Genomic DNA, 123,331 nt, shown 5'->3' with positions numbered 1-123,331 from the left:
CTTTGTTGAAAGTGTTTTTTCTTATTATTAGCAAAATTAAACGGAATATTATTTACCCATTTGATATAGACCGCATTTTTATGCCAAATGGGTGCCAAAAGCTGCAAAATTTGTGAAAGTAAACATATTTGAAAATTGTTCACTGACTTGCTGCGCACAACAAAGCCGATTTTACTTACGAATTTATATTGCAACAAATATTTTTAGTTTTTATAGATACTTTATGAGGTTTAAGCTTCGGCCTCATGGGCTTTTGTGCCCTTTTATTTTGTATAGTTTTGCAACTTGCGTGTTGCAAGTTAGTGTTGATTCAAAAATGCTTAAGCAATGGCGTGTAAGGATTTTAGTAAAAAAAAAAAAATCAAGAAAAAAGGCAGTATTTAAGGGTGCCAATTATCGAGTATCGACTGGCATAACTTTAAGCGCGGCTATTGCGACACATAGTAGGCAAATGAAGATTTCAGTAGTTTTTGGTTCTGCGCGAAAATTTTGTTAGGTTACACAAATTAATTTGATTGACTTTTTCATAAAAATCTTTATAGTTTTTTAATATTTTCATTTTTCATTGATTTTGTTTTTAATTGCTCATTTACATATTTTTTATTTAATTTTAGTTTTATTAATTTTTTATTTTAGATTTAATATATTTTTTTACAAATACATTTTTTTTTTCAAATAATTTTTTTTTCAAAATTTTTTTTTTAAATAAATTTGTATTTTTTTTTAAATAATTTTTTTTGTCAAATATTTTGTTTTTTTCAAATAAATTTTTTTTTTCAAATATTTTTTTTCAAATTATATTTAAAATTTTTAATTAAAATTAATTAAAATTTTTTTTTCATATAAATTTAAAACACATTTTTTTTTTAAATACTTTTTTTTTTTGAAATAAATTTGTTTTTCAAATAAATTTTTTTTTTCAAATTAAAACTTTTTGAAGTAATATTTTTCTCCAAAAATTTTATTTTTTTAAATACATATGTATTTTCAAATAAAATTTTTTGAAATAAATTTGTTTTCCAAATCATTTTTTTTTCCAAATACATTTTTTTTCAAATAAAGGTTTTTTTGAAATAATTTTTTTCTCCAAATAATTTTTTTTTAAATAATATTTTTTTTTCAAATACATTTCTGTTTAAATAAATTTTTTTTCCAGTAAAAATTGTTTCCAAATGTTTGTCAAATATTTTTTTTTTAAATACATTTTGTTTTTTTTTCAAATAAAATTTTTTTTAAAATAAGTTTTTTTTTAAATAATTTTTGTTTTGTTTTCAAATAAATTTTTTTTATTAGACTACTTGCTTAATCGCGTAAATAAGTCTTTAAAATGTATATTTAAAACATATTTTTGGTTAAACATTTTATTTTTATTTACTTATATGAGCATTGTTAACCCTTTTTGCAGCATTCGACGGAATAATCCGCGAACAAAAACTATCTTTTGTCACCAGGAAAGGAATAATCCGCAAAAATTTTTTTTCTTAAATTTATTATTGTATTATTTTTGTAATCCTGTAAGATTCTTTTCATCTGAACAGACTGCAAAAGTCTTGCCGACACAAGGTATTATGGGCGGAAGGTATTTTGAGTATTCCGCGCATTTCGAGCAGTGGTGCAAAAGGGTTAAATAATGTTTTAAAAAACATTTTTTTTAATAAAACTTTTTCCATTTACATTATAAGTGGTATTTCATGGCTTTTATTACATTTTTGTAAGTTTTTTTTATTGTTTTTAAATTTGATTTTTGCACATTTTTTCATTTTTCACTTCATATTTTCTTAATTTTTGCTTATTTTAGCATACATTTTTATACAATATTATTTTCATACAATATTATTAGACGCGTTCCATAGATAACCCGCTCATATTTTTTAAAGTGCAAATATTTATAATTAAAATTAAAATACCCCTATTGTAAATTTTACAAAAGAAATGAAATCTGCAATCTTCCAAACTGGTTTAAACCTGTAAATGCACATATTGTCAACAAAAATAAGAAAAACACCAAAAAAGCTTTTAAAAAAGCGTATAAGTAAACTAATGAACAAAATACTAAATAATAAAAAGATTACAAAATACCTATGATAGTTTTTATTTAGAATGTTAAGTACACAGCGAAAAAATCGTCACAAATGTAAAAAACAAAAATAAGTTTGAAATATTTATGTATTTAATTATAGAAAAATCAGAAGATGTTTGGATTTAGGAATTAATTAATGGCATAATTCGAAGACAGCGAACATCAAAGCAAATCTGCTGTATTTCGCAATAAACATTTTAATTTTTTAACGTTGTAATAAAATAAATTTAATATTTTAAGCAATTAAGTGTAACTAAACGTGCATTACGATGAACGGCTATCTCATAAATATTAGTAAAAAATGTATTTAAAATAAAATCAATCATAACAAAAAATTGTGGTATGCAATTAGTCTTAAGTAAGCGTACAAGAAATATTTTAAACAAAAATGATATAAAGTAATACCCAAACGAAACAAAAAGCAAAGCGGAAAGTCATTAAAAATCAAGCATTAAAAACACACAAAAAACTAAATTCTTAAAAAAACTTACCAAACATATTTTTTGCCCAATTAAATCAATATTTTGTAATCAGAGGAACTGAAAAAAAAAATTAAAAAGACAGATTAAAGATTAAAAACTATTAAGGAATACAAAAATAAAAATAAAAAAAAATATATATATAAACTCATAAAAAGTTTAAGGTGGCATAAGCCGTTGCGTTTTGTTGCAAAAACATTTTGTGTTGTCCATAATGTTACCGTATATAATATTAAATAACTGAGAAAAGTAAAAAAAATAAAAAAAAAAATAAATAAAAACATATTTCAATACACATAACCAATTCGTTTTACTTACACTCGTGGCGCTCTGGTCACCCAAGTGTCTATTAGCTGGAGGGTTGTTGTTTTCATTGCACGCCAGTGTCGTTACTATTCGCCTGCTGGCAGCTACTGTGCTTGATTTATTACCAAAGCTAGTGCTCGCTAGATGTCGCTGTAAACAAAATTAACCTTTAACACGTTCCCTGCCCCAATACAAAAATGCAAAATTGACCGACAAGTCCAATATTTCACAACGTAAACATGTCATACGAGTATAATCGGTTCTCGTCAACATTACGTTGCTGGCACTTGTTCATAATGAAGCTTCGAGGGATCAAAACGAACGTCTATACAAAATAAAACCACTTTTGGATCTTGTTATCAATAACTGGAAGAGCTTACTAATACCTGGTGAATGTATCGTCATTGACGAGTCGATGATGCCGTTTAGAGGCAGGATATCTTTCCGTCAATACAACCCATCAAAAGCTCATAAATATGGCTTGAAAATCTATAAACTGTGCACAGAAGAGGGTTTTGTCTGGAATTATGATATTTACATAGGGCGTGACCCCGAGATTGCTGATTTGGATAAGCCTGGGAGTGTCGTAATAAGAAATAATTAAAAATAATTTGTGATTTCTGGGTAAAATAAAAATATTTTTTCGTATTTCCCGGCGTTTTTCTTTACTTTATTATCGTACCAGCACGCCCAGTGCAGAAACTGTACAGTTCCGTTACGTCCAATTTTGCTGACACACATGTGGCTCAGGAACGTATCAGTGCTTATCAGGCGCACGTTTTCTGATCCATATGTGGCTCAGCGGACAGGGAACGTGTTAAGTGAATGCGAATTGGTTGCTGGTAGGTTAGATTAGGTGGACTGCTGTTAAAAGAAGTTCACTTGTTGGACAAAGGAGCTCATTGCGATGCCTAGCAAAGACTTGTTCATAAGCTAAGCCGAGTACGCAAGTTGCAAACCAGCTGTTTTCAGCGAACCCCTTGTACAGGGTGGCGCAAAATTAATCACCTTTATTTATATTTTTTGCATTTGGCATCGTACGTGAATCACATTTGAGACTTTCGTAGTAGACAGCTGAGGTATACAAACAGATAAACAATGGAACGCATAAAGGTTGAAATAAATATACCATTAGGTAGGTAGGTAGGTAGGTTAGATGGCAAGAGTACCCCAGATACAGTTCAAGTAGCACTTACGTGCCATTTTGATACCATAATGTGGACCACTACCTGTGAAAAGATTTAGGGAAGAGAAAATCGTTTACAGCCATCCAGTGCTTTTGATGCAGTCTACGAGAGGAAAGCTGTAAGCTGTAGCATTTCTTCAAGTCATCCCCAAAGGGCACGCTAAGGAACCTCAAACGCCTAGCCGCCAGAGCCGGACATTTGCAGAGAAAGTGTTCAACAGTCTCTTTCTCTGCAGGATCCCCACTGCTTCTGCAAGAGGAGTTGTACAGAATTCCAAGCTTCTCCGTATGAGTACCGATCACCCACTGACCAGTGAATACCGCAATGAGTTTGAAAAATGAATGGCGGGGGATTCCCAACACCTTAAGCGTTCTATTGTATTGAGGCCATAGCGTTTTCGAAATAGCACTCGATGAGACAGACTGCCGTCTGTCTTGCGTTTCTTTCAACGGTCAATGGGACACCGATGACTGAGAAGGGAGCAGCTGAAACCGGTACTGTCGATCCCTTCCTGGCAAGCTCATCGGCAATTTCATTTCCCTCTATATCCCTGTGCCCAGGGACCCAGATAAGGGAAATTTTTCCTGCACGTTCGAGACGTTTGAGTTCATCCTTACAGGAGTTCACCAGAAGACAATATATTCATTACGTAAAATAATTTTTTTTCATATACTAAAAATTTTATTTAAGAACGAAGTTGGATGATTAATTTTGCTAACTTAATTAACTTAATAACTTAATTAACTTAAACTTCCCAGATAATCTGCTCAGCATTGATTGTATTTTATTTGCCATTTTCTCAACTCTACACTTCCTACAGAAATCGTTTTTCAAGTCTATATAAGTACATAGGTACATACAATCGTTGAAAAATACCTAAGCATGATTCAATTATTAAAGGTTTGCTCACTAGTGACATTCGAATTTTGACACTCCCTTACAAAAGGTTGTATTTAAGAAGGCCCATAAAAAGGAAAAAATTAAATCCTTTTTGGTAAAAATGGTAGCAAAACAGTATTTTGTTACCTAAATGGAAACAAACTGCGAACGGTTTAAAAAATAAATTTTAATTAATATTTGAATGTAAATAATGGTATAGATAGAAGTGGTTAGCGGAAATTGCCAAGTCTAATATTAAAACAAGAAATTATTTCACATAATCCAAGATTTTATTTTGTGAATTAATTTTTAAATTTAAAACCAATCGCGAAGTTTCGCCAATATGAAACTACTTTGTTAAAAATAAATAAATAATTGGCACGTACAATTCTGTTAGGTGTTTCGCCGAGATCCTCCTCCTATTTGTAGCGCGCGTTCCACAATTGGAAGGCCCTACAGTTTTAAGCGGATTCCGGTAGATGCTTTTTTATGAGAAGCTCTTTCATACTGGTACTGTGCTTTTCTAAGCTTCCTCTGGACACTTCATCCATCCATAATGAGGTCTGCAATGTAATCGATTGCGTCGGGACTATTCTATAATTCTCCCTGCTGTAACTCTTTAGCAAACGCTAGCTCTTTGCAAAACATGAGTTCCGTATAAATCACCACATCATAAGAAATAAAGCTTTTTAAATTCTCGATCTCGATCTCGGATTGCGTCAAATACTCTATCATATCCTGACCTAAGCGGTATCTATTTCATGTCATACTACCATAGTCCTGAACATACCGATGAAAACTCTTGAGCGAGTTGTTGCTCGTAAGCAGTCCATTTTGAAAATGAAATGTTTTTTCTACAAATTTTACTTTTCCTCCACTTTTAGTCAGAAATTCTAGAGCTAGCAACCCAGTGTCTTGCTAAGGGAGCCGATTTGTCAAGAGGGAATGAGAAAGCTGCTTACTGAGCAAACCTTTTATTATTGAATCATGATACCTAAGAACACTACCCAGTTCTTTTCTTTTGAGAATTTTTGTCAATAAAATCACTTAAATGTTTTGCATATTAGGTTTTATTTTATTAATTTAAAATGTTTTCAAGCTGTATCAGCCTTTTTACTTACTTAATTGGCCGAATAATGTCTCGCCAGTTGTTTCTGTTTTCGCGCACCTTTTCTAGTTTCGTAAGCCATGAGAAGCCAAGTCGTCTTCAATTTGGTCTTTTCATCGGACACGAGGACGTCCTCTTCGCCGTCGGCCGCCAATTACCGTTTCAAACTCCTTCTTCACCAGAACAGTTCTTTACGGACGACGTGACTCAGACAACGTAGTCACTGCAGGATGATTCGATTGAATATGACAATATCTTCGTAAAGCTCATACAGCTCGTGGTTCATTCGAATGCGGTAACCGTCATCTACGCGAGTAAGGCAAAACATTTTGCGAAGTACTTTTTTATCGAAAACTCCATGAGCGGCTACAACTGATTGTTTGACTGTCCAGGCTGCAGCGCCATAGAGAAGCACCGGGAAACATTCTTATGAGCGACTTGTTAAGTGTTGTTTTCGAGAGGGGGATTTACTACTCAATTGCGTACTTAGCCCAAAGTAGCAACTGTTGGCAAAAGTTATTCTTCGCTTGATTTCGTCGTTGCTGGTAATAGCGAAACCAAGAAAAAAGAAGTCCTTGACCGCATCGAATTTATGAATGTTAACTTCGATCTGTGATTCAAGAACCCGCGACTCCCTGCAGGACGCCAGCATATACTTGGTTTTGCTCTCGTTTACCTTGGAGCCAATCGTGCGAACTCCTTTTCAATAGCCGTAAAACCGGGCGATGCGAACTACACCCACCATGACACTTTTGAACTTACCTACATTTTTTGCATATCGTAAACAAGTAAGAAGCACTACTTTTTAATTCAAAAATCATTACGGGAGAAAATTCGGAAGCGAAAAAGTTACTAAAACCATTATGTTTCACCAAAATGGAACCGCAACGAAGGGTTTCGGATTGGTAGTGCCGTTTAGCTTCACAGAAGTAGAAAAAATTATCCCCAGAATACGGAATCAAATACTATCTCGCCCTATTTCTCTTGCGAGAGAACTTAATGATATTTAAATACAATACAAACAAATAGTAATATAGTTTTCTACAGTAAGTAGATCAATGCTACTCGCAGTTACTAGGGGACTTACCTTGCTCTATACGATTAACTTTTTTTAATTATTTAACTATATTAATCTTTTTTACTTTTATGACTCAGCACAAATCCTTCCGCAATTCATAACGTTGGCAAAGACTTCCGCTGAAAAATGCTGCATGTTCTGAATTTCGACGTCGTTTGTATGGAATTAAAAGGCACTATTAGAAGGCTTCTAATCTCTGCTTAGTTTAAATTTATGAACGAATTTTGTATGCCGGCAGTCATCACAACTGCTTTACAATGCGACGCTAATAACGCAAAATACTCGTACCTCGATGTGTGGTCTAAAATGTACTTTTGACACTAGAAACTGCCTCATTAGACGCAATGGCCATTAAGCAATATTGTATACAAGTACACGCTCGTACAAACAGAGATGCATTGAAGTTGCACACTCGACTACTTTTTGCGCGTAGTCCAAACGCAAATCCCCCACTCCGCGATGGAATTGAGCTCTCATAAGCCGTAGCGACGCTCATTTCATTTGAAAGCCGCGCGACGAAAGCTAACAAATTATGACCGAAAGCGACGATGTTGCAATCTTAGTTGCTTTTGGTGCTATTGGCGTTGTTGGCTGACCAAGCGGTCAAGGTTACTTGCGGCCAAAAGCTGAGTTGTTAAGGCGACACTATCAATAGCAACAACCTGTTGGCGGCAGCAACGGACAGCTGCCGTAATAACTAGCAGTTGGCAAACGCTATTGGCAATGAGCAAGGTTGTTGTAGTTGTTGAGGTGCGATTATAACGGTGTTGAGGAAATGCAGTGTAGTTCGTTCTTGGAGGACATAACAGATGTACCAGTATATGGATACAAACATACTTATGTAACCAATTGCGGCAAATGTGCGACATCATTTCAGAGGCATTTAAATGCTTGTTGGAAATACTTATACTCGTAACAATTTAGTTCTCAAATACTTACACAAAATAAAATGTCGAGATTAAAATCTTTATTTTTTCAAGGACATTCCTGTACATTTTCCCCCTCGACAAGTCTTCCTAGACGATTTTTAATGGCAACATGTGAAAGTCATAAATAACCAGACCACTTGGGGATCAAGCCGAAGTGAAAAAGTAGCAAAGCTAAAAATAAAATAAATGTGGCTACTAAAAGAAAAGCAGTGTCTAGCGATAGCAATGCAGTTGCAACACAAAAACTCATTAAAAGTAAAAGTTGCTACTGTCGCTAAAAATAGAAGGAATGGCGGACCGAGAAGAGAAAAATGTTTCAATAAAATGGGATTTCATTAAGCGGACGATGAAATTCTTAGAAGGATATAAAGTTTCGAGAAGCTGTAATGTCAGAGAAGAGTTGCAATGTTGGGAAGGGGTTGCAATGCTTCTTAAACACTTTAAGTTAACGAAAAGTTCAAGAGTGTCTGTGAGTCCAGCAGACTTGTTTGAGCTTTCACATGACCGATTTTAGCCGGTATATGGGAAATAAGGACAATAACTAACAAGAAGGCCGCTGAAAATATATGCATGCCTCTTTACTGGCAGATACTAGGCAAACCCTTTGTTAATAAAAAAAAAATGGATTTCTAGAGTTTTAGAGCTTTCGGCACAAATAAGCGAGCCTTCACCACAAAGCAATACAAATTTTAATTCTAATCTTAGACTAGCTAATTTTGAATAAATATCTCCCTCTTTCTGATTACTTTTTACCAACAATTCAGTGGATGTTAGAGTGAAAAAAAAAAATTTTCTTTAATTGCATTCCATATTTGCTATTAGTGGAATTGAGATGACTTAAATATGATATAAAAAATTTAACGTACGTTAACAAATGTTCGCCGAAAAGTAGATTTGTGAGGTTATTAAGTTTTATCTGGGACTTTGGTTACTTAGGGTTGATTAATTATTTATTTTTTTTTTAATTTTTCTAATTAGAAAAGGATATGTTTTCTAAATGAAATTAAATGAAATAAAAAAGCTCTAAGAGTCTTCGTGCTGAGAATTGAATTTTAATGAAATATAAGCCACGGTCGAGTAGCGACAGTGAATTTGGAAAGTGTTTACCATAAAGCTTTCACTTGAAAGCGGCGGCATCGAATTCAAAAAGTTGTAGAGCTTTCACTTGAAAAACGGTTTTAATAGATCTTTGAAGAACTATAATTTAGGAAAAGATGTAATTAAAATATATCGTTCTTTATTACCACATTCAACTATAAATAATAGAGCTTTCACCATTCAGAAATGGAAAATTGTAATTTTTAAGAGTTTTCATATTAGAGCCTTTAACTGTGAAATAAAGGCTTGAAGAATTGTGAATTGTAAAAGAAAAAGTCATTATTAAAAAATGTCCTTCTTAATTACTAAATTCAACTATTAATTTCACGGAGCTTTCGGCATTCAAAAATGAAAATTTGTAAATAAGTTTAAAACTCTTATAAGGGAAGCTTTAAGAGCTTTCTTACCGAAAATTAAGTTTTGATTGAACAAAGGCGAAGATTGGCAGGGATAGTGAGTTAAAGCTGTAGCTGAATTGCTGAAACTTTCACTTGAAACATGAATTCCACAGTTGCTTGAAGAATTTTTAATTAGGAAAGGCTCTTAAAAAAAATTTCGTTCTTTATGACCAGGTAGGAGTTGAACAGAGCTTTCGCCATTAAAGAGTGGAATGCAGTAATTTTTAAACAAGTGCTTATAATTTTTCATATCAGAGCCTTTAATCTTCACAGCTTTTTTTATTTTCCATCAAAAATACATTTAATACGTTCCATAACCAAATGATGGATTGGTTTTAAAAAAATTTAAATAAAAACAGAGAAAAGAGTTTTTGACAAAGCTTTCGATATTTGAGCAGAAATGATTCATTTAAGTTGCTGACTGCTTGAGCTTAAAGTTTAACTCAAAGTAATTTTATTCAAAACACTGAAAAGGAGCTTTTTGCAAAGCTTTAGAAATTTTAGAAAAAAATTTATTGAAAAACTAACTTTGTGCACTTAAGGCTGGACTCAAAGTAATTTATATCAAAAAGTAACTTTTGAGAACGCTTTAGAGATTTGCAATTAAGTTGCTGACTGTTTGGACTTAAAGCTTAACTCGAAGTTCTTTAAATAAAAAAACCGAAAAGGAGCTTTAAACTTTTAGAAAAAAACTCTACTAACTTTTTCGACTTAAAACTAAACACAAAGCAATTGTATTAAATAAAAAAAATGAAAAGGAAATATTCAATAAACTAGCTAATTTGTTGCACTTAAAGCTACACTCGAAGTAATTTAAATAAAATACCGAAAAGGAGCTTTTTCCTAAGCTGGAAAGCTTTTAGAAAAAATAGTGAATTGCGTTGGTAATAAAAAATTTAAGTGCTTTTATATTTTTTTTTTATTCAGTTGCTAAGGCGCTCTTTTAATATTTTTTAATTGTAAATTTTGTTTCTTTTTTTTTATATATAGGTATATTTGTTTTTCAGTTTACTGTTAATATCAAAAGTCTCTATAAATAAAAATTCGCCATAATTTTTTTTTTCGCTTTCATTTCACATTCTTTTTATTTATTCGTAAAGATTTTGCACATTTTAAATATCGAATACAAAAAACTAAAAATGAATAATTTTATTTTTCATTCCTTTCGAAAAATATGTATAAGTATGTACTACTAGATATTAATATTAGTTAAAAATACGCATAAAAAATTTCAATACTAAAAAGTCATTAAAAAAATAAACTAAAAATAAAAATTCTCATAAGTTTATAAAATTCCCCAAAAATTGGCAGTTAAAAAATTTCTCATTTCCAAAAAACAAAATTTCGTCGCTCGATCATCGCATCTTCTTTAGGAGAAGTTTGTTAGTTTGTTGTTGTGGCAGTTGCTGTAGCAGGTATTGCAGCTGAGTGTGTGCGGTCGTGTGAGTGTTTTTGTGTCCGTGCAAAGGTGTGCTTCAGTCGCTCCAATATCCATTGTTGCTTAATACTTGTAGCCAGGTCGACCACCGGGACCTTGTGGATATTGCGGCTCACCCTGGTAGCTGACATCCGCATGATAGCCCGTCTTCCAGTCGGCTGTGTAGCGCACGACCTGTGTGCGGCCATCGGGCAGTGCGACGCGGTATTCGCCAGTCACCACATCACCATTGCTTGAAGCTTTGTGGGCATAGTCGTTGGCGGTGTCAATGTCATTGACGGCGTACTCGAAGTCGAATGGCATGCCGGGAACGTGGACGTGACCCTAAAGAAATGGAATAAAGACAATTCAGTAATGATAGTTTTATTGATGGAAAGCTTAAAATATTGTAGTTTCAAACTTTTCAGAAAATGCCACGATATTTTGTGCGGCAAAAGCTTTTATAACACCAAATTTCATTAAGCTCGAAATTTTATAGGAAAATAAAAGCTTTTTCGCATTCGCTGAGTTAAGTCTTAAATTAAACCTCTAAAGAAGTTAATTAGATTGATGCCAATAGTTTTACATAGAATTTTTAAGAAAGCAAACAAATACAAAAAATAATTATCATTTACGTAAAGTTTCTGAGGTGTTGTTTTAAACTGAAAACTTTGTGCTGAAGAAAACTATTTTTAATAAGAACGAAAGCTCCAAGTCAGTTAGTGCTTTTATGAGGTATGTTTTGTTATTCAATTAAAATTTTATTTTCGCATTTCGGTTTTCGAATTTAGTTAATTATCCATCGGCACATTCGAATCCAAATAAAATTGATGATGCAGAAAAATAATGTACTGCGTTTTTCAGACCCAATAGAGAATTTTAAATAATTTAGAATCTAAGTTTCCAAAACAAAAAAAAAAACCAACAGTTATGAGTTAATTTGCCCGCTTTCACCAAACTATTTTAAATTTTAAGAGTCTGATAAATTTATAGATGATTCCTGAAACCGAGCTTTCATGGTTTTTTTTTAGCTAAAAGTGAAATCTTTCTGTCTTGAAGCTTTGAATTTTGGAAGTAAAAGCTCTCTGCCTTTTTGAATCTATATAAAGACTATTTAATATGCAATAAAAGCTTTTGTACTAGTACAAGTGAAAGCTTTTAAAAATTACAAAAAATTTTTGGATAGTAGTGAAATATTTGAATTTTTCTTGTAAATAAATAATAACAATTTTCATTAATTAAGTTTGTTTTAATACTAGTTTTTCTACTTACAGGCTCGCCAGGTCCTGGTGGCGATGGACGCTGTGGGCCTGGTGGACGTGGTGGGCCTGGTGGGCGGGGTCCAGGGCCGCTTGGTGTGCCAGGTCGCTAAATGAGAGAAGAATGTAAAATACAGTTCACAAATTAGAGTTGTTTGACAATTAAATATTACTAGAGTTAGGTTAGGTAAGGTTAGGTTAGGGTAGTTCCCACTCTTCATAAGGGCTAGTTTGAGCTAGCGGGGCTACTAATTAAATCTCACACAAATCTATTTTTTTTTAAGTGTCCTACCTCCACTAAAGCAATATTGATTCAGCTCAAATGGTTTCGCCATAAGTTTTTTATTTCAGGCCTAAGCTGACGTCATTTGGAAATTACGAGGGACATTAAGTTTTTCTTCATTTCTTATTCTCAATGTGGTAAAACTCCTTCCTGTTATTATAGCTAATACTTTTAGGTCAGGAGCGTATTTTTTCCATTTATGTGACTTAATATAGCCTGCGGAATTCATGGTTCCATTCACTTTCACTTTCATCTACACATATGTTAGAGCTTAAAGGTGCACAGTAAGCCCCAAATATCAGACGGTCAACAGCAAATTATCAACCGAAAATGGATGGATTTATGATGGTAAATTACTATTAAATATATAAGGTATAGCTCTCTCTCTCTCTCCTTTTCCTCTACGTTATATCTTTTTTCTCTCTAGCGGAACGAAAATGCCCAAAACGTTGCATGGCCTTGAAATTTTACTCTCCATTCTCGCTCGTCCATCGACGCCTAAGAAGTTTTACTTCATACAAAAAACATGAAAGTGTCTTGGGCTTCAAAAAAATTAAGCGGGGTAAAGAAACCATTTTTTGGCGTTTCTGGAGGGGTACCGATATGGCAAGTGTGGAGGAGAGCATACTGATTTCGATGTGATGGAATTCAAAAAGCAAAAACAAAATATACGTTTGCAGATGCCATCACATGTGCCTTGAGTATGACCTTATAGCTTACATCCTTTCTCGAAAATAAAACATATATATTAGGGCGGGTCGATTAAAAATCGCTCATTGCTCTGTGAAAATCCGTGTTCTAGGGACCAAAATAAGAAACTTTGCCGAAGGAACCATACCTCTAAAACGAATTCTGATGTCCCCCAATTTGGGTCGAACGAAAAATCCCACTTTGACCCATTTAGAGTGCTCCAATCGAGTCCAAATGTATGACCGATCCCCACTAACTTTGGACGGCCGATCCACCCATGCCAGTCGCACACCCCCTGGAACTCCCCTGGGGGGCTCCCCATACAATCATTTCAAAATATCACGATTTTTGGCCTTTACATGAGAAAATTAACTAAAAAGTTCGACCCAAATTGGGGGACATCAGAATTCGTTTTAGAAGTATGGTTCCTTCGGCAAAGTTTCTTATTTTGATCCCTAGAATATGATTTTCACAGAGCAATGGGCGATTTTTTTGCCTCCCCACAAATCGACCCGGCCTAATATGTATACATATATATATATAATTGGCGCGTACACCCTTTTTGGGTGTTTGGCCTAGCTCCTCCTCCTATTTGTAGTGTGCGTCTTTCACAAATGGAGGGACCTAGAGTTTCAAGCCAACTCCGAACGGCAGATATTTTATGAGGAGCCTTTTCATGGCACAAATACACTCGGAGGCTTGCCATTGCCTGCCGAGGGGCGACCGCTATTAGAAAAATGTTTTTCTTAATTTTGGTGTTCCACCGAGATTCGAACCGACATTCGGCTACGGCGGCCGCAATGAAAACATAAATATTAACAAATTCAGTCATGGCAGATGCCAGGGTGAGCCAAAAGTACCGATAGTCGATAGCTAACTGGCGTAATGCATTGAAAGTTGGTAATGCAGAGTGCATATAGAAAAAGTGTATACGCTTACATTTCATATGGAAAAGGGGAACTTTGAAAATACATAGTTGCATTCATTAAAGGATTTCGTAAGCACTCAATTACCGGCAAGACTTTAAGTAAATGCCAAAGTAAGCGAACCCTAAAAAGTAGCTCACAGCCAAATTAGAAATGCCAACAGTGACCAGTGGCAACACACAACACGCAACACCCACACCAACAATAACAACAAAAAGAAATAATAAAAAATAAAACAACTACAACACTAAAAGCGACAATCGGAATGGCAGTAAGTAAAGCAACAACCCATTTTCGGCGCAAGTGAGGTGACCCAAAATGACAGCAAAGTCAACGCGCTCACACAGAGAACAGTAAATAGTGGATTTATAGCAATATCAACAAAAACAACAACCAGAGCTACCAACAAGTTGAAATGTGTCGTAGGCGAATGGCGACATTCAATTGCCGTTTGCTTGCCGCAATTTGCGGCAATTGCAATGCAATGCAAAATGCGAGGAAAAATGCCGGTTACAGTGCATGGCGAAGAAGAATTGCAGAGAAGAAGGAGCACATGAAAAAATCTCAAACAATTTTTTGCTTTTGTTTTTGTCAAAAACCGGAGGTGCGGCATTGCGCACTCGAAAAGAATGCCGATGCTATGTATGAGAATAAGCTCGGGTGTGTGTGTGTGTGTGTAGGTTGGTTGGTAGCCTAAGGAACGTGGAAATTATGGTGGAATATGCAGGGCGGGGAGCGGCGCAAATACATATAGACTGATGTGTTGCTGGTGCTGGCAGCCAGCAGGTTGTAAGCAACGATCGTCAGCCTCAATTGCAGTCGGCAGCATAGAAGAGGAGAACTTGCAGTTGCTGTATTTTTTGTTTGTTGCTGTCTCTGCTACAGCTTTGGCTGTCTTGCAGCAAACAGAACAACAAAACTAGCAAGAACAATGACAACTATTCTTTTGCAGGCAGCCATCATCCGTCAGCCACTAGCCAGCTGAGCCACTGCGACTGCTGCTCGGCTGCGGATGCTTTTGGGCCATTGGCTGGTGACTGGCTTGACTGACTGCCTAGCTGGCTGGCTACTCTTCCAGTTGCAATTGTTATTGCGCTTATGGCTGGTTTTTGTGTTTTTTAGTTTTTTGTTATTTTTTTTGTTGCTCTTGTTGTTGCTCGTGTTGTAGCGGTTTTTGCTGTTGGTCGCTTTAATTTAAAGTTCAAGAGTTTTTGTGGCACGTCGTGATGTGCAATGGTGCGGGTCTTTTGTTGTTCTTGTTGTTGTTGTTGGTGTTGGTACGTACTACTTTGCACATAACTAACTATCGACGTTTGTGCATTTCGACCACGACCACATGCATACGTACATATGTCTCTACTCGTTTACCTCCATAGTTTTTTTGTCTTGGCAATACTTCACAGAGATCTACCCTTTTTATTACCAAATTTATTTTGTTTTTCTCTTTTCAATTTCCTTTTGCAGTTTATTCTTCTTCAACATTTTTTCTCATTTTTACCGCTTTTTCCATTTTTTTACCAGTAGTTTTTTCCAGTTTCTTCCTAAACAATTTTTTTGTGTTTGTAATACAGCAAATTTTTTGCCTTTTATGCCACAAAATCTGAATTTTGTTTTGTACTCTGCGGTTTTTACTTATATTTCTACTTCTTGTGCTTTTCATGTTGCTTTTCGCTTACTCGTGCACTCCTTACAATGTCAAAAGTTCAAAAAACGTCGTACAAGCAATTTTGAAAGTATGATAATTGTTGTAGTTGTACAGTAGTTGTGGCCGTAAATATTGATGTACGTATTATTGTTGTTGTTAGTGCTATTGCTCTACTAACTGTTAAAAAGGTCGAAAGTGGAAATTTTCTTGGAGTTACACTTGGAAGAAATGAAAATGAGTAACAAAAGTGTGAGTGCCTAAAAATAGTAGTTGTAGGTGCAGATTCAATCATCTGAGAAATAGGTGAAGAATTAAAGGAATTGTGGAGAAGAAATGATTGATTATAGCTATTTAACATATCTCTTTAAAACACTAGTACAAAGTTATTATGATTGGTTTGATTGATGCAAAGCTGGAATGAAAATTTTTTTAAACATGTAAACATTTAAAACATTAAAAACGTTTAACAAGCAGTAAAAGGTATTCAGTTCGTTCTAAATGATGATTAACGTAAATGATTGTTTTGATTGATGCGGTCTTGAACGAAAAAAGTTTTCAATAAAACATTAAAAACGTTAAACAAGCCCTAAAAAGGATTCAGTTCGTTCTAAATGATGATGAACGTAAATGATTGTTTTGATTGATGCAAAGCTTGAACGAAAAAATTTTCAATAACATGTTAAACACACCCTAAAAGAGATTCAATTCGTTCTAAGTGATGTTGAACGTAAATGATTGATATGATTGTTTCATGTTTTTCTGTAAAATGGGATAACAAATGATTCATTGATGATAAAATTGATTATTTCATAAAAATCGAATCTGGACTGATGCTTAAACCAAAAAAGAAAAAATGATTCAGTAATAAAGCATATAACGACTTTTCCTTTGCAACAATGAAAACAAACAATAGGGATGTTAGCGTCTAAAAAGAGGATGCAGATGATTGAAGAAAAAATGGAGAAAAATAAACAGATTGAGAATAACAATTATTCTTTGCAGTTATTAATATGAGTTTTGTAAAATTTAGCTGCATTTTGTAAAAAAATTGTTATGACTGATTTGATTGATGTCAAGCTTGAACGAAAAAAAATTTCAAAAAAACCTTAAAACCTTTAAACAATCTCTAAAAATAATTAAAATTCTTCTAATAGATGATAATAATATATGATAAGTTTATTTTAAAACTTCAATAATAAGGCCCATTACGGATTTTACTGTGAAAGAAAGAAAATGAATCATAAGGGTCGTAGTGTTCAAAAATATGATGCAGATGATTGAAGGTAAAATGGGGCAAAATTAACGGATTGGGATGAATAAATTATTATTTACAGTTATTTTATATGTTTTTTGAAACATTTTGCTGGATTTTGTAAAAAATTGTTATGATTGATAAAAAGCTTGAAAGGCTAAACATGGAAATGCAACCTTAAAAACGTTCATTAAATCATAAAAGGGCTTTATAATTTTCTAATTGGTGCTGTTCGCACATGATTGATGATATGATTGATTCACATTTCCGAAGTAAAATTATAAATAAGTGTTGAAAATTAAATGGATTGCTGTGATAAAGATAATTTTAAGAGTTATACAGCATGCCTTTTCAAAAATGTAACTAAATATTGTTGTAATGTTTCATGATTGATATGAATGATACATAACTTGGAGGACTAAACTTTTAAATGTAACCTTATAACGGTTTAATAAACCACATAAGGGCTTTATATTTTTCTAAATGGAGATGTTGGCACATGATTGATGATTGATTCACATTTTTAAAGTGAAATAATAAGTAGGGCGTTAGGCGCTAAAAATAGGAAAACTACGTAAAAATTAAATGGATTATGTGTTAAAAATGATTTTTGAAAAATTTAACTAAATTTTGTTATAAAGTATTATGATTGATTTCGTTGATACGTAACTTGTAGGCTAAAGTTTTAAATTTAATCTTAAAACCTTTTAATAATATATATATAAGGGCTTTATATATTCCCAATTGGTGATGTCCGTATATGATTGGTGATGTGATTGATTTACATTTTTGAAGTAAAAAGAATAATAAGGGTGTCAGGCAGATTATTAAAGAAAAATAGGTAAAATTTGAATGGATTGATATGATAAAAATGAATTTTTATAAAATTAAACAAAATTTTGCAAAAAAGTATAATGATTGATTTGATTGATATATATCTTGAATGGCTAAACTTTTAAATGTTGGCGGCCGCCGTAGCCGAATGGGTTGGTGCGTGACTACCATTCGCAATTCACAGAGAGAACGTAAGTTCGAATCTCGATGAAACAATAAAATTAAGAAAAACATTTTTCTAATAGCGGTCGCCCCTCGGCAGGCAATGGCAAACCTCCGAGTGTATTTCTGCCATGAAAAAGCCCCTCATAAAAATATTTGCCGTTCGGAGTCGGCTTAAAAACTGTAGGTCCCTCCATTTGTGGAACAACATCAAGACGCACACCACAAATAGGAGGAGGAGCTCGGCCAAACACCCAAAAAGAGTGTACGCGCCAATTATATATATATATAAACTTTAAAATGTAACATTAAAACTGTTTAATAAACCCTACATGAACTTTATAAGTTTGTAATTCGTGTTGTTCGCACATGATTGATGATGTGATTGACTCACATTTTTGAAGTAAAATTAGTATAAGGGTGTTGAAAATTTGATTGATATACCAGGTCTGGTATTTAGAGTTATTTAATATGTCTTTTCAAAAATTTAACTACATTTTTTTTTTAAGTATTATGATTGATGTGATTGATCCATAGCTTGCAAAGATAAATTTTTCAAATATTACTTTAAAACCGATTAATAAAGCATAAAATGACTTTTTATTATTCTAATTAGAGATGGTCACACATGATTGACACGATTGATTTACATTTTTGGAGAGAAAATTGCTTAAATATATGCTTTTCAAACTGATCACTGTTTCACAATTTTTTTGTTTTTTTAAAAATCAGGTTATGACTGATGATTTATATTGGGAAAGGATGATTGATGCAGGCCTATTTAAAAATTAAAAAAATTAAGCCGTGATATACCGGAAAAAAAATTTTCTGTATTAAAATTGAAGAAAAAATAATTATTGTACTGTTTATTGTCATGTCTGAATAATCCATTACGAAAACGTGGAGTGGAATGACTTCTCAAAATTTTTTCCAAAATATGACAGCATGCGAAAATCTGATCTATGACAAGTCTGTACGCTAATAAGGCACAACGGGCTTCAGTCCTATTTATATAACCTCCAGACAAAGGCGTCAACAGCAGCCTCGTCCTTTTCTTGGATTGGATTTACAGGGCGAAAGCTTGAATTTGCAAGATATTCAACTGCATTATTTTGTTGCCGAATGCCATTTTGTATGTCAAAAGACCCTTTTTATAGCCCATCGCTTCTTATTGCACAATAATTTGCAAATCAGCTAATTAACAATTAAAATTTTTATTACTCTGACTACCCTCCCAAGTAATTTGATACACATAAAACTGCAACAACATTAACTACAGCAACATAAAATGCTACTTTTCGTAACATCAACTAAAACTGCTATTAATCTCATTTGTTGCAAAACACAAATGAAGTTGTTGGTATGTATTAGGCGAGTATGTACTCTCCGCTAGTTGCCTGTCTATCTGCATGCACAAAACACATCAACAATCTCGCCCAGCCAGCAACACTGCAACACGTCAAATTAAGCCATACAAAGCCGGCTAAAGTTGCCACATTGCATTTTACGGTGCTTGCAACATGAAGAGTGCTGCAACTACAAAAAAAAGGCAGACAAAAGTTTACTACCCAGCTGCTGCTTCTGCTTAAATTTTAGGCAACCGAAATGAAAAGTCAATAAAACCAGTGAAATGCATAGGAAGCTTGTGGAAGCCGATTAGTTTTTTTTTTTTCAAAAGGCAGCGGCTGTGTGGAAGAAAGCGCTGATTTTACATCAGCAAGTAGCGACTAGGAAGACGCATTCGTGTGGCTGTTAACTAACGACACACACACACACACACAATGCAAAAGTACAAATTCAATACAATTGCCAGCAGCACAGCGTGTGTAGCAGTCAATTTTTATTGTTGTTGTTGCTTCTGTTGCTGCTGACACATTTGCCTACTAACCGAATGACGCCCGCGAGTTGATATTTGTTTTTGTTGGTTTGGTATATTTATTTTTGGTTGCTAACTTTGGCAAATGCCGACAAAATTGGTGGGGAAAATTGCTTTGCAACGTTTCTTGTGTGGATTTGTTTGTTGGTTACTGCCAGACCATCACACCACGTGCCTATACCTCCTACTAAGTACCTGGCTTACTGGGTACTCTGGAGTGCCGTGCCTCTTCTGCGCTGCCAATTACTCTGCTGGCGTTTTGGGTTCAATAACTTCGACTACCCTTTGCACTTCCATCAGACATTTCTATGGTAGCAAACTACGCCTGTACGGGTTTGTGGCACTGTCTTTGCTTCCATATTGTTTGCAGTTTTTTTGTTGAATTGAGTGGCTTTAAAAATACACACACAAGGCGGTTGGCACTGCCACTGTATATGGTTTCACTTTCCTTCTGTGTGAAGTTGTTGCTGGCACCTTCGATTTTTTTTCAGAGTGTATGAAATACGAAAAATATGGGAGAAACACATTTCTAAGAAAGTGCGCTCTCAGTATACAATGATAATATTCTGAAAGGATACTTCAATCTTATTTATTTATTTATATACACAGATAAGATCGGTGGGGCTCAGCGCACTAAGTAGGGGTTAGTTTATTGAGCCGACAGCCCTTGGTTGGGAAAAACCTGAGTCATTCCGATAAGTAGAATCCTACGATGATAGGGGACTAGGCCTGCCCAACCGAAACAAAATTGTGAGAGTAACTTTGGTTGTTACGTCATAGAGGATTTGATAGAGAAAGAGAGAGAGAGAGACAAAAAAATGCTAACAAAATGAGTAAAGTGAGGTTAGTTGAATACAATCAGTCTTTCAATTAGCCCCTGTTCAGACATGGGCAGTAACTGCGTTAATTCTTTTGTTCATGTGCAATAAAGAATCAGTTTTCGCCAATCTCTGTTGTAAAAAAACTGCTGCCATATTGCCTGTTACGTCAGCAAATCAGCTGATTCTTTCAAAATCACTGAGAGCCGGTTAAAGGCCTGATGTTGGCCATACTTTTTGTACTCTCTACACTGTGATTAGAACCGGCTGAGAAGGGAATACTGAATATGGTCATTGGAGGCATCAGAGGCAATATTGCAATTCCTATGACAACTTGCAAATTAAGGATAAAAAATAATATTCTCCAGGAGGCCAATAGGTCATGGGGAGAAGAAAATCCTTGTGTTACAACTAGGCTAATTTAACCATAAATAGTTAAGAAAAGGTTAGGAGAGTTCTTCAACATCTCGAAGGTCGTGGCTTGTGTCACCGGTCAATGGCTGTCAGGTAGGCGCTCTTCTAAGCTAGGAGTATTTTCTCATGGATACTGCAGAAGTTGTAGAGACGAGGAAGAGGAAGAAATGGTAGAGTACTTCCTCTGTAATTGTCCAGCCTTACCTAGGAGTGGATGAAGGTTGTTAGGAAAATACCATTTTGACGCTCTGACGGAAGTATCCAGTGTGGGGATAAAACCTATCCTACGCTTCATAAGAGCATCTAAATGGTTTGACGATAAATGAAGAGTACGGCTATTTTATTACACAGTGGTACCACAACGGATCTACATGGTCGAAGTGAGTTGGTTATTCTAAACTGACTACCATAAAAACCTATCCTAACCTCATCTACTGTATCGGAAGTTATCGATAGTTTGCCAATATTAAGCCAAAAACTATTGCCCATTAATGATAGTCCTTACTAACGATAGTTTTGGACCACTACTTTAGGGCAGGAGCATCTTTATAATATTTCCTGCAGTAATGCGCTTTCAACTTTTTAACTAATTTTTGCATAGGCATGTTGAGAATTTCAGAAATGCTTGTTAGGCGAATGAAATAGTGAGCACAAAAGCGTGATTGGCTTAAAAACCTGAAGAGTACGCGCTACCAATACTCGTACACACAATATAGATCATTTAAGTTAAGATTTTGAAAGAAGCTTTGAAATTTAAAAATGTTGAAAAAATGTTATGATGCGACTAAAGTTTCTTTTTTTTTAGATTTATAAAAAAAAATATTTTTTGCTATTGAGCGGAGAAGCAACTCCTAATACTGATCTAAGTTTCTGTTCATTCTCATTTACCGTTCCTTTTCGTGTCTTCAATGTAGGCTTATCTTATACAAGTTCCCACGGAAGAGCTCTTTACAAACTAAAGCCTGTGACTACTTACCACGGACGTGTATTTTTGGCTTGGAAATACTCAGTAATTGTGTACTCTATTACAAAGTCTATTAGCCTGATTAAATTTCTACAGTGCATTGGCACCTTCGCGAAGGTTGCAGCCGCATTTACGAAGTTCTTGCACGGAATAACGACAGAGTGAGCCTTCACTGTTCACAAGAACTCTCTAGGCAACTGGTTACAAGAACTTTGCTGGCAACTGTGCTTTGGATGAAGGACATAGCATGGGTGATAAGTTAATAGTAATTGGTAAATTCTTTCCATTATGAGTCATAAATTTCATATGTGGGGTGAGAATAAAGTTCTAATCACTTAAGAAAATATGCAAATTCTCAATGCATATCTGAATCGTCTCTCTATCAGTTCGTAAGGGCGCATGACCAATATCGGTCATCGAGCATTAGAAATATTGTAAACAGCATTAGACCGATTTTGAGAAAATGTTATCAATGTCAAAAATTTTCTTTTAAACTGTCAAAGCTGTTTCTTTCAGTTTAATTTTGTGGTAAATTGTGGCAAATTTGTTTGCAGTTCTTAGTTGAGTAGCTCAGTATCTATTATAACTTGGGGTATTAGCGATGTTCAACTCCAATGAGATTTGGCGTCAATTCGTAATCGGCAGAGTTACAGAAAGCTTTAAACTAAAAGTAGACTATGTTTAAAAAATTGTTTCGTTTTTCGTTTTTTGGATATGAAATTGAAATTTGGTGGCTCCTAAAACACTCCTGCTAAAAAGCCCATTGTATTTAGAGCTTTGGAAAGAGGGTAGATTGTCAAGGAGGGAAGGAGAAAGGTACCAGAGAAAGAGATAGGAAAGGATAGAGACAGAGATTAATGTAGTTAGTCCTGTGAGAATTTTCTAGATTCTTTGGCAAATCTGTAAATACCCTCCAGTTTTAGACACGGAGCACAAAATTCATAGTCTTGCTCTAGCAAAGGCAGGACACTCATAGTGAAAGTGCTCAGTGCTATCCGCCTCCTACAGGCACGACAGGCACATTGGGTCCTCAATGATTCTAATGGTGGTCATATCCTGACCCCATGGGTTGTGTCCTGTATTGATGCCGACCAAGCGATGATGACGATCAACAACCGAACGTCTTTCCTTCCAAGTTTTAGTAAAAAGTTTGACAGTTTTCTATTCGGTCTTGTCACAAAACATTTTGCAGTTCTGTAGCGTTCTAGACCGCACCATCGGTCTTTTGTATTAGTATTTAAATTTTCTTCAATTCCTTGGCCTACCCTTGTATGTACGTGCATACTTCTAAGAAATGTACAATATTACCTACCCAATTCCTAATGAATTTCCATGCAATTGCATATTAAATACATTACGAAATGAAAACGAAAGGGATTCATTCGATTCATTAGTAGAAACTGGCATAAAAAAAAACGACTTAACGATCTACAAACCATATAATTGAGCATCAGTTTGTATACGTGTTAGTGAGTCTCACGCAGTCAGTCAGTCAGTGATTAATCCGCCCATTCATATTCGCTTACTTACCAGTGGATTGGTGGGCTCTGGATAATTGTAGCCATTTGGCTTTGGTGGCAGGTACATATTTGAGCCGGGAGCGAGTTGCGCGCAAACGCAGGCGATGACGGCGATTGTGGAGCTCTGCAAAGGAACAAAAGCAAAACGAAAAAAGAGAAAGGAATTGTAGATTAAAAATTATTTAGTAATCTATTGCTGAAGAAGTAAGTTGAAGGTACTCATAGTAGCAAATAATGAAGGGGAAAAATAACAATCAAAAATAAAAAACAATAAAAAAAAAACAAAATAGGTACTAAAAAAATATTAGAAATAAACTAAGCATAAAAAGGTTAATAGAAAATAGTAACAGATGAAAAGTAAAAAAATTATAATGAATACCAAATAAAATGAATATTCCAAAATTATGCAAATTCTCTAGCAGCGTCGCTCATTGTTCGGCTGCTATGCTAATAAAGGTTAAATAAATCAAAAATTTGCAATCAAATTATTTTTTGGCAAATAACAAAGTAATAAATAGACGTGAATGCCTATTCCTTTATTGCTTTTGGTTTTTTTTTTGCTGGAATAGCAAATAAAAGTACTGTTGCACATGAAAAATAAATAAATTGTGTTTAGTCACAAAAATGTTGGCATGAAAATGTTGGAAAAAAACGTGCGATAGCATCGCATTTGACATTCAACGCCTCCCGGTGAACGAATAACGAAAAGAACTACAAATACTATTTGTAACAAAAATAACAACAATCACTCCCATGTTGTTAACATGCAGGTGCAGCGCCATAAATGGTGAATTTTGTGGGCTAACACTAAAATATTGGCGAATGACTGTTGCCAGTGTTGCTTGAGAATGTTGTGCTGCACTCGTAAAAGGGCGCAGCCGATATGTTGATGTATGGCAGAACAGAAGACAACAGGTCGGACAATGACAATAAATACTATATTAAAGCTTGAATGGATGTATAGAAGTATATATGTAGTACTTCTGTTAGTTTGCAGTGATTGTGGCAGCGTTGGCAACATGGCTAAGTGGAGCAGAGATGATGATTGGGAAAAATATTATATATGTACGTATGTATACAGTGTGCATATAAGCATAAATTGTGCTAAAAATTTTTATAAGCTTTTAGCTAGATTTGTATGTACGTCATTTTGCTATCGCAAACGGTTTGTGAATTTCATGTATGTATGTATGAACACACAAACGCAATTCGCAACATAAACGCAAGGCTGTAGCGCGTTATTTTTTTAATAAGGCATTTTCATGTGAGCAACAGAAGTAAGGTGTCTGAAAACGGCTTTTTAATCTTTTCGATCGGGGTTGCCATATGGTTATTAAAAAAAAAGTTGATATACATAAAAATTTATCGTGCGATTACTTTCATTTAGAAGTATACACTTCTTTTCGACGAAATGATGTTTGAAAAACGGTTTATTTATTTTTTCGAATAGGGTTGCCATATAGCATTTTTATTTAAAAAAAATTTAAATACTTAACATTTATTGTGTAATTACTTTAATTTAGAAGCATGTAATAATTATTTATGAAGAAATAAATTAATTAAAAAACAGGGTTGCCATTTATGCAATGAAATATAGTCGTTAGAAAATAAAAAATACCGTACAGATAAATTCTCCGCCATCATCGACAATAAATCAAAGCGTATTTCCTTGCATTGAACAATATTTTTTGACAGAGTTGCCATATGCAAATGCACATATGTATGTATATTCTTCTCAGCAAAATTTTTTATGCGAAACACAAAAAGTGAAGTGTAGTTAAAGAATATGTTTTTCGATACCTTGTCATATCTTGCTGATATACGAATATTGGAATCTCCTTACTATATTTTTTTTTTTCAAAGTAAACGGTTTATAAAGCAGAGAAAAATTAAAATGTAAAACAGTACTTAGCTCAATAATGAAATAAGAGGCCCAAAGAGCTCAGTTAAATAGAGAATGCGATCACTTGGTAATATTATATTTCTCTAATTCATAACGGGCAATTTTTGTTAACAGGGTAACCATCGATTGCTGAATTTCAATGATTGAAAATGTAATATATAATATATTTGAACGGCTAATATTTTAAAATATACAAAGCAAAAGTGGTGTAAGTTATTTAAAATATTTATAGGGTTGTAACAAAATTTTTTAATATGAATTATTTCATAAACTTTTAATATAAATCTCTAACATTTAAGTGGTTCTAAAGTTTATTGATGTCTTATTTCAAGTATTTGTTGAAACATTTACCGTTGTTGTATATAAAAAGGATCAAAATCAGATTCATTGTTTTAAAATATAATATATTATATAAAATATATTTTAAAACAAATAAAATATTTTCTTGAAATACAAAGATAAATGCAGCTTACTAAGCTTTCAAGAATTTATTTTTTTATGGAGTTGCCATAACGGCTTTAATATCGATAACTCTTAAATTTTTTAATATGCATCGCTAAACCTTAAAAGTTTCTATAACCTCCTATAATTTAGCTTGATATCGTTTTTTATATTTTACGCAATACCTGCAGTTGAATTTTTGTAAGTAGGGTTGCCATATTAATCATAAATACCGGCGATTTTAAGTGTATTTAAGCTCAAAATATTTTAAGAGTTACGTTGCGTATAAGGTAAGTTCAATATAAGTAAATTATTAAAAAAATAGGTTTTTAGGGTTGCCATTACAACTTTTAAATCGCCTCTAATACAATTTATGCTTCAATAATTAATTCTATGTATCAATTTTTGAGCCGCTTGCTATATAGTTTGGTAGGTATACATTTTTTTTTATAGGAATAAAAAGGGTTGTCGTATTTTTAAAATAAATTTTAAAAACATTTTCTTTATGTTTGTTCTCATATTAATTTTGTTCTCATATTACGGCTATATTAAAATTTAGAACATAAAGAATATGAATTTTCGCTCTTTATCATACTAATTTACGAAAAAGGATAGCGTGACCAAAATTTTACACATGAAAAAAAAAATTTTTGGTATCAAAAACTTTATTTTTTATTTCAATTAAATTTCATTTTCATTTACGACTGTATTAAAATTAAAAATATAATAAAAATGGATTTTTGCTCTTGATTACATTAATTTATAAAAAAGTTAAGCGTCGCCAGAATTTTATTGCAATATTATTGAGGAATGCAAATTTAGCCTTGCTAAAAATTAAATAAAAAAAACTTTTCTGCAAAAATTTTATTTTTTTTTAATTAAGTTTTATTCTCTTTTGCGTGGTATTCAATGATTGCTTTGGGAACAGAGTTGCCAAATATGCTTAGAATTACAACGCTGCACCTGAGGAAACCACTGTCATACTCTCCTTGTATAACATAAATATCTAGTGTGTGCTCCATTTATGGAAAAATTCATCATTCTTTGATATATTAACTTTTAATTCACATTCTCTCATATCAACTCATCTGAATTTCTTGCACTCATTGGCCAAAATTCTCTAGTGCTAAAGTTACTTATGTGCTTTACCTCTAATTGACACAATGCTAAACTGATCAATCAGAAGTAACCATAAAAAGAGCATGACCGTAAAGCATGAGAACTATCTGCACGATCGTCAATGTCATCATCTTTAAGTTAATAATCATCACAGTGCACTTCATCATTGTTCTATTCTCCACTATAGTAACTACACTCATCATCAGCACCATCGCCATCGCGTATCGTCGTAATTGGCATGCGGAATGTGCGACAAAATCAGCAGACGATCAGGAGCGATCGCATGCGCGCATTGCCACTTGTTGACCACGGCTGATCGGTCGATAGCTCAACTCATAACTTGTTGAATGGCTGATTGTGCTTTTGATTTATGCATGCAGCATGTCATTGTCATCAAACAAAAAAAAGGGTGAGCAAAAATGTAAAAATCAGAAAAATGCTTTAAGTTAAGCAAAATAATGCAAAGCTGTTGTTTTTCTTTTGCCCATTACGGAAATCTAAAACTGAAGGACAGCTACCGGCCAGCGGCAAGCAACGATCACTAATGATCGATGACAACACACAAGCCATAGCATCTTTTTTGCACTCAACGCATCAGCAACTATTTCTTTCTTAGTAATGAATATGAATTTAAAGTTTTTTTACAGACGAGATGATGATTTTGTAATTTTTGCTTTTATACGGATTAAATAATTCCCGTGAAAAAATATATTAAATACAGCAAATGATATGCAAATAATTGCTGCTAGTTATAAGTGCACATACATGCATATGTATTGGTGAGTATGCACTTCGTTGAATACGTGTGTGATAAAATCGTCACCTGCTTGTAGGCCAAAGTCAAAGTCAAGCGCAGTTGGAGTTGCACTTGTCGGCGTAGGAGTATTTGTGTGTGTGTATAGGTGAGGCATGCTTGATGATACTAGACACAATAAAAACAACGAACTATTGAGAAAAAGTAACGGAAGCGCATTCATTAGCTTTAGGATTATTGCCACTCAGAGGCAGGTAATGAAGAGTGACTAATAGCGTTGGGTTGTTAATATTTTGTATTTTGTAGTAAAATTTGATTGATTGTTTGATTGATGAGATTTTCGGAGATGATTTATAATGCAGGCGCTGTGTTGAATAATTCTTCCGGCGTTTTGTAATAAACTAGACGTGAGAAAACTAGCATTTATGAGAAAAAACTTGAGCGGCTTGTGATGCTTGAGGTAAATGCATGCAAATTTTAATATTCGATAGAAATTGGCCGCTGCAGCGGAGTGTGCTTTGGCAATGGAATATGGAAAAAGTACTTTCTAACATGAGTTAGGATTATCGGGACCTTATAAGGCCGATAATTTTGAAAATAAGAAAAGGTCAGATTTTAATTTGAGAAGTTTTATATTTCATTGGTAATAAAGTGAATAATAAGTAAGGATTACAATGCTAAGGCTTCTTAAATTTTTATTTAAAAACTTTTGTATCTTTTGATGTGCTTTGTGATATTATTTTGGTGTAGCTGGGCCTCACTGAGGCGTTATTTTCGATAAAATTTCCCATAGTTCCCGCTCAATTCCATCAAGGGTGAGCTAAAGGCGTGCCTTTCAGTTCAAGAACAATAAAATAATAATAAGAGCCCACATTAGTTCTTGACTTTTTGGCTCAGCTCCTGTTCCTATTTGTGGTGTTCGTCTCGATTTTTTCTCACAAATGGTTGAGCCTGGAGTTTTATGCCGCTTTCGAACGGCAGATGGCTCCTTATGAGAAGTTTTTTCATGACAGAAATACACTCGGAGGTTTGCCCTTGCCTGCCAAGGTGCGATCGCTATTAGAAAAGAACTTTTTTATTATTTGGGATTGCAAGGAAGGGGTTTCAAGCCCATACACTATCGTATAATAGTCACATAACAGCCCATTCGGCTAGGATTGCCGATTATTTTTTTGGTTTTTTGGTTTTTGGGTTGTTGAGTTATTCTTTTAAAAAAACTGCAAATTGTGAAATCGAATGGCGTGATCCTGATAATTTCAGAAGGCCTCCGTTTAAAGCAGCGATATTTTTGAACTGTCTTCGGCAATGTATCACCATTTTGGTAGTGGATTTTTAAAATTTGTATGCGTTGTGCGCCCGTTTTTCATTCTTCCTAACTAAAACTCCTTGTTTAGACATGACAGTCTTCAAGCAAGAATGCTGCATGAAAAAAATAAAAAAAAAGAATTTGGATAAATTGGAAAGAGTTGGTATTAATTCGATAAAAACCCAGTGTCTATACAAAGCCTAAATTTTGTCAAAAATAGTTCTAAAAGCAGTCAACGTCCTAAATATGTTGATAAACATAATAGATTTGCTCTGCTTCGGATAACAGAGATAACTTAGCTGAGGTTTGTTTTCCGCTCACATTTTTATACATATATTTCCTTCCACTTCTGCCATCGAAGTTCCCATGAGAAAGTAAGTGAATTTCATGCTCAGTTTGGTTGCTCGCTCTCTCTCTCCCTACCTTAGTAAGCTGAACTCTAGAATGCCGATAAGTTAAGGAATCATTCTGGCCCCAACTAATTGGTGGGCAGTGTTGATAAATCAAAGTTTTAAAAAGAAAGTAAGGGCTAAGATACCCCGAGAAAATTTTGAAGTAAGTTAAGTAACAAATTCTTATAATTAGTAACAAAAAGAGGCAGTGAAAATAATTGCAAAAAATATGCTTCAGCAAAAAAAAAAACCAAAAAAGAACAATTCTTCCTCATGCCTTCTCTTTCTTTTCTGCACGCTTCTATTATTCCCTCACTTCTAATCTAACGCATCTCCAGCATAGGCAGCTGAATAGCATATTTTATAATTACTTATTACCATTTGCTAGTCGTAATTTTTCTCTACTTATTTACTTAATGTATTTTATTGCATAATTAACAGCTCGCCACAGCGAAGCATGATTTGCTGCGATTAAATTGCAATCAATGACGATAACAAAGTTGTTACTATCATCGACTTATTATTTCTATTCATATTTCTATTTTAAGCAGCTCTATGTCGCCTATGATTTGCATGCTTACATGAATACGTACATACAAACACCCATACACATACACATATACACTTATGTATGCATGTGATACTCTTCGCAACGCTTAAAATAATTATGCAAATTATCCCATAGAGTACTTCGAATCGTATAATAGTAGAAAAGTGCAGTTGCAAGTAATAAGCATCGCGATATGCTAATTACATGTTAATCATACGCAGCGTCGTACCTGCTGTACAGCTGATCGAACTGTTAATGAATCAAACGCAAGTGCTTAGGTGGTACGAAGCGAAGTCTGCTCAGCTGTAAATCTGCGAACGTGTTGCTAGTGCCTAATATTTTTTATTTAATGGCTGGTGGAATCAATTAACGCTTGATATTTCTAAGTTAATCTTTGAGCGTAGAAAATTGCGTCCCATTGCTTGTGTAAAAGGTACATTTTTTGTAAACGTCAGCAAGTGCCTTATATTTTTTCTAATATATTTTGTTTGTGTGCTAAGTAATATTATGAAACACAAAGATATGTAGGAATGTGAGAAATTTCAAGCTCACTGGGAGATAGGATAAATCTACACCTGCCTGAAGGTCTAATATACGATTTTATACTAATGGATTGAGGCATAAAAACAGATCGAAAGATGTATAAAAATCATACCGGTGTAATAGAAATTTATAATAGTAGCACAGCCATGAGGCTTTTGAAACTTTGTAGACTCAGCTGTGGTATTAATTACCGTATTGCACTAAACGTTCTGCTAGGCAAAAACTAGGTTTTTTTATAGTTTTTTATACTTTAGAAATTATATGTATGTGTCATGACAGGAACAGATGCTGCAGCTAATAAAATGCGACGTAAAATCAGTATTTTTTAATCAACAACACTTTTGTGGGCTTACTAAAGTGCAGTTATGAGATATATAAAATGGTAATCGGGAAACAGAACAAAATAGGAGCTGCTGAAAGTATTACATGGGAAAAAGGTTAGCAAAGTGGGTTACATTTGCTTATAAGAAGTTAACACAGGGATTGCTGCATTTAGGCTTAGAGCACTTAGAAAAGTTGACTTGGTATTAATATGTTTCCTGCTGTCTCCATAATCATCTCACCAAACTGCTTGTTGAAGAAAAATTTGCCTGTTGAGGTTGGGACTTTAAATGATGAAACGTCGGCATATATTCTTCGCGTATATGCTGCTCTCTCTCTTTTTATCAAAACTCCTAGCCTTAGGGAACCTTCTAAGTTTTAATAGAATTCACTGAATCCAACAGCATGCTTAAGAAGCAAAGATGGAGGCCTGTTGAGCGACCTTTCTTCCAGGTTTTTTTTTGAAGAAAATACTTAAAGAAATTTTCAAGTTAGTCGATGGTAATTAGTGTAAACGGCAACTTAAAATCGACCCTATTAATTGCCGTAATGTGCTATAGTCGATATATTACTAAGTAATACAATTTTTCATTATAAACTCTCTGCATAGGGGTTTTTAGGTAGTTTGAGCTCCTAAACCTCAAAATTAATAATACAAAAAATTTGGTACCATAGTCTTTTTCTTTACTTTTTTTTATAATTCTTTCCAGTGCTTGAAGGTAACAGTTCAACATGAAAGATAGGTTAGTTGCCAGTTTCTTCTTCTATTATTTTTCAATAATATAAAGGGTAAGCCTTTGGATAGATTGTGAAATAGAACTTTATTTAAGAAACTACCGTGGCCAACATAATTTTCCTAGGCTATATTGACGGCTGCCAGCTCTAACTCATAAATGGCTCTCTCTATATTTTTTCATAACGGTCTAGCTCGCTTCAAAATCATTTACGTAACAACAGTTTTTAACAACAATAACCGTAAAAGAAAAGCTCTACGTACGAGTATTCTAGTTCCAGCTCCGGGGCTGATGAGACGATTGACATTTTTGATGATTGATGAGACAATACTTAGTGTTCAGAAGATTGTTTGTTAGATATGTTTTTTGAACGGGTGTTCTGTTGAAACTAAAATTGGCTCCAGCTGATATTGTCAATTTCAGAAAAATTAATGAAAAAAGGCAACATGGCATAGTACTTTTGTAATTGGACACCGGCCTTCATACTGCTGTTTTCACCTGGCACTGCCCTGCAGCAAAAATTATAAGGCAAAGTATTTGCAGTGGACAATATTTTGAGTAGCGCGTTGTGTAGCAGTGCTTTGTTTAATAAAAAAGCATGATTATTTATAATTATTTAGTAATAATGAATAACTTTTTTTAATAAAAAATAGTGAATTTTTTTTTATGAATAAATAAGAAAATCATGAAAATGAACAATAAATATTTTTTAAATAAATAAATAATAAAATGAAAAATAAATTTATTGAAATCTTAATTGTTTTAATATTAAGACATAACTTTTTTACGAAAAAAAAAAAATTGTATTTATTTATAAAAGAAGAGGAAGCAGGCAGCCGCGGTAATAGCACAGACACACCACTTTAGCGAAGTCCTCAACCATCTGTGCGATCCTTCTGCCAAGAAAATGTGACACACAGATGGCGCTCCAAGCAGTAAGAAGGCGTTGTTCCTAAGCAACGACAGGTGCGCTTTCCCACTACTTAGGACTGATAGCGGTCGGCTAATCACGTACCCTGTCAGTAATCAAATAGATTAACGAAACCAACGCAAGACAAGTCTTGTCGAGGCCCTATGCTTCCGAGAGGAGTGAACAAGGGCGATAAAATAAAAGAATTCATTTAAGACCACACAGTGCCCCTACAATAAAATACCTTTGACCACAATTCGGGCCGTTAAAAAAATTGGGTTACAATTCAGACTGCTTCATTTTCTGCAAACAAAAAGAGACTTTTACCCACTCTCCGGCTAGCTTCACTGCCATGCCACTTACAAAACTCTCAGCCTTATAAAAACTATTTACATAAATAACTATCTGTGAGCTGCATTTTAGGAAAGTTGATTAAATAAAAAATGCACTTGCATGTAAATCATTTTACTTTTAAATGCTTTTGCATCATTTCAGAATTTATAGGTGTATAAATTTTTAAATTTATTTACGATGCTTGCCAATTAAACGTTTTTTAGTGTTTGGATGTTTTTTGTAGCCTCAGTTTTAGGTTTCATTAGCTTGTTGGCTAACTTATAAGTGACACCAACACCCACATTGAAATCACTGGTTCTTATCCCGAGCTCATCGATAAATGTTTTATGCATATTTTGTGGCAATGGGTGTTGCTGCAACAGTAATTACACTGCAGAATGCGCGCACACATTTAGTGAGAATTGTTTATACTTCATTTATTTAATATGTATATCTGTATATGGATAAAGGTAAAGATATAGGCATGTACAGTATGTGTTCAATGAATTATGAACGATAAGAGTTTCTTATAAAATAAAAAAGAGAGGCTAGCTTAAAAAAGTTAGCTTGTTGAGCGATCAGGAGGATCAATGAGAACATCTCCAACTGCTGGTGTCTGTTTAAGGGCTAATTTCTCTTCAATATATATATATATAATTATATAATTGGCGCGTACACCCTTTTTGGGTGTTTGGCCGAGCTTCTTCTCCTATTTGTGGTGTGCGTCTTGATGTTGTTCCACAAATGGAGGGATCTACAGTTTCAAGCCGACTCCGAACGGCAGATATTTTTATGAGGAGCTTTTTCATGGCAGAAATACACTCGGAGGTTTGCCATTGCCTGCCGTTGCTTTATACCAACAGAATATATGATGGTAAAAGGGAAATCAGGAAAATTCTTGGGTCCTAAAGTTATCTGATTTGTGTTTTAAGAAATCAAAACATCTGTTTTGGCAAACAATCGCCCACCACAGCCTCAGACGGATCTTCCTTTGGCTCTCAATCCTTCGTGGGAAACATGGCAGTAACCACGCCTTCTTCTGCGCCATCTTCGGCGATTCTCGGCAAAGTGCGTTAATTCACTCTAGCTCTTCCCGATACTTCTAGCTTCCCTTCCAACTGTTCGTCTCCAAGCCTCCCTTGGTCTACTAGACCTGCGACCAGTATCCACAAGAAGATTCCACTCCAGTGCCTTTCGGGCAATGTATTTTTCGCCTTTGCGTATAGTATGACCAATTCACCTCCATTTTTGGCGTTTTATGAGCACGTGACTGCCTCCATTTGCACCTTTTTTAACAAATTAGAATTTGCTATCCGTTTAGCTCAAACAATATGGAAAATATTCCTCAGGCAGCAATTTAAGAAAACCTGGTTACTCGAAGTGAGGAATTTGGTCACTTTCCATTTGCAGAAACCGTAAAGTAAAACCGATACCAAGTTGGATTTGAAAAACCTCAATTTTGTGTGAGCCTTGACGTTGTGTTTTTGTTTTTGCGATTTGATATCTTCGTCCGTACCACCAAAAGGGAGAAAACAGAACGAGGACTCAACGAAGATGCCTTCTGTTCTGGAGTCTGGTGATGCGATATTGGTATGTAAAATAACTTTTGGGTGGCGGTGTCCTTCTACCAAGCGCATTTCTTTTAATTTAATTTTATCTCATTTAATTAAGTTTTGTCTTATTTTTTGTTATATTATTTTTATTTTAGTTTATTTTATATTATACTATCTTATCTCATCTTAGCTTATCTTAAATTATCTTTTTTATTGATCTGTCAACCGCAGGTATGCTCTGCGCTTTTCACGATGGATAAAAATATCGAACAAAGAATTTGTCTTAAATATTGTGTTTTGAACGGGATTTCATGTGTCGAATCATTGAAAATGATGCAGAAAGCCTATGACGACTGGGCTTTTGCAGAAGGCCACGATTGTGGAAGATTTGCCCCGATTTGGTCGCCCATCAACGTCTTCAATGGATGAAAACGTCGACAAAGTCAAAGAAATTGTGCTGGAAAATCATCACTTAAGTTTGAGGATGGTAGCTCGTGACCTTAGCGTGTTACACGACTCAATTTGTAACATTTTACACCATCAATTGGGCATGAGACGCGTGGCTGCTCGACTCGTTCCAAGAGAGTTGCATTTCTTTAAAAAAAGGTTCATCGGAAGAAGGTGGCTGAAGGCATGCTTGAGCAAGCGAATTCGGGCACAACGTTTATCCAGCGCATTATAACAGATGATGAGACGTGAGTATATGAGTTTGACATACAAACCAGTCAACAGGCTGCTGAATGGCGCTACCCACATGAGCCGAAACCCATAAAAACACATCAAATTCGGTCAAAAGTGAAAGTCACGCTACTCGTTTTCTTTGATTATCATTATGTTGTGCACTGGGAATTCATACAAGGCTCTTATTGTGTACTAATTTTTGGCCAAAAATTCGACAAATACTATCGAACAACCACCGTATTCACCGGATTTAGCCCCCTGTGACTTTTTGCTTTTCCCAAAACTTGAATTGCCACTCCGCGGACGCCGCTTTGAGTCGAAAGAGGCCATTTAGGAAAATTCGCTGAAGGAGCTGAAGAAGATCTCTTCAACTGCGTTTAAAAGGTGCTTTGATGACTGGCCTGATCGTTATCATATATGTATTGCTACGAATGGAGCCTATTTTGAAGGCGACAAAATACATTTTGATGATTAAACAATTAATTTGCGTTTTATTGAACTTTTCCCGGTACTTTTTTGACAGAATGTATCTCATCTCAACTTATGATTAAACCTCAATTTTTTTCATATGCATCCAATACTTTTGTTTTCACTTCTAGTCGTTGCTAGACTGTGTAATATTTTCTTATCGTTCCCATTTCGTTGCACAGACACTGTATATACGTAGTAAGGCCAGTCTTCAAGTCAACTTCAACCCAGCAACATTTTATATTTTTTTTCATCTAGTTTATATAGAAAAGTAAAAATGAAAAACCGCTTCTCCGTTTGCGCATTTGCGCTATTATTATGAATTCTGTATAAATTTAAAAAGTAATAAATTTTGCAATTTTTGTAATTTTTATTTTGTAAATTCTTTATTTGTCAGGCGTTTAAGTGCGCGATAACTTCGCAGTCGAAGAAGTAATAACCACAGCAAGCAGTCTTCTTTGTCTACTCGACTACAGTGACAACCTGCAGTCGTAGTGAAGAGTGGCTGGGAGCAGTCAACCAGCAGCTGTTTAAGGCGCCTTAAGCTGTATGCGAGTACTCGTATGTGGCAATGTACACCACTTGACGATTGCTGTATCACAGATAGAGCAATTAACTTAATTAAAATGACTAACTGTGTATACCCGTACATACCTACACACATAAGCATATACAGGCATATGTAGTTGCCATTTAACTGCTTCATTAACTGTCTAATATAAATAATCGCATAAGTCAAGTGTTGGATTTTTAATAAATTTATTTCTTACGTCGTTTATTTTTCTTGTAAATATTCAAAATCTTACCGAAGTGCGCCATTCACATTCAAATCTCATAAATCTTACAAAAATGTCAAATAAATTGCCAGCAACACTCCACCAACCAACGCAGTCATTCACTTGCGCTTAGAATAGAAACATTTGTTGCGCCTCAAATACAAAATTTGTTGCTAAACATTTTACTGCTGCCCATATATGTACTTACATACATACATACACATTCATATGAAGATGTGTGCATTCTTGACATGCTCATCGTCTGCTGTTGCTCTGTTATTTGTTGGGTAGCAAAGTTTGAGGTGCGTTTGGTGCTGGCGATCACAGCATGCAAGCTGCTGCCACATGTGGTTCACCCAGCTTCGGGGGTCAAATCAAATATGTTTTGCGCATACATATGTATGTGTGGATCGATTCTAGTGATTTGATTTCAATTAAGCGAAATAACTTGGAGGCGAATACCATAGATATCTGATTTTTGTTTGCATGTTGTGCGAATCAAGACGGCCGTAAATGTCAGTTTTAGTTTTATTCGGGTGATTGTAACCGTTGTTAAGTATGACATTAAAATTTAATTGCAATTTGGTAATGGGAATTCGGTGACCCAATTTGGTGGCATAATTTTTTGTAGCAGACTTCCATGCAACTATACTAAAGCGGTGACTAATCTGGCAGATAAGTGCAGTTAACAAATTCCAATCTCTGCAAGACCCAAATACTCATGGGCTCAAAAATAAAAAAAATAAAGTCTCTAACTTAGTAGTTCAAAAGTGCCACAGATATCTTCATAGACCTGTACCCAAAGTTAAACAGCGAAATCTTTATCTTTTCTCAGTTCTACTTTAATATAGCGACAAATTCAGCCGGGTGGGCTCGTGCATGGCTACCATCCGGTGTGTATGAGTTTCCATGCCCCGATGAAAAAGAAAAATCATATGAAAGAAATAAGCCTTTTTAATAGTGATTTTCTCTTCTATAAGTAGTAATTTGTTTTTCGGCAATGCTCTCGGTTATTATCTCAATCAGTTGACCTATCTGGTGACCGCCTGCAATTGACTCTCTGTCTTGCTTCAATGGATCATTTCACCATTTCAAAGTTAGTGTTTTTCTTGTGCAAGAAACAGATGATATCGCTTCCCTAATCTTTGCTTGCTTAATGATTGGTTTAACTATGACGTGAATTGAAGACCGTTGAACATCCACTACTTCAATCTGGTAGAAAAAAGGCATCACCATTTTACCAAATATTTTTTGAATGCCTAACAGACTTAGAGTCAATTAGCATCGAGTGTTGTTTAAAAGAAACTTATTGGTTATACCGAATTGGGAAGTAAAGGTGCAGAATTAGTCACCTTTAATCTAAGTGTGTCTCTTTGCAATCAGTGGCGAGTAGCTGCCAACGTAAACTAACCTAGTATTTATAGTTCTATTGAGTCGCTAAGTGGTGCAAACATTTTGATCACCCACTTTCTTATGACTGCCAGTGTGTTACTGGTGACGACAGCAATACGAGTTCTCCATAAGGTAGATATTTTAACACTTTGACTGCCAGTGCATCACTGCACAACCTTTTCGATCTCCATATGCTGGTGTATCAACATTGATCACATGGAAAATCTACCACCAGGTGCCATTGTCTCACTGATGATAGATTCTGATTTCTACAATTCCTACTCTACCTCCATAGCGGAGAGAGTAAAAGGAAACTTATAAATTTATATTATAAGAAAATATGTTTACTCTACAAGGCAATATTTCGGTATTACTTATCACAAAATAAACGAAAAGTAGTCAATTACAATTCATAAACATTGCTAGTAGCTGGAGATGAATTTTCGATGGGATCACACACTGGCATATAGGAAGAACGACCTCTGACAGCCAAAGCGTTAAAATATTTCTAGGCTTTTTTTCATATATTTTTGTAACAATCATTTTCTAGTGAATAGTTTCACGAGAAATTTCCGAAGATTTCCCTTTTGTAAACTGATGTTTTCTGTTTTCCTAAGCGCTCGAAATTTACAAGATATTTTTCGTATTTTTAATTATTTTTTACATAAACATATGTAAAATTCAAGATGCATTAAAGAGGTAGTAGAAGAAGTAGTGCAATTTTAATTTTTTCCATTTAATTGGTCTTAAAATGGGCAAATTTTGTTCAAGCCACTCTAAACAGCCAAACTCTGTAAGGAATCTCTATACTACGAACCAACAACAAAAACAAAATATATTACGTTTGTTGTTTTTGCTCTACTGCTACTACCAGTTTAATCTGCTTTGCGTAAAATCACTTTTTACATCGCATATTTGTCTCTTCTGTCTTATCGCATATTAAAAATACAACCCCAATATTCATAGATTGCGTATACGCCCCAACATGCCAGCCAGCCTAAGTTGTCAACTGTGCTCGTTTAACCTGTTTAAACAAAATGATTGAAATTCTTTAATTGATCAGTCCGCAAAGTAAAAAAAAAACACACCGTCAAAAAATGAAAGCAAAAAACAGGAGAAGACAAAGAAGAAAATATAAAACGAAAATTAATATTATCTGTACCCGCAGCTTTATGAATTTTAATAAATATTGCCACCGTCTCAAGTGTGGGCTGCATATTATTGACAAATTGCAAAATTTACTGACATGAAGTAGCTAAAGAGTGATTTTTATTAGAAAATGAGCTAAGGTGGTGGCAGATAGGTTTTTACGAATGTTGATAATTTTTATGGAAATTAAATTAAAGATAATGGAAGATTTTAGTGCGCGTCAATTACGAATATGTTCATAAAAATATTATATGGCATAGGAAAAAATTTTGTTACGGGAGATAATTACACAAGACGGATGCAACGAAATTTGCGACAGAATAATTGCTGACTGTTGCGCAAGTCAAAAATAGCTGTTATAGTTACTAAGTTAAGTAAAAAATTCTGTAAAATTGCCGATAGATGGCTTAGAGTGCGAAAATCTGGCGAAGGACGAGTATGCCTTGTATTTGATAATAATTTAATGCACTTTAAAGGTGACTTTATACGTCTAAGATATTTTTTGTTTGAACGAGACTTAGAGTTTTCACTCAGTATGGAGAACTGTAGATGAGTAAGAAAGAGCAACGGTTCGCACTGTTTTGCCCGAAAATGCACGGATTGTTCACGCTTGCCTTGTAAAATCTACAGCTGCTATCAAAAAAATAATCATTTGAGTATAGAAAAAGTTATTAATTCAAAGTGTCTAGTGATATTTTCTTGATTACAAAGTGTAAATGAGAGGCAGAGAAGTATTTATAAAGGGTGGTTAAATTTCAAGGGTCGATGTTGAATGTGAACCACACCTAAACGTCAACGACACCGTTGGACTTCTTTCTTTGGGGTTATTTGAAAGAAAAGCTGTACGTCGATAAGCCAGCAACAATTCAAGAGCTAAAGGATGAGATAATTCGGCACATCAACGGCATAGAACCTCAATTATGCCTCAGGGTCATCAAAAATTTCGACCATCGGATGGATGTGTGCCGCCGAGGCCGCGGCGGCCATTTGGCCAATATTTTGCTTTATACGTAATTGAACCATACCAATATTATCATAATAAAGAAAAATGACAATAATTTCATAAAAAAATTGTATTTTATTCAAAATCAACACCGGCCCTTGAAACTTAACCACCCTTTAGGCTCCAGGCGTTTAAAAAATGTTTTATAGTTTTACAATTGCTTACCACAATAGGCTTAAAAGAAAAAGTATTCAGATCGAGAGCAACACATGAGTTCTCATAACTCTACTGGAGAACCAATCATCCATCACGAAATACGTTTGGACTCCTAGAAAAAGGCTGTATGCATTTAGCAGTTTGAAAGGGAGTTACATGAATTATGAGTAAAAAATTTAATGGAGTTTATCTCCATCCGAGAAAAGCCGTTGAAATGGAATGAAATCGAGTCATTTTTAAGCGAGCTAGTGGTTGTGAAAAACGATTTTTACATGACAGTAATGTGAAGCTTCTCAATTGAAGCTTCTCAAAAAAGATTGACGTTGACCTCTAATGTTAATAATTGAAGATAATCAAGTGCATAAATGGCTTAAAAGCTGGATAGCAGAAACAGCTTCCGTTTTCTAGTCTATTGTTTTTCTATTATTCAGAGGCATCCTGTTCGATTATATGGTTAATTTAACATTTTTTAGGATTGAGTCTGTGTGAGTAATTATAAAATACTGGCTCCATATTTACTGATATTCAAACTGCGATGTGTGATATAAACTATTAGCTGCTCAATTCAGAGCTGACACTCACTATTGCTGATCTCTGCAGGAGCATACAGAGCACACAAACCTAAACAGAACATATTTAAATTCACTTGGGGGCACAGAGTATAACTCCAAGGCAGTTGAACGTAAATTTAAGTATTTATATGTATATAATTATATATAATATGTATATAATATATATATATGTATAATATATAATTGGCGCGTACATCCCTTTTGGGTGTTTGACCGAGCTCCTCCTCCTATTTGTGGTGTGCGTCTTGATATTGTTCTATTTAAGTATAACCTAGCAAAATATTTCTAGTAAGCAATGCATTAAGTGACCTGCAGACTGAAACTTATGGAATTTATATAAGAATTTGCAAATAACGGACTAGGAAGAAGACAGAACAAGAGCACAGGCTGCGTCGAATCTAGGAAAACATGGCTTAAATGGATTGAAAATGATCACTTAAAATAGAAAATACAGAAAAAATAGTAAAAATTATAATAAAATAATAAGAAATAAAAAAATAGAAAGAAAAAGAAAAAAATAGAACTACAGAAAAGCTAGGCGTGTTTTTTCAAAGATGCAAAAACAACAATTTAAAAAAAAAGAACGCTGAAGTTGTATACTCATGAAACAATCGCTTCGCCAACAAATAAAAAAACGCAACCTTAATGGGAATGGCACATATTTTTGGTATTAACAAAGTTGAAATCAATAGAATATTAATAAAATCACAACATATTTTCTTTTCTTTGATATTTAAAACAAAAATTAAAAATTTTAATAAATGTGTATTTAGTATTTCGATATTTTTAATAAAAATTTTAACAAATTTGCTTGTTTAGTTTTTTGATATTTTTCCAAAATAAAAAATAAAAATTTTAAGAAAACATTTAATAAAAAAATTCAATAAAAAATTTATTACATTTTGTTTAGCAGAATGTTTAATTGTACTCATAGGCATTGTTAAAATTATTTTAAAAAAAAATTTTCAAAGTTGGAAAAAGTGTTGTTTAAGTTTTTTGATATTGCTAATAAAAAATAAATATAATATAAATTGTATTTTAGTTTTTTGATATATTTAATGAAAATTTTAATAAAGATGTTTTTAGTGTTTAAATATTTTTATACAAATTTTAATGATTTTAAGAAATTTAAAATCATATTGTAAATATTAATAAAAAATTTAATAAAAAGTTTAATAAAAAATTTGTTTAAGCTAAATTATTAAAAAGAAATATTTTCAAAGTTTAGTTAAGGCCAAAAATAAAAGTATTAAATTTTTTATTAGTAAATTAAACAAAAACATTAAGTTATCACACATCAGTCAAGCAAACAAACGAGAACCGCAACAAAACTAATTTTTGTCCAGGAAATCGGAACATTTTCTATTGCAACTAAGAAGTTTTTTAATAAAAAACTGTAATAAAAACTTTCAAAAAATTTTAATAGCATTTTAAATAATATTACATATTATTAATAAATATATTAAATAGAAATAAAAATGATTTTGATTAGCCGAAATCCTTATTTTGATCTTTACGCGCTCCATTGCCTGCCTGTTTATCTACCTCAACTCTCTAGTTCACAAGTGTCCAATAGGATTGACGTTCGACGCTATTTGCAACAATTTGAAATCTTCCGAAAGGGTATATAAAATGTGCAACAAAATAAATTAAATAATGAAAACACGGTAAAGCTATGTTTTTCGGCAAAAACTTTTGGTTTTTAATTAAAAAGTTTTTTAACAAAGAATTAAAAAAGAATAACTTTTATTAAAATAAATTTCAAATAATATTTCCATAATTAGTTTTTAATAAAAAAATTTAGATATTTAAGTTTTAATCAATAAACTAAAAAAAAAATTACCACTCAAAAGTATTTTGTATAATTTAAATATATTTAGAAAAAATAAAGTAATGAAAGCCAAAACTATTTTGGATTTTAAGAAAAATAATGATTTTTTTTGTACTTAAAAACAACACTCATTTTAAATATTTAATTTTGAATTATTAAACTATAAAAAAAAAAAATTAATTACCTCACATTAGCTTGCTTTGTACTAATATATATTTTTAATTAAAATTTCTAATACTTTATTTTTGCATACAATAGCGATTGTTAAAAAAATAAATTATTAAGAAAAAATATGAAAAAAATTCACTCTTTTACGCCACAAAGTAGCTACTATTGCCTTTAAACCAAACGCAAATCAATACAAAGCAATCTTTTGTTTTCATCAATGAATAATTGCATAAATGATTGATGTGTTGAGCGCATGGCCATTTGCCAGCACAACCTTACAACCGCACAATAGCGTACAAGCAAATACACATACACACATATGCACCTATGCGTTTTTTTGCGAATGGGTGTGCGCCTTGCCCGCAACGGTAGTGCGCATTTAGTGCCAGCCCACAATAATTTAGACAATTTTTATGATGCCTCATCTTTGGCCGATGTGCAGTCAAGAGGCAATTTTGCGAAAATTATTACCGCGCACAGCAGGTAGCAAGTCTTTTATGTTACTTTATGAGCGCCTACTTCATATTTATTGTTATTGTTTTTATGCCGATTTTTTAACAAATATGCCTTTGTCTGACTAAAAGTGGCCATCAAATTTGGCCGCCTCCTTCCTGCCAATTTGCTGCCACCATCTGTTAAGCAGTAGCTGACATGAGTGGGCGGCGCAGACGCAGTAGCGGTGGCAGTAGTTGTTATAACTTAGTAAAGTGTGAAAAATTTGCAACAATACGAGGTGAGAGAAGTGCGAGAATGTGCCTGTGCGTGCGGTCTACTAATAAAAATGAGTATAATGGGGGAAGCAGAAAATGAAAAAAAATCGAAAGTTGGCAAAAACTTCATTTGAATATGCTGGTAGACGCCTTTGAATGAATTGGTAAGCACCACAACAAGTAGTTACATGTGTAACAAAAGCAAAACAAACCGAAAATAGTTTTTCGCGCAACTTGTATGTACTTACTTGAGGGTAAACTGCTTTAAAAGCAAAACTGCCAGTCATTGTGCAGAGCCACGAAAGACTTAAGCAACGAACTTGCTCCACTTCTAGGCCGAAATTGACTAATATGACAGCTGCTTAACGCAGCGGAAACATGCCACTTAAGTGCTGGCAAGTGACGTAAAGTGTTTTTGCTTTTATTTTGGAAGAGTACGCAGCAGCTATACAATAACAATTTTTTAACTCGCCAAGTGGGAGTAAAGCAAACAAAAAAAAAAAAAAACAAAAAATAAGCAATTTCGGCATTCAGCGTAAGTTTTTACGCAAATTACATGTCGAAGAGCAATAGTGAGAATGTTTTAAGCAAGCGTATAACGGTTGGGTGTCAATACAACAAAACAACAGTAACCTCACTATATAAAACAACAATGTCTACAACACTTGTTGCAGCATTCGCTTCTATGTCCGGTCCGCAACACTGCCAATTAGTAATACAACAACAATAAAATTCCATAAATTCTAATTGAGTGCCGTACACAGCTTTACAACAACGGCGTAACAGAGAAACAACTACTAAGCGCACAACAAAAGCGACAAACAATATTTTCCAACGGCTGCCGCTTGTTGCCATAAAAAGGCGCAATAATTAACATTTCAGTGTTCGGTAACAACAACAAATATACTTATACTTATATATGCAAGAACAGCAAAACCATTTTATTGCCGCTTAGCATGACTTTGTTTGGCTTTTGCATGGGCTAAGCGCGTTTCGTGAAGTGTTGGCTTAGTGGCAACTCAGTAACTCCAAGTCGACTCGCTTGTTGTGGCTAAAGTGGGCGCGTTTAGCTGACTTTGCCCAATCGACTTGGCTTAAACACTTGTTGGTTATGTGGTTCGGCAACGCGCAGCATGTTGCATGCCACTTGAAGTGTGCGCGCGCGCACTTGAAATCGTTTGCGTTTTGCGTGGCGTGTTTGGCATTTTGAGAGACAAACACACAGATGGTGTCGCATTTAGTCGAATGGTATACGGAAAATAGCTATAAATAGAAATGAAACGATTTATTGCGAATATTTTTGGTTAATTGAAAAATGCAGATATATGAAATCTATCAGTAAAATAAAATCACAAAAACAAAAACAAAAAACAAAAATGTTTCGAACTAAAATCGTACACAAAATTTGAAATTTGAAATTCACAACTCACTCACTCAGTCGCTGGTTCACAATGTTTGCCTGCACGCTTTAATAGAAACCAATTTCTTTGTGTGTCAAACTTAGCAAAAAGCAATTGATGTTTATTGGATAAACATCATTAATCTCGATTTGTTGTACATATGCATGTATGTGTGAGCAAATCATTTTCATTGGAGAATGGAAGCAAAAAAGAACCACAAAATAGAAACAACTACTCACATTTAATTACAAGCACTTGATAGCTCAATTTACACTTTTTTTCTGTTGAAGAATCCACTCCATCGCTGTGTTGTGGCGTCTTTTTCTAAGCCACTTGAGCCAAATTTATAATGGAAATGGTAATAGTTTACAAATAGCAAAGGAGGAAGGCACGAAGACTTCAAACAATTAAAGAAACATTTATGATTGTGATTAAATTTTCTATTAATAGGAATTATGCAGCATGCGTTGTAAGCATGTGTATGCACATGTGTGTATGTCAGAGTGCTATTGAGGTGGTTATATTAGTGAGCGCGTGCTTCGCCTGTGCTTGTTCACATAATTGTTAAACCTTTGTTATTTCTCAAGAGATTCATAATAATCAGTAAGAAATATTTAAACCAATTTGCAAAAGCAGAATTGAATTTTCGTGAGCATCATTGAAGATGCCGAACATTTTGTTTTTTGAATATTTTTTTTACTAAAAAATCATTATCTTGTGAGATGAAAATCTTTATTTTGATTTTTACGCGCTGCATTGCTTGTCTGTTTGTATACTGCAGCTGTCTAATTTATTTGTATGAAATATGATGGGCTTAGGAAATTATAAAGCTACTGATAGAGTGACTAATTTTGCGCCAACCTGTATAGATATGAATTAGAATTTTTTTTATTTTGTTAATTTATTATAAAAATAAAGTTAATATCCAAACAAAAGCTATATAAAAAGTAATGAAATTTGTAGAATACTTAAAAAAATAATAAAATTACATCAAAAAGTACAATCCGATGTTTTTGTAAATTTGTTTCTTGGATATAGAACTTTGTATTTTCCGATAGGGTGATTAATTTTGCGCCACCCTGTATATGTTTTTTTAAGAATTTATTTTTTGTTTAGTTGATATTCTAAGAGCAAATCTATAAAAAAATTAAAAAACATCTCACAATATTTAAAAAAATTATAAAAATTCAGCGAAAATAAAGGGTGGTTAAGTTTCAAGGGCCGGTGTTGATTTTAAATAAAATACAATTTTTTTAGGAAATTATTGTCATTTCTCTTTATTATGATAATATAAGTATCGTTTAATTACGTTATAGTTCAATTACGCCTCGGCGGCACACCTCCATTCGATGGTCCAAATTTTCGATAACGGTGAAGCATAATTGAGGTTCTATGCCGTTAATGTGCCGAATTATCTCATCTTTTAGCTCTTGAGTTGCTGCTGGCTTATCGACCTACACCTTTTCTTGCAAATAACCCCAAAGAAAGAAGTCCAACGGTGTCGCTAACGTTTAGGTGTGGTTCACATTCAACATCGACCCTAGAAATTTAAACACCCTTTATAAAAATTAGAATCTGATTGTTTTTTAATGAAAGTGTTGTATTTTCCAAAAGGGTGATTAATTTATTATCAGAAAATAGTTGATATTCTAACAAAAAGCGAAACAGAAATTAAAAAACATCTCGAAACAATTAAAAAAATTATAAAAATTCTGCGAAAATATGAAAACGTACAATCCAATGCCTTTTTTTTAATTTTTTTGGCTCTACAGTTTTGTATCTTCTGACAGGGCGATTAATTTTGCGTCACCCTGTGTATCTGTTTTTTAGAATTTATTTATTTTTTTATGAATTTATTATCAAAATATAATTGATATTCTTTATAACTTTTTAAAATACTTAAAAAAATGTATAAAATTTTATCGAAAATATAAAAAGTACAATCCGATGTTTATTTTTAATTTTTTTTTATACACAGTTTCGTATCTTATAATAGGGTGATTAATTTTGTACCACCCTGTATTTGTTGTTTTTAGAACTTACTTTGTTTTTGTTAATTTATTATCAAAATAAAGTTGATAGTCTAACAAAAATACAAATAAGAAATTAAAAAACATCTCGAAATACTTAAAAAATTATAAAACTTCATCGAAAATATAAAAAGTAGAATCCGATTTTTTTTTTTAATTTTTTCGGATAACAGTTATGAAAGTCCAGGTATGGTGATTCGTTTTGCGCCACCAAGCATATATTAAAAAAAAAATTTTTTTTTAATTTTTCATCAAAATATAATTGATATTCTAAAAAAAAATGTCTAAGAAAGTAACCAACCTTTCGAAAAACTTAAAAAAAATATAAAATTTCATCGAAAGTATGAAAAAAATAATCCGACTTTTCCGGCTATACAGTTTTGTATCTTCTGATAGGGTGATTAATTTTGCGTCACCTTGATTTCAACTCCTAAAGAGGTATTTATCGAAAGTCTTTTATTGTGTACATAATATTTAAAAGAGTCTCTCTGCTAGACCCCTGCATATCTCTCCCCTTCTGAAATAGGCATAACTTTAAAATGCATACTAGCACACTTAGTTAAGTTATCGCCTGATTCCTGAGGATACCAAAAGAAGTCAAATATAAAATTTTGAAAATAGAGATGTATTGATGAGAGTACCCTAAATTTTATTTAAAGCAAAATTCAATTCAATTACAATACTTATAAATAATTTTAATCAGTATCCGATGAACTTCTTCCCGGCTGTTTAGCAGTCAGATGGACAAGCTGGAGGTAATTTGCCAAAACTCTAATTTGAGGCCAGCAGTTAACCAAAAACTTATTATCAATCTCAAATCGACACTCTTAGTTAAGATAGAAAATAGAATCCAATCGGCTGTTCCCTATAGTAATACGCTTTAAGGAAGCCAATATTTGTTCGATAGTCAAGCAGCAATCACGGCCTTGGATTCACTGACGGTACGCTCAAAATTTGTCAGGGAATATCTGCTATCACTTTGGAATACCTCTGAGTATATTTTTGTATTATAGTGAGTTGATATGGGCGCCAGATTCAAATATAGTTTTTATATATTTATATATTTTTATAAAAAACACAAAGTTTCAAACTTTGTACAAAATTTTTCAAAATTTTATCAAAACTTTGAACTTTTTAAGAAGCCTTTTGAGTGTGCAGTTTCATAGCCCATTCCAAGTTTCAAGTGAGTGCAAAATACTGTCAATTTTTGAAAATTATTTTTCGCTGAGTTGTCACGGCTTTTTGTCCACACAAAGCAAAAAGTGGTGCAAAATTAATCATCCTATTTTGTTTTTGAACTACTTTTTTAATGAAATGAGGTTTAGAGTGTTGGAAATTCAGTTCAGTGATTGACGTGCGACGCAAATTATAAATTTAGAAAAATTATAAATCTCACTATCGGGTGATTAATTTTGCGCCACCTTGGACTTGCCCGAATTTTAGTATTGTATATTCTATTTTATTATATTGTATATAATGCGTTATAAAGTGCTGTTTATTTCCGACTAATTTTCTGTAAAATTCATTACTGTAATTGAACAAATTAACTAAAATTCAATAATATTTATGGCATTCATTTATTTCCTATTTCTTGTACTGCTTCCAATTCTTTAAGTGCTAATTTTCAATTTCCGCTCGCCAGCTGCTGATTTGAGAATATTATTATATTAACATAGCATGAACTGTCTGTATGTACATCCATTCTGCAACTTTGTTCACTACAACTGCGTGCTAGCTGAGTGAGCTGCCTTTTGAGTTGGTTAATTGAATTGCGATTGTGTGGCCATTGATGTTTTTAGAACATTTTTTGTATCTCTAATTTTTCTTGTAGTTTTAAATGACTTTTTATTTTTTTCTCATTTTTCATAGTAGTGGTTTCAAGTGTTGCTGCCCGTAAGCTGTGGGTAGAATATGGCCGTTTTAAAAATGAAGTAATGACTTAGTAATTTCAGCTCAGTGGGCAAGCAGATTTTTGCTGCTTTAGATCAGTGAGATATTTTCTTTAATTGATTTTGTGGTGGTTTAATTTTTTCATTAATATGATAATGTAAATGCATTTCTGGTAAGTTGTTGAGTACAGAATTTGAAGGTTAGTGAAAGGATGATCTTCATTTATGAGGCATTTCAACGCAGTTATAAGATGTGAAGTACAGTTGGAAGTAATAGTCATAAATTTAATGAGCAAATAATTAATAAGAATTCGAAACCATTTAAGATTAATATTTTGAATTGTTTTGTTCAAAGGTCAGATTTTTTTTTATTTTTTAATTATTGTATTTCAAAACACAACATTTGGGCATATTTTGAGTGGAGTTTCTCAACATTTTTCTTAACTGCGTTCAACTGCGTATTCATCTTAAGAAATCTATGTAAGGCGACTGTGATAGCTAACTATGTCGTACAGTTATGGGCATAAAATATATAGCAGATATGAGACATTAAAATTACAGTCGGAGTCTTTCCTAGTAACGACCATTCATGCCAGGTATGGCCAAACATACCAGTGTATTTCTGCCATGATTAAGTTGCACGCCAAAATTTTCTGCTCAGAGGCAATATAAAACTGTGGAGCTCGTTCAAAATAACGCTCAAGGAAGTAAATGTCTTGCTTATATTAAATTTCTGTTCTATATTTCGACAAAACCTTTCACATGCCCGGTTGCTTAAAGAAGATCTCACGTAATTAGAGTTCTCTGAATGTCATCTAAAAGGTCTGAGGAAGTATTCTCTCTGAAGTATATAGCAACATTAAGATTCAATGGATAGTGCAAGTCTTCATTCATTCAGTCATTTTGGCAGCGGTATAGGTTCTGAAAAAGTCTACTGATTGATACAAGTGACCTCATCCAGATTTATGATAAATAAAACTGTCTTCTCTTCTTATGATTATGAAGCGGACCAAATGCACCTGAGTTTTGCTAAAGTCCACTGAGGACGATGGTTAGGTTTCTTCATCCCAGAAGAAGAGCGAAAAGCAGACACCCTCTCGGGAGCGTAAGACCTCGACAAGACTTGCCTTTGCGTTGGTTTCGTTAATCTATTTGATTTCTGACAGGGTAGGTGATTAGCCTGCCGCTATCAGTCCTAAGTAGTGGCATTGCCCACCTGTCGTTGCTTAGGAACAACGCCTTCTTACTGCTTGGAGCGCCATCTGTGTGTCACATTTTCTTGGCAGAAGGATCGCACAGTTGGTTGAGGACTTCGCTAAAGTGGTGTGTCTGCGCTTTTACCGCGGACGCCCACTGTGCGCTTTTTCTTTGTTTTTGCTTGTTGTTAGCAGCCACAATGAAAATAATGCGCTGACATTGTGCGGGAGTGGAAAGGATAAGTTTTTGGGTTTGACGAATGAGATTTTTGTTTTTAGAAACAGAGAAAGCAGGTAAGTTTGGAATAGTGCAAGGACCGTACTTTATGTGGGATTCGAACCCACAACCTCTGGGGATGGCATGTTTGTGCACTGACTTACGCTAGACTACCGAGGCCACCCGAAATAGGCACACGCTAAGAATAGGCATGAAGAATCTCTTTCGTGGTCAGTATTAACTCTCATTTCGCTGAATCTAAATAAAGACTGAAGCTTATGGAGCCTATGCCTTCGTAAACTGGCAATGGTTCAAGAAATGAATGAAATAATTTAAGTAACTTTTGATCTCTGCATCTTACCGGCATGCCGGATTCCAAATTGCTTGTCATATATGAAGGTATGTACCACAGTAAGTGAGGAACTCTAAGTACCTATTAATAGACTCATATTTTGCGGAGAATAAAAGGAATTTTTTATCTGATGCAAGAACATTTCTTGAGGGATAAAAACGAGTTCTTTGCCCCGGAAGACTCACAAAATTTAAGCGCAAAATATTATTTGGATAAATATTAAGTGCAGGTCTTTGGAGATCCCATTAAGCTCACTATTGGTCCACCCACAAAAAACGAAAAATTAAATTCTGGTGTAATGCAAGAGCACATCCTCTGGGATCCAACAGAAGCTATTACCAGTCGATTTTAAAAATCGAAGAACGAAATATATATTTTATGCCAGAGCGTGTCTTCCCGGACCCAATTGAGCGCATGACCGGTCTACTACCAATATTCGATATTCGGTGTGATGCAAGATCTAAGAGAATATAATTTTTTCAAAAGATGTTCCATTCTAGAAATCTATAGCCCCAAGTGCCTGTTGCCAGTTATCACCAGTCTACTCTAAATAGCTTGAACGCGATTCTAATTTGCAGTATTTTTTCATTAGTCTATCTACAGATTTACTGCCCACATTATTTGATTAAAAAAAACATAAATTTTATTCAAAAAAACAAAAAAAAAAAAAACAAAAAAAATTATCGCCCACCTTACTCCGATTCTTTCCTCAATGGGCCATCAAATTTCCTAAGATGAAATACTGTCACCCTTAAGCATTCGCGCCGCGGGTCGTCCGTAAAATGAGCTGCCATGTACTCACACAAAACACATGAGCGTGTTCGTGAGTGGCTCATAATAGAATAATTTGACTGTACCACAATTTGATGGCAATTGCAGTTAGTCTTTAAGTAAATATGCAGTATTAAAAATACATTAAAATAAATTTTGGTAGCTCTAATGCATCAAACGGCAACAAAAGACTTCCTTTCACCGCTCGAATGAAGCCGTCGTAAGCGAGACTGTATTTCGATCAACGTAAAAGGGTACGCTCAGGTGACTACGAGTAAGCGGAGTTATTAGATCTTAGGAGCCAAATCGAATGAATGCATGCAAGATGTTGCATAAGTGTGTTAGTATTGGTATAAGTACTTTACACGGGCAGAGACATATGCAAATATTTAACGGTGAAAATATATGTAGTGCTTGGTTAACGAGTTAGTGGCAAATTATCCTATTACAAATTGCCAATTTACTATTGAAGACAATTTCTGTTTTTTATAAAATTGCATTAGTTAGCAAAGAGGAAAGGAGGCAAAACATGGCAAAAACTGAAATAAATGCAATCATTAAAAGCAGAGTTAGATAAAAGGTTGAGTAGTGGCGAGTTGAAAAGTGGATTTGGAATGTAAAATATATTCTTAACAAGTTTATACGAAGTTTTTAAATTTTTAAAATTATTTTTAATAGTAATTTGATGCGAAATTTTGTTTAAAAAGGATTTTTTATTGATTGTAAAAATATAAAAAGTAGTACGTAAAAATATATATTTAGTTTGGAAATTCTACAATTTATAATAAATAAATAAACGTGTAAGGCAAAGTTTTTTCAATTATAATTTTCATAAAAAATGAATGGAATTCTTTTTTAACTCTTAAATTGAGAAACATTTTTTATGGCAATATTAAGAAACAAAAAAAAAAATGAAATAATTTTTACCAGCAAAAATTTTCCAGTACATAATATTCTTTTCCGAATTTGTTTTGAAAACGGAAATAAGCAAAAGGGTAAGTAATAATTCAGTTTTTAGTAGGTTTGGAATTCAAAAAATTTTTGTAAATATCTATAAACATTTGTTTTTAATATTCTAAGTTTTTTAACAATATTTGATGCAAAATTTTATTTTAAAAATATGATTGAAAAAATATAAAAAGTAAAACGTAAACATTTTTTAGGCTTATACATTTTGGAAAATTATAATTGACAAAAAATATATATAATGCAACATGTTTTTAAATTCCTAAACTGTGAGAAATTTTCCGGGATAATATTAAAGAATTTTTAGTAATTTTTTCCAGAAAAAAGTGTATAAGAATATTAAAGCATAACAATTTTGTTTTGAGAACTGAAATAAGCAAAAGTTGAAGTAATATTTTAGTTGTAAAGTAGGTTAGGAATGTAATTACAAAAGTTTCTTAAAAGCTTTCTGAAAAAAATTATTGTTTTTTTTAATTTATAAAAAACTTTTTCAAGAATATTTTGATGCAAAATTTTTTTTGAAAGAATTTTTTTATCAAAAGAATTATGGCACAAATATTAAAAATTATGAGTAAATTTTGTTTTGATTTGTAAATTATGAAATATTATTATTGAAAAAAATTTATATAATGCATTATTTTTTTTTAATTCTTGAATCGTGAAAAATTTGTCATAGTAAACTTAAGATAGAAAAAAAAAATAAAATTTAATATATTTTTTCCACTAGAAATAACATTATTCTTTTCCACATTATACAAATTGTAGAAAATAAAATTTAAAAAAAGCTTTTGTATGTAAATAAAAATATGAAAAAAAGTTAATTTTAAAAATCTAAGAATGTATAAACAAAGTTTTTATAATTCGGAAAAAAAATATTATAAAATTATAGTTATAAAGGGTGGTTTTTAGCTATTATCTTTTTAAACAGTTGGTTTAAACAGCTGACGCACGTTTCGTGTTTTGTTTCAGTGTCAAACATCTTCAGTTTGGTCTATAATTTAACCATGAATCTTCTTACAAACGAACTGCAAGCGTTGAATTTTATTATAGAAATGCGTGTTCTGTTAAGAAAGTTTATCGCGCGCTTCTTTCATTTTATGGTCAGTTTAATCGCCCCACTGAAGCGGCTATTGGACATAAAACCACCAACAAGCTTACGTAGAGTGCGAACTGAAGAAAATATCGCAGCTGTATCGGCCAGTGTTAATGATGACCATAAATTATCGATTCGTCGCCGTTCGCAGTAATTGGGCCTCTGTTACTCAACAACGTGGAAAATTTGGCGAAAGGATTTAGGTGCGAAGCCTTTCAAAATACAGCTGGTGCAAGAATCGCAGCCGAACGACCTACCGCAACGCGGAATTTTTGGTGAATGGGCTCTTGGAAAGTTGGCCAATGGGTACGTAAAAAGGCGGAATTGTTGATTTTGGAATCGAATCGTAACGTAACTGTGAATTGTGAGCGCCACCGTGAAATGATATCCAACTTTTTTTTGCCCAAAATGCAAGAGCTTGACTTGCATGACATGTGGTTTCAGCAAGATGGTGCCACATGCCACACAGCACGCGTAACAATGGACTTGTTGAGAGGCGAGTTCGGTGAACATTTTATTTCACGTTCGGGACCTGTCAATTGGCCACCCAGATCGTGCGATATAACGCCTTCAGATTATTTTTTGTGGGGCTATGTTAAAGCTCATGTCTATTCAGACAAGCCTGCTTCAATTAACGCATTGGAAGACAACATTAAAGCATTTATATGAGAGATACCGGCCGAAACATGAGAAAGAGTATGCCAAATTGGACTAAGGGGATGGACCATTTGAAGCGCAGTCGCGGTCAGCATTTGCATGAAATAATCTTCAAACATTAAATTATATGGACTGTACTAGCGATATAATAAATATTTCATGCATTTTTCTGAATTTTACGTGTGTTTTTTTGAAAAACTTTCCTATAGCTCTTAAAAAATCAACTTTGTTATATTTTTTTTCCAATTATTATTTTACAAAATTTACAAACTTAATATATTTCTACCACCTACTTTTATATTTTCTCAAATATTCATTCTATACAAAATCCTTTCAAACAAAAATTAAAAAAAACGTCAGTAACATTTTGAAGAAAATTTTTAAGAAAATATTGTGCATTCCAAACCTACTTTTAGACTAAAATATTACTTCAACCTTTGCTTACTTCAGTTTTAAAACTAACATTTTTTTATATTTTTTATTTATATTTTAAAGCCTCTTTTAAATTTTATGTGCTGCAATTAATTTTTTTCCAATAAAATTTTATAATAATATTTTTTTTTTAAATTAGAAGTTTTTTTTTAATTTTTTGCCAAGTTGAATTTTATTTTATTTATTATTCCCTTAATTTTGCTTACATTTTATTTCCTACAATTTATTTTTTTCGGCTAAAGTTTTATAGTATTATTTTCTTAGAAATTATAAATATTTAGTTTTTCACATTTGTAATTTTCTGTTACTATTTTTAACTTAGATGCAGCTTTTTTTATTTTGCCTATATTTGATTTATTTGGTTTGTATTTTAATAATTTAATTTAGTTTTTAACTTGATTTTTTTATTATTTATTTAGTTTACAGTTTGAAAATTGAATTTTTTTCAAAAACTTTTTTTTTAAACTTATTCTTTAAAAAAATTTGATTTTTGCATTTAAAAACTTGTTTGTATTATTTTTCGTTTACATATTCTACCTCCTACTTATTTCATAGCTGTTTGTAATATTTTAAGGATGTTTTTTTAAAACAAAATATATAACTTTTTTCCCTTGAAGAAATACAATTGTTTCTCATGATTTTTACTTATTATCAAAAAGTTTACATTCTTTAAATTTTACTTTTTTTCTAATTTTTCAATGATTTTTTTCGCTTTTTTTATTTATATATATATGTTTTTTTAAGTTTCATTGTTATTTACAATTTCTCAAATTTTATTTTGTTTTAAGTTTTTTTTTATAATTTTTATAATCTCTAAACATTTATTTTTTTTGTTTGTTAAAGAGTTTTAAACAAATATTTAGAAGAGTTGAAAAAAAATGTAATGGGCACGAAAATTTAAATTTGTCTTTACCTAATTTTTTTTAAATTTGTTTTTGAATTTTAATGTCTAGTTTTTAATAGATTTACGCAAATCTTGACGTTGCTGTTTTAATATTAAAACATTTTAAGCAAGCTCTTGAGAGCAATTTTAAACAAATATTTGTGTAGATGTTTACACTAAAAAAAAAAAATTTAACTTTTTTATATTTTTATTTACAAGTTTTTCATTTATTTTATTTTTTCGGGCCGTTTTTACGTCCTGTTCGAGGATTCTGTTTAAAAGATTATATCCATAAATCGATAGAAAAGTAAGGAAGCTATATTACTTGAAAGCTCAAGTCGTTAGCTATAATAGAAATATATTAAATTCACGACCAAAGTCGAAAAAGTCTGGCAAGACTTTAAAGGGCTTAAAACTGCAGTTTTTTTTAATATATTACATTTCTGTGCCTAATTCTATTCGGCGCCATCACCCATCATTGATTGATTTTCGGTGTTTACCTTTCTATTTCCCTGTTCATTTCATTTTTTTTTAGTCATCTGCATGGCAGCGCTGTCAGATCAAAAGCATTTATACAATCAGGGCTTGTATTTATTTTTCTTGCCGCTTTGTAAATGTTTATTTTATTCACATTAATTTGCCACAAAAGCAGAGACAGAGGCAGAGGCAAAGCCAGAGCTAAAGACATTTCGGGACAAGTCCAAAGGTAAGATTTTGCTAAAAGGGCCAGAGTCGGAGCTAAATCTATCTTCGAGTGAGTGTTGGCCTTTTTAGATGCAGTCCATCACCAAACAGCAACAGCAACAGCAACACTTTAGTACTTGCAACACAACTTCATTCGTTGATTGCAATTGTAATGGAGCACTTTTGTTGCAACCCGTACCCATATGCAACATGCAACTTGAGTACTCTTCTGCAATTTTAAAAGTTAAGCTGCTATTTGGTTTTGTCTTTTATTATAGTTTTTGTGGCTTTTTTTTTACTGTTGTGGATAATTTGTATGTCAATTTACCACTTAAGCTTTGGCGTCGTTGCTGATGCAAATAAAGGGAAGCTCGTGCAGAAAATTGTGCCTGGCACAAAGTGATGATCTGAAGGGGTGCGAGAAGGTAATTGAAAATAGTGAGCGTTTTTTGTTGCTTAGTCTTATTTTAGATAGACTACGTTTTCAGCCACTGCTGGACTACTTCCAGGCAGTGCCTTAAGTAAATATGAGTCGAGCTATTCTAGTAGATAAATTGAGTAGGTGATTTTCTGTTTAAATTTTTTGTTATGGGGTTTGCCAGTCCAGCCAGTTGAAGTGACTACCACTGAGTGGAGTATAATCCCTTTTCTTGTTTCATTTGTGTTTTCCTTTTTCCCAATTTTGTTCCATACATTCTATTTTTTTCAATTTTGATGCTTCCAGCGCCTTGTTGGGCATATCTTTTTTTCACTTTTACCTGCTGCCTTTTCGATTGCTTACTTAGATTTTGTTAGTTTTAACTAATTGCGCTTTGTTGCGATTGATTTGTCTTAAATTGATAAAGTGCCGATTTGCAGTTGAGATTTGCTAACAGGTTTGTTGAAAGCCATTTGCCATTTTGTGGGTTTTTGTAGCCACTTTTGAGATTTTTCCTTCAATTTTGTAGCTATTGCTAAGTGATGAGCACGATTTGTGCAGGTTCGTTGAAGTTTGTGGATACTTTGGGGGAAAAAATTAAAAGAAAAATACAAAAATTACCTCAACAAATCTGAGGAAGCCACTTCGCAGAAGGTTTAAAAACAATTCAATAATAAAAGATTCTTGAATTTGGTATTGCATAGAAAAATTAGCAATGAAATATTTATTTTATAAATAGTTTGCTTATCATTCCATTAAGTCTTCTCTATTATATTTTTTCTATTGCCTTATCTTATCAACTGCTCTAATATTTTTCTCACTGAAAACTTAAATTTTTTACTCGTCGTTTAGCCTGTGTGCGTAGCTGATTGGTGTATATGCATATGAGCACATGTTTTCGAGCCAATCAATTATTCATGAATCGCAACCATTTGCGCATTTCTCTCAAATGACGGATGTTCAATGCAAAAATATGCCCTTTTATACAAACATGTCAAAATTGAGCCATTTCCGTGGCAAAATAATGTAAATTGCATGTATGCAGATTCCAAGCGTGAGAGTTATGTATAAATGTATGTGTGCAAGAGCTTTCCACTACGAATAGGATTTTCCTTGCATTATCCATTATTTCCTTTTGCAAGTGTCATCAGTGCGATAGTTTGCCTAAATTTATGTAAAATATGAGTTAAATCAGGCGAGATTGTTGAAAATTGATGTTTTTGAGTAGAAAAGCGATTGAATTATGCTGTTGAAAGAGCGAAGAGTTAAGGGGAAATTTTGTATATTATTATACAATAGGGGGAGGGAACAAGAGCTAGGTGTGGTGCGATTGGAGTACTAAATAATAGAATTTTCCGATGTTTCGATATGATATTTTTATTATTTTTTATTTTTACCTATGTTGGATTTAGCACTGAAACCAGCGGAATCTATTGTGTCCCCTTTAGGGTCTCAGCGTATTTCTCTGAGCCCAACTTTTTCAATAAATTTTAGTATTTGCCCTATTTTATAATGTTTTATTTCCTCGACAGAGTATGTATGAAAATGTTTGTATGTGTGCATGTGCGTATGTGATTGCACAAAGTAATCGAATAACGGACGGTTAAGGAAAGGGTTTTCAAATAATGATAAAATTATCATTTAATAGTGGAAGAAAAATTAAGTATTTTTTGAATTTTCAAAAATTAACAGGGTGACTAAAAAATTTGGATCTGAGAAAAGAAAAATTTGAGTAATAAGAAAGAACGGCAGAATGGTTAAAAACATACTTAAAATATTCTAATTTTTTTAATAAAAAATTATTATTTAAAAAAATGTTTTGATTTTTTTTAGTTTTAAATTTTTATTAAAAAAAAATTTTTTAATGTAAATTTTATTAAAAACAAAAAAATTTATTTAACTTTTTATTAAAAAAAAATTTTAATTTAAATTTTTATTAAACAAATATTTTTAAGAAAGAAATGTTTAAAAAAAATAATTTTAAAAATCTTGAGTAATAAGAAAGAAAGAGTGGAAGTTAAAAAAAAGTACTTAAAACTTTAAATTTAAAAATAAATTTTAATATTAAATATTCTTTTTAAAGAAGAAATGTTTGGAAAAAGAAATTTTAAAATCTTGAGTAATAAGAAGGAAAGACAGAATGGTAAAAAAATATTTAAAATACTAAAACCTTTTTAAGGAAGAAATGTTTGAAAAAAGGTTTTTTAAATCTATTTGGCATTATTTTTAAGGTTAAGAAATTAAATATTGGGCAATTTTTAGATGGTGTACCACTGTAGCAGAATTTTGTAAAAGTATTATTTTAAAATTTACAATTTTTTTTTAAATAATTTTTTTTAAAACTTACAAGTTTCTTAAATTTAGAAAAATTTATTGTATATTAGTAAAATTAATTTTTAAATTAATGTAGAAAATTGTTAATTTTAGAAAAATTATAATTTTTAAAATTTTAGAAATTTCTTTATTTTGTATATTATAAAATTATTAAAATTTTAGAAAAATTAAAGCTTTAAAATTGTAGAAACATTAACTTAGAAAAATTATAAATTTTAGAATAATATTTTTTTAAATTTAAATTTAGGAAAAATCAATTCTAAAAAAAATATAATCAGTGTTTTTTGAATTTGTAAAATAATTACTGTGGTTTAAACCTTCAGTTTAATGAATGAATTTTTCGAAAATGCCATATTTAATTTGTTTTGAAATCTTGCATGATCTATTAGTTATTTGAATTTTGAAAAATATTCATGAGAAATGTGCTTAGAAAGGCCAGCATACAGAATGGTCTGTAAAATCTAAAATATATATTTTAAATTTTTTTAAGGCCAAAAGGTTTGGAAAAAAATATTTTGAAGTTACAAAAAAAAAATATTTACAAAAATATTTTAATGATTTTACAAAAATATTTAATTGCAAGAATTTATTTTTAATATTTTAAATTTAGAAATTGTTTTTTTAAATTTTCTTGGTAGAGTTGTGTATTGGCCACTAAGGAACAGTATCCGTCCGTTGAATTATGACCGATGGCATTTTTTCTGAACTCTTCAAATATCAGGTAAAATTTTCAGTCTAATTTGGGCTTTTCCAAATAAAAAAGGGTATGGCGGCCGCCGTAGCCGAATGGGTTGGTGCGTGATTACGATTCGGAATTCCCAAAGAGAACGTTGGTTCGAATCTCGGTGAAACACCAAAAATTAAGAAACACATTTTTCTAATAGCGGTCGCCCCTCGACAGACAATGGGAAACCTCCGAGTGTATTTCTGCCATGAAAAAGCTCCTCATAAAAATATCTGCCGTTCGGAGTCGGCTGGAAACTGTAGGTCCCTCCATCTGTGGTACAACATCAAGACCCACACCACAAATAGGAGGAGGAGCTCGGCCAAACACCCAGAAAGGGTGTACGCGCCACTTATATATAATATATATTAAGGGGCTTTTAACCTGTACTTAGAAGTGTTTAAGAATTTCCGGTCAATTGGCCTGCTACGTTTAGAAAAGGAACAGTTTTTTTGCATATAAGTGAAAAGTTAGTGAGCAAGTGCCAGTGCGAATTAATTCGATCTTGTGTGAGGAGCATAAAAAAAATAATTGAGATCGTCTGAAAAGTGAAAGAATTAAATAGTGAATATTCATATATCTAAAACATAACAACAGTAAGTACAATATATACATATCTTATGAATTTGTCACGTGGATTATCCTTTTTTTCAATTTAACCAGTTTTGTTTAATAAATGGGCCGAAAGTCGAATTTGACATCGGGACAAAAGCAACAAATTCCAGTTCTTTTGGAAGCCAAGAAACTGAGCTATGCAGACATAGCAAGAACCGTTGGAATATCTAAGGCGTCTGTGGTAAATGTTGACAAAAAGTGGAACAGTACCGACAACGTTTTAGCAGTAAATTCTAACAATCGCCAAAATTGTCACCGGAATGCATCACCTCAACCAGGCAGGATCGCAAAATCGTCCAAACTGTTCTCTGGAACAGAAATCCTTCAAGTCGGATGATTTTAAGAGAGATTCAGGAATCTGGAGTAAATATTTCGAAAAGAGCGTTACGATGACGCTTATACGAAAATGGACTTTTTTGTAGACGACCAGCAAAAAAGCTAAAACTGACACCGTGTACGCGAAATCGGCGGAAACTTTGGGCACAACTTCACATAGACTTCGACGCGGAATATTGGAAACAAGTAAGTTAAAAAAAAACATTTTTTTCCTTTGCCAAATAGCAGTAAAGAGATGTGAATATTCACACTTTTTTGTGGTTTTGTTTTTCTTCTTACAGATCATCTTCAGCGATGAATGCCGATTGGAAGCGGTCACAAAAACAGCAAATTTTGTTCGCAGACGAGCCGGAGAATGATATTCTGAGGATTGTGTGCTTCTAAGGGTCAAACAACAAAGTAAGAAACTAATAAAAATTAAATATTGAATGAATATTGTTCAAAATATTTAAAAATTATTAATGCAAATTTTAAAAGTAAATTATTTGTTTTTATAATCAATTTTTCTTAAATAATAATTTAAGTTGGGATCACGGCATTGACATCCCTTCAAAGTACGTCATCTAAGTGCAATAACCAAAGCTTTCCTATAGGTTAGATTGGGTTTCGGTGGTTAGGCCTGACCCTTATCATTTTTTATACCTTGACTTGAAAAAATACTATGTACAAAATTTCACCGGGATTCATAACCCTGATTTTCAATACTTAAGGCAGCATATCGAAATTTTGTAAATCCCTAATTTTAATACTGCCAGATTTGCATTTAAAATAATGCCGAAAAAGCCGCAACCAAATTGTAGAGTTGCAGTTATTTTATTTTGAACCTCAGTGTCAGTTAAATAAAAACCGAAGCTGTCAAAAATTGTTTGTTCTAACGCAATATTTGACCGCATTTGCAACACACGAGTAATCATAAATTCACACACACAAACATATACTAACACATACACCACACATTAACATATATGGCTAAGTACGTGAGCAAGAGCTGCATTGGAAAAGTGTGCAACACGCATGTGCAACATTTATTGCCAATGTTAATGCAATGCATTAACAGCATAATTTTTTTTGTTTACTTTAGTTTTCTGTTTTATTTTGCTGCTGCTGCTGCTTTGCATATTTCCCGCCTTTTGCAATTTATGCGAAATTCATTATTTTATTTTTCATTAATTCAATTATTTCCACGCCGATTCGATTGGGCGACATTTTAGTTTGGCGTGCCAGCATGCAATGACAATGCTTGTGGCATGCAACTAAATAAATATTAGAAATATTTTGACATGATTTGAAGACAGCACAAAAAATAATAATAAATGAAATTAGTAAAAAAAATATTTGTTTGTATATTGAAAAATGAAAACTAGTTGAAATATTGACAAAATCGCGCTGATGTGGCATGCAACAAATAACAAATAACAAAAAAAAAATATTAAATGCTCTGTCACTCAAACGGCAAAATTGCATGAAACAGATCTACATGCATACATAAATATGAACTTGTGTGCTTGTGGCATGCATCGATATGTGTTGCAAGTGCGCCAAAAATCACTTGTGTGACCTTTGCGCAGCATCGAAGCGAGCTAGTTCAACTTTGTTGCGGCAACATGCATGCATCATTACGCCAAATACGTACTTACACACATACATATGCACACATGTGAGTGCATTTTTTGTAATTTTGTTCGGCGTTTTTTTTCTTCTGACGACTTCCAGCTGCCTTATTTGCTTTGCATTGATTTTTTGTTTGTTTTGCGTTGTTTTTTGTTTTCTCGCTAGCTGTTGCTCATCGCTAACCTTGTTGTTTTTGTTTTTGTTTTTGGTATTTGCATTAGGTTTCGATTTTTTGGCCTGCTTCCCATATCTTTTTTCACTCGCTGCTTGCAACATGACAAGCAGCCAAAACACAAATATGGTTGGACAGCAGACATGTTACAAAAGCAACAACAAAAGATGCGAACACTTTATTGAAAAACTCTGCTAAGGCAATCTTTGTGCGCGCAAAAAAATGTATTCGTATTGGCTGCACTGAATTTCGGGTGGGACGCGTTTTGGCAGTAATAAAAAGGGCAAGAGTTTCCCGCGTCTGCTGCAAGAGAATATTTTCGCATTTGCAAATTTGATTGTTCTCATGCAACATGGCGCTAATAGCGACAGATAGAGTGGCAGATAAGAGTGGCAGATAAGAGTGAGAAAAATGATAAACCTAAAAATATTTAATTAAAATAATTTTTTCTTTTACATTTTTAGTTTTTTACGAAAAGTTTACTTCTCATTCATAAAGAAAAAGATTAAAAATATTTAATATTTATTAAATAATTTTTTTATAAAAAGCTTAATTTTTAGTAAATATTAAATATTAAAAAAAAAATTTCAGATAGTTTACAAAACTAAAAAAAAAATGTAAGAAATAAAAATTTAAGCTTTTTATTGCTTTTTATTAAAATATATTAATATTTTAAGAAATGTTTAACTTTTATTAAATATTGAGAAATAGGTTTTTACAGATATTTTATAAAATAGCAAAACACAAAAATAAAAGTTATTAAGCAATTTAATAAAATAGTTGCTAAGGAAAATTTTAATAGTCATTCAAAAAAAAAAAAAAAAACAACTAAACACAAAAAAAACAGTATGCAATTATTTTATTCAAATAGTTAGATTTTCAATAAGTATTTATTATTTCTGTTTTTTCCAAATATTTTTTTTAAACACTAAGAAAAGTAAAAGTTATTTAATCATTTTAATAAAATTGTGTTTTAGAAAAAGTTTTCGTGCCCTTCACAAAAAGCTTTTATTTATTTCATCGTTTATTAAAATAGTTTTTTATAAAAAGCTTGATTTATTAAGAAAAGTTTATTAATTTATTTTTAAAAAATGTCCAGATAGTTTACGAAACAAAAAAGAAGTAAATGAAGTTGTTAAAGCTTTTTATTGCCATAATTTTTAATAAAATTTTTAACATAATTCAGAAAAAACAAGAAATCGAGAAATACATTTTTTTAATAATTTCGGTCATTCAAAAGAACAAAAAATGAAGAACAATGCTTTTTCAATAATTTTGGTCAATCCAAAAGAACAAAAAATAAAGAAATTTTTTTTAAATAATTTTGGTTAATCAAAAAGAAGAATAAATAAAGAAAATGTTTTTTTAATACTTTTGGTCAATCAAAAATAAAAAAAAATGAAGAACAAATTTTTTTTAATAATTTTGGTCATTCGAGAAGACAATTTTTTTTTATTCAAAAAAAAAAAAACAATTGTTTGGTTATTCAAAAAGAACAAGAAGTAAAGACAAATTTTTTTAAAAATAATTTTGGTCATTTAAAAAGAACAAAAAATAAAGAAACAATTTTTTGTAATAATTTTTCAAAATATTTTAATTTTCATTAAATGTTTTGAAAAGAGTTTTCAGATATTTCAAAAAGAACTTAAACGAAAAACCTTATTTAAACATTTTATAAAATGGGTATTTAGGAAAGGTTTAGTAGTCATCATAAAAATATTTTTTGATTAATTTTATTAAGTTAGTTATCAATTAGAGTTTAATTGAAATAATTTTTTATAGATAGTTTACATCAAACACCTTCGAAATGTTGTCTTTTTTTTGGTTAACAATCTGAGCGATCGATAAGAAAATCCGTTTGTATGGGAAAGCTCAATATATTGGATAAGATGCGAGGTGTGTTAACAAAGAATTTAGTCTGGAAACAGACGAGAAGAGCCCGTCTCTCAGCTTCGGTCGAAGTTTGGAACCAACCAATTATAAATGGCGGATATTTAAGTATGACTCCAGAGCACGCAAACAAAGTCAGTAGTGGAAGGGAAATAATGGAAAATAAAAGTTGATAGAGAAAAAGCGAATGGGTGATCTCCGTGCATGGAATAGCAAAACGATTGGAACGGTTTTTGCAAAAATCTGATAGTATTTTTGCCATGGAAAACCTTCTCATAAAAAACCCTTTCCAGTTCGGAGTTGACATAAAACTGTTGGTCGCTTCATTTGTGAAATAACAACAAGACGCACGCCACAAATAGGAGGAAAAACTCAGCCAAACACCTAACAGACGTGTACGCGTAAATTATTTCTTTTAGTTTTTAAAATGTTTCTAATATGCTCGGCATCATTCATACTGAATATGTTTCTGCTACAGGAAACAGTGTCAGAATAGTTCTTTGTAGGACTTCTGGAACGCCGAAAATACTTGGTAAGCACGAAGGGGTCTTGCACCAGACAGGTTACGGTTAGTTAGGTTATATGGTTGCGCATGCGAAGTCCTACTTGAACGAGAAATTCAAATTAAGTTTCTTATGTAGCCCAATGTAAGAATAAAAGGGAGAAAGACAGAAACTAAAGACCTACTCCCTGACTATTTCTTCCTTTATTGTGCAGGAGCTTATTGTGAACAAAGGCATTAAAGCATTGCCGCACTCACGCTATTTTACGCATGTACCGCCCTACGCGTCTTTTACCTAGTCCCCAAGCTAAAATCGCACTTCAAAGAAACTGAGCATGGCCGCATAAATGAGTCCAAGGAAACTGCAGCTACTGTGATGAACGGGTTAATAGTTCTTATTGATAATTATATTCTTGCAACGTATTTTTTTCCTGCTGCAAAACCCACCTTTTCAAAATCAATCAAACATATCACCTTCTCAACCAGTTGCCTTCAATCAAAACTCTAATTCTAGGCACCATCACCAATTCTAATTCTAATTGGATATTTCTACATTCGCATTCAAATGCGGTCACTGCAGCTCATTTACATATTCATAAATACATACATAGTTGTTATTGGCATACATATCATTAGCGTCGTAATATTGCCACATGCCACATGCATCAGATTTCTTTCAACGGCTACACAGAAATTACATCATAGAAATTTGTAATAACATAAAAAGAAGCTGCTGCACGCGTTAATGTAAATACAAATGCCTATGCACATGTATATGTATGTACATGCGCATATCTATGTATATATATGTGTATATGTATTCGCCGATTTCTAGAACAATAATATGCGTGAGATAATTCACATCAAGAACACTAATGGTTGCATAATTAATGCATGCATGCATAAATTATACAGGCATGAATGCATTCACTCATAAATGCATATAGCACTTACACACATCCATATGCACATACGTATGTGTGTATTTGTAAGTACAAACATAACACTATTAGCGCGTACATGTGGTTTACATTTTGGCTCTACATTTTTTAGGGCTGTGCACCGTAGGTAGCTGCTGCTTCTGGTTTTCCGTTTTTGATGCTAAAATTTTGCAAGTTTTTTGGGGGTTTTGGTTTTTTTGCAAATATTTTATGAGTTAGATGTCAAGTAGGTACTTAGATGCTTGTCTAGGGAAGAAACATATCAAACAAAATGAATTACATATCCTCTTCTTCTTAATTGGCGCTATAACCGCTTACGCGATTTTGGCCGAGTTTAGCAAAGCGCGCCAGTCGTTTCTTTCTCGTGCTAACCGGCGCCAGTTGGACACACCAAGTGAAGCCAAGTCCTTCTCCACCTGATCTTTCCAACGCAGAGGAGGCCGCCCTCTTCCTCTGCTACCACCAGCTGGTACCGCATCGAATACTTTCAAAGCCGGAGCGTTTGTATCCATTCGGACGACATGACCCAGCCAACGTAGCCGCTGGATCTTTATTCGCTGCGCTATGTCTATGTCGTCGTAAAGCTCATACAGCTCATCGTTCCATCGTCTGCGATATTCGCCATTGCCAACGTGCAAAGGTCCAAAAATCTTACGCAGAATCTTTCTCTCGAACACTACAAGCGTCGCTTCATCGGATGTTGTCATCGTCCCAGCTTCTGCGCCATACGTTAGGACGGGCATGATGAGAGTCTTGTAGAGTGTTAGTTTTGTTCGTCGAGAGAGGACTTTACTGCTCAGTTGCCTACTTAGTCCAAAGTAGCACTTGTTGGCAAGATAGATTCTACGTTGGATTTCAAGGCTGACATTGTTATCGGTGTTAATGCTGGTTCCTAAATAGACGAAGTCGTTTACAACTTCGAAATTATAACTGTCTACAGTGACGTGGGTGCCGATACGCGAGTGCGCCGACTGTTTGTTTGAAGACAGGAGGTACTTCGTTTTGTCCTCGTTCACCACCAGACCCATTCGCTTTGCCTCTTTGTTCAGTTTGAAGAAGGCAGAACTAACAGCGCGGTTGTTAAGGCCGATGATGTCAATATCATCGGCATACGCCAGCAATTGTACGCTCTTATAAAAAATTGTGCCTAAGCGATTAAGTTCTGCGGCTCGTACGATGCTCTCCAACATCAGGTTAAAGAAGTCACACGACAGCGAGTCACCCTGTCTGAAACCTCGTTTGGTATCAAACGGCTCGGAGAGGTCCTTCCCAATTCTGACGGCGCTGCTGGTGTTGAGCAACGTCATCTTACATAGCCGTATTAGTTTTGCGGGGATACCAAATTCAGACATCGCGGCATACAGGTAACTCCTTTTCGTACTGTCGAATGCAGCTTTGAAGTCGACGAAAAGATGGTGTGTGTCGATTCTCCTTTCATGGGTCTTTTCCAAGATTTGGCGTATTGAGAATATTTGGTCGATGGTAGACTTTCCAGGTCTGAAGCCACACTGATAAGGTCCAATCAGTTGGTTGACGGTGGGCTTCAGCCTTTCACACAATACGCTCGCTAGAACCTTATAGGCGATATTTAGAAGACTAATCCCGCGGTAATTGGCACAAATTGCAGGATCGCCTTTCTTATGGATTGGGCAGAGCACACTTAAATTCCAATCGGCAGGCATGCTTTCATCCGACCATATTTTGCATAGAAGCTGATGCATGCACCTTACCAGCTCCTCGCCGCCATGTTTGAATAGCTCACCCGGCAGTCCGTCGGCGCCCGCGGCTTTGTTGTTCTTTAGTCGCGTTATCGCTATTCTCACCTCGTCATGATCGGGTAGCGGAACGACAATTCCGTCGTCAACGATTGGGGTATCGGGATCTTCACTTTCTCGGTGACATGCGCAGCTGTCACTGTTTAATAAGTTCGAGAAGTGTTCCCTCCATAATTTAAGATTGCTCTGTACGTCAGTCACCAGTTCGCCGTCTTTGTTCTTACAGGAAAACGCCCCGGTCTTAAAACCTTCTGTAAGCCGCCGAACTTTGTGGTAGAATTTTCGGGCGTTGTTCCTGTTGGCCAGCATCTCAAGCTCTTCGCACTCACGTATTTCGGCCTCTCGTTTCTTCTTTCGGATAATACGTCTCTCTTCCTTTTTCAGCTCTTTGTAGCGATCCCACATGGCTCGCGTTGCGCCCGATCGCAGCGTGGCTCTATAGGCGGCATCCTTTCTTTCTGCGGCAGCGTGACTTTCCTCGTCGTACCAACTGTTTTTTCGGGCTCGCCGGAATCCGATTTCTTCTTCGGCGGCGGTACGTAGAGAACGAGAAATGTTCCTCCATTGTTCGTGGATGCCGGTTTGTTGGGCAGTACTCTCTGAGAGCAGGAGTGAGAGTCGAGTGGCGAATCTTCTGGCTGTCTGTTGTGATTGCAGCTTTTCGATGTCGAACATTCTTTGCGTAGGTAGATGTACGTTTTTTGCTGTACAGAGGCGTGTGCGCAGTTTGGCTGCAACAAGGTAGTGATCCGAGTCGATGTTGGGTCCTCGGATCGTACGTACATCTAATACACTAGAAGCGTGTCTTCCATCTATCACAACATAATCGATCTGGTTTCGTGTTTTTCGATCAGGAGACAGCCAGGTGGCTTGGTGAATCTTCTTATGCTGGAATCTGGTGCTGCAGACTACCATGTTTCGGGCCCCGGCGAAGTCGATCAGCCTCTGTCCGTTACCGGATGTTTCGTTGTGCAGGCTGAATTTTCCGACTGTGGGACCAAAAATTCCCTCCTTGCCCACCCTGGCGTTGAAGTCGCCAAGCACGATTTTTATGTCGTGGCGGGGGCAGCGCTCATAGAAAGAATCTTTGGTCGCATCGTCCTTCTCTTCCGTCGGGGCGTGGGCGCAAATTAGCGATATGTTAAAAAACCGCGCTTTGATGCGGATTGTTGCGAGACGCTCGTCCACCGGAGTGAACGACAGTACTTGGCGACGAAGTCTCTCTCCCACAACAAATCCGACACCGAATTTGCGCTCCTTTACATGGCAGCTGTAGTAGACGTCGCAAGGTCCTATGGTTTTCTTACCTTGCCCCGTCCATCGTATCTCTTGGATGGCAGTGATGTCAGCCTTTACTCTCACGAGGACATCAACCAGCCGGGCAGAGGCACCTTCCCCATTAAGGGACCGGACATTCCAGGTGCATGCCCTCAAATCATATTCCTTATTTCGTTTGCAGGGGTCGTCATCAGTATAGGGAGGTCTCATCCGAGGCTTTTTCAAACTTTTCAGAGGATTTTTAAGTGGCGGGTCCCAAACCCAACGCACAACCAGCTATCCTGGAATGTTTCGCCTTCTCACGTTAGCTCACTCCCGAACGGGTGTTCGGAAGCTACCCAGAGGATACGTGGGCTAATCCCGGCCGTTGTGAGCTGCTTGAACCATATGCAGAAGAATCGTCCTGGCCATTCCCAAGTGAATGGCGATCAGTAACTTTCCCCACTTGCGTGGACTTCTACACATGGAACCTCCTCCTACATATCTACCTACTCATTTATCCAATTGCATAAAGATTTAAGTACAATGAAAATTGGTATTGTAGTGTACATGAATATACACATGAATATTCATGAGTTCTCAAAGAGTTTTAAGTGAACAAAATTGGGCAAATGCGAAAGTGCGTTTTGTTACTACATCACTTTAGATAGGTGAAAAATTTAAATAAAATAAAAACATAGCTAATCTTGATTGCTGTGGCACTAATTTTGAATTTTATTACTACAACACCTTAGATATAAAATAAAAAAATAGCATAGCAATCAAGGTTGCTGTAGCACTAATGTCAAAAACTTCATAGGAAAAATAGCATTTGAAGACATATTTTTGAAGAAAACTTCAACAAACTCAAGGTACGACAAATAAGCCGGCGTGCTTGAATATCACAAAAATTGTTTTTTCGTATTTTTTCACAAGGTGGCACAAAAATAATCACCCCCTCAGAAGACAGCTGCAGTATACAAACAGACAGGCAATGGGGCGCATAAAGGTCGAAATAATGATCTTTCAAAATAATTGCTCTTTTATTTAAAAATATTATTTAAAACAAAATTGGATGAATAATTTTGTGCCACCATACAAAAAAAGGCCAATATGTTGTTTATTGAAATTAAAATTTGTAAAAGTTGAGTCAAAAAGCAACGAGAGACTTGGTAACTCCTAAAACAATCAGGCTAAAAAGCCCATTAAATTTAGAACTCGGGAAATTAAAAGGGTAGATAGTCAAGGAGGAAAGGAGTGCAACAACAGAAGGAAAGAGATAGGATCGAATAGAGAAATAGAGGTGAGAATTTTCCAGATTCTTTGGTAAATCTGAAAATATCGTCCAGTTTGAGAGATCGAATTTTATTCGCTGTCATGACATCGGAACCTAAAATTCGCAGCTTTGCTCTAGCAAATGCAGGTCATCCGCAAAGGAAATACTTAGTGCTATCCGCTTCCTCTACACAAGACAGGCAAATCGGGTCTTTAATGATTCCAATGGTGGTAATATGTTCATGGAGACAGATTGTGTCCTGTAATAATACAAACCATCCACAGAACATCTTTTCTTCTAAGTTTTAGAAGAAAGTTCGAAATTTTTCTGCTCGGGCTTGTCACAAAATACAGCCATTGACGAAATACGCATTCAGGCTCTTCAAGGGATTAGACTACAGTGGCTTCCGAAAAAATAAGCATATTTTGAGACTTGTTTTTCAGGCTCTAGGCTCTTCAAGGGACTAGACTACAGTAGTTCCCGAAAAAATGAGCATATTTTGAAGCTTGCTTTTCAGCGTCTCCATGAAATAAATCAAAACTTGATTGGCCTTTCAAAATACGCGTCTAGATGGTGTAAATCCCTTCAGGTTTCACTACTATTCAAAATACGCCTCTTAACAATTATATGTAAAAAAAATGCATCCTTAAAATGTCCACCATTGGCTCGTTACATCTACAGGTAAAATTCGCCAAACAGCCTATTTGTTAATAATAAATCGAGATATCGATGTTGCAGGTTGTTCAGTAACACTTTGCGCCACAGCAGTATCATTTTCAACAGAACAACCATTTTTTCGTCTGCCTGACCTTTTTATATACTCGACAGAACTAGTTTTTTCAAATTTTTTCATTAGCCCTTAAATGTTCGACTCATTCGAACGATTATTTCCACCAAAAATTTCACAATAAGTTTCAATAATTTTAATTAATAATAATTGGAAAGCAAAGAAAGTTATCGTTTAGGAATTATTCACAACTCATATAAAATTTATCTCCACAGCTTTCCTGCGATGAAGCCTTGTTTTGAGTTGTGCGTTGATTAAACCGAGTACGGCGAGCGGTTTTAGAAACAGGTCTTTATCCATCTACACAAACTTAAGTCTGAATATGTTCAGTTAAAAATAAATAGCTTACTACCTAAAATAATACAGCATTCCACTAAACAGTTACCATTAAATAGTTAATTAAAAAGATCACACCATTAAACACTACTTTCTTATTTATTAGCATTTACTCATTTGCTGCTAATCAAACTGTTAAATTAAAATTCCCCTACATGGTTTCCCCACCAACTAGCTTTTAACATTGCTCAAACAGCGGCATTGCTTTGCATTTCTTTGGCATTGTTAACAGCGCATTTTATTAACATGAGACTAACATTAGTACTGTTATTAACATAAAGTTATACATAACTCGTGCGTTCGGATCAACTGAGCGTACAAAGGGGAATACAGTATTTTTTCGACTGACAATATTTTGAATTTTTTTGAAAAAGTTTAAAATGAAGAAAAAAACACAAAAAATCGACCGAAAATTGTTTATAAGAAAACTATGAAATTTTGAATTTACGGGGACTAGCCTTAGCTAAAGAAGTGCAGTATGGTTTTGAAATAAAAAAGAGTATTAAATAAAAAATAATTCCGAAAAATATTTATGAGCATCCTTTGACATTTATAGTTTATTTTAAACAACAAACTTTTTCTACGAACCAGACTCAACCTCCCTTTCAATCCCATCTGCAGAAGCTTTCAAGTGGAAAGGGTGAAAGAAAGTCGTTTTCACTACTTAGGTGAATGCCCAGGGATAGCTAGCGTCGTGCCCTCTTTCGATAAGTCTTTCGGTAAGCCTTTCTTATAGAAAATTAATGAGATCTCAGGCATCGAGATCAAGCATTTGCTGCTATACTTGGGTCTCACTAAATGGATCTGACTTAGAAACAAGAAAAGAAACAAAAAAACATCATCTCACAAGAACAGTGGTAGTAAAACGGCACTGGTCGCTAATTAGGATTATTTCAGTAGAATACTCAACCTTTCAACAACAACAACAACAGCCGTAGCTAAAGAAGTACAGTCTGAAAATTATTTATAAAAAGCAAATGAAATTCAGCCTTCAGCCGGAAACACTGAATATTTTTTTACTATTGTAATAATTTCAAAATAATATAAATAAAAATAGAAAAATTATACATATATTCGAGTATATATCTGGTAGCGGCAGGCTAATCACCTACCCTGCCAGAAAGCAAAATACAGGGTTTCCCATATTCGACGGACCCGACGGATTTCGATGACTCTTTGGGCCCATTCCAATCGACGAGGCTTGTCCGCAGGCAACAATCTTTGCGTCAATTGAATCTTACACGGGATTAAATGCAAATAAATGCGGATAATTCGTTGTAAAGTGGTCCGAGCAATGTCCAACTGCTGAGATCGGCGATTTTGGGATGTCCTTGGCGACGCCTTGGTCGGTTTTGATTTGGCCTCTTTGGATTAGAAAGAGCATCGCCAGTCGAAAACCTTTCGTACAAACGTTTAATGGTGTTCTTAGAACTTTTCACATTATTTAATTTTTTATACGCATGTTGAGTTTTAACAATTGACTTCTTTTGTTGAATGTAAATTTCAACAATTTGGGAGCGCTCGCGTGGCGTGTACTGTTCCATGGTAAAAATCTTCTTGGACTGACCCTTCCAACGCGGTATGTCATTAAGCGATCTGACGTCTCTGTCAAAAGATACAGGGTTGCCAGATGGGTCCGTCGAATATTGGCAACCCTGGAGATTAACGAAACCAAAGCAAGACTGAGTCGCGTCAAGGAACAAGGAAAAAAAATGTATATATATTTAAATTATTGTGCTTCAATAAATCAAGTCGCAGTTTTTCCACGGGAATTAAGAAAATTATCAGATTTTCTACTAAGCTTCCATACAATAATATTTCATAAAAATATTAAAATTCACGTTAGACGGATCAATTTGAAATAACTTTTTTTTTAATATAAAATAATTAATATAATTCTCACAAATATATTTTCCAAAAATAACCTTAGATGATAGAAAGACTTCAGCCTAAAAAATATGTATACAAATGTTTAAAATTTGTATCAAGCGATTTTTGATGCTAATTTTTAATTTTTTGTGAATACAGGTTTAGGAAAGCTTAAATAACTCAGCCCAATCTTGATCGATTTAGACTTTTAATATTTCATTGGAGAGATGCTTTTTCACCATTTTAATTTCTTGTCACGTCTTAATAAAGGGGTTTCCAATAAAAGGTGTTATTTTGCAATCGATTGCGCTATCGAGAGATGATTTACGATTTTTTATGGCCGGAATTGGATGGTATTGATCTGGACAACGTTTATTTTCACCAAGATGGCACTACGCGCCACACAAGCAACGCAACCATTGATCTTTTACGGGAAGTTTCCGGACCGTATTATCTCTCGAAAAGGTGATCACAATTGGCCACCGAGATCTTGTCGTTTAACACCTTGTGACTTTTTTCTTTGGGGCCACCAATAGCCCAGGGTCGATTCAAGACCTCAAAGATGGAATTCGTGAGGCTATCGAGGACATAGGGTAGTCACTTTGCAATTCGATTATGGAAAATTTCATGAAAATGGATAATGTCCTGTAAGCTTGGTTGTGGTGGTCATTTGCCTGATGTTATTTTCCACTATTAACGGCTTACATCCGATCAATTATATTAAAAAATACCATTTTTCTTTGAGTATCAAAATAATACCTCTTATTGGAAAACCCTATATTATTATTTTGATTCTGCTGAATAAACCAAGCAAAAAGAAATAAATCAAACAAAATTTCATCACAAAAATAACTAAGAAAACGAGTATTTTTCTTAGAAATTATGGCAAAGATCTCAAAGTTAACTTAAAAAAAATTAAAAATGTTAAAAAAAATTATCAGCGGAAGCAAATTAATGAGATTTTTGGTGCTTTTTTGAGCTTTTTGGGTTTAAAGAAGACTTGAATAACTCAGTCAAATCTTGATCGACTTAGACTTCCAAGCTGTCATTGTAGAGATACTTTCTCACCATGCACCATTAATGGTTTCTTGCAAATACTATATTTTTATTCTGTTGATCAAACTAAGCAAAACAAAAAATAAAACAACTTTTTTCCCAGTATAACAAAAACAAAAAAATAATATGAGAAAAATTTTATATTTTCCCACTCTCTCGAATTTCTGTTTCCCATAATTTTCAGCACAAATATTAAAAGCAAATTCCTTTCCAATTATCACTTCTTTTTCGGCTTCTCACTTGCTTCTGTACAGTGTTTTTTTTAAATCTCCACAACACTTAAACACGTAAACGCATTTATCGGCAATTGTAAATCTATTTTTGTGTTGCAACAAAGTTGCTAACCAATGCGGGCATCCAATGCCAATGTGGCCATAAAAGGAGAAAAGGAATGTAAAAAAAAAAAAATTTAAACACAAATGCAAAATCGGTACTGAATATGTTGCATGTATACGCGCATGTAAATTTTTTTCCCTGCCTGTTTCATTCATTACTCAGCCCAACAAACAAATTTGAGATATCTTATTTACACATTTTTTTGCCGCAATGTTGCATTTGTGTAAGTGTTTTTTAAACTATTTTTGAATTACCCTTTTTCCAACGCAACGCTAAATTAGTGTACGCCATATTTTTTTTGCAAAACCGCCGCTAGTGTGCATATCTGTGTGTGCCACGGCTACATTTCTAAATCCATGCAATTCCACACCGCAAATACCGCAGAGTACTAGGCATGTTGATAGCTATTGTAATAGAGACCAGCTCAAATGCGCCACAAACCCACGCAATCCGTGCACCCACCTTCGCAGAACCGCCACCACATCACCAGCGTGCCTTGCCACTTGTCAATCATAAAAGTGCCATTGTGTGGTTGTGGCAACATTGAGTCATACAAATACATGCTTGCATGTTTGTGTGTGTGCATGCAAATGTTGAAATTTACACTTGCTACTTCAAAATCAACATCACCATCATCAGTTCGAATAGCAGTATTAGCAGCCTCGGCGCCTCCATAATAGATTACAACAACACCAAACACAAAAATGAGTATCTATGAGTGGCTTTTTGAGCGGTTGAGTTTGAGGGGTGCATGAGGTGTAAAGTACAAAAAAAAAAAATGCTGTTTTGTTGCAACAATACGGCGCTGATTATTTGTGGTACGCACATCAATACGTGCAACAGACAAATCAACAAAACTAAACAAGCGCATTGCCACTCAAAAGCTCGTATGACGAGGTGGCACTTCATTCTCATACGCGCGCACACACACACACGCGCCCCATCTCTCATTCGCATTGAATTGGAAATTTGTTGTTTCTTGTTTTGTTTTTGGTGCGTTTTGCGCGCGCTGTGGCATAAACAAGTGTGTGGCACTTATACACGCACAGCTACACGGCTAATCAAATCATAAAACAATAACAGAAGCAGCTGCGGCAACAACAACGACAAAATCCAGAACAATAACACTTACAATCAATAAACACTTGAATGATTTGATTCCCTTTACATTTGCGCTTCAGAAAATTCATAATAATTTGTTTTCGTTTTTGTGAAATATCCTGCGCTACTTTGTTGCAATATTGGCTGCATGCATTTACAATTCTTTGCGCTGTTGCAATTTCTCTGCCACTCTTTCTGCACTCACTCATTTATTGTTCCATTTAATAAATTTCATTGCTGTTGCATCAGTCAGACAATTTGACATTGATTGTACTGTACTTGGTGCCTCTTCTCCTTCTTTTGCATACTTGTGCCACAGTTTCTTCCTCTTGCGATTTTCTACTTTTTCCAGCATTGCATATTTCTAGCCTTCTATTAGCTCTCGCAAGAATTTAAAGTATGCGTTTATTAAACAAAATTGTTGGAAGTGAGGTTGCCCATAAAAGTGGTACAGTGGGACTTATGTGGAAAGTCAGTATTGGAAATTTTTTATTGTTATTGGAAAAAATTAGAGAAGCTAACGAAATGATTACAGATAAATAAGTATTATAGTAAAACTTTGAAACCAATACCCAAAAATATTGGCATAAAAATAACTCCGAAAACCAAGAATAGTCCGAAATATGCGAAGAAAACACGGAATTTAAAGTATATATTATCTCAAAATTTTTTTAACGTTAGAATCGCACGCACTCATTTATGTACAGGTATTTCATTCAACTAAGATATCTATAAAAATAACAAATTTACTCCGAAAGAAAAAAATTAAATTGCTATTCCGAATGGGTTTTCTGTAGAAAACTTTTCGAACTACATGCGTATCATATAATTCAAAAGCAAAATTATAAATAAATAGTTTTTGAAACACTCCGTAAATTTCGGACAAGTGAAGAAGTGTCAACTTCTGTGTTGAAACGATAATAAGCTATAAACGAAGAAAACTTGAAATAAGTGTGGTAAAAAACGTGAGCAAGAGCAAAAAAATTTACTCCGAAAAATCAAAAATATGCGCATTAATAGCGCAACATATACAAAATTAGAGCATTACCATAATAGTACCAACGTAATAAATGAAGAAGCAAAATAAATGCAAGTTTTTACTCCGAGGTGTGTTATACTATCTAATACATATTTGTCAGAAAGCTATAAAGTCATGCGCACTACTTTTAGATATTCATTTGTAAGGTATGCGTACATGCATATATTCAAAGATATATAGAAAATCAATATAAAAACATGCCATATTTAATAATGCTAAAATATTTACTCCGAATTTGTTATTTACGGGAATCAGATTTGTAACTGTGCAAAGTATTTACATTGTAGAGTGCAGTGCAAAAATGTATACCAATTGCTTACTCCGAAAAAAATTAACTCCGAAAAATTAAAATGAATTATTTTTGCGCTTTTACACTATCAGACAACTATTCAATGTGGTACGAGAAAATTTCAACCTCTTCAATTGCAAATATTTAACTCCGATAATATAATACATATAATATATATATATAGGTATATATACTTTCATTAATCAGATAAATATACGACTACTCAGAAATATGAAGGAAATTTGAATATCTTGACTCACTAAAAGAATTACACTATTCCGAAACATTTATAGCCGCTGCGATCTAATGAACTTTGATTTTATTTATTTGGTATAAATACAATTAGAAATAATTAAACATATTATGAGAAGGCACTAGTTACTAAGACCACTGGCCTACTTTTACTTTAATTTTCATCTTTGGTTGTTCCTAAAACGGAGGAAATATCCGAAAACTTATTTTGTTTTTTAATTTTATTAAAAGTTTTGATTAAATATTTTAATAATTCATTATTAATACGAAGGAGAGAAAAATATTTAGAATTTAAGTAATATTTTAACAATTGGGTATTCATATTAAGGAAAGAAAAATATTCAGTACTCCGAAAAATCATATAAATTTAAAAGAAGAGCTGCTATAACTTATTTTGTTTCGAGATTGTAAATACAATTTTTTCTTACCGTTATTGGTTTAATAATAAGTAATTTGCCACAAAACAGAATTTTGAGGACTGCGAAATATAGACTTTATAAGGGCTAAAACAGTTATTATTTTGAGAAAATGTATATTACTGAATATACAATTTTCCCAAGTTTTTCCTTCGAATTCTGAATCATGGAAACTCACTACGAATTACAAAAAAACATTAAAGATTAATTAAAAAGATGTAATTTTTATCGAATACTGGGATTTCTATGACCACTTTCGACTCTGAAATTAAAAAAAATGTTTTTGATTTACAATCTAGTTTTTGCTTGCCATCACCCACTGTGCATGCGGAATTTTGTGTGCAATTCATGCAAAAACGTTGCAGCAAGCAAAAATCCCATCTATGCAACACATCTGCTGCTGCCAGTGATGCTGCTACTGTTGCCTTAGCGATGCATGTGTACAACATGCGGTTGATTTTATTAGCATTATTTCTGTTGTTATTGTTATTGTTATTGTTGTGGCTGCTTAGATTGCTATATGTTTCAACACAACAATTTTCGCCTTAGGATGCAAGTCATCAGCTGATATGTTTCGGCATCCCAGGCGGCCAACTGCCATTTTATTACAAAGCATTGCAGCGTCACTGTTTTTATTGTTGTTGTTTGCTTCTTGGAAGATGCTAAATTTTCCAACCAGTTTGCATGTGTATGTGTGTGTTACCTGCTCACATGAGCCGCATCCCGCATTTGTTTTCTAATTATTTTCCAAGTCGCCACACTTGGCTTGCCACTACGCCTCACTGACAGAGTGTCCGCCCGCCGACCTCAGTTGTCTGTCGGCCGCTTGTCTAACTCTCTCATTCAATCGCTGCAGCGCGCGCTGCGTCGTCTCTGTGTGACGACTGCATTTTGTTTGCTTTTTGCCTTTGGCATTTTGCATTTTGTTTTAAATTTGCTGTTGCACTTTAGTAATCTAATTAATTGTGATTTCATTTATTTAATTTATCATAATTGCGCATTTCTTGTTGTTACACGCAGCATTAACACATTTAAGTGGGTTGCGTTACAAGCCCTCAACACACATTCAAATGCACAAGTACATACATACGCACGAATATGTTAAATTTTGTGATTTTCATTGCTGTTTTTTGTGTTGCTATTGTTGATGCATCACACAACAAGAATTTCGCCGTAATTTGTTTGGTATGTCGTTTGTGCGTAACTATTACGGTTGAGCAAATTCTTTCGAAAATATGTTGGAGTCTTAAAAATTTCGATAATTTATTTAAGAGTGAAATTTGGAAGATTTTAATTTGAAAAATTAAGGAATGTGGGTCCATTGAGCTTTACAAGATTGCGGGAATGTAGTTACAAAAAACGTAGAATTACATGGGTGCTTATACCAGACGAGTATATGTCTACAAGTGCATATGTTGAGTGTATGAATAAAGGAAGGATTCAGTTATCCTTTTTTAGCTTTTAAAATTGCTCTATAAGTGATGCATATTATTTTGGGATGCTTACTTGAAAATTCTAAGATTGTAGTAAATTTATTCGTTTATTCGATAATATAACTTTTTAAGCATTTGTTACTGTAATTCTTCAGCTAGCGAGGTTTGTCTTTTCCAACACAAAAATTGCCATAGTCTTTAGTGGTATGCATAAAGTATACTTCGATATATTTTTCGGAAAGTCGAATTCTTCATCACGATAACCCGAAAAGTATTTCAACAATGTTTTAATTGTACGAACTAGTGTTTCGAATTTACTCCAAAAATTGTTAACTTCGAAAAAATTATGGCACTTAATATACGTCTAACTGAAATTTTTATTAAAATATCTTCTATTTAGACAAATTTATTGAGTTTTATTACATTTAATTACTACAAAAATCTCTGCGGTATTGCTTCAATAGAGTTGGAGGGAGTTTTCCTTATACACTCACTCCGAAAAGTTTATAACTGAAACATCTGACTCAGCCAATTTAATTTACTCCGATTTATTTTTCGGAAAGTTGAGTTCTTTACCATGATAACTCCGAGCAACATTCAAACAACGTTTTAATTGTGCGAATAAGTCTTTCGAATTAGCTCCGAAAAGGGATAATTCCGAAAAAATTAAGGCATTTAATAAACGTACGACTGATATTGCACATGTAATATCTTCTAACCGGGCTATCAAAGCTTATTTCTCATATGATTCCGAAAAGTTAATGAGCTTTATTATACTTCGTTGTTTCGGAAGTTATATCGGTAATGCTTCAACCGAGTGGAAAATAGTTTTGGTTATACTCGTACTCCAAAAGCTTGATATCTGAAATATTTTAGTCACTCAATTTAATTTACTCCGATTAATTTTTGGGAAAGAGGAATTTTAACAATTTGAATAATGTTTTGGTTACGTGAAAAGGTGATTTGAATTTATTTCGAAAATTGTGTAACTCCGAAAAGTTGAAATCGCCTTATGTATGCATTACTCAAAGCCAATTACTTACTTAACTCCGAAAAGTAAATATACTTATTAGAAATATTTACCCGGAAATTTATTTCGGTATTGTTTCAATTGAGCGAGAGAGTGTATTTCATTTACTCCGAAATTTTGTTGACTCCGAAAAGTTGGCATCACTTTGTCTATGCATTACTAATAATGCCAATTTAATATCTTCTAAATGCGCTTTCAAAGTCCCTAACTTACGTAACTCCCAAAAGTAAATGTTCTCTTTTAGAAGTAACTACTCGGAAAATCATTCCAATATTGTTTCCATTGAGCGAGAGAGTGTTTTTAATTTACTCCGAAAAAATTTTAACTGAGACAAACCATGAGCACTTAAAAGATCTTCAACTAATACTATAAGTCTTATACATTCTCTTTAAGTTTTACTCCGAAAATTTTTCGGAAACTTTCCATTTTCATTTAATCAAAAAAACAGAGATTTATAAAATAAAATTAAAACCATTACACCAAAATGTTTAATATGTGTGCCTTTTGTGTTCCATTGGGAACCCCTAACGGAGTTTAAATCCTAAAATTTAACAACCATAAATTTTTCTTTACGTATATGATATCCTGAGATAAAAATATATACGTCTCCATGCTCTTAAGTTGCATTTCATAACATACTCCGAAAAGTCAGCTAATTGTGTTTGTTTGATATTTTAGTCAAAGTTATACTACAACGTTTAGTTTATTTTTGCAAAGAAAATCAAGTAGAAAAATAAAAATTTTCTCCGCTAAAAGCAAGTCGAAGATTTTCAACATACAAGACTTGCATTAGTACTTAAACGGACCTTTCTAGCTTAAAACAGTCAAATTCTTATTTGATTCTACACTGCACTACATACCTTGAACCTCATCAGGTGTCTTCGAAAAGCGCCTTTTTCCATTTTTTTGTTGCTAACTGACCAAAAAATAAAAGGCCACACGTACGAAACATAGCTGAAGGGTCACCAATGTACGCAGATTCTGAGAGAGAAAAGGGAAAACGAGTGGCAGCAAAATTCCATGCACGCACTCAGATAAATGTGCAAATAGACAGGCCTACACCCTTTCCCATCAAGGTATTTCTTTCAACAGATGACTACCCAATTGCAGCCGCCATTAATACTCTGGCTGGGTATTTCAGTTTTTTTGCGTTTTTTTTCTTTCAAAGTAGCACAGAAAAGTAAAATATAAAACGTGTATGTCGTTAAAGAGCAGATAGGTAAGGCAACTTGGGGCGATGGTTGTACGTTCACATATACACATAATTACACACACTTAGCAGAGTTTATATGTAGATGTATAGACGGGGCGAAGGAAGCGCTCAGTAAAAGTAAATAAGAGTGCTAACAGACTATGCAGCAAACGTTTACTTCGTTATCGAGGAGAAAATATAAGAGGATAGAAATAAAAGAATAAATAAAAATAAAAAAATTCAGTATTTTATTCTGCGGTTGCCGTTGCTGCAATAACAATGTGCAACAAGACGTGATGCCACGCGCATTTTGGGCACTTTTAATTGTCTGTTCTAGCAGCATCAGCAGCAGCAGCAGCTATTGGTGGTAGTGGTGCTGTCTAGACAAACTCGACGACGCAGCTGCAAGCCAAGCTATTTATTGTTATTTTTGTGTTTGTGGTTGTTTTAGTTGTTGGAAACTTGCGGAAAATTGTTTGCGGAAATAAGTATTACAAAAGTCGGCGCAGAAGTCAAGTAAAAGTGCCACGTAAAGATAAGTTTCAAATGAAAGCAAGTCGAGCGGAAGGAAGAAAGCCAAAGAGGTTTGGAAAGTGAGTAAGACTAGCAGGCAGTGCAAAGGATGTGAGTGAGTAGTAGAAAGTCAGAAACTTGCACAACAGCCGAGTGGAAGAAAATTACGCGACACAAAATTTAAGTGACGGTTGCGGTTGGGCAAATTACAGAAAAAAAATTGCTTACTTTATTTTTCTCATTCGTTTTTCATTCTCTTCCACTTCTTATCTTCTTCTTTATAATTTCTACTTCCTCTCGTTTATTCGCTTTTGTTCTATCCGCAACAGTAATTAATGCGGCATTTTTAGCATAACTTGAGGCGCTTAAGCAGCTAAACGAAGACTCGCATTTCAAATCAATAAAAATAATTGGTAAAGCCCATAAATCTTAGCTGCTAAGCGTTTACTTAAGCAGCAGACAGCTGTGAGTGAATCTGACAGCTCATCCGGTTAACTAGTGGCACTAAACTCAGGCTGCCTGAAGTGTAAACAACACACACACTCACTCTCGGTTCCTCGCCAAGCCAATCAGCTTAAAAGGTCTTTGTTTTTTTTTATAAAATATTTTCTCTTTTAGACTTTTTTTTAATCTTTTTTTATATATTTTTAGCAGTTTTTTTGCCAACTAATGTTGAATTTTCATATTTTTATCTACCAACAAATATTTGTTGCAAGCGTTTTTAGTTAATGCGTTATGTTTATATTGACCACACAAAAATGTTTCTACTTTGAAGTGGTTTAGTTGGGAAAAATGTATTAGCAGCATTGCATGGCTTGTTAACATTTTTGCATGCTTTTAGGCGGTTAACCGCGGCGCTCAAATGCAAATGCGCAAGCCCTCGCATTTGTATGGATGTGAGCAATAAAACGTATACTTTTGTTTGCTTTGTCTAATGCTAATGGTGTATAGATTCTAATAATATTTTATTAATACATAGTACAGTTTTATGATATTTTAGATTGAAATTGTTGCATACTTTTGTGCCGTTCAAATGATTAGCGCGAGTATTAAATTTTTTCTAAGTAATTACCTCATTTCGGCTAAAACTATTTGTGATTTTGAGCTAATTCAAATGAAAAGGAAAAATAATTACCTAACTTCAATTAAAATAAATAATTACTTGAATTGAACTGTTAAAAATTTGTTGATTGCAGTTAAGTAGTGTTCAAAACAGAAAATAGGATGTTCTTTTCGACTATTGAAATGCTATTAGAGTAATTAAATTTTCGGAGTCACTCCGAAAATATAAGACCAGTTTCGGAGTAAATTCGGAGTGATTTTCAGGCTTGAAAGAAGCAATTAAGGAATAAAAATGTATTTATTTTTTCTAGAAAACTGTAATCACAACTCCCTCACACAACTTCTCATGATACTTCGTTTCAATTAAAATAGATAATTTGTATATATATTAACAGTTTGTGCTATGTACAGAAATGTTATTTGAAACAGAAAATATTTAGGCTAAGGTCTGTCACCTCAGCAGCATTCGCGTATATGTATGAGAAATGTCTATATGGGAGTACGTAAACTCAGTATTGATAATTAAAAATTTCGGAGTGATTCCGAAAAACGTAGGAGTAATTTCTTAGTAATATTCAGACTTCAGAGAAGTAAAAATTATAGAAATTTATTTAGTTTTTCTAGAAAACTGTAATCATATTTAACTTCTCAAGGTATTTCGTTTCAATTAAAATAAATAATTACAATACATACCAATTTCGCTGGTAACAATTTGTTCTGTGTACAGAAATGTTATTTGAAACAGAGAATTATACGTGATATGTGCGTTCTAGTCGGCTCTACGTAATGTGAACAAGCCGAATTTATTTAAGGCCAAGACTGTCATCTCAGCAGCATTATCTGCATATGTAGGGGAAATGTTTATTCTGCTACAACAACAACAATGGAGTACTATATGTGAGTACGTAAACTCAGTATTGATTATTTGAATTTTCGGAGTGATTCCGAAAAATTTTGGAGTGAATTCGGAGTAATTTTCAGGCTCAAATAAACAAAGAGAAACCACTTTAGCAAGCAAACAATTTGCAACTAAAGGATTTGAAAACTCTTACTTAAAATTTTGTTAGGGGCCTTAGTAAATGTTGTATGCCTTGCGAAAAAAAAAAAAAAAATTGGAGTAACTTGTTTCCATATTTTTAAAGTATAGATATTAATGAAAATACTTGTAGGGTTTCGGTGCAATTTGTTAAAATTCTTTTAAAAGCTGTAAACTCAAGGTAATACCTGGTCCGGATACACTTAATATTAGTTTATAAAATGTTAAAGTTTATTATTAAAAGGTTTTTATAAATATGTTTCCATCTGCGGGCTCGGTATTAAGACGTAAAAAAGAAGGGGTGAGAGAGAGCGCGAAATACGGAGGCAAAACTATTTGCATTTGGGGCGGAGATAAACAGTCGATTTTACGCTATCGAAACGAGCTGGACTTAGATCTGTGAGATAATCCAGGATAGAGTGCGGTCGCATAGTCCCTTTATTGTATAGTCTAGAAAAGCCTGTTTATATCTATTAATTTATCAGTGAGATTAATTTCAAGTACTTGTAAAGTTTTGAGAAATCAGATTTTGCATAAAAAAGTTGGCTCTTTGTATTTCTTTTTTTTTTCTGAGGCCTATAAACATACAAACATAAATAGGAATTAGAAACCACTTTGGATCTTTATGCCACGAATACAATTAATTTTGGTTGTTAGCAACTATGTTTTTGTATTTGTGGGTTAAATCGATAAAACGGCGGCACTACAAATAAATGTTCCATGACAATTTCGTTTATGCTGTGTGAGTGTAGCAGATGTCAACGGCACAAATACTAACACTATGTAAGTGTAAAAAAAGCGAATAACGGTCTTGACACCCCTCACATACAATAATATGTGTACATATGTCAATAAAATATTAGGTTTGCGAAGCCAAACAAAATTTTCGAGTGTTCAAACAGGCATCAATTGTGTATACCCAACCAGTCGTTGTCCCTTCCTGTTGGTTGATTTTTCGGTAAACTTTTTATGCGAAGCTTGTTCTATTTGATATTGATACTTAACCACTCATAAAAAGCTCACACCCTGCTAAAAAAATAATAAACTAAAATACAAAAATCTAACTGACATTAGCACCCCCCAAAACACAATAACGCGTAGTGACAGCAGCTGTTGCAGTGGATGACAGGAGACATAAAACACACACTCACACACAACCTGGCACTTCAATTGTTGCAGAGTGGTTTTTCGCTGAAAAGTTGAGTTGCTTGGTTTGTGAAATTCTAGTGAAATACAGACGGTCTTTTATATCATTGTTGACATTCTTGACCATACATTTTTTCGGTTGCCTATATTTCCTCTATTTTGCCCATTTTTATTGGTACTTTTTATGTAGGTATAACACATAAAAATTGGGGTTAAGTTTATTTCACACTAAGCATCATTTATCCACTGCTTCTGACACTTAACGACAAGAGCATTCGTTTATACGCCTAAATGTATACTAGTGGGTTGGCGTAAATATTTGCTGTATAGCGTGTTTCCTTATTTAATCTAAACTATTGATTTCTCGTAAAAATGTGAGGTAGAGGTATGCTTAATTTCGCATAAAAGTAGCCCGAAAGTAAGTGAAAAAAAAACGATAAGCAGCTGTGAGATCATTTTAGAGTGAAGGAAAGGTATTGAAGATATGTAAGGAAATAAGAAAGTAAATGCGTGCAGTTATGAGAAAGATATGCACACTAGGTAAATGCTATGCAAATATGATTCTGGCAGTTTTGGAAATTTGTGTGTGTACAATGCATAAATAAGAGCGGCTTTAGATATTCGCTTTTCAGGAAGTATTCTTTTATTGTAAGAAATTTTCATTCGGAATATTCGAAAATTCGGATAAATATGTTTCGGAAAAAATTCGGAATGCAATTTTTTTCATAAAAATACTAAAAATAAATATGCTTAACAAATTAGGAATGTTTCGGGAAAACCTCGGAATAAATTGTTTTAACTAAAATATTAAAAATAAATATATTTTCATTTACTAACTAACGTGATTAACATTATAATTTCTAAAACATTGTACAGTTTCACTTTCTGCAATCATTGCAAAGGAATCTCAGTGCAATTCCGCTATGAATGAAACCAATGAAGTTATTTTTTCCTTAGTTACAATAAATCCAGTCATAGTTCGCTGCTAAACTCCTAAATGTATAGTATATATTTGAGCCGTTCATATTAAAAACAGTTCGAGGAATATATTTCTATTACTTTGAGTTCGGCTTTTCCCTTTTATGAATTCAGTTACAAATAACCGTATGCTGCACAAATAAGCATCATTTCAGTAGTAACACCTAATTTTCGTAATCCAATTTTCATGCACTAGAATTTTTTCATTTATTTTCTTTTCCCCTCCTTCCAACTTAATGACATTTGTCATCAGCAAAGAATTTTTTTTTTGTGCTATAGTGTACGTGATTTTTTCTTCGTTTGTCGTACAACAGCTGTGCAATTTCAATTTACTTGTAGTGAGGACACGTACTGAATAAAGAAAGGTAAGCAGCACGTAACATACTTTGAGGCGCATGTACTTCATAATATCTACCCATCTTCACAGTACACTTTGCTACTTAGGATGTCATTGGCAAACATATATAGTTATCCAAAAAGAAATGTACGAGTATATGTATATTGGCTTTCCATACAAAAAGTAAAGCTTAATAAAAAGAAAAATAAATTAGGTGCTGAGTTGAAGAGAGAAATGGAAGTGGAAAATTTAATACTCGCAGTTGAAAACATATGTATTTCAGGAATACAAAAATCTATTTCATAGAGTTCGGAGTAATTTTTGCGATTAGAAGTAACTCAAATTAATATGAAAATCTCGATTCGGAGTAATTTAGAAACTAATAAATACTATTCCTCAAATTAGAAGTAAAGCAAGTAAAGCTACTTTGCGTGTTTTGAATACAATAGTAGATAAAATATTTAGAGTGTACCTTAGTAATTACATATGCTAAAAAGGGCAGGGAATTATGAATGAACAAGTAATGTAATTTTTAACTTATCTATGGAAAAGACAACTGGTTAGATTTTAAAGAGCTTAGAGGCAGGAAAATTCTAAAAACCCAGAATAAGTAGAATATTTGGAATCAAAGAATGGTATTCCATTTAAATTTGAAAAAAAATAAAAATTTGGAAATTACTCCGAAAAATTCGGAGTAATTCTAACTGGTAACGAATGCGGTATAATTAGGAAGAGATTATATTTTTTTTAAATGTATGAACACTACATCATTTGTTATTTACATTTTCCGAATTTTTAAATTACTCCGAAAAATTAGGAGTAATTCAAATTTTTGACATGGGTGAATGGTATTTTAAATATATTCTTGCTTTTTAGAATTTTGAAATAACTCCGAATTTTTCGATAACGAATTCGGTACATCTCGGAAGAGATCAGAAATAAACAGAAAGAACTAAATGCATGCATAATTAACGAATTCGGTGTAGATTTCTCCGAATAATTCGTAATAAGTGAAAGCAATTTAGCGTAAATTAAGAACATAAACTAGGAACGAGTACCTATAAATAGAGTATGAAAAACTGCCATGTTATCGCTGTTTCGAGGCAATGAAGTTAACGTCGAAATGACCGAATATCGGCAGCACCAAAGCACGACAGCTGAGTAGGAAATTCTAAGTGCACTCCACTATCTATCTTAACCAAATAACTATCTCAGTAGCGACTTGAATTTATATTGAGTTTATAAACTCTATGAACTCAGTATAGTATTAACCCTCAACATTGTTAAGATAGAGGTTCATCACTGTCCAGAATCTCGGTTTTGATAACTTGTGAATCTATCTATGGCAGAATTATATGATAAATGTATTCGTCTAGCTTTTATTGCTTGGCTAGAGAAGCCGATTTGATATACAGAAACTGGATATAGAGAAACTGAGAAGAAAAAAAAAATGCCCACAATTTGCGCATCACTAAGCCATAAAGGATTCAGTTTCAAAGTTTACCTTCCGATGTCATCGCTTCATAGGTTAAGTTAGATGGATTTCTCTTAGAATTTATCTCGGTAGCCGCAGAGGTCAATTACGTTATTCATTCACTATATATCCTTAATGCAATTTCACGACTCTAATCAAACTTTCCAGCGAGAATGTGCCCATAAATATGAAGCGTTTTAATTGATGGGCAGTACATTTTCACAGGAAGTGCTGAATGGATTATTTGCTATAGATATAGTTCTGCATGGCTCGGCGTATGAGCTCATACCATCAGTAGTCTAGGACTCCGTTAGTACCCTCATTCTGTATTAATTGCCTCAACAAGTTGTGTGCCTTTTGATCATTCAGTGCCGGCCAAAAATAATGCGATACTGGGTTCTATTTCTTCAAAGGCAAAATAAAGCGACTGAAAACATGTTTTTGACTTATTAAAATTTATTATAGCAGGTATTCGGCGATAAAACTAGCTTCAGAAATGGGCGTGTATACCAAGCTCAAGTATTATATGATTTGATGTCTTCAGAAAATTTTTTTGCGAAGCCTTGTGAAGGCAATAATATACGCAACAACAACTATTGCAGTCTCGGGAAGCAACATGGTGACCGACATTTATGATACACAACCCCGAATGCTCGATGATGTACTTCAGTTGTGGTCGAAATGGTTATAATACATGGGGATTCATTTTGATGTACCTATAGCAGCAAAAAACGAAGCGTGGAGATGTGGAACTAATTAAAAAAAGCCTTCATTTAATGTGCTTTGCAAATATTTTAAATATGTCTTACTGAAAATTCAGTTTTTTTTCCAATAGTCCCAATGAAGTTCTTAACCATTTTTATTTTATTTTTTTTTATTTTATATGCTACTTTTATAAGCAGTAGTCTGAAATTTTTTTTGAAACTTAGCGAATTGTTTTTTTGTTAAATTATTATTTTAGGTTTTTCAATGCCGTTTATTTGAAATTTTTAACATCGTTTTGACTTTTTTAATTAGGTCTTCAGCTATTGGAAATAGTATTTGTTGTATTTGTAATATTTTTAAACAAAGAATTATTTTTAATTTTTATTTGATATGTATATAACAACAATTTATGATATTTAATTATTTGATTTCATTAAAATCGCTGATATTTCCTGATAATAAGAGAGTTATTATAATAGTTTTTTTTAATAAATATACATATTTTTTAAGGGGCGGATACCTGTATATAATCTTTAAGAATATGTCAAAAAAATTTTAGAACGTGAATTTAAGTATTTCTTATATCGTCAACCGTCAACCGTGACGACTCTTTGTTTTGCGTTCGAGCGCTAGGAGAGGAATTTTTATGTACTCAAACTTTAGACGCGTTTTTCTCAAAACTATATTTTTCGAATTGGCATACACGATAACTCGAAAAGTTATTGACCGATCAAATTTTTCGAAAAAATTATTTTTTCGAAGCAAAAGTAGTAGGATAATTTGCTTCAAAATTCCTTTTTTTTTGAAGCATTTTATTCCGCGATTTTTTACATTTTTTTAATTCATATAGAAATTATGATATTAATAAACAAAAAAAAATTTGGGTTTTTTGTATTCAGGTCACTGACGCCGATGCTACAATGCCCGCCGATTGAATTGAGTGTATATTCGCCATATTAAATGATTAAAATAAGAAAAAAAATTTATTGTCTATTATTTTAATGTATATTATAAAAAAACTGTATGCCAATTTTGAAAAATATATTGACTTCTTCATTTTAAATAATTTTAATGAAAATCAGGGAAAATATGGCCGTTTACAGGTATCTGCCCCCTTAAACGATTTGTTGTAATGACATTTTATAAGACTTTGTTATTTAAAACTTTTATTATTACAATAATTAATGAATTAAAACTTTTGTTGTTATTAATTTTTCTGAAGTTTGTTCTTAAGATTACATTAAAGTTTATTCGCAATTTTTATTAATTTATAATTTTTAATATCATTGTAAATTTTTTACATTTTAGTTGAAGTCATTAAAAATATTTTTTGTAATAGTTGCAAATGAGCACTGAGTTATTTTTAAACTATTTTTGTGCAATCATCCTACCGGAAGATTAATAATTTTTGTAAATGGTGGGAGCAGAGGAAAAAGAAGGCCTCCTCTGTGTCGGAAAAATCAGTTGGAGAAGGACTTGGCTTCACTTGGTCTGTCCAACTGGTGCCGGTGAATATGAGAAAGCAGGGACTGGTGCGTTTTGCTAAGCTTGGCCAAAATCGGGTAGGCGGTGAACGCGCCAATTAAGAAGAAAAATAACTAGACAAGCAATGGAACACACGCACAAGGGCGAAAATAAAGATTTAAATCGCTCAAAATCATTTTCTTCAATTTAGTAAAAATATTATAAAAAAAAAATAGGAGAATAAATTTGCGCCACTTTGTTTATATACATTGTAATTATCATGTATTTTGAGCGATGACACTACTTTTCATGTATTTTTAATACATTTTTTTAATAAAAATAATTATTTTATATTTTATAATTTGTAATTTTTAAATTTATTGCATTTTTATTTCTTCAAATTGTTTTTTTAATATTGATTTGTACACAAATAGGTCAAAAAAAAATCTTCCATGTATTTGCATGAATAGATTGGAGGGAAAAAATGTTTAAAATTTATAACTTCTTAAATTTTTATCAAAAACTTTGAAATTTTTTTTTATGTCTTTTAATCGCTAAGTAGTCTATTCTGCAATCCGCTTTTTCCAGATGACATTGTGGCGTACACATAATTGAAAGCATCGACTTCTTTCAGTTATTAAATACAATTATTTAAAAAAAAAATTCGTTTCAGTTTTTCAAAACAAACAAAGAAAAACTTTTTACAGTGTCTTTTAATCCCTTAATAAAATACTCCATAATGCGCATAAAAATATTGTTATAACTAAATTTTGGGGCCCTCGTAAAAAAAAAAATTACTTCATTTAGTGAAAATACATTAGCTAAAAATTTTAATTAGTTAAATTTATTAGAAAAAAACCAAACATTTTTTTTTTGAAATCTCTTGTAAAAAAAAAATAATATAATTAAATTCGTTGCATTTTTGCTTTTTCACATTAAAACCCAAACCTTTTTTTTATAAAAATAAAATTACTTAAATTTTTTAAAAACAATTTCTAACTTTTTCTAGTCCCTTTTATACCCTAAGCAAAATAGAAATAAAACTAATATAATAAATAATATTCTTTGGTACTCACAATAAAAAGCAATGATTTTAGCGACATCATTTTTTTCAGGGTTTTTTAATTTTTTCCAAGAAATTTATGCTGGAACAACTTCAAAGTGTTGACGAAATACTGCAAACAGTCCGAGCAAGATATTACTGAAGGTCCGCTTTCAGCAAAAAATAAATTATCCTTGCACTAATATCCTTGGATTTGTTTAAATGCCAAAACTCGTTTGAGCTCCTCACTTCACTTTGTTCAAACTCACTGTTCTCACGCAAATTACTTATTTGCAATTTTTTTGGCAACCGCCAAAATTAGCACAGTTCACAAGTAAAGTATGTAAGTGTAAATTTGTATTTTAATTAATTGTATTTTTCCAGTTTCAACGTTTTTCGCTATTTTCTTTACCGGGTTTGCGACTTAAGTCTTTTGTTTGGCGGCGCTGCTACTTTTTAGTACACACGATCGCTATGAATTAGGGTTCCACACGACGATGCAACGCTATTTATAACGACAATTGCCCGACAACGCATCAAAGCAGAAACAGGCTGAGGAGAAACGCTGCAACAGCGCCAAAAGCAGAACGGCAGATGAGCGGCTGATACAGCAGCTGAGACTAGGACTGCGACTGCGACTGCGACTGAGGTAAAGAAAATGAAAATAAACTAAAAATCAGTATTGAGTTGTATGCAGTGGCGGCAGCTCCAACGCGTTGCCAACTAACTATTTGCAAACAAAATTAATATATATACCTTTTAGAGAGGCAACAACAATCTAGAGCTGCGATAGTGACTGATCACATGGCGGGACATGGCGGCAAAGCTCACTCATCTTCACAGGCAGACAAGCGAAGCTACTAAGCAAGCGACAGGCAACAATTGTAGCGCAAAGTAGCAAAATGTGCATAGCAACAACAATAAACAGCAACTACAACTGCTATAACAATAAGCAGAGCAATAACAATTGCAGCAATAACAACAAACAATTGCGACGATGAGCACCGCTCACATATTAGCAGCAAATAAATGAAATGAAAATAATTGAAGCTGCCTGAACGGGGTGGGGAGGCTCAAATAAATGAGCAAACGAAAAACAAAACCGCAAAAGCAATGAGCAGCGGCAAACAGCTTCAAATAAAAAAACGCCAACAACAACGACAAGTGTAACGAAGCGCCAACAGCAAAGCATGATGCCAGCACCACACAATGGGATTATAACAATAACAGTGCTAGCAACAAAAACAACAACATTCATACACAACATCAAGCAGTACTTAGTAGGAGCAGCTGAGGCATCTCACCGCTAAATATTCACATAGGTGCGCTCTTCTTTGCCTTCTTCGTTGTTTGTATCAAACAATTGAAGTTGGCAGCAGCAGCGGCAGCGACGGCGACTGCGATTTCGAAGCTGACGTTGATCCAAGCGGAGCTTACAGAATGGTGAGCGTTAAAGCACCGTTCGTTTTTCAAATAAGCATATGCATGTGTGTAGGGGTACTTAGTTTCACACTAACACACACACGCCGTGGTAACAGCAGAAGCAAGATCACTACAATTGATCTTCTAGATCAGTATTATTGTGAGCACGCAAACAAAATAAAAACAGAAGCAACGGCAACTTCAAAATTGAGTCTAAATTGGCAACAAAAGCTTGGCAACACACCTACGAGTACAACAACAACAGCAAACAATTAATTCAACGACAATAGCAAACATAGCAAAATCCACTCAATCACCTGGTTAAGCGTCGCGCTTTATTTCTATAGAATTTGCATCAAAAGCATCGCACAGCCACAAGTGGTATGGCTCCTCTTTATTGCCTATAACAATGGTAGTGTTGCCAACTATCTGTTGTGCAATACTTAATGCATATTCATGCATGTATGGGTGTATTTGTGCTGTGAAGCGCATGAATTTACATACATTCCGAATTGCATAGAGATTCACTCATTCTCATTCTTATTATTATTGAAAAGTCTAAGTAAGAATGTAGTTTGTTCTGAATTATGCACTCTGGGCATTTTCTCGCTCTCTCTCTCTTATTTTTCTTTCACTCTGGGGAATGCCAATTAATTTTTGTCAATAAGCATTAGTAAATTTTAGCAATATGCTGGATATGGTGTGGGTCCTTGAAAGCCATATTTATACAGAATTTTTGTTTGACCATAACTATTTTTAAAAACCTTCAATTACGAGTACAGTAAGCATATTGAGCAAAATCGTCATTTGGGAGTTATAAATATTGAATGAACTCGATTGATCGGGTTTAAATGAAATGATTTGAATTAGATTTGTGGTGAGTTATGAGCGAATGTGTGCGTCATCGTGATGATGCTGAGGAAGAAGTATTAGTCAGGGGATAATAAGTGTTATCTATAAAAATTGAATCTCGTACAAATATTGAAATTAACTTAAGAGTTTATTAGTTTTCGATATTTATTAAATTTAAGTAAACCATTTGGAAGGGCATTTGTGCCTTCTGTGGCTGCCTAACTGTCAAGAGAATTATGAGTGGTTATTAGTGATTATTTCCCTTGTAAACTCAGCTGCCTTGTAGATCTCGATTTGGCCCGATACGACTGTTGAAGCTTCGTTTATTTAGAAATTGTAAGTGTGCAGTAAGTGTGTGTAAGTATTCTGAGTTGCTATTAGAGCGGATATATATTATTATTGTACAATCCCTCTGATCTCAATGAAGGGGCATGCCATATAAAGGTTCGGATGCTATTAAATACCTCTCAGTATAAAATTATCATCTCATCTTGAGTCATCTTGTGATCCTTTTAAAGTGATAATTTTAAACTAAAGCTGATCTACATATAAACTCCTTATCTAGAGTAAACTGATATAATGGATGTGGATTTGAATGAAATCATCTCTCTATACCTTAAACTGCGTTTAACGAAATGAAATAGTAGTCAAAGTATGATTAAGTTGAATAAGGGATTTTTTTAAATCGCTGAAAGAGTTTGGTAACTGAGAACAGTTTTTGAAAGGGAGAAATTTCGTAGGCAGGAACACTAAGTAGAAAAAGAATAGTTCATTGCTGGGAAGAGTTTTTAACTGAGGACAGTTTCTTACCGAGAATAGTTTATAAAGAGGAGCAGCATGGAAATAGAAACAGTTTCTAGCTGTAAAGGGGCACAACTGGACACAATTTTTTTAACTTTAACATTTAGTGTTAACATTTCGATTTTGAGAACAGTCTACAAAGGGGAGCATATTTTAACTGGCAACAGATTTTAAAGGGCAACCGATTTTGACTGGGAACAGATTTTAACTGGGAACAGTTTTTAGGTGCGAACAATTCTTAACTGGGAATTGTTTTTATCGTCAGTGATCAGATTTTAAAAAATAAAATAAATCAAACACTAGTCAAGGAGTGTTTAAGCTGAACAAGAGATTTGTCTTAAGTTGCTGCAAGAGTATGTTGACTGGGAATAGTTTGTTGGCTAGCAGTTTTTGGCTGAGAGTGATTTGGTAGCTAGAAACAGTTAGTAGAAAAGGGGCAGTTTATAGCGAAGAAGAGCTTTTAACTGGAGGCAGTTTCTAACTGAGAACAGATTATAAATGGGAACAGACTTCAACAGGGAAGAGTTTTTAAATGTAAAATATTCACAACTGGATATCATTTTGTTAGCTTTGAGAACAATTTAGAAAGGCAAACTGGGCACTGTGATCAGCTTTTAAAAATAACTAAAATAGAATAAATAAAATAAACAAAATGCGTTGAAGCCCAATAAGAGATGTGGTTTTTGATCGCTGAAAAAATTTATGGACTGGAAACAGTTTGTTAGTGCAGAAAGTTTTTTGGCTGAGTAAGATTTGGTGGGCAGAAGTGGTCAGTAGATAAAGAATAGTTCATAGCGGGGAACAATTGACAGCTGAGAACAGTATCTAAATCAAAGCAGTTATTACAGTTGGGACTAGTTTCTGATTGGGAACAGTTTTTTAACAGGGAAAAGTTTATAAAGTAGAACTGATTTCATCTGGGAACAGTTTTTAACTGTGAAGAACTTATAAAGTGGAACAGATTTCAATTAGGAACAGTGTGAACAACTGTAGGGAGTTCAGTACTGCAGAAAAATGTATTAATTATTAATATTATATTTCGATGACGGAAAACAGTTTGTAGACTTGTGTCTATAAAATGGAACAGATTTCAAGTGGGAAGAGTTGAAGATTTCTACTAGGAGTAGCGTAGGAGTTTCAAAATTCAGAAAACAAAGAGAAAATTAAAAAAATAAACTTTCTGTATGGAGTTGATTCTAAGGCCTTCTGGTAGTGGTCTAGTCAAATACTCAGTTTTTATAGATATTTTCAGGAATTTTTCTTTAAGAGAATAAAATGCGATCGTTTTGATTTTATAGTATGTTATTATTGACATCAAATAGTATACAAAAACAGTTTTTTTTACATATTTTTTTGTAGTAGTGTGGCACCGAAGTGAGCGCCTTAAAAAAAAGATAGGTGGTTTGTCAACAGGGTTTTGGCTCTTCAGGACATCTGAAATGAAAAAGTTAAAGTGATTATTATTCTGCAGACTTGTCATTAAATCAAAAAATAAAAAATATCTATAAAAAATTTGTATTTGACGAGACTACTTACTACCTTCAAACAAATTAAGCGTATTATATGTAGATAAGAAAATGGTACAAATACACTCGGAACTGCGCTATTGCCTACCGTGGGCCACCACTATTAGAAAAGGCCTTTTCTACCATTTTGGTGTTTCATGTCCACATTGGCCACCACATCGTCTAGTAGTCACGTACGAATAGGCTATTCGGCTACGGCGGCTGAGCAGTCAATTAGACTTGACATATTGTAATACGGCTGCGGAAATGTTACTTTTGACATTTGGCATCTCTTTAATTTTTCATTTCCACTAATTTATTTAGTGTCTTTTCGTATGTAATCAGCATAAAAGTTCTGTTGAGCTCAGTTGAGTGACCAGAAATGCTGGCAGTGGTCTCACTAATTCAATATTTGATCTATACAAAAATTAATAAAAAAATTTATATATACTGCCTACGTTTGCTTACTGAGGTAAAGGGTGACCACGAAATATTTTTATGTCTCAGTTCCCTTTAAAATCGAAAAATGCGTTAACGAAACATGCTTTTTTTATAAATAAAGCGTTGACATTTACCAATGAGCATTTTCGAAACATTACAAAAAATCATCATCACCATGACAGTGGCGATTATAATTTACACAACTCCCCTAATCGTGGACCCTTCCGCAATCGACGCCACGAAGAGCGATCGTTGACAAATGAATTGTGCTTAATCGCCGTCAAATGGTTGCAACTACCACATTGTATGCGTAATTACATGAAATATAAGTACAGGTAAATATATGTAAATGTAAGTATGTTTTATTTTAAGTACTTACGTATGCAATTATACGGCGTTTTACAAGTATGTGTGCGTGAGTGTGTGTGTGTGTAATTACATATTGATTATTTGATCATTTACCGGAATTCCAACGATGCGAACTGTGCATGCGCACTTATTTACAATTGTTGTTATTGCTGAGCTTCGGTTACTGTTGCATTGATTTTATATGCTGGCACCTTGTTGTTATTATTGTTATTACTGCTTTTATATTGGTGTTTGCCGTCACTTGTGCTGCTTTTGTTTTGTTCGTGCCTTTGTTACACACTATCTAGCGGGCGAATTGCAATTTTTGATGGTGACTTTGTTTTTTTGCCTTTGTAAATTTTTATAATTTTTTTCTCTGCTTTCCCAGCAACAACTACACGTAGCAACGCTTGTACAATGGATCGTGACTTGGCGGCGGTGGCAAGTTTGTGGTTTAATGATAATGATGAGGAGGCTGTTGATGATTAAGATGATGTGAGAAATGATGGTAATGGTGGTGGTGTAAATTGTAAAATTATTATTAAAAAAATAATAATAATTTAATGAAACGAAGGCAGTAGGAGCATTTGTGCAGTTAGGCCTGTTTAAAGAAAATGCAATACTATTTTTTATGAGTAGTTTCTTGTTTTGTAAACAGTTGGGAATCATTTTCCAATTTAGGAGCTTATTTTTTGGAAGTAGCATTTTTATAAAGGGTGGTTAAAGTTCAAGGGCCGATATTGAATGTAAACCACACCTAAACATCAAGCTTTTTTCTGCATTTTATTTAAAATTTTTCAACTTCAGACTAATTTAATTTAAACTATGGAAAAATACATAATCGAGCAACGCGTTAAAGTTATTCAGGCTTCTTATGGGCGGTTATAAAACGGGCGTTCAAATCAAAATGCATATCGCGCACTTCGTGATTTTTTCGGTGAACTTAATCGTCCAAATGTGCGTACAATCGGAAAAATTGTGCAAAAGTTTGAGCAAACCGGGTCTGTAGGAGATGTGAAAACACCAGTGCATGCTCGTACAGCTCCTACTGCAGAAAATATTGCTGCTGTTCGCGATAGTGTGGTTGAAGAGCCACCCACCTCAACTCGTCGTCGTGCCCAACAATTGCACCTCTCACGCTCGTCGTTGATGAACATTATGCATAAAGACTTGCATTTATACGCTTACAAGGTGCAATTGACTCAAGAACTAAAGTCTCTTGACCATTTCAAGCGTCGTCAATGGTCAGAATGGTGGCAGGAAATGGCAACAGTGAATGACCATTTTTGGAAGAAAATCATCTTCAGTCATGTGGCACATTTTCACCTCAGTGTATTCGTCAATAGGCAGAATTTGGGCGAATGTAATCCAAGAGTGATTGCCGAAAAACCAATGCACCCACAAAGAGTGACTGTTTGTTTGGTGCGGTGGCATCACTGGGCCGTATTTTTTCCAAAATGAGGCCGGCCAGGCAGTTACTGTGAATATTGTTCGCTATCGTGAGAGGATAACGAACTTTTTATGACCCGAATTGGAAGATATGGATGTGGACGATATGTGGTTTCAACAGGACGGTGTCACTTGTCACACAGCTAACGAAACAATGGCTCTTTTGCGCGAAAAATTTGATGGCCGAATAATCTCACGTCGCGGCGATGTCAATTGGCCGCCAAGATCATGTGATTTGACACCGTTGGACTTCTTCCTTTAGAGTTATTTGAAAGAAAAGGTATACGTCGATAAGCCAGCAACAATTCAAGAGCTAAAGGATGAGATAATTCGGCACATTAACGGCATAGAACCTCAATTATGCCTCAGCGTCATCGAAAATTTGGACCATCGGATGGAGGTGTGCTGTCGAAGTCGCGGCGGCCATTTGGCCAATATTTAGTTCGATGCATATTTGAGCTATACCAGTATTATCATAATAATGAGAAATGATTCTAATTTTCTAAAAAAATTGCATTTTATTCAAAATCAACGCCGGCCCTTGAAACTTAACCGCCCTCTATTTCTTTTTATTTTGCAACGATTTGTCTGCTTGGCAAAGGGTAAGTATTTCTGTGATGCAATAAACCACTAAAACTAACATTATTTCCAACACACTCATTACAAATGAGATAATAAAATTAAGTAGTTGACCTACACACCCTTTAAATAACACCCTTTAGTAACACATAAAGTGATTAAAACTCATTAAAAAATATTTGATAGTAGCATTGAGACATGAAAATTGGGCATGCACGCAGTTTTTAAAAAATAATTTAAAATGTGTTTTCAGCCACTGCATTTTGCATGCTTGAAAGGCAGTTGAAATAAGCCCCGTTGGAGGCCGAAGAAGAGGACACCCCAGAAAAAGATGACTCGAAGACATATAAATTGACCTTGAAAAGCTAAACATGCGGCGGCGGAAGGAGGTAGCCTTAGATAGAGACAGATGCTAAGAAGAAGAAGAAGATTTTGCATGCCTCATATTTAGTACCCCATAACTTTAGGTTTTAGCTACCTCTTCATGGTTTTTACGCGATATTTTATTATCAATCGGCGCCAAGTGTCGACTGCACTTTATTTTTATATTATTTTTATATTTTTCCTAAAAATTTTTAAACATTCCCGCCTGCGACCTAATAATCAAGAGATTAACCGCCTCTGCTGGATTTATAAATTGGATCGGGGAATAAGTTCAAAGCGTTTTTATATTTTCTTTTATTTTATTTTGTTTGCTGTTTGGCAAAGGGTAAGTATTCATTCGATAGAACTCTTTCTGTTCTACAAAACTATGTTGATTGTATTTTTGAGAATATTTTATTAGTTTTAAGGTTAAGAAATGGAATACCCAGGAGGCAATAATCAACATTTTCGACACCTACTCTTTTTTGCTTTTCATCGAGTGCAAAAAGCTGCCGAAGCAGCTCGGCACATTTGCGACGTGCATGAAGAAGGTGTCATAGGCGAGTCAACAGCACGGAAATGGTTTGCAAAGTTCAAAAATGGTGGCTTTGACGTCGATGACACGTCCCGCAGCGGAAGGTCTTCTGAATTCGATGAAGAATGTCTCAAATCAGTTTTAAAGGAGAACGCTTGTCAAGCCAGTGGAGAATTGGCGCGGAAAAAATGAGCTTCGAATATAAAACGATTCTCGATCACCTTCATTCAATGGGATTTACCGAAAAATTGGAAGCCCGGGTGCCTCTCGAGGTCAACGAAAAAAACATAGAAAGTCACCCTGAAATTGCTTCTCAGCATCTCGCCCGCCATCGAACGGTCATAAACGGCGCCACGGGAGGTGAGAAATAGTGCTTATACATCAATATGAAGCAAGGAAAGAAGTAGGTGGCTCCAGAAGATACGTCGCAGCAGAGAGTCAAGCCGGATCTTTATCCAAAGAAGATGGTGATATGTGTTTGGTAGGACTGGGAGGGCATGGAGAACTGGCTCGAAAATAATGCCATGGTCAACAAGGAACTCTACATTGCCCAACTACTCCGCGTGAATGAGGCTATTCGACTGAAAAGATCTGATCGACAGGATCAAACCATAACAATGCCAGGCCCCATGTTGCACAAGTCGTAAAACCTCCATTCCAATAGCTCGAATGGGAGGTCCTTCAGCATTCGCCGTATTCTCCGATCCTTGCACCGACCGATTACCATCTTTTTTCTTCATCGGTACTTTTGTGATACTTGGGATCATTGAGATAAAAGAGATAAAAGAAAAAAGAAAAATACCATTTTTTTATAAACAGAGGACAAGACATCTCCATAAGTTTTGTCATTCGAACTTTAATAAATATCTGAATGCGACCCACTGCATGTTTCGCATTTACAAATTGTATAAATCCTTAAAATAACGAAAAAGTATAGGGCTTTATAATATACAGAATTCCTCACAGTCACAACATCTGCCTTTGTGCTAAGAATAGGACAACTTAACCTTTCAGTACAGAGATGAGTCTGCTACTGATCTACCTCTGCTTCTTTGAAGGATATGCTTTTTATCTACAGTAAAGGTTAAGATAATGCTTACCCATTTACGGTTCATTACCTCCATAAATTCCACAAATACTTACACAAATTCAGTTCGCCCGACCGTGGAACTCAGCATTGGATCCACGGCTGTCGCAACTTTTGATTCGATGCCAAGTAAGTTTCATATATTTAGGATATATAGGTTTATAATGTGAATGTATTCTCTACACCTAAAAAGATTTCAAAAAGTAATCTAAACAGTGTATTTGGATCTGCCAGCATACACAGGTACATACATAGAATATTTATGAAAAAGTACACAAAATAAATCTTTCCAAAGAAAATCGTGCAGCCAGCTGGCATAAAAAGTAATCAGATTTTTAATCTTGACCACCAACAACACCATTTCACAAACAAATTTTTAGCAACTCACAAAGGATTAATAAATGAAGACATTGCTCCGGAATAAAGAAAGGCAAAAGAAAATGGAAGCATTAAAGTTTCAACACAATTACTAAAAAAAATTAAAAATAAATCAAAAGTTACCAAAATGTAAAATTTCCAAATTAAAATAAATGGTTTAAAGACGCGCAAGGTTTAGGTTTGGCCAACACCGAAACGAAATCGAAATTTAAAGCTTATCGAAGTAACTAATATACAAAAAGACAAAAGGCAATAAAGTATTTCCTTGAATTGGCGGATTTGTACTTTTGTTATTCAAAGACAAAGAATTGAAGGGAAACACAGCAAGACAAAGGTCAAAGAGGCGGTAACAACAAATAATTAAATAGAGTTAATAAGCATACAAAAGGAATGAAAGTAAATAAAGTAAAATATTTATAAGAATAGGCACAATAAGGTTTGCTCATTTACCTGGTTGTTGGAAATATTTGGTTCCCCTCACACACATACACACTTGCGGTCTTGGTGCTCGAACTCAATTACACACAGCGGTTCACCTAGCCTAGTTTTCATGAAACTAGCTTAGTGGCATAAAATCGCATACTTTTTTTTTTAAATAAAAGACAAGCAAAAAAATTGCAAACAGTGTTAGTAGCAAAAAAATTAAGAACTAATAAAGAAGCGCCTAAAAAAAAGAAAATTAAATAAAATTTAAATATTTGGGTGATTTTGCATTTTACTATACCTACTTTTTTAAGTATTGACAAATTTAGAATTATCAACACGTCGTGCAGTTTTTTTTCTCTATGGTATTTTAATATTAGCCCACGAAATGTTTTCACGACCAACGTAGAATATTTGAACGTGCCATACAGCCAGTGGATCCGTGGTTCGATGCTGAAAGTGAACTTAAAAAAAAAGGAATATTTAAGACCGGGGTAGCTCCTTGGCAGGCGTTGCTAAACTTCTCAAAGAATTTTTGCGGTACAGAACCACCTGATAAAATCCTCAGAACGTGACATTTTTGTTTGCAGACGCATATCTGAAATCAGAAAAGATTCATGCCTTAAATGTTAGTACTCGTATTAAATATTAACCCACAAACTCTCAGTACAGTTCCAATACCACAATTTTTTAAATTCATAAGTTTGATTACAATAAAATTTTCCGAAAACAATTTAACAAAACAGTACCCAAATATGTGACTCACGCTTATATGAATTTGAAAATATCAAATAATTAAATATCATTTACAACTCTTCCAATCTCTGTATTCAAAATTTGTTGAGGCTCAGTTATTCTATGTGTATTAATTAGTAAAAATTATTGAAAATATTTTGTCTTTCCAATGATAACTGATAAATTTTTACTACCAAATTGTTTTAACATTTCAATTAAAATTGTTTAGCTGTGCCAGCTTCTAAATCAACATATGATTGTCAACATCCATACCCCCAAAGTGGCATTTTAAGGAACAAAAATGTATGACAAAAAATTAAGTGAATGAACAACCAACTGGTATTTAATAGCAAATGAAAATCAAAGAACACAAGAAACATATCAGGAAATTTAAATGCCAAAATTGTTTTGAGAGTACAATTACCACGAAAATGAAGTCACCAAAATGCAAAGTGACAAAAACAATAGCAATGTAGCACAAAAAATTGTGTTCGACGACAGTCGCAAAAGATTTAATTGATTCATCAATTTTTCTTACACCTTTACCTTAAATATGAACGTAAGCCAAAAGGTACAAAAATAAAAAAATTTTAATTTGAAAAGCAAAAGGGTTTTAATAAAATTAAATTATAGTATTTAAATGAATTGAACTGAAATAAAAAAATAAGTAAAAACTAAACAACAAAATTTAATAAAAAATATGTTAAATGAAATAAATAAAAATTGAAATTAGATGAACTAAACTAAATAAAAGATGTAACTTAAAAAAAAAAGAAATAAATATAAACAAATTTTACAAAAATATTAAAAAAGATAAAATAAATAAAAAAAAAATATGAATATGTAAATTGAATAAATTAAAAAATATTAAGTAATTAAAAAAATCAAAAAAAAAAAATTAAATAAAATAAATAAAAATTAAAAAAGGGAAGTAAATAAATTAATAATAATATAAAATAAATTAGGAAATAAAAAAAGATAAAAAAAGATATTAAGTAAATCATAAAATTAAATTAAATGAATTGAATAAAAAAAATAGAAAATATGAAGTAAATGAAATAAAATACAAGAAAATAAAATAAAATAAAATAAAATGAAAGAAAACAAAATAAAATAAAATTAAATAAAATAAAATAAACCGCAAGGGCATCTCTCATAGAGAGTTGACGGGCATGACAACCCCGCGGCCCCTAGTCACGACCCCGAACGGATATCCCTACCTGAGGGGTTCTGGAAGTAACGACTTCACGGCTCCGAAGTTTCAGCGAAGAAGAAAACATACCGCTAAAATGCCTAACATGCCGGCTGTGTGAATGCAGGACACAGTTAACTCAGAAGGAAATCTGTAAACCCCCTGCTAGAAGGTTTAAAATGCAAGTACCCGTTTCGAAAAACGGAGTGCCGCATTATACAGGAATCTAATGATTGCAGCCGAGCGAGGATATTCGCTCAAGTGTCGGCAAAAGCCACGGCTGCCGGCGAGGGCTCTGCTCATCAACATCAGATAGCGGAGTCGCCAATGGTACAACACGAAAACCCCAACACTGCGACAAGTGTTTCTCAAGTTAATCTTGGGACCACAAGAGCAGGCCGTGTTAGACAGCGAATTCAATGGACAACGGAAATGAATGAATATGTCCTGCGCTGCTACTACATCTCCACAAATTGTGAAGAACCGGAGCACATGACGACCTATCGTGAGAGAATGCTAGACCTGTTTCTAAGAAGATACAGACATCTGAATGAGAAGCTTACCGAAAATAGCCTTGCTACAAGAAAAAAAAGCAATCTTCCAACACGAATATGTAAGAAAAGAAAAGCAAGAGGAAATTATAAGTGCAATACGCAACGAGCTACGAGGAGTGGAAAGAAGCGAAGAAGAAATAATACCAGATATAACCGAGGCACGCAACCCACAGCCTGAAAATTTAGCGGAATTTATAAACTTACGACCTGAAATTAACTTGATTTATGAAAGTACTGAAAGCGATAGTCCAGAAACTAATGAAGAACGGGAGGTAAAAGATACTTTCAATAATTATCTGGCGAATTATGAAGGTATGGATACTTTACAAAGACCAAGGATACCCCGATTAGGCGAATCGGAAAAATTAAACGAAGTGGTAAAAACACTTAACTCGAAAATTCTGCCATCATATGTCGCCAATAGCACCAACTTGGAATATGTTAACACTTTTATTTATGTTTCTGCCCTCACTACTGTACGATTACTGGGGAAGCACCCAAATATACAGACATTTAAAAACACAACAACGCAAAAAACACCAGTAGTTCCCAAGTGGCAAAGAAGACTCGAAACACGAATTGCCAGTCTAAGAGAATCTTTAAGGAGGCTTAAAATAAATAAATAATTGGCGCGTACACTTCTGTTAGGTGTTTGGCCGAGCTCCTCCTCCTATTTGTGGTGTGCGTCTTGATGTTGTTCCACAAATGGAGGGACCTACAGTTTCAAGCCGACTCCGAACGGCAGATATTTTTATGAGGAGCTTTTTCATGGCAGAAATACACTCGGAGGTTTGCCATTGCCTGCCGAGGGGCGACCGCTATTAGAAAAATGTTTTTATTAATTTTGCTTTCACCGAGATTCGAACCAACGACCTCTCTGTGAATTCCGAATGGTAATCACGCACCAACCCATTCGGCTACGGCGGCCGCCTTTAAGGAGGCTTACTTCATTTAAAAATGGTGCTAGATCTAAAAGGTTGTGTAGGCATATACTTAAAATTATCACGCCGCTTAAATCTCAGACTGTAGAAATTGACCAACTGTCGGAGATAATTGATAGGAAAGTGCAGCAAACTCAAAACGATTAAGAAGATACCTTAAAAGTAATCAGAGACGGAGGGAAAACCGGCTTTTTCACAAAAATCAAAAGAGCTTTTATAGAACTCTGCAACAAAAAAGCAATGCAGAATTTCAGACAGCGTATCCACAACAACTAGATATAGAGCAGTTCTGGGAGAAAATATGGGCACAAGCAAAACATTTCAATGCTGATGCGAATTGGTTAGCCAATGAAAAAGAAAAATCGGATAACGTAGCACCAATGCACTTCAACGTTATGTCGCAGAAGAAATAAAGAATAATATATGTACGTCAACTAATTGGAAATCCCCTGGCCTAGACCAGCTACACAACATCTGGCTTAAAATGCTCTCAGTAATGCATGAAGCACTCGCAAGATGCTACAATGAGCTACTGAAGAATACAGCTGCCATCCCATAATTTCTCACTGCCGGAGTAACCTATCTTCTTCTAAAGGACACACCATCTGCTGATACAGCAAAATACCGCCCAATTACTTGCTTGAGCACAACATACAAAATGTAAATTAAAAAATATAAAAAATATAAAATAAACAATAAAATACAAATAAAATAAAAAATTTTAGGGAAAATTAAAAATATTAAGTAAATAAAAAAAAGAAATTAAATTAATTGAAATGATTTGAAAAATAATTATAAAAAAAAGAAAATGGGTTGTACGGAAAGTAATTTCGTTTTTTCCCGACAGAGGATTTAATTGTATTTTTTCACTGCTATCTTCACACTTAAGTCGTGAACAAGTTCAACTGATTTTACGCAGTAGTTTTTCGTCGGTGCCCTTTTAAATATGGGAAGCAATAAGCAGCATTTTCGACATATTTTACTTTTTTACTAAAAATGCTGTTCAAGCCAGAACTGGTTTGTAAAATTTGGATCCGTGAAACTGATAAAGGCATTATTTGATGCAAACCGGCGTATAAACGTGAGATCAGCGAGAGGTTAAATTTATCGAATTCAACTGCGTATGAACATCTGAAAGGCCTGGGCTTAACCTCGAAGCTCGATATATGAATTCCCCGTGTCCTCACGGAGAGAAATTTGTGCCGTTGCGTTGACGTCTGTGCTTCACTCCTCAAACGTTACGAAAATGATCAATTTTTGTAGCGCATCATTACTGGGGACGAAAAATGGGTTATATATATCAATGCCAAACGCAAGAGATCATGGAGCAGAAAAGATGAACCAGCTCAAGGCATTTCAAAAGCCGATATCCATCAAAAAAAGACGATGCTGTCTGCTTGGTAGAATTTTAAAGAGTCACTTTTTTTGAGCTTTTGCCGGATAACACAACAATTAATTCGGAATGATGCACTAAAACAGAAAAGGCCAGAATTAATCAACAGAAAAGTAGTAGTGTTCCATCAAGATAATGCGAGAACTCATACAAGTTTGGTTACTCGCTAAAAGATTTTACAGCTTGGATGGGATGTACTGCCCCATCCACCATATTCTCCAAACCTGGGGCCCCTTCGGATTATTATTTGTTCCGGTCACTGCAAAATTTTTTGGGCGGAAAACCTTTACTTCAAATAAACACGTCAAAAATCACCTGGATCAGTTTTTTGTCAACAAAGACAAAACATTTTATGAGCGTGGAATCATGCTACTACCAGAAAGATGGCAAAAGGTGTTGGATCAGAATGACCAATATTTAATTTAATTTAATATTTATTCATTATACGAAGATCGTATCTAATTTTCACCACATAAAAACGAAATTACTTTCCAAACAGCCCAATAAAATAAAATAAATGAAAAATAAAAAAAAATAAAATTAAAAAAAAAAAAAAAAATAAAATAAAATAAATTCAGGCCCATCACCTGTCTGCCAGTTATTTACAAAATACTCACGTCGTGCATAACTAACATCTTTTATGAGCATATCGAAACACATAATCTGATTGCAGAAAAGCAGAAAGAACAACTGATTATAGATCAAGTTGTCCTTGGGCAATCTAAATAGAAGAACAGAAACCTCTATCCAGCTTATATTGAATGGATGAAAGCATTCGGTTCGGTTCCACACTCCTGACTTCGTATTTACAACTTCAATCCCAATATCATACTCTTTCTAGAAAAAGTTATGCAACGCTGGAGGACAAGAATAAAAATACCTGGCCCTGAAAGCTCTCAATACACAACCGAAATAAACATTCGAAATGGCATCTTTCAAGGTCACTCGATAAGTCCGCTCTGGTTTGTTCTCAGCATGAACCCTTTAAGTCACATCCTGGAAGAGACGGGACATGGGTTTGTATTAAAACACGGACAGTCTGGAAGATTCCGACTGAGCCACCTTTTTTACGTAGATGATTTGAAACTCTACGCCAGCAATTCCAAACATCTACATAAGCTTTTGAAATGTGTCGAAACCTTCTCCAATGACATTAAAATGCCTATTGGACTTGATAAATGCGAAAGATCACAAGAGTTAAAGGTAAAGTGGTTTCTCGACATGTAACTGCGGAAAGTAACGGACTCGACATAACAGACATGGAGCCGGGAGAGATACTATACAAGTACCTTGGAGTTATGCAAAGGAGCAATATAATTACGATGCAAATGAGGAAAAATCTGATAGCAGAATTTAAAAGGCGCCTTCACGCTGTCTGTAAAACCCAACTTAATGGGAAAAATCAAATCCACGCTATTAATTCATTTGTCGTCCCGGTGGTATCGTATAGCTTCGAAATTGTAAAATGGTCATCTACTGAATTAGAAAATCTACAACGAATAATACGTACAATTATGACTAAATACAAGTCACGTCATCCAAAAAGCTTTGTCGTTCGAATGATGCTACCTAGAAAAGCGGACGGCAGGGGACAGATTGATGTTGGAGCACAAACTTATCTTAAACATAAGAGCATACTTCCAACATAAGTGCTCCCAATCCGATCTGCACAAGGCTGCAATTGCTGCGGGTGATAATTACACCCCACTTCGGATGAATCAATCTTACGAAATCAGGAACGCAACCACAATAGATGTAAAGATCCAAAGATGGTCTGAAATGGCTGTCCACGGCGTATATCGAAAATACTTGCTGAGCCCACATGTCAACCATTGCCAGTCGATGAGATGCAATAGTCGGAGTGAGACATTAGACCACGTGCTAGCGGGATGCACCACACTGGCAAACTCTATGTACCTGAAGAGACACAATGACATCGCGAAAATAATCCATCTTAAACTGACGCAGATGTAAAACTTCAATCCAAGCAAAATACCGTACTTCAGATACACCCCAGAACTTGTTCAAAAAGACTCCAACTACCTTCTATATTATGACCGAACAATTTTAACAAATGCCACAAGAGACTACAATAGGCCAGATATTTTCGCGACTGGTTATATAGTTGATTTTGCTGTTCCTCTAAACAAAAACATGCAAAAAACATATGCAGAAAAATTTTCCAAATTTTCTGACTTGGGCATTGATGTCAAACGCCAGTGGAAGCTAAGGAAGGTGCACATACTACCATTTATCATCTCTGCCCACGGACTAGTGCGTAAAAACTAAGCAGACAATGTGAAAACTCGTCAACTCCCAGAATATTTAATTTTCGACATGCAGAAAGCAGCTTTACTCAACTTGTCATATAGTCCGACACTTTTTACAGCAACCGTTTTTTTTGTTTGTAAAATTTTTAACTATTTTATATAATATTTATATACATTAGGGCGGGTCGATATAAAAATCACTCATTGCTCTGTGAAAATCGTATTCTAGGGATCAAAATAAGAAACTTTACCAAAGGAACCATACCTCTAAAACGAATTCTTATGCCCCCTAATTTGGGTCGAACGAAAAATCCCACTTTGACCCATTTAGAGTGCTTCAATCGAGTTCAAACGTATGACCGACCCCCACTAACTTTGGACGGCTGATCCACCCATGCCAGTGGCACACCCTCTGGAACTCCCCTGGGGGGTTCCCCATACAATCATTTCAAAATATCACCATTTTTGGCCTTTACATGAGAAAAGAAACTAAAAAGTTCGACCCAAATTGGGGGACATCAGAATTTGTTTTAGAGGTATGGTTCCTTCGGCAAAGTTTCTTATTTTGATCCCTAGAATATGATTTTCACAGAGCAATGGCCTAATATACATATATAATATTTAATTGTAATCTTTGTACCTGTTATAAATGATTGGCTTGCAGCAAAGCTGTCACCATTTTAATGTAAACCACTACTTTCTTGGGATGCAAAAAAAATGAGAGGAAATAAAATAAAATAAAATAAATTAAGTTAAGTGAATTGTATGGAAATAAATTAACCATAAAATAAAATGAAAATAAAATAAAAAAAATTAAAAAATATAAAAAAAGTTATAATGATAAAAGCAGTGATAATGCTAAAAGATTATAAGATAAAAATGAAATGAAATTTAAAAAAAGTTAAATATTAAAAAAATATAAAAAATAAAATAATATATAGAATAAAGTGAGGAGAAATAAAATAAAATAAAATAATAATCTCAATTAAATAAATTGTTTTTAAATATTAAAAAAAACAACGAGAATGGAAAAGTTAAAATAAAACTATTTATTATAAAATATATAAAATTAAGTAAAATATTGTAAGATACAAATAAAATATAAGAGAAAAAAAAATATTTTTTTTAATATAATATTTTATAAAACTAAATCAAATAAAATTAAACAAATTAAACCATAATAAAACCAAATGAATTAAAAATATATACAACTAAATAAAGAAAGATAAAAATAAGTAAAATAAAATAATTAAAGAATGTGAAATAATTAAAAAAATTTATAAAATAAAATGAATCGAATCGAAATAAAAGTAAATACAATTTTAGTAATTAATAGGTACCTGCAAAAAATGGCTCACTGGGTTACCTGCTCCACTAGTAATTAATGCAGCGTTAGTGGCACCTCAAATCAGCGCATCTTCGTAGAGTGTGTGTGTGTGTGTGGAAAAAAACTTGTTACCCACGAAAATGCTCTAACCATTTTTGATAGCAAAGATGTGCATATTTTAGCAAAGTATGCATTAATTTCTGCTACACTATTAAGTCTAAATAGCAAAATGGTATTAGACGAAAGAGCCATTAAAGACATATTAACCATCCGGATAGTGAGACGAAGCATTGGAAAAGGGCTTGTCAAAACTCAGCCGAAAGCCAACTGAATACTGAAGTTTGTCAAGTTTGTCAGAGAATTTAAAAAAAAAATAAAAAAAAAAAATACATCGAGATATAAAAAAGTAAAAAATTATAGTGAATAATATTGCCGCTGCAGTTAGGCACGATGATAATATTAAAAAAAAAACAAGAATACTGAACATTTTTGTAATTATTTGTTAATAGTGAATTTAAAAGGGACGTGCCTCCAAACATAAAAAAAATATGTAAAAGAAAAAAAAAAAACAAAGAAAATAGCAAGTGTAAAGATATTTTTGAAAGACATACATACAAACATAGTTAGGCAATTAAAATCCTAACTATTTACTTACTTTTATTTACTTTTTTTAATATTTACAATCTAGAAAATACAAATATTTTACTTTCTTTTCAATATTTAAAATGTAGAAAATATAAGTTTTCTTCAGATTATTATGGATATCTGCCATCTTAAAACGGTGCAGGTATTCATTAGAGGCCCGTTAACATAAATGGAATAGTTGTTTCCTGTCAAAGTGGTAGCAAGGGTATTCTTTTGGTTTGGCAACCTTCGAAATTACGTGCTGCATTCGAAAGCCTTAGATTTTATTATGTACGTATTTGAATAAATTTCTTATTTGAACTTCAATCAAATCAGATATAAATTGTTTATTGGTTTAGCAAAGGAAACGATTTGCAAAATAAAATTAATGACTATTAGGAGTAATAACTTCCAGTGTTTACTTTTAAATTTATTTAGTGTATACTCGATGTAAGCAATATTTGTTTTTTTGGCCCGAAAAGGATTTGTTTTTTCTTCCCAAGTAAATGAATATTTCATTACTTACAATCACCTGATTTATGCACCAATTACCAGCGCCACTATTATTACTATCATCATTATTATTGTTAGCTCTGTTCCTATGCTTGAAAATGTGATTTTATTGCCATTTGTCGTGTACATAATTGTGGCGTAAAGCCACACTGACTTGAGCTTCTTTGATGATCTCAACTGAAGATCAACCCAAGTCGCGAAGTGAAGCAAAAGGGCTGAGCAAAAGTTGAATAAATAGTCGCAATGCGATTAAATCATAACGCGAAATGTCAGAGCAGCAAATAGCAACAAAACTGAAAAGAAAAATAATAGACATAAACATGAACAATTCTAATGGCAAGAGTAACCATAGCGATTCATCGAATCCCCTTAAAGCATTTGCAGAAGTTTACGCCAATGGAATGGAATTTTTCTTTCGCGCGTTGCAGGTCAGGTGCGCGATCTCCACAAGGCAATAACAAAAAAAACCGAAAAAAGCAAAAAAAATAATGAAAAACGTAGCATTTGAAATGCTCTGAAATAGGTGAGGTTCCACGTAAGTGAGGGAGTATCCACAAATACAATGCTATCAGTTTTTAGCTGCAACGCCAATAAACGAACTGACAGAATTTAAAGCACTTGCTGCTGATCTTCCAATTATTTTCATCTTTTTCTGTGTTCTTCGTTGTTGCTTGTGTTATTGGATGGGAATTTTTTTACAAGTCATCAGTTAGCGAAGTGATTGTCTGTACAAGTGATATTGGTTTTATTGTTGCTTTTCCATAATGAATTGAAGTGAAGTGAATTATGAAGGCACTTTTGAAAAACAAAAAAAAAAAAAATACAAGAAAAATAATGAAAGTGAAAACTGATTGATGAGCGTTGTTGATATAAGTACCAGTATGTATGTATGTGTTGAAAAAAAATATATATATTTGTGCGTAATTTCAGTTCTTAGTAAATTTTTCGGTTTTCCTTTCTTTTTTCAAGACTTTAAAAAATGTTCAGTAAAAAATAAATAAAAGTAATACTACAACTTTTTTTTACTGTTTTCGCGGGAAAAATTGACTGTTGTTAAATCAAATTTTCATTTTTCGATTGCGGATGGAATGTCGGCAGAGCTCTTCAAGGCCGGAGGTGATGAGCTAATGAAAAGCATGCAAATACTCACAGGCAAAAAATGGTCGGACGAAAGCATGTCCAGCGATTGGAATCTCAGCGTTCTCTGTCCAATCCACAAGAAAGGGTACACCCCACGTACTGCGCCAACTACCGTGGGATACAAGGTCCTATCAAGCGGACTTTGTGAAATGCTCAAAACTCTCATTAACAAACTGATTGGGCCTTATCAGCGTGGTTCCAGGTCTGCTAAATTAACCATCGACCAGATTTTCACATTTCGCCAAGTCCTGGAGAAAACCCAAGAGAAGCAGGTCGACACCCATCGCCTTTTCGTCGAGTACGATAAGGGACCACCCGCATGTCGCCATATTAGAATTTGGCATTCTTGCAAAGCTCATCCGGCTTTGCAGAATTTGGCAAATATCCTTCGGAGCCAGCGTTTCAGACAAGGCGAGCCTTTATCATGCGATTTTTTCAATTTGATGATGGAGAAAATTATTCGCGCCGCCAACATCGACCCCTCAGGCACTATTTTCTATAAAAGTGTCATGCTGCTCGCTTACGCTGATGATATCGACATTGTTGGCATTAGTCAGCGGGAAGTCAGTGCAAATTTCTGCAGTCTTGAAAAAGAATCCAGTCAAGTGGGTCTTGGGGTAAACGAGGTCAAGACAAAGAACCGTATGTCAACAACCAAAAAGTATACGCGTTTTGGACAGCAGGTTGCGATTGACAAGTACGAGTTCGGCGCAGTCAAGGCCTTTGTCTACCTAGGATCCAGTATTAACCCCAACAACAACGTCAACCAAGAGATCCAGCGAAGAAAAACTCTTACCAACAGGTGCTACTTTGAGCAGCAAAGAAGATGCCCTTTTCGAAATGCACTGGTGGAACTCGCAAAAAAGAACGTCCTCATCTACGTTGAAAAGAAAAAGTCGATAATGACCTGACCACCCTTTGTGTTTCTAACTGGCGTCAATGCGCGTAATGCAAAGGCGATTGGCGCACCATTTTGGTAGCGGCCAAGACCGACCATCGCTTGAAGTTGCCAGTTAAGAAGAATACTTTGCAATTGCAATTCGCTCTTGCAAATTCAATCAATCGTTTTTGCATAGTTGCAAGTTTCACTGGAAACAGTGCAGGCACTGGCGCCCAAAGTGTCTGCTGCGATGACCCAAAGCTGCATGTAAAAGTAAAGCATATCAAGATTTTTCATAACCCAGATCAATACAGTGGGTTTCGTGGCGTTCACAGCAGAATAGTGCACAGTATTTCGTGGAAATAAAAAAAAATTAAAGGTAACACATAAAATCTTGTACAAAATTCACGATTGTGCTGAAATTTGAGTGTCATCGCAGATTAGATTCTCTCATAAATACTGTCTGCTTGTTTATGCGGAATAAATTTATGTCCATGCAAACACACACTCTTCTGCATACAGGTTTATGCGTGTGTGTGTACATACTTATAGAAATAATGTAGTATTTGACACCACATCCTCAGCCTCAGCCTCAGCCGCAGACTCAGCCACGGCGATTACAGCATCATTTCGGCGACAGATTGCATGTCTACAGGCAATTTCCACATCAGATATTTCTAAGAGTATTTATGTATTATATTTATTTATGGACATGCTGATGTGTGTGTGTGTCGCTGCAATCGTTAGCACCGTTGGTGTGGCAAGCCAATACAGTGGCAATAGCTGTCATAAGCGTTTGTGGAAATTGCATTTATTATGCTGCATTAAGCTCCCATTCTTTTATTCTTTTAATATTTTTCATTTTTTTGGTTTGTTTTTGATCTCAATTTATTCTTCATTTGCAATAGTTTTTCATTTTTTAGAACCTACGTACTTTGCTGCATTTGTTTCGATTTCGCCCTGGCTCACGATTTATGCATTCTGTTGCATTTCTAAGTAATTTTTGTCACTTTGGGGTTGAGTTCAGCCACGTGTGTGGCATTTACTGGAGCGATACTTTGTCGTGGCAAAAAGCGTTGGAGTGAGGCGCGAACAAAATTTGTGGGTTAATTTACACAAAAATATTAGGGCTCACAATAAAATGTTTCCCGGTTGGAAGTACTCGTATCTATTATAATTGAAACTTCTCTTGTTTTTCTTCATTGACGCCAAAATCGCGAGTTTAAGAAAGCGATCCAGCCGTTTCTTTCTGGTGCTCACCGAAGCCAGTAGGACACACCAAGTGAAGCCAAGTCCTTCTCCACCTGATTTTTCCAATGTAGAGGAGGCCTTCCTCTTCTTCTGCTCCCAACAGCTGGTACCGCATCGAATAGTTTCAGTGCCGAAGCGCTTGTATCCATTTGGATTAAATGACCCAGCTAACAAAGCCGCTGGATCTTTATTCGCTGCGCCATAGACATTCGCCATTAAGCGCATACAGCTCTATAGCCTACGATGCTCGTCGTCACCATTTTCCGCAGAATCTTTCTCTCAAACACTAGAATGAACGCCTCATCGTATATTGTCATCTTCCTAGCTTCTGCGCCATATGTTAGGATGGGCATGTTGAGAGCCTTGTAGAGTGTTAGTTTTGATCTTAGACTTCACCCTGTCAAAATAATCATCGTGTAAGCTCTTAAGCTTTTTCTCCCTTTTTCTCCCTCCTTCCCAAATGCCCATTGAAATACGCTTATTTTGGCTTATTTTATTTTTAACGAAATTTTTATTTTTTTGGATTTATTTGCTTGTATGACGTAATCGTATAATTTTATACGCAATCAATGAGTGCGAACAAACATCTGCTTATGTACTTATGCGCTTACATACAAATGGTAATACCCTTCTACCACTTACGAAAAACTAGATACACACATACATACATACATTTATAACCACAAGAGCACTTTGAAAGTATGTAAGAAGCCTGAAGGGGCACTTGGTACGAAGTGGTTCAAGTGAACTTTATTATATGCTTACATAAAAAGATTTAGGGTTTTGATAAAAAAAGAAAATCATATATACACAAACATAAATAGGTCTTTTATTTTTAATTAATATGTACCTCATTTTTTATTGTACCGATTTTTTCATTAGATATTTGTGGCTACTAGAATTTTTGCCTTCCTTTAAATCTGTCTATGTGTCAGGGTCAAGTTTCAGTCAAGTTTTCAATTTTCAGATAATACATGATTTTTCCAAAAGATTCTAAAAATGAAAAGTCTTTTTTAAGTTTCATTTGAGAAACTATAGCATCGTTACATTATATGCGGCACTAAATTTTCTTGCAGTAGATCTGCGGGCAAAATATATCGCTAGTAGTGCGGCAATAAGATTGGACATCGCAAGTAAGTGGCCAAACATGGGCTACGGCTACGGAAAGATCATAACTGCTGATTCGGAGCTTCCCAGGCTGGTGGGCTATGCACTCCCTGTAATCACTCTATACTCAAGGGAAGAGTGCGAATGTGGCGAAATACATATGAAAGAGCGAGCCCATCTATGCATACATGGATGGCTCAAACCTCGAGGGTAAGAAGGTCGGAGGTGTTAGGTTAGGTAGTGATGGTTGCTCAGAGAGTAGGCCCCCTTGGACGAAAGAAGTTTGGTTCATCCTTTGTGATACCATTGCAAGAGGGCGAAAAGAGGTGAAGGAAAAGGACGCTAGGCCAAAGAGGAAAGGGGTGGGGAGGGTTGAGTATTTGTGGACTATGAACGGTGACTGGTCTGCGGTTGTGTTAACCTCTTTGTGCTGTTAATGAAGTTCATCAGATTTTTGATTTCAAGACCAGTTATATCAGCAGGCACAGAAAAGAAGTGAGAACCAAGATGCTTGAATCTTAGTCCCGCAAGAGCTGGGCAGCTGAGGAGCAGGTGCTGAGATGATTCCACCTCATCCTCATCCTGACGCAAAAAGGGCTCGAAGTTATTCCGAGTCTCACGGCATGTGTAACCCTCGGGCAGTGCCCCGTGAGCATGCCCACGAAATTAGAGAGATGAGTTTTTTCATCCTCAGAATATCCCTCGAACGCTTCCTATCCAAACGTGGCCAGAAGGACTTCGCATCCCTATACGTTCGTGTACTTACCCAGCGCTCGCTGAGTTGGTGCAAAGCCCATCCTTCCAGGAGTAGAGCGCAGGTTGTCAAGTGGATCCCGATTCTCTTCTTTCGTGGGCGCACCGCCTCACAGGTCCCTTGTCTGGCCAGCTCGTCGGCTTCGCAGTTTCCAACAATGTTACTGTGACCAGGTGGTGGTGTATGTTCCGAAATTCTGGGGATCGCCTTCAGCTTTCGGTCCCGACTACTGGAGTATTTTTCAGGCTGAGCTCATGGAAATAATAAACGTCGTGATGCGAGACCTGGAGATGATATCTACATTTTCTCTCATATCCAGAGGGCGATAAAATACAGGGTGGGCCATATAGCGTTTGCTTTTTGAACCACCTATTTTTTGAGAATGGTGACACAAATGATATGTCAAATGTGTTCATAATTTACTTAAAGGTTTGACATTTACGAAATGGGACGCTATACGCTTGAACGAAATTGGGAAATATTGAAAACCTATTTCCAAAGTGGTGAGTATTCTTCTTCTTTTCTGATTTTCGCATTGGTGGCTACGTCAATAAGCAAAATTGCCGGATTTGGGGCTCAGAAAATCCACACGTTACTGTAGAGAAGCAAATGCATCCACAACGAGTCACTGTTTGGTGCGGTTTTTGGTCTGGGGCCATTTTTTTTTCGAAAATTAGCGAGGAGCCGCGGTTACAATAAATGGCGAGCGTTACCGTGACATGTTCAACAGGACGGTGCAACTTGTCACACTGCCAAAGATACACTCGAACTTTTGGCTACCGTTTTTGAAAACCGAATAATCAGCCGAAATTCCGATATCAATTGGCCGCCTCGGAGCTGTGATTTAAGCCCGTTGGACTATTTTTTGTGGGGAGCCGTTAAGGACAAATGCTATGCGAACCATCCAGAGACGATTGATGCTTTAAAACACGAAATCGAGGTTGCCATTCATGAAATTGGAGCCCAAACATTCGAAAATGTGTTTAAAAATTGGGTTGATCGAATGGCCTACTGTAAAGCCAGTCGTAGCACTCATTTGAACGATATTATTTTTCATTCATAAATGACAATGTTCAATCTTCAAAACAAAAAAAAGTTTGAAAAAATATTGATTAGATTTTTTTTATAGCCGATTCAAAAAGCAAATTTTACATGGCCCACCCTATATCTCATAAAGCAGTTGATGTACACACGAAATATCGCACATCCCTTAACGACATGGCTGAGTCATTTCATCTAAAGAAAATAAGGGTTCCTGACCAGATGGCTGTGTCATTTTATCTAAAGAAAACAAGGGTTTTTAGCAATTGTGATAAGGTAACTGGAGTGCTGATGAACTAGCGAGCCACGGCACCAAGTTGACTGATGAGGTTATGTAAGTTGACAGTCATATTTAGACTGCGCCATTATTTAGATTTGCGCCAAAGATGGCGTAAGGAATCCACCTACGGAGTAGACCGAAAATTGTGGCCGACTTTCAAAGCTTAACGCATAGAATCGCTCGTAAGCCAAAATAAGCATAGTCTAAGCACCACATTGAATAAGATGACAGGATTAGTTTATCAATTAACCACAATCAAACTAAATAACAGTGACATGAACAAATATTTGTTATCGACTTTCACAACAGTCAGCTTCTAACTCTACAAAACGAATGTTGTTCCCACAATTGGAAGTAGCCTTAATAATGTTCTGGAATTAACCTATTCAGTCCCACGGTTACCGGTTCTTTGATCTTCTGTACACCGCCATGAAGAGCTTGTTTAAGGTGTTACTTTTTATTGGGGATATCTAGGGCATTAACGACACCATGGGGTGACTGTGGTAATGCCTTTTTTGCTAAAATTTCTTTAAAAAATAACGATAAATTGGCCGACGCGTTGTCGTGGTATAAAAGTATCCAACTCTGTATGGTGAGATCGGGCCGCACATGGCAAATGTGTGACAGCAGCTGCTCCGGAAAGCCAACACAGAACTATTCAGTCATTGTCTGTCAGTCATCTATATCTACGATGAATCATGCCGGTGACAACAAAACAATAAAAACGACGAGGAACAATGCCCTTCAGTCGCTACCAGAACATTCTTATTTTCGTTGGCTGCTCTACATTCTTTTCCGCCCACTACTGACTTTCTTTACTGATTTTGGGTAATACATTAGGATCTGCAAAGTGCTCAATGACCAAAACTTCGAACTAATAGATCTTTGGTGCCCACTGGGTAACAAACTCAAATATGAAGATATCGACTGTTTTGAGGATTTCAAAAGGTTTTACCCCAGATATTAAAATAGCAAACTAAAAGTACATTTTCCGGTTGGGGGAAAAATGAACTTAATTCAATCTATTTTGTTATTCAATTCAAATTCAAGATTCATGCGACTACACCTTTTAAATGTCTTTCCTCTTCATTTGTTTTCCATTTTGTTACTCGTGCCCTAAATGACTTTGCTTGTTTGCTTAATTTTATGAGCAATTCAATTTGTTTTGACTGGCTTGATATAATTTTTCGAATAGCTCTGTGAATTATAATAAATGGCATGAACATTTTTATGGGAATAATCCGACATACATAAATATCACATTAATTAAAACAAAAGTTGATTGAAACGAGATGAAGTGTACACGTCATATAATAAATTCAGGTATATACAATAGTCTACAGTAAGGCTCAAAATAAAAGCAGCAGGGAGAGCTTGACTATTTATTAGTTTTTCTACTAATTTTTTTTTATAAAAATATGTTTTGTTTTACATTTTCGTACTTTTTCATAAAAATAAATATTTTTATATACATTTTTTTTTGAAATTTTTGTATGAAAATATGTTTTTACTAAATTCTTGTTGTTGATACTAATTTTTTTTATAATAGGACTATTAATAAGTTCGTGCGGTTTTTTTTCGAAATTTGAAACTTTATTGACGTAAAATGGTTACAAATTTAATATTCAAAATATTGTCCATCGCTTACTACTAATATACTTTTTCCCATCTTTCTGGCAATTCACGGATTCCCTTTGTGAAAAATTCGGTCGGTTTTGCCGCAATCCACGAATCGATCCATTTTTTGACTTCATCGTAATTACGGAAGTGCTGGTCAGCCAGGCCATGTTGCATCGATCGGAAGAGATAGTAATCGGATGGCGCAAGGTCTGGACTATACGGCGGGTGGGGTAGGACATCCCATTTGAGCGTTTCTAAGTATGTTTTGACCACTTGTGCAACATGTGGCCGAGCATTGTCATGTTGCAAAATAACTTTGTCGTGTCTATCGGCGTATTGCGGCCGTTTTTCTCGCAGTGCTCGGCTCAAACGCATCAATTGTCGTCGGTAGACATCCCCCGTAATCGTTTCATTCGGTTTCAGTAGCTCATAATACACAACACCCAGCTGGTCCCACCAGATACACAGCATAACCTTCAGGCCATGAATATTCTGCGCCGACGTCGATGTTGAAGCATGGCCAGGGTATCCATACGTTGCCCGACGTTTTGGATTGTCGTAATGGACCCACTTTTCATCGCCAGTCACAATTCGATGCAAAAAACCCTTTCTTTTGTGCCGTTGAAGCAGTTGTTCGCATGCCATAAAACGGCGTTCAACGTCTCTTGGCTTCAATTCATACGGCACCCAATGGCCTACCTTTCGGATCATTCCCATGGCTTTTAAACGTTTGGAAATGGTTGATTGATCAACTCCCAAAGTTTTTGCAACCTCTTCTTGCGTTTGAGCCGGATCTTGATCGAGCAATTCCTCCAATTCGGTATCCATGAACTTTGGCGGCGCACCCTCGCGTTCTTCGTCTTCCAAGCCAAAATCACCACTTTTAAAGCGTGCAAACCACTTCTGGCACGTTCGCTCAGATAGAGCATGCTCACCATAAACTTCCACCAAGATACGATGACTTTCGGCTGCTTTTTTCTTCATATTAAAATAATGAAGAAGAATTCCCCGCAAAAACACATTATTTGGCACGAAATTCGACATTTTCAAGTGTGGTAAAAATATTGTTGTTTACGCTTCAAAAAAAAAACTTATACTGACGTTTGTGCCTTACGACAGTAGCTCTCCAATGAATGTTTGGAAATGTGGATCGATGGAATAATAATCAAGTTACGCCATCTGTTGTAAAACCGCACGAACTTATAAATAGACCTATTACCAACCCAGCGAAACGTAGTCTTCACTTTGGCGCGCTAAGGTCATATTTGTGCTATTTTTAATAAAGTTTTTTTCAATTTCTTATGCGCAAATTGAAGTGTGAATACACTTCAATGTCTTCAAAACTGCAAAAAAAAAAAAAACAAAATAAAAATAAAAATGAAATAAAAAAAATAATGGAAATCATTTAAACTAGCTGAGAAAAATGTAAGTAAAGCAAAATTAATTGACTCACCTTCGTGGTTGCAAAAATTTAAGTTACGCTTCTTCTACGCCAAGTACTAGTGCACCTATTTTTCTCCACTCATATGAATGTGTCTGTATGCATGTTTTCATTTCTAGTTTCATACACCACATGGAATTTTGCAATTATTGCCATTGCAATTTGGGTCTAAGCGAGCTGAGCTCACGGCTGCCCGCATGGTATTGTAAATGTGAAATAATTCGGTTAAGTGATATATGAGCAGTCAGTCATCTTCAAATGTTCATAAAGGCGAGCAATGGATAATGAATGTGTGCAAAGTGTGCACATGTGTACGTATGTATGTGTGATAGTATTTACATACAATAAACTTCAATACAGTAATGATACAAATATTATGCCGTACCATTGAAAGAAGAGACCACAAATTATACATATAGTAGATGTAGGCAATGTTTAACAACTAGAACAGCAACAACAATAGTGAGAATCATACATAATAACGATAACACCATCTAACAGAAGGCAACAATCAGCTTTTGTTATTTTGTGCAACTTCTTTGGGGGCGCTTTTGTATGTAAAATTAACCACAAGTGTGGCACAGAAATCAAGAGCAACCGGTAACAATAAAACCTACATATGTATGTATGTGTGTATGTAAATATAAACATTCGAACACGAGTAAATTTGTTAATATTTTAGTGTGTAGATAAGCAGGTTTGACTGAGCCGCAGAACACAAAAGTAGCTCATCAGTAATGGTGGCAAAATGACATGCAGTATTAGAAAATTTAGTACTTTTGCTGTTCGATTGCCTGACTGATTGACGACTGACACGTACAGCTCAATGAAGCGTGAAAATGGAACGTAAATTATTTTAGTCACATTTTTAAGCACTCAAATTTCTTTTGGTTATTTCAGGATAAAGGAAAAGTTATAAAAAGAAAAAAATCACTGATTCTCACACGGACTCACTAAAACCCATTGAAATATCTAGGTAGGAAAAATTTATCCTATAGCCAATTGGCCTGGCATTTTGTTAATATTTTTTCTCTGAGCGCACATGTTACCCCGTGCCTAAGGTAAGTTAGTTAGTATTGAAAATGTTTGCAATCAGAAAAACGGGCATTCTAACTTTCTCTATAACGGTAATTTTCCAGAGTGAAAAAGTGGCATGTCAAAAGTTCTTAAAGCGATTTCGCTCAAATTTGGTATAAGAAATAGATAAAGTCACCAAGTACTGAACAGACTCAGACTCAAAACGGGTAGATCATACTTTATTTACTATATCAGGTGCAGCACCACTATACATCCTTGTTTTTCAAAGTTTTGCCATTTTATAATTTTAATTTTAACATATGAATATTCTTTGCTAATTACAGAAATACCATTTTTTGAGAACTTTGACAATCATTAAACCTTTACTTAAATCATTTCATATGAAAACATTCGTTAAGATTTTTACAATTTTATTTGCGGGGATGAGTTACCCAGACGAAGACCCTAATTATAATTGTGTTTGATAAGGTCAAATATTCGATAAGATTAAAATTTGAATGGCAAGGAATCTGGGTGGGTTTTTTGCTAGATTTCAGTAGTTTTTAAAATCATGATTGATAAGATCAAATGCTTGATAAGTGAAAATGCTTAACAAGATCGAAATTCCAATTTTATCGCAATAGGGTGTAATTTTTGTCAGATTTTGGTGGTTTTCAAAATCATGATTGATAAGGTCAAATGCTTGAAAAAATCGAATGATTGACAGGAGAAAATTTCAATTTGATCCTAACAGGCCGAAATTTTTGTAGATTTCAGATTTCAGTAGCTTTCAAAAACATGATTGGTAAAATTAAATGCTTCACAAGATCAAGGGCGATATTTTTGTCAGATTTTGGTAGTTCAAAAAACCATGATTGATAAGGCTGCTTGATAAAATCAAATGATTAAGAAGATCGAAATTTCAATTTTATCGCAAAAGGGTGTAATTTTTATCAGATGTTATTAGTTTTCAAAATCATGATTGACAATATCAAATGATTGATAATATCAAATGATTGACAATATTACAATTTTTATTGTAACTTAACAGGGCGTAATTTTTATCAGATGTCGGTAGTTTTCAAAATCATGATTGATAAGATCAAATGAGTGATAATATCAAATGATTGACAAGATCAAATTTAAAATGTATCGCATCAGAGCGTAATTTTTGTCTGATTTCAATAAGATTAAAATTTAAGTTACACGCAGAGCCTTAAATTTTTTTCAAAATCGTGCTTGATAAGGTCGAATGCTTGATGAGATTAAACGTTTGATACGATCAAAATTTTAAGTACATCGGAACAGGGATGAGTTTTGTCAAATGTCAGTAGTTTTCAAAATCATGATTGACAATATCAAATGATTGATAAAAATTAAAAGCTTCTATCAAATTTCCAATTATGTTGTATCTAAGCGTATCAGGTTAATAGTTTTCAAAATCATGCTGGATACAGTCAAATGCTTGACAACATAGGAAGTTTAATTGTATCGTTTACGGGCGTAGATTTTGATCATTGATCTTGAGATCTATAGCTCGACAGGATCTGGGAGAGGCTTTTATTAGATTTCAATGCTTTTAAAAATCTTGTACGATAAGCTTAAATGTAGGTTGGTAGAGTTTGATGAAAAAGTTTAATAGATTGTTTTCTTAATTAAAAAGATCGTTCTTCCTACACTGATGCTATCCTGTATCCTGTACATTGTGACTTGTTCTATGAAGTTACTGTCTTGTGGCCAGCATTAGAAAAAATCTAGGAGCACAATGGAAAGATCGCAACGAGTGCACTGCCCTTTACCCCCATTAAGGTCCAGAGTTTCCTCTAAATCTCCATTCAATCACTTATATTGGCAAGCTCCAGGCCAAACGTCAAAATTCTAATATACCTCAGGAAGCTGGACTGCGCTACCTCTTGCTTTTGCTTTGAAAGTATGTTGCGCAACAGTGGCGGAGAGGAACGAATTGAAAGGCTTCACAGATTTGGAGCCAAGATCTACGGCCTACGGTTGGCGGTCTGGTAGGCTCTACAAAGTTCTACAGAGCTCTCACTGAATCACAGCTACAACTCATTGTAGTGCTTTCACGGCGTAGCCAACAGCAACAAGTGACTGACTTTGAAGTGGTCTTAACAAAAGTTTTTTATTCCTAGTCTAACAACATTCATTCTGAGAGCCTAATTATTATCAAACCCCTGCATTGAAATACCACCGCTTCGAAAAGACCTACGCAGTGCGGGAAATTTTTGAAAAAGCTGGCTGTAAAATATGTTATGAATGCAGTATTGGCCCCGGACTCAGTGATATCTCGGAAAGCTGAAGTGCAAGACGGCAAGAAAAGAACCATGTTGTAGTTAGTAAATTATGCACACAACGCTGGCGCTTCTCTA

At 34.2% G+C, this 123,331-nt stretch overlaps 1 protein-coding gene across 1 annotated transcript; it reads right to left on the bottom strand.

The window, feature by feature from the left end:
* Positions 1-10,810: 10,810 nt before the first annotated feature.
* LOC128867568 (pro-resilin) lies at positions 10,811-91,150 on the bottom strand. The gene is made up of 4 exons (XM_054108931.1): positions 90,716-91,150; positions 23,613-23,726; positions 12,232-12,327; positions 10,811-11,304 (listed from the first exon to the last, which is right to left on the bottom strand). Exons 1-4 carry the CDS (start codon positions 90,743-90,745, stop codon positions 11,044-11,046), a joined length of 501 nt encoding a protein of 166 aa, XP_053964906.1. The 5' UTR covers positions 90,746-91,150; the 3' UTR covers positions 10,811-11,043.
* Positions 91,151-123,331: the final 32,181 nt, after the last annotated feature.

Source organism: Anastrepha ludens, chromosome 6 (genome assembly GCF_028408465.1).
Source record: "Anastrepha ludens isolate Willacy chromosome 6, idAnaLude1.1, whole genome shotgun sequence".
In the NCBI taxonomy this organism is placed as follows: Eukaryota; Metazoa; Arthropoda; class Insecta; order Diptera; family Tephritidae; genus Anastrepha; species Anastrepha ludens.
The sequence above is the reverse complement of the archived record's forward strand: the minus strand, read 5'-3'. Positions and strand labels throughout refer to the sequence as shown.

Excerpts from the sequence above, each read along its gene's own strand:
- LOC128867568 (XM_054108931.1), bottom strand. The coding sequence starts at position 90,745 with ATGATGTCGCTAAAATCATTGCTTTTTATT. Across the intron at positions 12,328-23,612 it reads CAGAGCCCACCAATCCACTG|CGACCTGGCACACCAAGCGG; the intron begins GTAAGTAAGCGA and ends TCTCTCATTTAG. Across the intron at positions 11,305-12,231 it reads CACCAGGACCTGGCGAGCCT|GGTCACGTCCACGTTCCCGG; the intron begins GTAAGTAGAAAA and ends CCATTTCTTTAG.